Source organism: Oryza glaberrima, chromosome 3 (genome assembly GCF_000147395.1).
Source record: "Oryza glaberrima chromosome 3, OglaRS2, whole genome shotgun sequence".
NCBI classification, from domain to species: domain Eukaryota; kingdom Viridiplantae; phylum Streptophyta; class Magnoliopsida; order Poales; family Poaceae; genus Oryza; species Oryza glaberrima.
This window is the reverse complement of record NC_068328.1, coordinates 7,453,044-7,592,275: the sequence shown is the minus strand read 5'-3', so window position 1 is coordinate 7,592,275 and position 139,232 is coordinate 7,453,044. Positions and strand designations below refer to the sequence as shown.

Below are 139,232 nucleotides of genomic sequence, written 5' to 3'. Positions count from 1 at the left end.
TGGATGATGAAATTGAAAAGGGTAAGCTGGCTAAATACTATTCTTTTTTTTTATAAATTATGTATCATAAGGACATTGTTATTTCTATTTATTCCAAATAGTTATTAATTGTTACGTATAATAAAGTAAACCATTACTGTAAATCAATGCATGTATGTTAGCCCTTTAATGGGCTTCTGAAGTTCTTTAGCTGGACCCTGCTATTTATCAGGTGATGATTGGGAACATGAAGAGATCTTTACTGATGATGATGAAGCTGTGGACGTTGACCCAGAGGAAGGAGGTGATTTAGCTGATCCTGAAATCCCTGCTCCACCAGAAATTAAGCAGGTGTGGACAGAAATAGATGCACTTGTGCTCATACTTATCATTTTTTTTTCGGGGATCATACTTATCAGTCAACATGGCAATATGGCATTCGTGCAATATCCTGCTAGTACACCATTTTGTGGCTTACAGTTGCTGATGCATTTACCACAGTATTGCTAATACATTTTCAAATATGAACTTGTGACTACTCATAGGATGATAATGAGAAACATGGAGGGGTAGGCCTGAGCAAATCTGGTAAGGAACTAAAGAAGTTGCTCCGCCGTGCCGCGGGACAAAACGAGTCTGATGATGACGATGAAGACACGGATGTAATAATTTTTAATCATTGTTCCTGTTGAAAATCTTCATATAATATGCTTTTGTGGAATATATGTTATGCTTACAGTTGTTTCATCTAAACAGGAAGATGAGTCACCATCGCCAGTACTTGCTCCAAAACAGCAGGATCAACTCAAAAGTGAACCACAGGAAGACAACCATTCTAAACCAACAGTTCTCGGACATCCTTATAGCACTCCACATGTTTCCAAATCCAATCAAAAGAGGAGACAAAGGGGTGATGATTCAAAAACTTGTGCTACCCCTAAAAAGCCGAAGATAGAGCCTGTAAGTTACTTCATTTCACTCAAACCATGTGAACGAAGTTTTTAACCATTTAATTACATTGCACTGAATTGTTTCTCTAATGATATATTTGGTACAGGATACCAAGAAGATAGTCGTGAAGGAGGAGACCTCGTGTTCCTTGGAACCAACTTCAGAACCATTTGCCTCAGCGAGAAGTGATACAAATGTATCTCCTATTACAGTGGAGGAAATCAGGGTGGTACTTCGTTTATATGCACCTATCGCAATGCGAGATTTTTCAAAAGATTTTATGCCCAGATTTTCGCCTCGACTAAGAAGTCCAGAGGTAGGATGTTTTATCTTTCTGATTTGTTCTGTTCTGGACTGTTACATCTAGTAATCCTTTTATACAAATACAGTACTGAGCATGACGTCATATTCTAACTGCACGTTTTGGAATTCAAGGTTTTATTTTTTTGGCCTTGAATTTATCAAATGCTACTTGAGTTTCTTGATATCTTTCTTCGTGACACACACATCACATAAAGGCACTGTATGGAGCACATACTTTTTTTTGTTGATTACTACTCTCTCCAGTAATAAATATTTAGCACAATTGATCTTGACCCTGAAGTTTAACCATTCTTATTACATTTTATTTTATAATTACATTTATTTTGTTGGGACTTGTTTTAATAAAATATTAAAAGGTACTTCAAACATGACTTATATTTTTGCAAATTCACATTAAATTTTTTAATAAGACAAATGATCAAACTTTATGGTTAAAGTCAACCATGTCAAATATTTATGACCGGAGGGAGTAAGAGTCCATAGTCCGCATTTCTGTTATTGTGTTAAATACTTTGTTGTCAATGCCCTGTTACAGTCATTACACTTCCCAAAAATCAATGCATGGGCAAAATGTTGATGTCTTGGTTATTCTTCTTGTACTGCAGGACAGGGAAGTTTTTCTCGCCAATCTGAGGAAAATCTCACACCTGCAGAAGATCAATGGCCAGAAGTACATCATCCTTCTAGAGGAATATAAATAAAATGACAAAACCTGCAGAGTTGTGTATGCTGTTATGCTCCCCTTGGCTCGAGCTTAGCATGCCTGCCCTTCTATCCTGAAAATTAGTAGATGCTTGCAGTTGCAGAACGTGACAGGCTTAACACATTCTTGATTGACCTCATATTTTTCATACTAGTATACCCCCTTGTAAGTTGTAACAACAAATAATAGTTTGTCATACTATTAGCAAATGATAGTTTGTCATACTATTGTTTTGTCGTGCTGAATAGCTCTGATGGGCAATAATCTGCTTGATCAGGTTTAATGTTTAATTTTCGCTCATGCTAAATTTCTTCACTGCCGTTCTCCCCCTGAGCCGGGTAGCGACAGCAGTATTAAGAAACAGACTACTGGGACATAATGCGGCTTTCTCCAGTGCATTATAAATTGCCCCAAAGGTGTCCATCCAAAGCTCTCCAAGCTTTCGTTGGTCAAAATCATCCTTAGATAACATCAATTAGCAGAAATTAGCCTCTCGGATAGTATTTTCTAGTGAGTGCTAATGTGCTTCATTTCATACCCGACTGCAGGTCGAATCAAACAAAATACTTTTTCTTACTTTTGAGATTTATTTTCCCATTGAACATAGCCTACATCTAGGTTTGATGTCCATTGGCTGGACTTATTGACGTCTGACATTTTTAACCTGAAGTGAACTTCCGAGGACTTAATTAGACATTTGAAACGTCTAAGATGTTTGGGGGACCGATCAAAGTCTTCCACGTAGGGATAAAAATAGAGTGGATAGTTTTATGCTTAGTTACTACTCCAGCTACTAGCTTACCACAGTACATCTTTTAAATTGCTAACTGTATGTTTCGTGAAAAAACTTCTTATATGCTCCTTCCGTTTTATATTATTTGTCGTTCTAGCAAATCTCACTCAAACCAAGGAGATATGGCAGATTACATGGTTACCCCTCATTAAATACATCTCCACTGATTAAATACATCTCAATTATTTTTTTCAAAGAACATAAGCCAATGAGAAAGATAAAAGTGCATTGATGAAGGGTAGAAAGAAAGATCACCCCTAAAAGTGCTTTGGAATGTAGAAACAACAGGTATTAAAATGTAAAGGGGCGTAAATGTTAAGACGACAAGTACTCCCTCTATTCCAAAATATAAGGCATAACCACCTCTAAACCAAAGACCAAGAAATAATTATTATCATCTTAATAAATACAATACATACATCCAATAGAATTAGAGAGCATAAGAGTGTAGGATTTTAAAAAGTAATAATTTATTAGAGAAGTGGTCATAGTTAATTGCCTACATGCACGCATGCCTTATATTATGGAACATCTAAAAAAAGTGGTTGTGCCTTATATTATGGAATGGAGGGAGTAATATGAAATGGAGGGAGTAAACTTTTTATAAAAAAAATCACATAAATTTAACTTCAAGTTTATAATAATTAATACTTAATTAATAATGTGCTAATGGCTTATCTCGCTTCGGGTGCTGAAGCCTAAACCTCTTAAAAGAACACAATCTTAGTCCGTTTCGAAGAAAAACAAATGCAGATATAATTCAGATTAGATAATCGTCTACTGATAATGGTACAGATACTGATAATGATACAAATATGGATAGTTTTTCATAGATACAAATACGAAACTAAAGCTTCTAACATGTACAAATAATAATACGGATATCTGAAAATTATTACTATGGGATATTTGCCAAAGCATGAAGCATTCCTCTTCCTTCTTTTACTTTCACCCCACCTCTTGATATTTTAATTGTAGCCGAGCTCACTAACACTAGTCCATGTTATTAATATTGATATTATTTAAACTTGTAAATATCTCTACAAATTATACTACTCCATCATAAATTATAGTATATGTTATATGTATTATTTGTCCATCATAAATACATTTATACATTGTTTAGTCCATAATATGTGGATACCCTGACGGCATGACCGACTGAATTATCATCATTCCGAAGGTCATAATAAAATGCATGACTTGGTAGATAAGGCATTGATGAATTGATTATCATAAACCCAACGGTGGTAATAAATGTATATCACTTTGTAGATAAAAGCATTGTTGAATTGGTTACCCTAAATCCAAAGGTGACAATAAATGCACACCACATTGTAGATAAAGCACGGGCAACTCTACGGCATCAAGCAATCAGATCTCACAAGAAAAGTATGCATATACCTAAACCATCTTTTACCAAATTCTGACCAGTGACCACACTACACTAGCAAAAGATTCTAAAGAAGCCCTTTTCATATAGCATTCTCTAAGCTGTTTGCAGCAATATGTAGAATATACTAGCTGAATAAAGTTATAATGCCATCTCAGTGCAAAAAGAAGTGGAAGAGATCTGTGAACATGAAAAGTTATCACATAACTGGGTACGCCTGGAGAAAGTTGTTGTCCAGGGGAAGAAATAAACAGCTACTATCACAGGGCCCAGCAAAACACTATACATCCAAAAGCAAGATGCTTCCCAGTCTACCAGCAAAAGAAGCGAGCTTTCCAATCCAAAATAGAAAAATATTCTGAAGCTGTCTTTCTAGCACGCACAACATTCCACATTCCTGGTGTTAACCAACTATCATCATGTATGATGTATGCCATTTATGGGGACAGAGTTCTTGTCAAACTTGAATTGAAATTACAACCATTTCTGTCATAAAGATCTCTGTACAGCAATGTATTGATATCATAGTTTATATACTAAATTTGCAATTCAGGAGTGATCAAACCACGGTTATGCATTTCGAAAAATGGGTACTGAGTCCTTATCAAATGTTAACTGAAACTGAGACCTTTCCCCCTATCAAGATCTTTGTACAAAGATACATCAAATGGATAAATTTGTTAGTGTTGTACATAAATTGCCAAACTGCAATTATGCATTTTGCATTATGTGAACCTTAGTTCTTAAGATTTGAAACTGAAACCGTCACTTTTCCCCATCAAGATCTTTATAAACAAATCAATTCAACAGAAAAATTAGTGGTAGTGTACACAAATTAGTGGTGTACAAGATAAGGCAAGCAGCAGCAGAAAAGTAACACTACCTATTTCATCTAACCAACAAAATAAACTCACTGACCTTTCTTGCGGGACCTGAAACGGAACCCACCAGGAGGCGACGGTGAGAACTCCACTGGGAGATTCGGTGGTTCACCCTCACCAGAGAGCATTTCAAGCACCTCCTCACTTGATGGACGGCGACTTGGCGATCTCTGGATGCACAAGAGTGCAACAGTAATGCATCGCAGCGCCTGGTCACGGTTAACATCCCGCAGCGCAGGGTCTACAAGATCAAGCAAGCGGCCAACACGGGCAAGATGTCTTGCCCATGAAATAAGACTTGCCTTCTCAAACTCTGACATGGGTGAGGCCGTCACTTGGAGTGGGCGGCGTCCAGAAATAAGAACTAACAACAAAACGCCAAAGCTGTAAATGTCACATTTCTCTGATAGAGGTCCACCACCACCATATTCAGGTGCAACATAGCAGACTGTGCCACGCATGCTTGGTGTGCTGCTCACTGCTCCACCACTCTTGGGCACGAATTCCCCACTAGCCCAATCCCTGCTGCTCCTTCTCACACCGTCAATCCACCAATCAATGCTGCCATTGCCATTGCTGCTCCTACGACTCCAGCTTTTCATCATTCTCCACCTTGATCGTCCCTTCTCCTCTAAGTCACAGTCCCTCTCCCACCACTGCATGCTAGCCATTGGACCAATCTCACTCCTTGACTTAGCAAGTGCTCGCCTTTTTTGCTTCTTGCTTAGCTCATCAGCATACTCCTCACGCCACCATTCTCTCGCCCTGCGCTTTGTTTTCTTTCTCTCTGTTGAGGTGGCAGGGGTGGTTGCAGATGCTCCTGCAATCCAATCATTCTTCGGCCGCTCCTTCTTGATCTCCGACCTAATCCATTCCATCACATAGTCCTTGACACCACCAGAACCACCACCATTGTCCTGACGCCACCACCAGTCATTCCCAGCTCCTGATGCTGCAGCACCTCCACCATTGCAGCTTCGGCCATTCAATCCGCTACCGACACTAGTCTTATCACATCCTGAAGTGGATGCTGCCTCTGCAGGAGAAGCCATGGTAAACCCCTCATCATCTTCCGGTGACTTGGCAGCATTGTCTTCCCCATTGACAGCAACAGCAGTAGCATTTTCATCAGCAACAGACATGTCATCATCACATCCGCCACAAGGATTGCTACTCTCATTTCCATTGCCCTCAATTGCAGCACTCTCTAATTCATCCCCCTCCTCCGACTTTATCTGCGCGAGGCCAAAATCTGAGAGGCGAGCACGGAGCTCACCATCCAGCAACACATTGCTGGGCTTCACGTCTCCATGGATCACTGGTGGTTGCGCGACGGAATGGAGGTAATGGAGCGCGGCGGCCACGTCACGCGCCACCGCGAGCCGCCGCGGCCACTCGGACACCAGCTCGGGGCACCTCTTCCCGAGCAGCGCGTCCTGCAGCGACCCGTTCGGCATGAGCTCGTACACGAGCATCATCCGGCGGCGCCGCGGCTGCGCGGAGAGCGAGTAGGCGAACGGCAGGAGGATGGACGGCGAGCCGTGGCCGTGGCCGCAGCCAAGGAGATGGGACGCCAGCGAGAGCTCGTTGTGGAACTCCCGCTCCCCCTGCAGCGATCCCGCGGCGTCCATCACCTTCACGGCCACGGCCTGCCCCGACCTCGGCAGCGCGCCGCGGAACACGGGGCCGAACCCGCCCTGCCCGAGCTTGCTCCCCGCCGCGAACCCCCCCGTCGCGCGCCTCAGCTGCTGGCACGACAGCCTCCGCAGCGCGGGCGCCGGCTGCGTCCTCGCCCCCACCCCCACCCCCACCCCCATCCCCGCCGCCGCACCACCACCCGCGCCCGCCCCACGCTTCCTCCCGCGCCGCAGCCACACGAACAGACCCAGACCCAACGCCACCAGCACCAGCGCTACCACCGCCGCCACCCCGGCGCCCACCGCCGAGCCCGCGGCGTGGCGCCGCGCGCCGTGAGACCCCCGCAGGCCGTCGACCACGGCCTTCTCCTCCGCAGCCGGCGGCGGGGAGGCCGCGGCGGCGAGCAGCCGCCGCGACGGCATCTCGGTCTCGGCCCTAACCTGAGAGGGAGATGCGGGAAAAGACAAGCAGAGGGGGAGTGAGGCGAAAAGCCAACTCACTTTTTCGCCATTTTTTTCCCTTTCTCCTCAGATGCGTCGTGTGTACTACCTGCCCACCACTGGCGTGCGGATCAGGGGAGGAGCCAGGAGGAGACAGCCCTACCCCACTGACCACCGGGGCCCACACGACACGGTGGCCCACCTGGCAGTGTCCTGATGACCTGATGTGATCCGTTATGTCGTTGGAGGGGCGTATTTGTAGGCAGGATCGGATCGGATGGAGGGAGGGGGGGGAGTGGGAGTTGAGAGCGAATTAAATGAATAGGGAAAGAAAGGATAAGGGGGGTCAAAACGGGTCAACGTAGGTTTGGATATAGGTTACGGTCAAGAGCGACAACGATATGCTGCCGTGTGTATTTTCCTCTAAAATCACGATTTAATTTGCAGAGACATTACCACCCAAAATGTGCCTCTCAACTCTCAACTTTACAATCTTCAAACAATGTACTAGTAGTAGTGCTAGTACTAAAGTGCAAATAGCATGGATTAACTCAAAACACTTTTCTCTCCATAGAGGATGTCTAGACAAGATGAACAGGACAATTGGAGAATGTTTAGACAAGATGAACAGGACAATTGGTTAGATCATTTTGACAGCAGGTAATTATTGAAAGGGCTCTTCAAATTTGGACTTGGTTGGAGGGAAGTAGAAACCAAAGGTTAAGTTGTCATCTGGATTTTAGAAAAAACAAAGATTGAATCCTCTATGACGCTTCATATGTACTTTCTTTGTAAGTTTGAATTCATCCTTATGGTTTAAATTCATAGAGGATTTTAATTCATCTGGATTTTGTCCTCTATGACGCTTCATATGTACTTTCTTTGTCCTTATGGTTTAAATTCATTCTTATGGTTTGATTCTTTTTGGAACAATAGGAGTAATTTCTTTTTTCAAAGGTTTCACCATGCATGTACATCCACATACTCCGTATTCACCGCTCACGGGTACTTAGCCTAGTATATGTGAAGCAACTTATGAGGTACACAGCTAATCTCATGCGCTCGTGCATTCATGCAATCCGATCCTTTAAATCTCAATCCAAGTGTTGGCATCCAAGTGAGGTAATTTTGTAGAAAAAGAAAAAAAATCATCTGCGTCCCACCTTGTACTTGTGTAGAGATACCCCTTGTGTACTAGTAACCAACCCCATATCTCCGTCTCTCCCACGAAGATGGTGACTCCAAGCTTCTTGGCAACAGAGATGACTACACCCACTGATTCGAATACAACGATCTAGGCTGTAGAAGAGATGAGGAATAAAGACATATGTCTCTCACCTCTTACATTCGTGTGTTCCATTTTTCTCTAGTTCAGTCTTTTCAAAACATAATATAAAGTTAAAGCTCTACTTTTCTTCCAAAGATGTTGACATGTATTGAACCATTTCTTTGGAATTTCAAAGGATTATGAAAGCTCAAATCCTTTGTTTCAAATAACCAAATAGGAAAAAAATCCTATAGACTTTAAATCCTACAAAATTCATCCACAATTTTTTTTCTTCGAAGAGGGCTTGAGTGTATCTCTCTCATTCGATTTCTGTGATTTACTTATGGTCTATTCAAATGTATTTTTTATATGTTTTGTAATTATCTATTTTTACAGTTATATTTCTATTTAAATCATATTATATTTGTTATTTCTTGTACATATCTTTTGGAACAGGACAAAAGATGAAGGATACCAAAGGTTAATTTTCCTAGGAATCATGACCTTTTGGGCTTAAATAATAGACCACTATGCTATTACTTTTGATTGGATACTTTGTTCAGATGAAGACAAACTATTTAGCTTTTAGTAGTATCTTGTTTTTTTAATGGAATACGCTCACCCTATGAACACATCCGAAAGACTGAACCGATAAGCGTCTCGCTGTCGACAGTTATGTCACCTACCACTGAAAAAATAATTAGCCGTTACCCGTGTCAAGTATAGAACTTGAACCCGGGTGGACTGGTTCCATCACAAGAAATTCAACCAGTTGAGCTATACTCATTTCGTTTAATTTTTGTTCTTTGAAATACAAACCTTGTTCGTAGCTGGTACTATGGAGCTTTTAGTTTGTTCACTAGTTATAATTGAAGTATATGAATTTCATATTTGGCACAGCTTCGGACCTAAAAATTTTTAGAGCTTTGGTATTTTTTTAGCTTGACAAATCAATGGATTTGAATCTATGCGCTGATAACACGTGGATGGATTATTTTGTTTTCATTTTAGATAAAATATATAATTTTAAACCACTATAATTTAGCATACAAATTTCAAATCCAGTGCGGACTATGAATCTGAAACCTGCCAAACAGTGTCAAATACTAAAAAAATACCACAATGATCCCTGTCACCTCTTCCACGCTTTCCACAACTTAATTAGGCGAGCTAACTCGATAGGGTAATGTTCGGTTGGTTATCACATTTTTGGCAGTCGCACTTTATTAGCCAAAAACTAAAATATATTCAAATGCTAATTAAACAGTTCTTTAAAACTCCAAAATAAATTGTGATAGCAGTGCTGAAATTATTTTAGAGAAAAATGTGCAAAAAGGATTGCACACGTTTGTATTAAATAACATGGTGAAATATTTCACACCGCAAAGCTGAAAAATTGTAAAAGGACAGCCTAAAAGACACTTGATGTTTGACATTCCACTCTATAAGTCATTTATTATAAATGTCTATCCTTTACTTGGTTTTGGTTTTGTTGGAAAACATATTGATTTGGTTAATCATGTGCTCACACTGTGGTGGATTTTACAACAAAAACGAGTAGGAGATGGACATTTACAACAAAATAATTTATGGATGAAAGGTTAAACTTTAAGTGATTTCTAGGATGGTTTTGCAATTCTCCCTAAGTTTAAACTCGAGTAAAATACACTAGCGATCCTTAAACTTGTCGGGAGGTCTCACTTAGGACCACGAACTTGCAAAGTACACATCAAGGTCTCTAAACTTGGTTTATTGTATCATCCCGGTCTAAAGCCGTGTTTGACTGTCTTCCCTACGTGGCACGCCACATGGACAATGACATGGATTTTTTTTTATTTTTTTTCTCCTTCTTCCTTCTTTTTTCTCTTTCTTCCTTCTTTTTTCTCGGTGGTGAGAGGCGGCACGAGGGGAGGGGCTGTCGCAATGGTGAAAAAAGAAGGAAGAGGGGAGAAAAAAAATTCCATGTCATCGTTCACGTGGCGTGCCACGTAGACAAGACCACGGTCAAACACGTTTTTAGACCGGGATGATACAATAAACCAAGTTTAGAGATCTTGATATGTGCTTTGCAAGTTCGTGGACCTAAGTGAAACTTCCCGACAAGTTTAAATACCGCTGGTGCATTTTACTCTTTAAACTCCATCGACACGTTGGAAAAGAAAATTAAGCTGCAATAATGCCTGCTATATTCAGCCCAGCCTCTAATGAACATGGGCCGTGACCCATGAGACCATTGGCCCAAGTAGTCGGTAATACTGGACACCGTCACAAATCCTTCAGCTTCCAGCTTGGAGAGTTTTTACAGTCCTTGAAGAAAGGAGGTACCAAATCCAAGTCGTCTATTACGCACCATCCAACGGTTGCAAAGGCTTGGTACCTCGCGGTACCACGTCTCTAGGAAAGCAGGTACCGAGTAATTTTCAACGGTGGAAGGGCAGAGTAGTACTTTCGCATATGAATTGGAGGGGAACATCGCACTGCTTGCTATCGTCGCCACAAATCGAGCAACCCGATGTGGCAGTCGGCCTCCCGGCGGCGGTGACCACGGGGGAGGTGGTCCTATATGGGGATGCGGGCAGAGTACTACCCTATCTCCTCCCTCGTCCTCAGCGCTAGTACAGCGGAGGCGGCGGCCATGGGAGTGGACGACGGTGGCGGAGACCTCTCGGATGGTGGCCATTGTTCCTCATTGTGCTAAGAGGCCGATGCAGACCGAGGCACCGAGCTGAGCTTCGCCGCCGCAGCAACTGTTGCAGTTGTGCATGGAAGAGGAGGTGGACGTTGCCCCTGCATCATGGTATGAAGCCAAGGCCACCGGCAGGCAGCAGCTACGCGTCCAGGGCAAGATGATGGAGCCATAGTTTTTTTTTTTAAGACTGGTGATGGAGCCATGGGTGAAAACAACGTTCTGAATAATTGAAATTTCTAGTTGATAGATAAATTGGCTTATTGAACAGGAAACATGCATACATACTATATCTATATCAATATCAAGAACTTCAGATGTTGGGTTTCTCTCATCCAGATTTTTCAACAAGGATGAACACTTAGGCAGATTTGCGCAGGTTAAATTCATTGGTGAAGTTATTGTTGAAACAGAACATCACGGAGCTGCAAAGAAGGAGCTCCAAGCACCAGCCAGCTCGAGTGCACCGACGGACAGAGGTTGAAGAATCGGAGCGAGCTCAACGGGCCGGCGGACAAGCTTGATGATTTAGAGCGATCTCGAGGGCGGTGAATTGGAACGAGAACAGAGCGGGCGAGAGCTGGCGGCGAGGGCACAGGCATGAAGGTCACGAACCCTGCGGACATTCCCGGGGGTGGCCTCGATGCGACGGCGGCGGCGCGGCAGCCTAGATGTGCGACGGCGGCGCGGCGCAGATGGCCAGCACAAACGACGTGATGCGGCAGATGGAAGAGGGGAGAAGAGGGCGGCTCAGAGGATGTCGCTATTTTGTTAGCCCAATCATACCCCTGCTAAACCAACGGTTAGATTAGATTGGTACCTCATGGTAATTTGTACCTCGTAGTACCTCGTGTTACCTCTTCAAGGATGGGAAATATGCTCTCCAGCTTGAGTTGAGACGCGCTAATCACTAGGTTTGATGCGTGAAAAGCGTGCATTGCCCTGATGCACCCATGCGAAATTCACCGTTGTGCTCACAGTCACAGCCATCTCCACACCAATAGCACGTAGTGGTAATTACACCTTTGCCCCTCTGCATCTCTCTCCCCCTCTCGTTGCAGTACTCCACTATTAGCACGCGAAAAACTCGGCCCCAAATCAATGGAGCGTTAGCAGCAGATCAACAAGTTGGAGAGAGATTTGGCGTCAATTTGATCCAAAAAATTGTTGCACGACAAGTGTTGTTTGATCTTCTAATCTTCTCCTTTTCAAATTCTCTATTTTTTTTCGTTGGGAGGGGGGAAGGAGGAGAGGAGAAATGGGGTTCATATCGGGGGTGGTGATGGGAATGATCATCGGCGTCGCCCTCATCGCCGGCTGGTCGCGCGCGATGGCTCGCCGCGCCGCCAAACGCAGTGCCAAGGCAAATCCACAACCACATGACAGATCTCATAAATTCATCGCATGTGATGCACGCCTTGATTTCGAGTCATCAGTCATAGAAAGTTTTTGTTTTTGACGAGTTTGCATCTGTTGTTCTTGACATCTGTTACGACTCATGCATGAATGGCAGTGTTAAGGGTTTCGTGAAAGGCTGAAGAAAATTTTTTGGATATATCTGCTTTGAATGTGTTGAATCGTCTGAAAGATTCAGGCTTAAGAACGTTATTCATTGTTTCCTTTTAGAAATGATTTTTATGATCGTTTGTGTTATGTACATGTTTTGCAAGAGGGACTTACCTCATTGTAAATTTAACTCTGACTTAGTTTTCTGGGGATGATGACTGATGCAGTGGAGTATATTCATATTGGGAATTCTATGTTTAGTTGAATTTGTATACTGTTGATATAAAATGGTGATGATAAGTGAGACGTTATTTGGTGCAAACAGATTGGTTTGAGCTAACTTTTTTTTTTTAAAAAAAATTTCTGTATCAGGCTGCAGATGTCAATGCACTTGCATCTCTCGACCGCGAAGACGTGAAGAAAATATGTGGAGAAAATCTCCCAGAATGGGTGTCATTCCCAGAGTATGAACAGGTGCAATGATACTCTTTTGGTGTGCCTATTTATCATCATAGCATCTTTAATATTCAGAACACTGAGACCAACATCCTAGGCATACGATTGTTCATCATAGTATTCAATGGCATGCTTAAGTTCATCCATGTTTTGAGTATATTTTGCTTTGTTATTCAGGTTAAATGGCTCAACAAACAATTGAGCAAGCTTTGGCCTTTTGTTGAAGAGGTACATACAAATAACTTCAATTTGTTTCTTATAGAGAACTTTAGGAGAGAATCACATAGGCTTCAAATGAAGTTCCATTTCAAGCCACAGAAGTAACTTCTGATCATCTTGCTGTTAACACCACCTCTGATTTGCAGTTACATTTGGTTACAGGCAGCAACTATGGTCATCAGGGATTCGGTGGAGCCTATACTCGATGATTACAGGCCGGCAGGGATATCCTCACTGAAGTTCAGCAAACTCTCCCTGGGGACTTTTCCTCCGAAAATTGAAGGTTTCAGAGAAAAAGTTTGGCGTCAGTCTTACCGCATTTTGTTCTCCTCCAAGGATGACATCTTGATCTGTTTGCTTCTGTTTTGTTCAGGCATTCGGATTCAGAGCTTCAAGAAAGGGCAAATTACAATGGACGTCGACTTTCGTTGGGGCGGGGATCCTAATATTGTCCTTGCAGTTGACACTCTAGTTGCTTCACTTCCCATTCAGGTATTCAAATCGCAACCGCTAGCCATGATTTGTAAAACCTACTGGTCACATTAGTAATTCATGTTCTTGTTTTTCTAGTGGTACTGTACTATTACTTCAGTTAAACATGTTAGTAACATGTACTATTACTTCAGTTAAACATGTTAGTAACATTTGGCATGTTTGTTCTGTATGCATACAGTTCAAGAACCTTCAGGTTTACACCATCATCCGTGTCGTCTTCCAATTGTGTGATGAAATACCTTGCATCTCTGCTGTTGTTGTTGCTCTTCTGGCAGAGGTGAGCTTCTTATAATCATTCTAACCAGCTGATCCTGCCATGCACTTGCATGGTAAGAAGTGGTTTCGTGATCTGTTTGATTTGACAAATGAATTTTCTGTCTTTGGCAGCCAAAACCAAGGATCGACTACATACTGAAGGCTGTCGGAGGAAGCCTGACAGCAATGCCTGGTCTTTCAGATATGATCGACGTATGTCATCTGATGCATTTACCTGCATTGTCAAATAGTAGAAATTTAACTGTTTATGTCTGGAGAAATGTGAAGTTTTTTTCATTTGCCTTGTGTAGGACACCGTGGCATCTTTGATCGCTGACATGCTCCAATGGCCACACAGAATCGTCGTCCCACTGGGCGGAGTCGACGTCGACGTAAGGTTCGCATGACCTGCCCAATTTTGCAGTGTTTTTAGAGCTCAACTGAATTTGTCACAGGAAATTTTCTTCCAAAAAAGAAAATAAAAGCCTTTGTTTGAACCTAGTTTGTTGATCTGTCTGCCGTTCGAGCTCTTCTGCAGTGACCTTGAGCTGAAGCCGCATGGGAAGCTGACGGTGACCGTGGTGCGCGCGGAGTCGCTCAAGAACAAGGAGCTGATCGGCAAGTCTGACCCGTACGTGGTGCTGTACATCCGCCCAATGTTCAAGGAGAAGACCAGCGTCATCGACGACAACCTCAACCCCGAGTGGAACGAGACGTTCTCGCTCATCGCCGAGGACAAGGAGACGCAGCATCTGATCCTTCAGGTGCATTTCCCCAGCTCAAGCTTTGATCGAACACATGGAGAATTTAGTTTCTTTTTGGGGGGTCTGAAATTGTTCTGCTCTGCAGGTGTTCGATGAGGACAAGCTGAAGCAAGACAAGAGGCTGGGCATAGCCAAGCTGCCCCTGAACGACCTGGAGATGGAGTCCGTGCAGGAGATCAACCTGCAGCTGCTGTCGTCGCTGGACACGACCAAGGTCAAGGACAAGAAGGACAGGGGCGTGCTCACCATCAAGGTGAGCTCATGTCCACACGGCGGCGCGTCTTGGGTTCTTGGGACAAGAGACGCGAAGGTGTTCGACGCTGACCGTCGTGATAATACGCAGGTGCTGTACCACCCGTTCACCAAGGCGGAGGCGCTCGAGGCGCTGGAGCTGGAGAAGAAGACGGTGGAGGAGCGGCGGAAGACCAAGGAGGAGACGGCGGCCGTCAGCGGCGCCGCGGACGCGGCGAGCGGCGTGACGTCCACGGTGACCCCCGCGGCTGGGGCGGGCGTCGCTGCGGGAGCCGCCGCGCCCGGAGCGGGCGCCACCGCCGCCGGCTCCGGCGTGGGGCTGGTCGGCACGGGCATCGGCGCCGTGGGCAGCGGCATCGGAGCGTTCGGCACCGGCCTCAGCAAGGCTGGCAAGTTCGTCGGCCGGACCGTCACTGGCCCGTTCAGCAGCGCCAGGCGCAGCGCCAGCAGCGTGCCCACCATTGACGAATAAATTTCCCGAAATTGGGAGCTTAGTACATCACTAGTGATAGGCATTGGTTTCCCATAATCAACGATAATCTTTGGCTTGCGTTGCATGGATGTTACAACTTATAACAAGGTTTATCAGTGTAGTGTTTTCTTTTCTTTGGTCTTGCATGGATGACAATGTTACCGCAAGAGTTTTATCATGTAGATATTTTCTTTCCGTTCGTATTATATATTGATTATGAAAAACAGGGCTGATTTGAGCATGAGATTAGGCATGAAACTAGGGGAAATACTCATACATGTTTCATTGATTTCAGACTACTGAATCAATAATATATAAACGGGCCAGCTTAACAAAATTGCTCATTGCCTTTACCGTTCACAAATAACAGGTAGAAAATTCTACAAACCTCCAGACAAATTCCAAGTTCCTACAATTCTACAAACCTTTTAAAGAATGTAGGCCGCACTCTTTATTGACAATAAAAGAACCCAATGGAATATTAACATTTGATACAATGTTTATTTATGTGCAGAAAACTAATTGCCCAAATGGCAACCCGAGTGCAGAATTTACTTATTATTTATTAGCCTTACACCAAAATAAGGGTGATGCCACCCGATGTGCCAACGGCCACCCAAAAAATCATCTTGCCACGAATCATTCGTAGCAAAGCAAAAAATGATGCTGCTAGTCCCTTTCCTGATGAAGGAACAAACTGGAGGTTTATGATTCTTCCGTGATAAATACTTGACGCTTTGAGAAAAAAGGACGCCCCAAGAAATTACACGCTACAATAGATGCAATAATTGCGCAAACTCAGTCTTCCTCTTCACTGATCAGTGCGAAAGAGAAGGGCGCAAACTTGTATCCATCGCCCTCATAGAATTTGTTCTGGAACTCCACCCAATGTAGCCTTAAGGCGTGAAGGAATGCACTTAGGGTCTCCATAACAAGCAAGACACCAACTGTCGCACAGATGAAGATGGTAATGCCAGCGATGCGGATAAGAATGTTGTTGTACCTACAAGAAGGCACATAAAAATGAGCTCCAGATAGCGGCTACATAGATAGGGAGAAAAGGAGAGGAGGCGGAGAGGGAGGCTTCTTAGTTCTTACCCGAAAGCTAGGAGGAGAACCTTGTCATAGAATACACTTGACAACTCCGAGTGTGCAAGACTGTATAAAGAATACAATTTAATCGATTATTAGTGGCTAACAAGGAGTGCATTGTTATAGATCAAAAGTGGGATGATGAGGGAGTAAGGCTGTTCAAAGTAATGCGGTGATGCTGAATGTCTAGAAGTACCTGAGAGCCCAGAGACGAAGATATGAGGCTGTATTTGAGACTGCCCCAAGAACAAACTCAATTGTGTGGATCAACTGGTGAACAAAAACTTCACTGAACTCGAACTCCTCATGGTGGTTCGAGCCATTATGATGTCCCATCTCCGCTACCACTGAGTCATCTGTGCTCTGAAGCATTGCATATTGTTGTCCTTGATGCCTCTGATAGAATCAAACAGAAGTATTGTCAGCACATTAGTAATTCAACACGTAAACAGCAATAGAATTTGAAATATCATATACAACTTACTCGCTCATGCTCCATCTTCAAGAAAAATGGCTTTGGGATCAGCATCCAGGGAACAGACACCAGAGCAAGCAGAAGTAAAACAAGCTGCATAAGAAATGGAGAAAATTTTAGTATTTATCCACAAGTTCATGTCATAGTCTGCAATTCTGCATAACAATAACGAATACGGACCTGCACTGTTTTCTGTCCAGGAAATAATTGGTTCTCCCCAAGTTCATCTGTTGGACTGAGGAACATATATATCATAGTATGGTACAGATCTGCTTTTGCCCCCGTGCTCCACTTGATAATGATGAGCATGGATAAGTAACCAAATAAGCTGTTCAAGAAGATCAGCTGGGGGATGAACTGGTACCTGTTACAAAAGCATACAGCAGCAATAAAGAATAATCTGGTCATAATCTCATCTCAAATTAGAGTGTTACATAAAAGGGCATTCAACACGAGACAATAAACTTACCACACATTAACACTGTTCCTGAAGAATTTCGCATTAAAGTAACTAATCACAATTCCAAGGTTCATTTGTGCAACTCCAAGAAGAATTGACATCTTCATCTTCAGTGAGTTGAGAAACGGCAACTCGCTGCGGCTGCCATGCCATACAGGGTCCACACCAAAAGGGTATGTCCGTCTTACCTTGAGTAATCCTTCTGTTGCAGCATCTCTAAATCCACAAGACAAACGATAAGTATGCATAAATATTCTTTTTTAAAGGGATAAAAACGTGGTTTTGTTTGAAACTTTTTCTTACCCACAAGAAGGATCACGGCATGCATAAGCAGATTTACCAAAAAGCTCAAATGGAACAGAGAAAAATTCATTGTATATTAATCCTGTATAGATTGAAAAGAGTGCCATCATCATAATTACATAGCGCCCACCAAACATCATCTCCATTATGTCTCCAAGTTTCTGCAATAAGAAACAGACATCAGATACAGCTTTATCACATATGTAAATTTTTGGGGCTTTCAGAATCTAAATACTTGCTCTAAACTCTTTGGGATCACTACTACATATTCCAAAGAACAAAGTCCTCAAACTGATTGTCAACACAATAGTAAAATGATGACCAGTATGCAAACCTGTGAAGCAAATTTCTTCTCTCGGATTATCAGATAGAGTGTCGAAACCAATATGCAAACTCCATGTCCCCAATCTCCAAACATGACAGCAAATAAGAAAGGAAAAGTGACAATAGTGAATACACCAGGGTTTGCTTCTTGATATTTGGCTATCCTGTATCAGATGTAATACAAAGTTAGCAGTTCCTAACTAAACCATTTGGCCCAAACAAACAGCAAGCTCTTTATTGATTTTTCAGGAGTCAATGCTAATTTTATTCAAATAAAATAATATATTTCCCATAAGCACAAAAATTCTGGAAATTCCTATTGCAAGTTTAAGTGCTTCTTTGACAATATGAACACAATGATTTCAACGTGGTAGACATGTCCACAAAAGGGAAACAAAAAAGGAAATGTTTCACTTAGAATGCACAATTGAGGAGCAAATAACAGGGAATGATGGCATGTCTTTGCCTATTGAAGAGGAACAGTGAATTATGGCAATTTTCCTTTCTTTTCTTTAAGCGAACCAAAAGTTTGTCGATTTCACATGAAAATAGTGAGTCCAGCAAAAGAATGGTGAAAAGAGCATCATTTCTGAGATGAAACCAAAAGCGGGGGGACAATAATAGAAGTCTCATATCCCATGGTGCTATAAACAACTTGGAACAACCCAAAAGAAAATATATTATTTTCAGTTCCAAAGCCAAAAGAGAAACCAAAAGTAGCATCTCAGAGCCCTCTGAAACATACCCGTATGCATCAACAATTTCCTGGAAAGCCGAAGTGAACTTATTTGTCTGGAAATATGTCGGGGGAGATTCTGTTGTGTTGAGAACTTGAAAAATTGAACCAACTTGGGATTTGCTATCAAGAGTAGCTCGCTGGAGCGCATCTTGGATCTGCAAAATAAAGTTGTAAATCATTGAGATCACATGAAGAATAATCTCCCAAATAAACAAATGGAAACAGTAGGCTAATAAATTGTTAGCACCAGGGTGGTGTATCAATTACCTGAGTTGTTGCAAAAACTGGACTCCAGCCCTCACCAACTAAGCATTTCTTTGTCACATCAACACTCAACATGTTCAAAGTGTGGTAAATTATTTTTTCCTTATTTGCCTAGAGCATTTGTATGCTAATTAGTATCATATATATAGAACTGAAATAATGACCTGACTGGTGGATTTCGGAATTTTCTAACATATGGAATTTATCACATAAGTGGATAGCTTACCAGACGGTTCCAATTCTCAAACTCAGACGCGATATTTTTCAATATATTGTCACGATGTGCTAATCCCATGTCAATTGTTGCCTTTAACTCTGATATCTTTGCAGATACCTGTAAATTCATAAGCATAGACTTTATATGTTTATTGACTGAAATTCATAGTAGTACAACTGCAAAACAAGTTTCTCCCAATGACATATCTCCTTATGGTGCAAACAAGATGCAATAGCAGCAAATCATTTTCATTAGTCACCAACAGCAAAAGTAATGATTGGAAGGCACAGAACAAAGTCTAGCTATTATAAATCTATAATAATTAATTAACATTTTTCAAATTCGAAATTGAAATGACAGCAGTGACATCAGAATAGGGATGATAACATTGGACATATCACAAGCAAAGCACAAGAATGTCCATAAAGGGCAACTCGTGCAGATGATTCTCTCAACGGTTGGCATCCTCACTACCTTCTGAAAGCAATTCAGGACTATATCTAAATTTCGAAATACTAGAAAGAATTTCATCAAAGAATATTAACAAATCACATTTCCAAGACCTGACCTCCTGAACAGCATGTAATTGTCTAGCAACATCTTCTGGAAATGGGTAGCGATTTGCGTTGAACGCATCACATATCTTCAGAATTTTGGCTTTTGCTCTATCCCCAGAGTAGAAAATAACAAATGCATTTTTGGCAACCTGTGTTATCATACAAAGAATGAAGACTTAGAGTTGGAACAAATAATAAAATAACTTCATGACTAGACAGGAAGTAAGATATATAAAAAATAACTTCATCACTCATAGAACAAAGTTCTTTTTATCAGGGCGCAAATGAACCGAGATGTATAATCCAAATACCAAGATTACTTTGAAAGGACAACATGGTGGAATATACAAAGAACAAAAAATGCACTGTAAACGTCAGAAAATATAACAGCAACCTTTTCTCCAGAGACTGGGTCAGTGACAGGTTCATCAACAGACTCTTGTCTGAGGAAAATGTTTCCCCTCGTGGCACGGAATAAGATGCGTTCAAAAGCCATTGCCTTTTCCTTTGGTACAAGACCACTCAATGATCCAAGCTTCACTTGTTTTGATGCATCTGTTAACGTATCCTAAAAGGGTAACCAAGATCATATCAGAGAGGCAAACAGAAAACAAAAAAAAAGGTGGGGGTTGCAATTACACACGTATATGCATGTATGGTCCATGTACTATCCTGTAAATCCAAAGTGCTCTGAGATTTGTGAATGATTAAAGTTATTACTACAATATGGGATGTTGTGTGTTTAAAATTTGAAAGTCAACATCAATCTTGAGGCACATCATGGCAATGGTACTACATGAATGTCCATGTACAGGGAGCAGTATGATAGTTTTACCTGCTCCAGCAGAGGGCTCTCCAGTGAACTCTCACCAGATTGATTTGCCTCCATTTCTCTCTGTTGCGCCGCAGCACTTCTTTGAGCCGAATAGAAAAATTCACCAGCCTGAAAATGAAAGAAAATAATAATAAATAAAGAGTCAGCAAAAAGCAGATTGGCGAGAGAAACAGGCTACTTAGGTACTACATGTGTAGTATGACCATGACTTGAGAGAGAGTGTACTGTAAAAATATGTGCACATTACCCCATGGGTGAAATCATTTGGAGTTAAGATAGTGGCAATTTGATATAGTATTGTTCTGGCAACAATGTGAGGAACCAGGAATGGAAACAAGTGGTTTGCAAAAGATCTAACAGACACGCTATATCTCAAGTTCAACATGATGTTGACAATATTCATGAAAGTATACTGAAGATAACAGAGTCATACCTTTTGAAGAACAGTACTGTACTCCAACAGCTCATTGTAGGTCCGCTTTAACTTTTCATTGTTTGCATTAACTTCAGCTAGTTCAGCTTCCAGTTCTCCAAGCTTTATCTGTTATTCAAAAGTGTTAAAATAATACTAGATTTATATTCTGCATGCAATCAGGAAAAATCCATTCGATTGACACACCTCCAAATCATCAAAGTCCAACGAAATTTCAGTTAATTGTGCAGAAGTTGATATGCCAGCTTTGGACATTTGTTCTTTGAAAAATCTTAATTTGCGAGCCATTTCACCACACCTTTTTATCTGCACAACGAGTAGATCCCAGCATGAAAACAGGGAAAATTAACATAAGGCAGTAAGGTAATGAAAACTATGAACATGAGATATACTATATAGATAGAAATCCATATAGCACCCTAAACTTTAAAAAGTCCAAATACCATCCTAAACTTTAGATAGAAATATGAACAGTTTTACAAAGTTCAGGGGGTTAGATGTCCGGTTTTAAAGTTTAGTGTACTAGATGGACTTTCATTCAAAGTTTAGGGGGGATATTTGGACTTTTTCCTCATTTATACCAATGTCACATCTTATAATTTTTAAATCTCAATAGATAATACTCTAGTTCATTACTGAAAGGGCTATATAAGAACAAGGGGAGAATAACAGTTTCAACATGCTGTAAAAAGCTTTTTATCAATTAGTCTCAGCCATAACATAACATAAGTGATAAAAAAAAGATAAACGAGCAAAGTACCTGGGCAGCATATGTTCGTTGAAAAGGACTCTTGTCTGCGTTAAGCTGAGGAAAAAAAAAATAAAATCATCAGTTTAACCTCTAAGGGATAGGACAAAAAACAAAGGCAGCATCCTGAGTTGTTCCAGAATTGCGAGGGTCAAACTATATCAGCATTTCCCATGATCTACTAATACAGGAGTACAATTTTATACTAACAGTCTAACAGAGTAAAAGTAACTTTAAACTTGCTATTGCTAGTGTGGGCGAATTACAGAGAAGACAACTCTGTACTGCATCGAAATTAGAATAATGTATCCCTACGTGAATTCTGTTCCAAACAACATTGTCACCCAATCGCGCCAATGCAAAACCTGCATATCATGGTTTTCAACGAAAAAAAGTGAAGCAAACAATATCACGGTTTTCAACGAAAAAAAGTGAAGCGAACAAGTAGACGCCGTAACACCACATCAATCTCAATGCCCAAATTCACAATGCCGACGGGAAACGCCCGCTAATTCCCAGGAAATCGCGAGCACGGGGCACTACCAACCGATCCCCCGCCTCAGATCGACACGATCGGGACAGGCACCACTCCGAATCCCCCCTCCCTCTCTCGGCGAATTTGTCAGCCACGAACAGCCGCCGAATCGACGGGGGTAGCGGATATACGGACTTACGTCTTTCAACTGGAGGAGGCCGAGTTCGCCGAGGTAGGAGACGGTGAGGTGCGCCGACTCCGTGGGGATGATGACCTGCACCAGCTGCATCGCCTCCGACCGCATCAGATCCATCGGCGGGCAGCACCCGCCGCCCCCGCCGCGCGCCATGGCCGCCGTTCCCGGTCGCACCCGACCAAACCGACCAGCGTCCGCCTCCGTGCGCGCGCGCGCGCGCAGGGAAGGCAAAGCGCTCGTCGTCCGTCTCCGGCGTGTCGCGTCGCGTCGCGTCGCGCGGCGGCGAGCGGAGAGACGGCCTGATCGATCGGTTCGTTTCCTCTCTGGCTCGCTGAACGGGGAGACAGGCGGGGGGTTGTCGACCATGTGCTATTATGCGGGGACGTGGCGCGGCGGGGCACCGGTGGGGGGCGGGCTGTGGGCCCCCACCTGACGGAGTGGGGCCAGGATGTCAGTGACGGTGCGGTGGCAGTTCGTGATTGCCCCGGGCTGCGAAGCTTTCGGATCCGAACGTGAAGCGTCTGGGTTTCGCGGGAGGTAGCAGCGTCACCGACATGTGGGGCCGAGTGGTATCAGAGTTGTGGATAGCATATCACTAAACGTGTCATGAGTCAGGTCGATCACAAACTCAAAACAGGCCGGGACACGTAGAAAGTACATAGCCCGTCAAATGGGAGGGACAACCTTTTGGGCTAAAGTACAATGGACAAAGTCTGAAGTACATCACAATCCTGGGCGTAAGTTTGGGTTTGGAAAAAGTACACGGAAGGTCTCTCAACTTGTCATGGAGTTACAAAATCATCCCCCAACCACAAAATCAGATATCCAGCGTCTCTCAACTTACAAAACCAGTGCAATCTATGTCCCTCGGCGGTTTTGACTCCGGTTTTATCCGATGTGGCAACTGACTCAGTGTGGACCCCACGCGTCAGCCTCTTCTTCCCCTCCCCTCTCCACCTCTCTTCCTCTCTCCTCTCTTCTTCACGGGTGCCGCACGAGGGAGCAGCTGCACGGGCGTAGGCGGTGGGGGGAGGAGCCGCGCGTGGGCGGCAGGCAACGGAGCGGCGCGCGGGCGGGCGGCGCAGGCTGCGGCTTCCCCACCACCGCCTGTCTTCGTCTGCGCTAGGAGCTGAAACCTGTGGCGGCGGCAGTACGGGCGTGCCACGGCGGCGTGCCGGCGTACGTGGGAGGGCAGGCGCGGGAGGACGAGGCGGAGGCTGAGGACCTGGGCGCACCACTCCGGTCGGTGCGCCACGCCGATGCGCTGCCCTACTAGAAGGCCGACCTCAACTCTGGCCCCGTCCGCCACCCCGGCGTGGTGCCCTTCGTCTGGGAGCAATAGCCAGGGCAACCCAAGAGCGTCAGCACCCGCCGCGCGCCGCCCACGACTGTGCCCCATCCTCCGCCGTTTGAGCACGGCGTGGAGGATGAGATCGACGGGAGCTGGCGGTGGCGGCGGCGGTGTTACAGGCGAAGTCGCCGGCAGCGGCTTCCTCCACCGCGCGCCGCCGCGGGGGGGGGGGGGGGGGGGGGGGGGGGAGGAGGTCCGGCGGCCGGCGTCGCTGCTGAACGACGACGACGGGGAACGAGCTGCTGCCTGCCTCCCCGCCTCCTTCCTCTTCGTGTGCTCTCGCTGCGGGAGTTGTGGAGGAAGGCGGCGCTCTGGCTGTAGGTCGACCCCATTCCTCGTCGGCTCCGCACCAAGTCGCCGCGGAGTGCGTGGTTGCGAGGCACATCCGGACGGGGGAGCCAGTCGACAACGAGGACGGGAGGCTAGAGTACCGCGGCGACAACTGGCGGGCGCTGTGGCCGGGCAGCGGCAAGCCCGGGCTGTGGATGAGCGCCATGTCGAGGCTAGCGGCGGTGTACCGACTCTTCACCACCGACGAGGAGATCCACGAGCTGACAGGTGAGAGGAGCGTCGTGAAGACGAAGGATGCAGAGCTGGAGCTGGTGATCCCGCCGGTGTTCGTGCGGTGCAACAAGGTGCTCGACGCTGGGGAGCAGAAGGAGGGAGGGAGAGAGAGAGAGAAAGGGGGAGGAGGGGAAATAACAGAGAGGTGATGAGTTGGCATCCTGACATGTGGGGCCACGTGGGTCCCCCGCTGACTCAGCGTCAGACAAAACCGGGGTCAAAACCATCGAAGGACCTAAAGTAAACGGTTTTGTTAAGTTGAGGGATGTAATATATCTGGTTTTGTGGTTGGGGGATGATTTTGTAACTCGATGACAAGTTGAGGGTCCTTGAGTGTACTTTTTCCATTGGGTTTTAGGTTCCAGTACAGGCTAATTTACATTTTCACTTGGGCCTAAGGCCCAAAACTTAAAGTTCAAAAAAAGGTCCAAACTTAAGCCCATGGTTGTGTTATACTTCGGACTTTGTTCACTGTACTTTTCCAGAAACATGCTACTAGAAATTTTCCTTTTTGTGTGAGCTGGGAACATATGCTACATATTTTAAGCTGACCACGGCGTGATCAACTATGAGATCTCTGTTGCTGATCCAAAGAAACTGTAATTATTGTAGGCAGAAAAAACTTATGAAAAGCTGTAACACAGGTTTCAATTTAAAACTGCAATATTTACAGCAACTTTGCAATCATGGAGTTTTACTACTCCGTACTACGTACTACCTAGAGAAACACTCGAAATTTCACATACGAAAAAAATCTCTCACAACAGTATGACTGTGAAGTCTGACTGTCTGAGTGTCTGCTTCATCAAGCTTCTGGTGTAGTGGCAGTAGTACTATTTAAATCTCTGATCTGTTTGGTCATGCATCCATGCTAAGATATTTCCTCGTGTGGCACTGTTCAGTGTTCATCAGCAGTGGTTGGATACGTGAACCCCACACGCCAGAAATCATAACGTGCAGTCGGCCATGCTGCAGATTTAGATTTCGGCGATGGATCGGCCGCATCCAGCAGTAGCAGGGGCAGTCGTCCCCAAATCTAAGCGTAGAATTTTGTGAGGCTGCCAGACTTCCAGAACGGATAATATCCATATCCGAAAAGACCAAGCCTGGCCACGAATGCGCGCTCTCCCGGATCTCCCCTTCATCTTTTCTTATCCTCAGGTACAAGCCAAAAAAAACAACAAATCACAACACAACAACAACCCCCGTTGATCGGTTTTCACGGACAGTGTCACGGTGCAGACAACGTGTTTATCCCTTTTCAGACTGTTCTTTTTGGCTAAAACTTTCAGAGTAACATCGATTTTACTGGGTATTATGCTGACAGTACTGCAGGAGTGGAAAGTATTAGCGAACACTGTAAAAAATTGTTTCTAGCTAGCTTCCAAGCAGCCGAGAGCCTGAGAACGACGTGCATGCTTCAGATATCCAAGGTCTCCGTCCACTTCATGGATTTTATTTTTTTCAGCTTAATTGCAGCAAGAAGGCAAGAACCCCAGTAGAGAGTGGAGATGGCCATTTTGTTCAGGCACTAGGCAGTGGGTAGGACGGTGAGGAGTGTGTCCTGCACTCCTTCTGCTTCCCCTGACGATCGATCCCCATGCGTGCCGAAGCATCTGATACTTTTGCTGTGCTGTTCTTTAATTTACCCTGATACTTTTGGATATCTGAAGCAGTAGAGCTCGTTCACTCAAACAGGCTAGCCTGTTTTGCTTTCTGGTAAGAACTTAATTAACTAGTTGAGATCGACATGCATGGATGCGTGAATCTATTGTTGCATTTTTTCTAATGGATAGTTAGATTTGTTCCAGCTTTTTTTTTTGTCAATTCTGTTACATTTGCAGTGTCTTCAACTTCTGCATCATTCTTCTCTATTCTTCCTTCACTTTCTTTCTTGAACTAGAAAAGCAAACCAGAGTTCTTTTTCCCCCTCTTCTACATAAACGAAAACAGCTTGTTGACTGGCTCCCTAGAGCTTTTTGTAAGTTGATCATCGAAGTAGCTAGTTCTCTTCACTTATCAGTCATCACTGTTCTATGTTCTATCTGCATTTTCCTTGATTTTGTACTTTTCCTGAACGAAAGGACAATCCTTAGCCATCATAATGCTATGATCGACTTATTCTGAAGTCATCCGGCCTCGATCTTCTTTTGTTTCGGTGAGATCTGTAATGGTTTAGGAAAATTATGGATCTCTGAAAAATAAGAAACATCTCGTAGTATATGAAATTAAGAAATGTCGGACCACGTCAAATCCTACTGGTATCATATACCAGATAACTAACTTTTTGAATGGAACCAAACACGAGATTGTGAATATAGCAGTAAGAAATACAACCCCGAAGGGTAAAGGAGAAAAAGGAAAAGCAGTTTAGTGTACGAGCTGTAGGAGTAGCTTTGCTCCTGCCAAGGCCCAGATCCTTGCCTCTTCCTTCATTTCTGCGAGGAGACCAGGCACTGAGGTCTCATTGTGATCGAAGATTCTCCTGTTTCTCTCCTTCCAGATCTCCTTTGGGAACACCCTGTGTGTTTGCAAGCGCTTAGCTTCATTTTCATGCATGATATGATCTCTGGATAGAAGATAAGTAGCCCCCACACATGCACTTCGCCACCTATAGCCAGCCTCGAGTTCTCATCTGTTTGATCCGTCGCACATGTGGAGCAACGAAGCTCTAGAGTACGTCTCCTAATCTCTACTTACTTTTGCAGTTTGCACACATATTGAGAAATGCTTATCAATCCTTCGATCTCTCACAGACAACACCTACAAGCGTCGTTTACACTTTGCATGTATAGCTAGCCATTGTTACATACGTGGAGCATGTAGCGATCATTCGTTCCTAGCACGTAAATTAATCGCCGTAATTTTGCCCATGCAGACACAGCACACACAGCTACAAATCGACTGTAATTAAGGTACGTATATATAGGTGACAATGGACAACCAGCAGCTACCCTACGCCGGTCAGCCGGCGGCCGCAGGCGCCGGAGCCCCGGTGCCGGGCGTGCCTGGCGCGGGCGGGCCGCCGGCGGTGCCGCACCACCACCTGCTCCAGCAGCAGCAGGCGCAGCTGCAGGCGTTCTGGGCGTACCAGCGGCAGGAGGCGGAGCGCGCGTCGGCGTCGGACTTCAAGAACCACCAGCTGCCGCTGGCGCGGATCAAGAAGATCATGAAGGCGGACGAGGACGTGCGCATGATCTCGGCGGAGGCGCCCGTGCTGTTCGCCAAGGCGTGCGAGCTCTTCATCCTGGAGCTCACCATCCGCTCGTGGCTGCACGCCGAGGAGAACAAGCGCCGCACCCTGCAGCGCAACGACGTCGCCGCCGCCATCGCGCGCACCGACGTGTTCGACTTCCTCGTCGACATCGTGCCGCGGGAGGATGCCAAGGAGGAGCCCGGCAGCGCGCTCGGGTTCGCGGCGGGAGGGCCCGCCGGCGCCGTTGGAGCGGCCGGCCCCGCCGCGGGGCTGCCGTACTACTACCCGCCGATGGGGCAGCCGGCGCCGATGATGCCGGCGTGGCATGTTCCGGCGTGGGACCCGGCGTGGCAGCAAGGAGCAGCGCCGGATGTGGACCAGGGCGCCGCCGGCAGCTTCAGCGAGGAAGGGCAGCAAGGTTTTGCAGGCCATGGCGGTGCGGCAGCTGGCTTCCCTCCTGCACCTCCAAGCTCCGAATAGTGATGATCCATATGGTTCCATGCATGCATCGCTGAGGTGCTAGCTAGCTACTATAGCTGCTCAAATCAAATGCTCAATGTGTCGGTAATTAATTAATGTGGTACGTATTAACTTAACCGATGTACGTAATGGACGCTCAAGCTAATTAAGGGATGTACAATTTACTAATTAATTTAATTTGTAATATATAGCCGATTAACTAGCAAGGTGACCCAGTACTATTTGTGATTTCTTTTCCCGTTATGCTACTAATTGTGGACGCACAAACCATTACCGGAACAGAAATTACTACTGATGAATTACTATATATAATAAGCTTATATAGATGGATGAATGTTTTCTGATGGCATCCACCATTTCATGAAAAAGCAACAGATGACTGGATTTGTAGATTCTTTTTGGTGTACTGATCATTACTGGGTCAGGTCAACTGTAGGTTAGTTATAGGGCAAAATTAGTTATGTAGCGCCGGAAGTTATAAGCTTAATTACATATATAACATTTGAAAGATCTAAACCATTTTAATATCACCAAAAATCACCTAAGTTTAACGTTCCTCCATATAGCATTCCGTCCGAATTTCTATGAAGTGTCCTTCATTTTCATTTCCTTCAAAAGTAAGAAGTTAAATACCTCCCCGCAAAAAAAAAAAAAGAAGTTAAATACCTGTAATGTTACCTCCATTTTCCACTAGCTTGTTCATCTCCATCTTAGGCAATCGAGTTCAGGCATGGACAGGGCAGCCGGCCAGCTCCATCGATCCCCCTTTCTTCTTGAGTTCAATTTTAGCAGCTGCGAGATTGCAAAAGGCTGCCACCCTCAAACTCCCTCATGGCATGAGGTCACCCATTGCCGCCAACCTCAAGTTCGATCCCCCCGCAGTTGCCACAGTTGTGTTGGCCACCACCGTGCCCTTGTGCCAAGCCACTGCATGCATTGAACTCCCCAAGGTCGTGACTCTCAAGCTCTCACGGCTGCCGCCATCGAGTTTGTGCGCTGGCCACGGCTCTCGATCTCTCACGTACGTGCACCCAATCCCAGACCGCCATCCTTGAGCTCCCTCGCCTCGCTACCCTAGAATTTGTCCAATGCAGCCCTCAAGCTCCACCATAACAATTGTAGTCAAGCTTTTCATGTTGATAAATGAGGATGCTCTTTGGCAGAGTTTACTTAGAAGGAAATATGTAAATAATTAGTCAATTATACAAGTTGTGAAAATGTCTGGTGATTCTCATTTTTTGTCAGGACTTATGAAAAGACAAGTTCTTAAGTATGTGCACTTTCATTATTAATATTTGGAAAACCCAAATAATCCCCTACAAGTCACCGTCCTTTCCAATCTCCCGCCTATAGCTTAATTTCGTACAAAATACTCCTCAAAGGTCCATTTTCTCTTACAACGTGCCACCTCTATCTAGCTTTTATGTGCTCAGTGATTCACTGGAACAGATACCCTCATCTCAATCGGGTGGTAAGCCCCATCTCAATCGGGCATGGCGTCCGTCATAGGCTAGAAGTCACTGATGTGAAGAGCTATCTCAATCGGGCAAACGGCCGTCACGGATGATTCTATCTCAATCGGGCCCTAAGTAAAGCCCGTCACCGATAGCTTTGACCCAGACGACCAGTCAAACTATAGCCCGTCACAGATGACCTATCTCAATCGGGCCACAACTAGCGCCTGTCACAAATGACCCTTATCTGTGACGGGCATTAACTATAGCCCGTCACAGATGAGTCATCTGTGACTGTGACGGGCATTAATTATAGCCCGTCACAGATGAGAAAGGTCGGTCACCCATCTCGAAATTACTCCAGACCAAGCACACTTAACGTCAAAGTTCTTTAGAGATTAGCTTCCGGAAAAGTAATTGTAACATGTTGGTATGAGTATTCTATTAATCCTATTATGCCCTAGGCCAGGATGTCAAATTGGGGTTATTAAATGATTTCAAATAGAAAAGTCACCAAAACCAAAGTTGTAGAACTCATCGAGGTGCAAAATTTTTATTTTGGTCATTTCTCCATCTGACTCTATTTAAACAATTTGAAATTTGAAATTCAAAGTTTGAAAAGTTCAAATAGAATTTTAGATCAGTGAACGACTTCAACTGAAAAAGTTATCAACAACAAAGTTGTATAACTCATCAAAATCTATAACTTTTATTTTGGTCATTTTTCTATATAACATTTTTTGAACCGTTTGAATTTGAATTTGAAAATATGACAACTTCAAACAACATTTTCAAATACTAAATGATATCAACTGAAAAAGTCATCAACAACAAAGTTGAATAACTCATCAAGATCTAAAACTTTTATTTTGGTCATTTCTTCATACGACAAAGTGATAGTAACATTGTTTACAAAATTGACATATCTCTTATCTGATTTTATAAACTATAACACATATATGTAAAATTTGTAAATAATATTACTAACATTTTGTCAGATGAAGAAATAACAAAAATAAAAGTTTTAGATCTTGATGAGTTATTCAACTTTGTTGTTGATGACTTTTTCAATTGAACTCATTTAGTATTTGAAAATGTTGTTTGAAGTTGTCATATTTTTAAATTCAAATTCAAACTGTTCAAAAAAATGTTATATTGAAAAATGACCAAACTAAAAGTTGTAAATATTGATAAGTTATACAACTTTGTTGTTGACATTTTTTCCATTTGAAATCATTTACTACCCGTAAATTATTTTGCTATAGTCAACTTACAAATATAAACATTTCATATGAAAAATGGAAAAATAGTCATCGGTGACGGGCTTTAGTTAATGCCCGATAGAGATTAAGTATATAGCCCGTCACTGATGAGTCATCTGTGACGGGCCTAGTTGTTATCTCAAACAGGCCTCAAGTTGGTGCACGTCACAGATGATGGTCATCTGTGACGGGCCACAACTTTAGGCCCGTTTGAGATATGGAATGTTATCTCAATCGGGCCTAAAGTTGTGGCCCGTCACTGATAGGTGTCATCCGTGACGGGCTTAAGTTTTATACCCATCTAACATGTCTGTGCGACCATATCTCAATCGGGCACTTTTCGGCCCGATTGAGATGACTTCCTTGTGACGGCCCGCTATTTCTAAGCATATTAGAGCCCGTCACAGATAGAAGGATCTGTACTAGTGATTTATCCCATCGTGCATCGCTAGCATGGTGAGCGAAGTTGTTCCCTATATCTTCTCTTATTGGGCATGAGATTTAATACATACTTTTTTATAGTATACAATTGATGATTTTATTAATTTGAGGGTAGGAGATTGGAATGATTAGTGATTTGTAGGGGGGGGGGGGGGTTGGATTTAACAAATCAAATTCTGGGAAGATAAGTGGATTGATAATTCTTCTTTCAAGGAGCAATACCCTTTTCTATATAAGTTAGTTCGTAGAAAAAGTGCATCAATTGCAATTGTTTTGAATTCTGTTACACACAATGTATCTTGAAGGGCATTTGTGGGTCAAAACCTTGTGCTATGGCATAACTTGGTTGCTTATATTGTGCAGATTAATCTAAATGATAATAAAAGTATGTTTAGATGGAATCTTCATCACAGTGGTTAATTAATTTTTGGTCCATTCTATGTATTTAGCCTTGATCAACAATGGTTATATAGAGAGTAATAATGTTTTATGGAAATTAAGGATGCCTCTTAAAATAAAGATCCTATCTAGATGCCTATATCGTAGCGTTGTGTACTATTGAGGGAATGTTTGGTTGATGCCTGACTAGGGATGGTAGGGGTCCCGAACCCCGGTGGGGATTACTCTATAGGGCATGTAAATGGGATAAAATCATCACCCATGGGGGTTGTTGTCGGGCAAAATATGTCTGCATTGGGGAAGTGGGAACGAGGACGTTCCCTAGCCCCCCGTCCCTAATTTCCCATGAGCCCCTGAGTATGGTAGGCATATGTGCATATTGCTTGAGCGCACAATCCATATAAAAATTATAAGTCCACTGAGGAGAGCCCAATTCACAAGTTCCTCGTATAGAAAGTAAGGAAACCCTAGGCATATTATCCCCTCCTCTTGAGTGCTCTAGATCAAGCCTGCCAAGACTCCAGGCGACTAACCCGTGTCCTCGTCTCGTCCTTTGCACCGTGCCACCGGATCCACGCCTCCTCATCGCGTCCTCTCCATGCTAAACATTTGCACCGCCGCATCCATGCTGAGCATTCGCGTCGTGCCATGGCTAATGCATCCACATTGGTTTCATACGCATCATGTTGTCATTGTTGCCTCCAAGCAAGACCTGATGCTATGACGCGTCCAAGCAGCAGTGGCAGGAGTGCGCCATGGCTGCCGCATACTGGCCTGCTGCACTCCTACTATTCGGTGGGTGTGCCTCGAACCCTATGCGGGGACAGTGATAGGGGAAACCCTTCCCCGAGTGCGGGGATGGGGTAGATTGATTTCCTTCTCAACAGGGATGGGAATAGGATAATTGAACCCGACAGGTGTAGCCTCGTTACCATCCCTATGCCTACATTGTTATAACTAAGCTTAGCCAAGTTGTGGCATGGTGGAAAAAATGTGGCCAATAAATAGTTGGTCAAAAGTGTGGCATAGTTAGCACAAGTTTAAGAGTATGACATGTCGGGCAAGGTAGTAAGAAAGTGTTGCTTTTGTCATAAAGACGAAACCATCCAACATTTGTTCTTCCAATGTCATCTTTCCTGCTTGGTGTGGTCTATTATTCGAATGGCTTCAAATTTAAAATCTCCTCGAAATGTAACTTATATGTTTGGGCTTTGGCTTTTATGTGTTCCTAAAGACATGAGAAATCATCTTTTGATGGGCGCAGTAGCTCTTTGTTGGTCCATTTGGCTAAGCAGGAACGGGTTGTTGTTTGATAACAAAATAGTGTCTTCTCCTTTGCAGGTTATTACTTTAGTTACTCGGTGGCTACACACCTGGAATATACTCCACAAACCGGGATACTATTGCAGTGGTATCATGACGTTTGGACCAGGTGGCGCAGTAGTTTTTTTACCCAGGTGCATGGGTGGCGGTCTAGTCTATGGATTGATAACCACTAATTTTATGTTCCCTTCACACTCCTGTGGTTGAGATGAGGTTTTTTCTTTTATGGTTCCTTTTTAGATGTGTGCATTTTATACAAAGGCCGGGGGTTGGCTCAGTTGGATTGTACCATCTTGATGTAATTGATTGAGTCTTAATAAAGCTTCTATTATCTTAAAAAAAAGTCAGCCAAAGGTTAAGAAAGTGTGGCATGATATAGTTGTGACGGCGAAACAAACACATGCCTAGGAAGTTGTGACATGACTAAATTGTAGCTTGGCAAAGAAACACAACCAACTAAACATCCCTTACTCTCAGACATATTGGTGGGAGTCCAGTGTGATCGCACCTCTACCCCACCGTCGGGCTAGCTAGGCCAGACCGGGGTATATACTCATATTTCTGTATAATGACAAAAAAGATCAAGTGAGGAAATTTTTTTTATTATGTTCAGCTTCTTAATAGTAGAAACTCCTAACGACGAACCATCTCAAACTAATAGGAGTAGAATTTTTTTGACTACCGGTTAATAATACCACACGTGGACGTAGAAAGTGTACGTACGTATATATGGACTTTCTGTTCCTATATGGGTATATCACCTTTAACGTGCAAAACCGACTACTAATGGTACCGAATTTCTTATTAATTACTATAAGAAAAATCAGGCTAGAAAATTGCTGCGCATGCATATACGCATAAACCCCACGCATGTACTAGCTGAGTTAGGCACATGCATGTTATCATGGATCTGGGTGCCTGGGTACTCCATCACTGGTACACTCCATCAACACGGAAGATCTTCTCCACTTGGGCATATACAGTAGTACTTATGGTGTGTAAATGTCCACTAGACTATGCGTGTCCTATATATGCTAGCTAGGAGTACTTTGTTGTGTAAATGTCCACCAGACTGAACACTAGGTTATACGCTGTATATGATCCAAACATGGTTTGCATCGTTGGTTTGGAATTTTGGATTTATAGTTGATCTTATACAGAGTTCCTTGATCTGGCAGCGTCTCCATACGTACGAGCAGTGATTTCTCACTACTACAGAAATTTTTTTTTTGGTTAGACGTCTGCCTGCACCTAGATATGTGCGAAAATTAGTATTTTCGCATGCGGGCGACCCATTATTCGCTTTCCAGGGGAGCGAATTTTGTAGGCGCGAACAATTACGGCAGGCACGCGGACGGCGGCTGCACGCGGGCAGCGGCGGCGGCTGCACGCGGGCAGCGGCGGCGGCTGCAGGCGCACGGGCGTCGATTGCGTCGACGTCGGTGTCGGCTGCGTTGACGTCGGCGTCGGTAGGCACGCGGGCAGCAGCCGGGCGACGCGTGTGTGACGACGGCTGCGATGGCGACCCGTGGGCTGACCGCTGGCGGCGGGGACGGAGGCGGGTGGCGGTGACGGCGCACGGGTTGAGCGGCGGCGGCAGTAGCAAGGCGACGCCAACCAGGTGTTCGACGAAATGCCAACAAGGAACGTATTTGCGCAGAGCTAACTAATCTAGCCAAACACTTTCATACCCACTTCAGCTCCTATAGGAGTTGAGAGTTGGGAGTTGGAGTTTGGAGTCCTACCAAACGGGGCCTAAGACTGAACACTAGGTTATACGGTGTATATGATCCAAACATGGTTTGTATCATCGGTTTGAAATTTTGGATTTATAGGTTATCTCCATACGTACGAGCAGTGATTTCTCACTACTACAGAAAAGATTTTTGCAAGCGGTCAAAACCTATCTTAGCATGTGGTTGGACGTCCGCATGCACCTAGGTTTGTGCAAAAATTAGTATTTTCGCATGCGGGCGACCCATTATTCGCTTTCCAGGGGAGCGAATTTTGTAGGCATGATAGTTATGGCCCATATACAACTTAGAGGGGCCCTTGTCCGAAAAAATCGTTTCTATAATATTGTCTTTTTTGCTCAATTGCAGCTAAAACCTAACAGTAAATTTCATAGAACCCTATATTTATAGTTAAATTACGTGGTATAAAGCCCTAGTTATTTTGATTTGTGGCACATAACATTAGGGCATTGTGGTTATAAAGTATTACAAAACCCTTCGATATATATTGTGTATACTTACATTTAAAAATATAGTGTCTATGAATTATGATCTCTTTTTTTATAATTATTGAGTTCTTAAGTTGATATTTTAACTTCACTACTTTGAAAAAATTATTGTTTAGGATATGCTGAAATTAATCGAGATTTGAATAAAGGTAGGGTTTTATAAAACACTTATAAAATCTCATGTGGTTATGTGCCACAGATACATACGATTTTCTATAATTTTTTTGACTGAAAAAACTACCGGGGCTTTGCCCACTAGTGTTTTTCTATAACTTTAACTTGATAAAGGTGGATATTTTAAAATTTACTCAAAATTTAATTTTATGATTGATTTTGGATTTTTTATCATAATATATTTTTCAGCCTTAATTTGGAAACACAATTTTTCAGCCTTAATTTGTAAACACAAATATAAATTTTTACCTACAAAACATTTTTATATCAGTAGCTTCTAAAACAAGAAAACTGTCAGGACTAGCATTTTCGTTGCCAGGGACACGTGCAGCTAGTGGTCACGGCAGGGGGAATTAATCTAATCCCGGGGTATTCAATTTCAAGCCTGTTGCTTCCGGACGTAGAGTACTTATCCATTCTAAAATAAAATAACTTCTAGCATTTAAATTTTTTTTTCTAAACTACAATAATATTTTCACCTAGATTTACTTCTCAACCAATCAAAATCTTCTCCTAGTTAATTTCATATACTTTAGTAGTCCTTGAGTGGATGCTAGCCAGGGTTTGACTTACCGTCGGTAACCGTGGGTAACCGTACGGTTACCGTGGTTACCGGGCTTACCGCGGGGGTACGGTAATATAAGTACCGCGGTAACCTCCTTAAATTCAAATAAATTTAAAAAATAATTTAAATTTTTGATAAATTTTGCACGGTTTTATACGGTTTTTCACGGTTACCGCGGTTACTGCGCGGTAACCGTGCTTACCGCCGGGGTGCGGTAACCCTGGCCCCGGCGGTTTTGGAAACCCTGATGCTAGCCAAAGCCTCATCAACAGAAGAGAGGACAATATCAACTCTCATAGTAGATAACATGCAAAGTATTTCAGACATTCTAGCTTGCTTACTAGCAACTGTTAAATCTGATAATACTACGTAAAATCATGCTATAATGCTCTGGGTTTATTTGGAAAGTTAGGAATGATATTACTTTAAAAGGAAATTAAGAATGGGAACCTATGTAAGTATATTATATGTAGTGCAGCAGATGTCATGTCTAATAATTTCACTAAAATGTTGAGCTTTGAAGCAAGGGATGACTATATGGGAACTCTGGAAGATAATCCTAATATCTCTATTAATGTTTTGCCTGAAAATAGATGCTATATATGTTGATGCCCCCCGGATGGAAGATCAATCAGGCTTTGGCATTTTCATTCATGACTCCATAACTCTCAAGGCTATCTTTATTCAAGCAAAATCTTTTCTTATACCTCTTGTATTCAAGCTAAACTTGCAGGTATCAATCTGACAATTTGCATATGTAAGGAACTTATCATTTCAAATCAATCAGGACCTGGTACGTACTACTTCTAAGATAGCAGAATTATATAACTAAACCTTATCCAGTTATCCCTGGAGCTTGTTTCCTCTTCTATCAAGAGTAAATCAATTTTAGGTGGAGCTACAATATTCGATAGATTTCAAGATAAATGAATAAGATGGCTGACTACCTTTTAAAAAAAAGTCTAGGGACAAATATTAATAGTTCTACTAAAACAGTTTGTCAAAATTTTTCTTACTTATATCATCATAATGGTTATCCTACTATGGAAGTTCTTTAATCAACTTTAATGGCTGAAGATGTATCTTTTATCCATGTACTGTACTTTTAATGTTTAATATAATGATTTTTTTAAAAAAGAAAAGGAAGAAGTGAGGAAACTCCAATTCTCTGTGGTGTAACCCGGTATTCTCATGTACTTCGCTCTTGACCGTGAGAGGTTTTGTACATGCATCAACGACGGAGGTGAGGTGACGCGCGGTGTTAACCTTTCTTCAGGTCCGTGTGTGCGTTCGCTGCCAACCTCGATCGCTCCATTAAGGGAAAATTTAAAAAAGAACATCTCAAAAGTCACTTGAAGTTTGACATTCCATCTCATATATAAGTCATTTTTTTTACTTAAATCTCATAAGTCATTTTGATGCAAATATCCATCCTATACTTGGTTTTGTTGTAAAAACCATCCTAGTGCACATATGCTTAACCAAATCAGCTTGTTATCACTGATGTAGAGCCACCACAGGTTAAGCTAATTGAGTCAATCTTGTCCTAGTATTTGCATTAAACTTATTCTTTATATTTTTTCTGCATATAGCAGAACTAGGTGCAGCAATTTTTAAGCTTTCATTAGCAATTCTATATGTAGAATCTCAAAAAGAAATTGTTAAGACTATTTTTCTAGAAGTATTAAATTATGTGAAGACCACATTGACGGTTCACAATTTATGAAAATATATTGATTCGGTCAAGCATGTGTGCACTGGGGTGGATTTTCAACAAAACCGAGTATAGGGGTGGGCATTTACAACAAAATGACTTATGGCATGGAATGTTAAACTTGAAGTAATTTCTAGGTGGTTTTTGCATTTTTTTTTCTCAATGGAGGGGAACAAGAGAGGGAGCAATGTATATGATCAATAGTGTTTGTCATGACGTACCGACTGCTCCAACCCCCAACCGCACACAACATTGATTGGATTTTGAGCCAAAAGTCTTGGGATCATCCTACAGTGTCTCTGAGAGAACGTTCCATTTGTTGAATACATGTGTGTATAATTGTTAGGCAGTCCCTCTGTGTTTCTCTTACTGTTTTGTACATAACACATGGTCTATCTTCAACCCCATGCAATGTTTGTTTGAAGTAAACTCTAGTTTTTTTTTCTTAAAGAAAATAAATGTGAAGGACTGGAACAAGGCGGGAAGCATTTTAAGCACTCAATGTCTATATCCTAGTTTGTCGTAACCAATATGAATAATTGCAAAATATTTTGACAATATGGATTACTATTTACTCCATTTGTCTTCAGTTGTCATAAGATACAATTACTCGAAATACTAAGAACTACTCTCCCCACCCAACCACCACCCCTCAATTCAATTTTCACCAAATCTCGCTCTCAACCACTCTCTCACTCCTTAGCTATTCACATAGTCATCTCCCTTCGTACTTAATCTCTATCTCTATTATTATAAAAATTAAAAATGTTTTCGTTAAAATTTTGGTACGTTATCCGTGTTTGAATTGGTTCTATGTCACCCATATCCAATTCGATGTGACTTTAGAATAACTACTATACACCCCTTTCTAACCCAAAATTCTAAGTCATATTTCTTTTATCATCAAGACCAAAAAGAATTGACTCATCCCTCATCCCTCATGTAACAAAACTGAGAAACAATATGCATGCATGCAACCAATGAATATTAAGATGGTTGCTTGGGTTCAGGGGCGGATCCAACATGGGTGCAGGGGGGACTCGAGTCCCCTCTACACCCACAAGACCCATGGATACCCCCGGAGCACCCCCTTCAATTTTTTCACTATGAATAATAAACTAAAGGCTCCTAGATGGCTAGAGGTTGAAAAAACGGTGTAATTGAGTCCCCCCCCCAATTTTTTTGTTCTTGGATCCGCCCCTGCTTGGGTTCCAGTCAACAATTTAATTTAGCATATTAAAAAAAAGACAACACTTTCAGTTAAGTCTTAGATATATGGAGACTACAAATAAGCTCATCTCATTTGGAAAACCCAGAAAATAAAATAGAACCAAGACTTTTGGATGGAGAGAATAACAAAAAATATAGTATTCTAAAGGCAAAAGACTATAAAGGGAGGGGGTTTTTTTATTGGGATGTTGGGGGTGGCCAGGCCACCTCCAGCTCTTTTCACTCCTGGCTAACCCTAGTACTAGTATTGCATTCTACGAAAGTGAAAAGGGTGTTTATTTTCACCACCCTAGGATTGACACTTCACATTTATTTAGAGTGAACACACATGTTGTTTCACCCAAAAAAAGAATTCTTGGATGTTCAAAATTATTTGCCGAATGTACTCGATGCATGTGTGCAATCTATGTGAGGTTTTCTGCAGAGATGAAGTTTGGGGCATGCATGAGTTGTACTACGGGAAGAGAATGAAGTGTGTGGAGTTAAGCTAAACTAAAAACGGACAATGTATCTGTAAATCAGTGCACCGAAATTCAAAAAGCTTTCCGTTTTTTATTGACTTAAGCTGCAGCAACTTGCAAGCTACATGCCTATAAATACTACAAGGCTACATACCCTAAAAGCATCAAACACACACACATAGGCAACAATGGCAAGCAAACAGGCAATGAACTCTGCCTTGTTCTCTGCATTGGTTGTTGTGGTCTTGGCTTCTGCTGTGAATGGGCAACTAAACCCATGCCAAGCACCGGCACCAACCCCGACTGGAACTCCAGCCCCAGCACCAGCCCCGGTGGTGACACCGACGCCCGCACCAACTCCAGTCCCGACGCCATCGCCGGCACCAACACCTTCACCCACCGTTGCCCCTGTCAATCCGCCATCTCCGACGCCGCCTCCCAAGTGTCCGCTGGCGTCAATTAATCTCAACGCGTGCATTAGTGTCGGTCTTGGCAACCCGCTCTTGAACCAGGCGTGCTGCTCGCAGCTCTCCAGCCTCCCGAGCGACATCGCTGCTGTCTGCCTTTGCGAAGCCATCAAGGTTAATGCTCTCGTCAATCTGAAGGTCAAAATCCCCGACATCCTTAAAGTATGCGGGAAGGTCTCCGCTGTAGTTTGTGTTTAATAAGTACGTCGAGAGATAGCGTGCATATATATACGTACGTACGTATGTATGTACATGCTATACATAGGTGTGCAGCATTATATATATATATGCTGTGTGCTTGCCTCTACATATATACTGTATTAAACTTTTGGACGACCCAAATATATATCCGCCAGCAGCATGCGTGCGCGTACGTGCCGTGCTTCATGGAGGTAGGGTCTTAATATCCATATATGTTTAAGAATAATTAAGTTACAGGATCTGGGATTGTGCTATATATGTATGTGTACACACACGTGGCTTGATCATATCATTATGTGTACGTGCTAGAAGATTTGATTGTGTACTGATCTGTGTGTATGCATGCCTGCCTACAAAATCGAAATATAGTGGGTACAAGTGTATGTGATAATATTTCCTCATTTCCCACTCCATACTGATAGCTACTCTTTCCTTCTTATTTTATAATTTAAGTTTGATCAAGTTTAAAAAAAATATAGCAATATTATCAACACAAAACAAATATATTATCAAAATATATTAAATGTTAATATTAATAAAACTAATTTGTTGTCGTCCACAATGTTAAATAAGTCTGACTAAAAAAATCAAAACAACTTAATATATAAATAAAGAGTGCTATTATACTATGGTCTGAAAATGATTTACCTGACTCCTGCGGGAAACCCCCCTCCCCAAGACAAAAGAGAAGACTCGTTGCACCATGTAAACTTCACTAGTTCTTCATGTACACAGCTGCACAAGTTCCCCCATTGGAAGGCGTATGCATGAAGATTGGAACTGGAAATAGTGAATTTAATGGCAGATATCATAAGCTTAAAATTTGATAGCATTTCGCAAACGAAATCGAGATAACTGTTACTAAGGGTGAAAACGATCTGAAACGGTCGGAATCGGTAGCATCTCTTCGAAAACGATTCTCGATCGGCTGGTAATTGACCATATTTATCATTTAAACTACTCAGTATCGACATTAATACGATACAGAAAGAAATTCAAAAAAAAACAAAATTTAAAAATAGCCAGAAAGGTACGGTCGGAAACGGTACCCCTTAAACGGAAACGACACCCGGTCGATCGGGAATTTCCGGCACCTAACTGTTACAATTTTCTTTGCTAGTCCAAAATACTTCCAACCTCAAATATAATACTACCTTAGTTTTATATTATAAATCGTTTTAACTTTTTTTAAGTTAATTTTTTTCTTTGATCAAGTTTATAGAAACATATAGCAATATTTTTAACATAAAACAAAGAATCTATCAAAATATATCCAATATTAGATTTAATAAAATTAAATTTGTGCTATAAATGCTACTATATTTTTATATAAAATCAAACTTTCAGATAAATTAACTTAAAAAAGTCAAAACGACTTATGTAATATGAAACGGAAGAAATACTTATAAAAAGGTATGTTCAAGTGGGCCATTAAATGGGCTTAACTTTTTCAAGTTGTGTTTCCAACTTCCCTGGGCCCGGACAAAACTTCCGGACTATTTAGATTGTAGCCAAAATAAACTTTACCAAATTTTGGCAATTTAACAATATTACCAAGTTTTGGTAGGATTACTTATGTATTTACTAGAGTTTGGTAGAAAACTAAATAGATGCATATATTTAACAATTTTATAAAAAAAATAGTATGATTTGAAATGACATCAATCTAAATAACCCATTCGTGCTCCGGTGACGCTTCGTGCGCTCCCCATCAATGTATGTACGTACTACAGCCAGATCGAGTTAGGCGCACATTGCTCCTGATCGACTATATGTGCTTGTTCCAACACCTTCATCGGACACTAGTTATTTTGTTGCTAAACACAATCTAAAATCATCTTTTTAGAGAGCTAAACAAGTCTTGACGTGAACGCAAATGTCTTAGATCACGCACAGTACAGCAGTAGCAAATGTCTTAGATCACGAACAGTACAGTACTTGTCAAGGCAATCGATCAAGAGATTAGCCCTTTTGAACTTCTTTATTCAAACACGCGGATCAATGTATCAGAAAAGAGCAAAGAAATTACAGCAGATCATCGACTAGCAGTGGAGCCCAAGAGGTTGGAATTTACATAGGGTGGAGCTAGCACAGGTTATGGAGAGCTACTTAACGAAAAAAAAACTCCAACCACAAAGCCAACGAGGGAAAGAAACATGATACCACAAAATCAGAGAGGCCAACAACAAACCGAGCTGCCGAGTCCCCGCTCTTCCATGCATCCAGAGACGGGTTCTTGCAGGATGGAAGAAATCAGAGCTTGCTCGAAAGTGAGGACGTCATCGAACACTCGAGCGTTCCGCTCCTTCCAAAGACGCCATATCATGAGGATGACGAGTGAGTCGAAGCCACGCTTCCACGCCTTGGACAGAAGCTTCCTTGTAGTAAGCCACCACTCTAGCTAACAAGATTGGCACCAACCTAAATGTTGGCAGCAAGAAGCATCTGTTGCCAGAGATGCCACGAGTATCCGTAGGCGATCAAGATGAGGTTCGTAGTCTCGGGCTTAGAACTACACAACGGATACAGGAGTGGCTATCTAAACGTCTGCCAAGCGGTCCATCATCCAGCTCCAGCATCAGCCATATTGAAGGCTAGCCATGCAAGGATAGAACTAGAATTTCGCTGGCGCCCAGGTTCATCATAGTTGCTTCCAGCAGGGGATGGTTTTAGAAAACAAAATGGAAACTGTAAAAATTGGAGCACTATTTTCTTCGCTAATTAGACAATCAAATTATGAGAAGCATTGCTGGTGTTGTGGTACAATCGTGCTTGTAGACCGCACTCACCACGTTTTAAATTTTGATTTCCACAAATATTAATGTGTAATGATCGTATTTGTGGAGGTCTGAGTGCAAAATCAAAATCTTTAGTGCCAAGCCCACACGGCCCCATCGCCTATGTTCACTTAGGATCAAGATTTACTTCCTACTTTGTCTTATGACCCAAGGCCCAGACCATTTGCAGTAGTTTTGCACTCCTTCTCGTGCAATGTTTTGTGGGCCGCACCAGCGCGTTTCCTGCTTCAATATTTCATCCGCGTGCACGCAATCGAAATATATTAATTGAAGCCAAAATCTACAAGCACGACTGTGTGCACGTACGATCCCAATTATCCCTAAGATCGAACGGGATCTTTAGCACAAGAATTGATGACTCCTTGATAGTAGTTTCACAGCTCATGCATACTTAGCCCTATATGTACGTACGTACCCCATGTACTGGGTGAGTTAGGCACATGCACTGTTTCTAATAATCAACTATATATATACGTACTTGATCCAAAACCAGCGCCACTAGTTTGCTTTTTTGCCACGCAATCAATCAGAATATTTAGCACGTTAAAACGGAAAGACAATCCTTTCATTTAAGTTTTAGATATATGGAGACTTATTTGTAGTCCATCTGATTTGAAAAAACCATGAAATGAAATATATAGGACCAAGACTTTTGGACAGAGAGAATAACAAAATTATAGCCACTGCAATGTTCGGCTGCATAATTGTAGCCACTGCAATGAAGCCATACAGCTGCTACGCTAACACAAAGTACTATGAAAAATGGCCGCACCATATTTCAAGTGGTGCAGCCGAACACACCTATAGTATTCTAAAGGCAAAACACTATATAGGGAGGAGGGGTGTTTTTATTGGGATGTTGGGGCAGCCAGGCCGCCTCTAGCTCGCTTCACACCTGGCTAACCTAGTATTAGAATCATATTCTAGTAGAGTGAAAAAGGACATTTATTTTCACCACCCTAGGACTGACACTTCAGATTTATTTAGAGTGAACACACGTGTTGTTTCACCCAATAAAAGAGTTAATTTGTTATTGGGTGTTCAAAATTATTTGCTGAATTGCAAGCATTCAAGCTAGATATAAATCATCACTCCACAATGGCGCCCTCCAAGTCCTTTATAGGGCATGTTTGGAGGAGTTTCTAACTGCTACAACTTTTCTCAAAATTAGAAGCCCTCCCTAACAGTACATTTTTTGTCCAGATTCTGAGAAGCTATAATTATAGAATCCAGAAAATAAACTAGAAGCCATAAGTTGGGAAACCAACTTTTCCAAATTCTCAAAAACTAACTACCAACCAGCTGCTTCTTATAGTTTTAAGCTCCACCAAACAGACCCATAGTGTTCTTCCTCGCCACTACTCCTCTACTGTTGGCTTTCGCCAGCGACCAGACCACCAATGCCCCACCCCCACCAGATTTAGCAATGCAGTGTGCCGTAGGAACCATGACATGTCTCACCGATTGCATCCGTTCTACTCTACAATTTCAGCAGCCCTTTGGTCCTAACTTCGACCGCTGCTGCTCGCTGATCTTAGAGCTCCAGAACAACATCGCCGCCAGATGCATGTGCGGCGTTCTCACGGTCGGAGGAATACCCATCACAGTCAGGAGCTCTTATGTAGATGGAATCCTCGGAGAACATGACACGGCTTCCTTCACTGTCGACTGCAGCTAGGGGTGAAAACAAAGCGGATTCGGACAGATAGTGATCATACCATAGCCTAAACCATATTTTTAAGTGGATTCAGAGCGGGTGCAGATGGTATGCGGAGAGGATTGTTTTGGATGTCAGAAATGGCACGGAGTCAGTTCGGAAACAGATTAAATTTGTCGGATGTTACATGTATATGCAATCAATACAACATCAAGTTAGCAATGCAAGGGACAACAATACAATAGTCAATAAATGACCCATCGAAATAATTATGTAATTAAGTGCTAAACAACATAAATATATAATGTCCATAATATAAAAACGTAGCTATGAAGTGTTAGATGAGAGCATGAAAGCCTCAAACTAAAGAGCTTAGGTTAATTGATAAATTAGGACATTGGATGGCTCATGGCTCATGTTATATGCAACATATAGAGTAGTTACATGAGTAGATAATTTCAGATTATCCGGCAAATGTCCTATCAGATAATCTATTAGAAAGATTGGATAATCCGCATCCACACCATAATATCCGTATCTGCATCTATATCCGTCGGATTTTTAAAAGCCCATACCATATCCTCATTGTGGACAGATTCAAAGTGGATTGGATCGGATATTATGCGATCCGTTTTCACCCCTAAGTCCTTGTTCGGTTAATTCCTATGAGGGAGGGATTGGAGGGGATTTATTCCACATCTATTATGGTGTGAAATTATTTCCCCACTCCCCTCCAAACCGAATAAGGCCTAAATGCAGCAGAGCCTAGCCAACGGCCGGATAAATAAGCATGTATGCCCCCACTGGCGCCTATTAATTACTCCACTCTAAACTATTTTATGTTGCATGTACTGTAGTATGTTACTCGTACTTACTTTGATCTTGGTGTCCTGTAGCTTGACGCTTCTAATCGACTACCAGCTGTGTATAGCATCGCTGTGCTAGACAGCTGGCTATCAGGCTTGTACGAAATATACAGTGTTGAATAATTTACTCAACGCATGTGTGCAATCTATGTGAGGTTATGTGCAGAGATCGAGTTTGTGGCACGAGTTGTACTATGAGAAGAGAATGAGGTGTATGGAGTTAAGCTAAACTAGAGACTGACAAATGTATTTGTTAATCAGTGCGCCAAAATTCAAAAAGCTTTCCGTTTTCTATTGACTTAAGCTACACCAACTTGCAAGCTACATGCCTATAAATACTACAAGGCACATACCCTAAAAGCATCAAACACACATATTCCAACAATGGCAAGCAAACGGGCAATGAACTCTGCCTTGTTCTTTGCATCAGTTATTTTGGTCTTGGCTTCTGCCGTCAACGGGGGACTAGTACTACATGGCCATAGCCCATGCCTAGCCACGGCGCCAACCCCGACCGAAACTCCAGCCCCAGCACCAGCCCTGGTGGTGCCACCGACGCCCGCACCAACTCCGGTCCCGACACCATCACCAGCGCCGCCTCCCAAGTGCCCGCTGCCGTTAGCTGATCTTGGTGTGTGCCTTAATGTTGCTCTTGGCAACCAGCTCTTGAACCAGCAGTGCTGCTCGCAACTCTCCAGCCTCCCGAGCGACACCGCCGCTTTCTGCCTTTGCGAGGCCATCAAGGTGAAAGCCCTCGTCAATCTGAAGGTCAATGTCCCCAACATCCTAAAAGCATGCGGCAAGGTTTCCGCTGTAACTTGTGTTAATTAATCAGTACGTTGAGAGATAGCGTGCATGCATATATACGTAAGTACACGTATGTATGTACATGCTATATATAGGCATGCAGCATCTATATATGTTGCGTGTTTGCCTCTACATATATGCTGTATTAAACTTGGATGACCCAATATATATCTGCCAGCAGCGTGCGTGCGCGTACGTGCCGTTCTTCATTGAGGTAGCTATAAGCTAGGGTCTTAATATCCATGTATGTTTAAGAATAATAAAGTTATAAGATCTGGGACTGTGCTATATGTGTGTGCACGCGCACACACACACATGACTTGATCATATTACGCGTTATTATGCGTACGTGCTAGCCTGGAAGAATTAATTTTGTACTGATCTGTGTGTATGCATGCATGCCTACAAAATCGAAATATAGTGGGTACAGGTGTATGATAATATTTCCTCGTTTCCCTCTTCATACTGATAGCTACTCCTTTCGTCCTAATATTATAAGAGCTTTGATATTTTTTTAAGTCAAAAATTATTTAAGTTTGATTTAAGTTTAGAGAAAAATATAGCAATATTATCAACACAAAACAAATATATTATCAAAATATATTAAATATTATTTTTAATAAACTAATTTGGTGTCGTTCACAATGTTAAAGAAGTTTGACTGGAAAAAATAAAAACAACTTATAATATAAAATGGAGAGAGTGCTATTATATTATGGTCTGAAAATGATTTACCTAACTCCTGCTAACCCCCCTCCCCCAAGACAAAAGAGAAGACTTGTTCCACCATGTAAACTTCACCAGTTCTTCATGAACACAACTACACAAGTTCCCCCATTGGAAGGCGAATGCACGAAGATGGGAACCGGAAATGGTGAATCCAATGGCAGAGGTCAGAAGCTTAAAATTTGATAACAGCTCTCAAACGAAATCGAGATAGCTGCTACAATTTTCTTTGCTGGTATAAAAATACTTCCAACCTCAAATATACTACTGCCTCTGTTTTATATTATAAGTCGTTATGACTTTTTTCTAATTTAATTTTTTTTCTTTGATTAAGTTTATAGAAAAATATAGCAATATTTTCAACATAAAACAAAGAAACTATCAAATATAGTCAATATTAGATTTAATATAATTAAATTTGTGCTATAAATGCTACTATATTTTTCTATAAACTTAAAAAAACTTAAAAAAATCAAAACGACCTATATAATATGAAATGGAAGTAGTACTTGTAAAAAGCTATGTTCACTTGGCCATTAAATGGGCTTATTTTTTCAAGTTGTATTTCCAACTTCCCTGGGCCCAGACAAAACTTCGTGCTCCGGTGACACTTTGTGCGCACGCCCATACATTACATCTGCGTACAGGATCAGCACAGTACTGAAGAGGGAAGACTCTTCTCCACTGTTTCAATGCTCTCAGCAAACTTGCGTCGTATGTATGTGCCCCATCAATGTTTTCTTTAAATAAATACAGCAGGGAGGCCCTCGATGTTAAAGAACTTTATTAATAAAAGGATGACCCCATCAATTACATACTACAGCCGGATCGAGTTAGGCGCGTACATTGCTCCTGATCGACTGTACGTGCTTGTTCCAACACCTCCATTTGACACTAGTTCTTTTGTTGCTACACATGATCTAAAATCATTTTTTAGAGAGCTAACAAAAGTCTTGACGTGAACGTTATTGTCTTAGATCACGCACAGTACAGCGGTAGCAAATGTCTTAGATCACGCACAGTACAATACTTGTCAAGCTAGGCAATCGATCGAGAGATTAGCCCTTTTGAACTTTTTTATTCAAACACGTAAGAGGCCTTGCTGATCAATGTATTAGAAAAGAGCAAAAACGAAAAAAAAAACACACTAGTAGTGGCCCAAGAGGTTGGAATTTACTTAGGGTGGAGCACAGGTTATGGAGAGCTAAAAAAAAAACTCCAGCCACAAAGCCAACGAGGGAAAGGAACAGGATCACCGCGGAAATAAGAGAGGCCAACAGCAAACCGAGTTGCATGAGTCCCCACTCTTCCATGCATCCAGAGACAGGTTCTTGCAAGATGGAAGAAATCAGAGCTTGCACGAAAGTGAGGACGTCATAGAACACTTCGGCGTTCCGCTCCTTCCAAAGACACCATGTCATCAGGATGACGAGTGAGTCGAAGCCACGCTTCCACGTCTTGGGCAGAAACTTCCTTGTACTGAGCCACCACACCAACTAGATTGAGGCTGTGTTTAGTTTCTCCCCTATTCCCAACTTTCCATCACATCATATCACATCAAAAACTTTTCTACACATATAAACTTCTAACTTTTTTTCCAAACTCCCAACTTTGTTCAAACTTCTAACTTTTTTCAGGAACTAAACACACCCTGAGTGATTGGTTGGGGCATCACCCTAAATTCCGGCTGCAAAGCATCATATGTTGCCAGAGATGTCACAAGTATGCATAGGCGATTAGGATGTGGTTCATAGTCTCAGGTTCAGAACCACACAGTGGATACACGAGTGGCTATCTACACGAGTGGCTATCTAGACCTTTGTCTGTCAACCGGTCCATGGTTCAGCATTAGCCATTGAAGGCTAGCCAAGGATTGGATTCCGGTCTAGTGAATAGGGTATGCCTAAGCGCCCACCCGAGATTGGACTCGAGGGTGGGTAAGACCCGGAGCGAGGTTGTCCACGAGCGGAGGCCCCTCGAAGAGGCGAGCCCGGAAACCACTCGTTTTTTTAGTACCCAAAACTCTAGTGTTTTAAAGTGAGAGGGATTCTACCGGCCATAGTGATCCGGGAGTCCCGTGTGCTCTAATCCTCTGAGCTACAGGCCCACCCCGTCTCCACTGGATCTCTTCCCGGGGGTACCCCAAAAGGAACCTCCCTCTCCTCAGCCATTTCATTTTGGGTTAAGAAGATGGGAAAGCCCCTTTCTCTCTATAAGAACAGTGCGTTCCGAGGTGTGAAGTAGGAGAGAGGGGATGTGATGATTGAGGTTTTGAATAAGACGACCTTTGCATTTTGGATTTGGATCTTTTTCGTATTTCAAAATAGTGAAAAAGTCAAATAAGAGGTGTTAAGCTTTTTATTATTCTGGCATCGAGCTATTTTGCCGCAGGACCTCCCCTACAGTATCGTCACCGCAGTAGAGTTTAACCACCAAATTCGGGATGGATTGGTGTGGTTCCTCTACGCCTAGGACACCAGAATATCGAACCATGAACGAGGAAAGGCATGAGAGAAATATTGGCTAGTAATTGTGAAGCCCCAATTCTTGACTGGAAGGGACACCAAAGGCCTCTGCCGGATGGTTAAGAGATTACCTATGGTTAAACTCTTCACAACTTATCAATGGGTATACGGCCCTATCGTCTAGTGATGCCCCTATCATCTAGTGGTTCAGTACTTGAACTTCACTAGCGCCCAAGTTCGTCATAGCTGCTTCTAGCAGGGGAAGGTTTTACAAAACAAAATGGGAACTTGAAATGGGAATTTTAAAAATTGGAGCACTATTTTTTTTCGCTACTTAGAGAATCAAACTCTGAGAAGCATGGTTAGTGTTGTGGTGCAGTCGTGCTTGTAGCTGTATACTGCACTCACCACGTTTTATATTTTGATGTCCACAAATATTATTAATGCGTAAGGATCGAATTTGTGGAGGTCTGAGTGCAAAATCAAAATCTTTGGTGCCAAGCCCACACGGCCACATCCCCCATGTTCACTTAGGATCAAGATCTACTTCCTACTTTGTCCTATGACCCCAAGGGCCAAGGCCCAGAACATTTGCACTCCCTCGTGCAATGTTCCATGGGCCGCACCAGCGTGTTTCCTGCTTCAACATTTCATCCGTGTGCACACAATCGGCTAATTCACCTGGCCCAATTATCCCTAAGATCGAACTGGATCTTCAGCACAAGTATTGAGATGACTCCTGGATAGTTTCACAGCTTCGCATGCATACTTTCAGCGAACTTGTAGCCCTATATGTATGTACTGGCTGAGTTAGGCACATGCACTGTTTCTAATCAACTGTACATACGTACTTGATCAAGTCCTTGACAAATATGCGGATTGATTGTGTGGCAAAAAAGAAACTAGTGAATGTATAAACGTGTACAGCGTACTCTTCAGAAGAAGTAAAGACTTGCAGTATATATTATATTACGGTCTGGCAAAGTACGTATAGACAAAACATCATGCATGCCCAAGGTACCAACCGCTATATCATGCACGGATTCGATGCTTCCTAGCCTCCTAGGCTATAAATACTACACATCTCAATGCCTAACATCAACCTAGAAATCGTCATCCGCGTTCACTCATCGAAAGCAAACAACAATGGCGCCCTCCAAGTCCACCATGCCGTTTTTCCTCGCCATTTGGTCTTGATCTCCTGCTGGCTTTCGCCAGCTGCCAGACTACCAATAATCCCCCACCATCGCCTTCACTAAAGGCCTTCACAATGCAATACCGTGGTATTCAGCCCGAGCGGCACGCACACGTCGACAAATTCTGAGAAATCGATGCCACGTTTGCATCTGGACCTACCAAAACGAAGGAATCGTATCAAGCGGAGCCTCGCCGTCTGCATCGGTTATGCACTATGATTTTCAGCCACCCTTTGTCCTAACTTCGACCGCTACATGCATGGGCGGAGTTAGAATGAAATGGAGGAGGGTGCCTATTGCTTAATTTACTCAACTTTAGTTTAAATTTAAGCTGATACAGGTGCCTAAGTTTGTATTTAGGGGGTGCACACATAGTAAAAATTGGTGAGGTATAGCTAAAAAAATTTCTTGACCGGGTTCCTGGCCACCTCCCTCCCATACTCTACCTCCGCCCCTGGCTGCATGCTTGGCTATCTCCGAGCTCCCGAACAATGTCGCCATCAGATGCGTGTGCAGAGCTCTCATGGTCGGAGGAATATCCATTACCATCAAAAGAGCGATGTTCTGGTGCTCAATTATACTTTGTTATTTATGTTTTTTTTCTGGTGTCCAACCTACTACCTCTGTCTCAAAATATAAGTATTTTTAGTTATAAATCTGAACAACTATGTGTACATGTTCATAGCTAAAAATTGCTATATTTTGGAACAGAGTGAGTAATAAACAAGATAAATGAGGAGGCCAAAATTTTTAGACCCGAGCGGGAGCTAGGAATCTAGCTTCTTGGTTACCTTAGTCACTAACCAGGCCTCTATCGCCTAGCTTGTACAGAGGTCTTGCTTTCTTTGTAAATTTTTTCTCCTACTCTATTAAATGAAATTGGCGTCGGTCGATTCGTAAAAAAAAAAAAAGAAAGTCATGCCGGTCATCTTTTGTATATAGACAATTCATGTTTATGCCAGGGTTCACTGTTTCAAAATAAAAAACAAAGTGTTTGTACCTAAAAATTTTTAGATCCAGGTGCGACACACAAATAGAGGGGTCCTATATTTAGAAAATACCAAGAAATAAAAAAACACTGCAGAGTACCGAAATTCTGAAAAATTATAAGAAAGTAACTTTGAGTGGACAATTTTGAAATCTGAACGTTTTTTTCCTAATTAGAAACAGATCTATGTTTAGAAGCACATATATCCTCCTGGGAAACGCAAATAAGTCTGAAATTCTTTAAATAAATATTCCTCCTGGGAAACAGATCTATGTTTAGAAGCTCATGGTTTTTTTTTCTATGATTTCTTTTTCATGATTTTGTTGTTGGATGAGGATCTCATGGGTGATGGGAGCTACGTGATGCATCGCTTGAATCGAACCGATATTTTTTTTATTCGTGGAACCTCAAAGGTACCGGTCATTCTTAAACCAACACCTATTTTCCCTCTACATAAGTGTCGCCTGCTACGCACCGGTTAGAAAATCCGGTATCTTTATAAGATTTTCAACCGGTATCAATTAAGATATCTGCAGTAGTGCATTTACATGATTAATATACTGGGCGATTGACTTAGGCTCGATTATTACTCCTGACTGCGGACTATGTGCATATATATACGTACGTGCTCGAACACCAGCTACACTACGGTTTTTTTTCCCACACGATTGAGCAGCTAGCTTGTAGTTTTATAGCTAGGGTGCGGCCGGCTAGCGAAGGTAACAAAGTGACAAAGTCTATTGGCGTGGACGACGTAGAAATCTTGGTTCACGCACAGTGCGATACTTTCAAAGGCGATCAACAACCTGAGGGATTAGCTCCACATATACAATCTATACGTACGCACGGCAACACTAGCTTCAGAAGAAGTATCACGGTCTGGCAAAGTACAAACGAAAATGCATGCAACACCTACGTCTCTCTCACCACCAAAAGCTAGCTATACTACTCGTAACTCGTTGCAGGCATCATCAAGCATTCAAGCTAGCTATAAATCATCACTCCACAGTGGCACCTTTCAGATCCTTCCGAAGGGCATGTTTGAAGGAGTTGCAGCTTCTCTCAGAATCAGAACCTTCCTTAAACAATCCATCTTTTGGTCCAAATTCTGAGAAGTTGTAGCTGTATAGTTCATAAAATGAGCTAGAAGTCAGAACCTGGAAATTAAGGATTCTTAGAAGCTTGCTACCAACCAGCTGCTTCTCAGATTCTTAAACTCAACCAAACTGGCCCATAGTGTTCTTCCTCGCCATTGATTCTCTACTGTTGGCTTTCACCAGCGGCCAGACCACCAATGCCCCACCCCCACCAGCTCCAGCTACGCAGTGTGCCGCAGGAACCGTGTCAAGTCTCGCCGACTGCATTTGTTATGCTCTACAATTTCAGCCGCCCTTTGGTCCCAACTTCGATCGCTACTGCTCACTGATCTCAGAGCTCCGGATCAAACGTCGCCACCAGATGCGTGTGCGGCACTCTCACGGCTGGAGGAATACCCATCACCGTTAGGACCTATTATGCGGATGGAATCCTCGGAGAATGCGGCAAGGCTTCCTTCGCTCTCGGCTGCAGCTAGGGGTGAAAACAGAGCGAATTCGGACAAATAGTGGTCATACCATAGTCTAAACCATATTTTCAAGCAGGTGTGGATGGTATAAGGAGCGGATTATTTTGGATGTTAGAAATGTTGTGGAGACAGTTCGGAAACGGATTAAATTTTTCGGATGTTACATGTCAATCAATACAACATCGAGTTAGCAATGCAAGGGACAACAATAAATAGTCAATAAACGATCCATCGAAATAATTATATACTTAACTGCTAAACAACATAAATATATGATGTCCATAATATAAAAACGTAGCTACGAAGTGTTAGATGAGAGCATGAAAGTCTCAAACTAAAGAGTCTAGCTAGGTTAATTGATGAATTGGATCCTTGGATGGGCTGGCTCATGTTTTATGCAACATATAGAGTAGTTACATGAGTTGATAATTTCGGATTATCCGGCAAACGGCCTATCAGATAATTCGTTAGGAAGATCGGATAATTTGCATCTGCTGGATTTTAGAGATACTGCGTTCGCATCCGCATCCGCATCATAATATCCCCACACATCTATATCCGCCGGATTTCAAAAAAAAACCCATACCATATTCTCGTTACGGATGGATTTGGAGCGGATCAGATCGGATATTATCCTATCCGTTTTCACCCCTAAATGCAGCAAAGCCTAGCCAGTGGCCGGCTAATTAAATAAGCATGTATGCACGCACTAGGCGCCTATTACTCCACCCTAAACTATTTTATGTTGCATGTACTGTAGACTGTAGTATGTTACTCGTAATTACTTTGATCTTGGGGTCCTGTAGCTTGACGCTTCTAATCGACTACCAGCTGTGTATAGCATCGTTGTGCTAGCTTAATTTGGTGGTAGACTGGCTATCCGGCTTGTATGATCGAAATATACAGTGTTGAATAAAAGGTTGTTGTTTCGCGTGGCTTAATTATTTGATATCTTGTGATCATCATGTTGATCGTCGATCTCTCTGCGTAGACAATTCATGTATGTGCCAGGGTTCACTTTTTCGAAACGAAAAACACAGGGTTGTACTTAAGAATGTGAGGTCCCGTGTGAAACACAAATAGAGGCCATATGTTTAAAAAAAATACTAAGAAACAAAATAATAAATTAATAGTGACGTTCTATCTATATCAGAAGTATATTTTATAAAAGAAAGTTGGAAGAAAAATCGTACCTTGGTACATTAAATTAATTTTTATTAAGCAGGCAAATGAAATCTTTAAAGCCCTCAAGGCTTATTCATATCGTCATCATGAGCCAAGTTAAGCTCATTTTTACGTAGACATGATTGTCACTGAACACTTATAAAAATAACAAGCCTATTCTAGCGAAATTAATAAATAAAGAAGTAAGATTGAAACTTTTTTCAAAAGTAGAGAAAATACCCTTTAATATATTTTGATGTATTAGTATAGATTAAAATATAAAAAGTTTGGGGGCATATTCCATCGCCCAATTCGCAATCCCTCGTCAACAGAGGTTGATCTACGGCCCAGCAGCGCCCAGGCTCCTCGGCATGCACTACTACAATACCGATTATCTCGTGCGGGCTAAACGATTTTTACATGCGGGAGGGTGACCCGCACACACCCAGTCGTCTGGCGCACCCGCACGCGAAAATCGGATTTTTGCATGCAGTAGCTTACGCTGCCCGCACGGAAAAGCAAAAAATTAAAAAAAAAAGAATAAAAAACCTAACCCTAATCCGCCGCCGCCGCCTAGCCGAGGCCCGCCGCTGTCGCCGGCTATAGATCCGCCACCCGCTCCCGTCGCCGGTGCCGGATCCGTAGTCGCACATCGACACACAATGATCTCACATCACAAGAACACATCTCACATCAACAAATGAACTGTCACATCACAAGAACACATCTCACAGCAACAAACGGACTCCAAAAATGCATCTCACAAATCACAAAGAATCACAAATAACAAAGAGGATAACAAAGAGAGAAGGAGGGAGAGAGATAGATCCGCCGATCGCCGATGCCATCGCCCCACCTCCATGCTGACCGCTGACGCATGCCGCTGCTCCGCCGGGCCCCCATGCATGCCTCCCCTTCGCCGGATTTGCAAGGGGAGGGAGGGGAGGGGCCACGCGTCGCCAGATCCACCGCTCCCTCCGCCGGATCTGCAAGGGGAGGGAGGGGAGGGGCCGCGCGCCACCGGATCTGCAAGGGGAAGGAGGGGAGGGGCGCGCAACGTTGGATCCACCACCCCCATGCCTCCCCTCTGCTGGATCTTCAAGGGGAGGGGAGGGAGGGGAGGAGGGGCCGCCGTGGTCGCCCGCCGCTGCTTGCTCCCGCAGTCGAGGGAGAGGGAGGGGCCGCGCGCCGGCCGCATGCTGTCGCGCCGCCGGCCGGCCAAGAGAGAGGGGAAGAGAGGAGAGGAGAGTGGGAGGAGAGGAGGAGAGGAGTGGAGTGGGAGAGAGGGAGGTGGAGGAGCGGGCGGAGTGGGAGATGGTGCGCGCGGGCGTGGTTAAAAGCGGTGGGCCCGTGCGGGTGAAAATTCGTGTGCGGTTGGCTTAGCCGCCCGCACAGGATAATGTGTTTTCCCGTGCGGGCGACAGCCCGGCGCCTGTCCCCCTATTTTTCCATGCGGTTCCACTTACGGACAGCATGGAAACAAAAGGGGACGGCGTCCAGGAAAATCTATGATGTAGTTAGTGCTGCAGCTCTCCTGTGCTGGTGAAATTACATGCAATCATTGCTAGGGAAACTCTTTTAAACATTCGGGTCAAGGTACACTCGTTTTTCATGTCAACAATGGTTATAAAATATTTTTAAAAAATATAAGATAGATTAATATGTAATATATCGCTTTCCAAACATATAAGTTCAACTTCAACTTGTACAACTTATAAAAAATAACAAATTTGACTGTGAATATACATACTCAAATTTGCTATTTTACTAGGTATAGTATAATTTGCTATTTTTTTACAACTTGTAGAAGTTGAATTTTAACTTATATGTTTGTAGAGTTATATATTACATATTAATCTATCTTATCATTTTTCTTAAAAAAAATTATGATCATTTAGTCTCCATGCAACAATCGAGTGGTTATCCTTGCTGCCCAAATAAAGTGTTGATTTGCCAAGGAGCAGTACTAGCAAACTCAGTAATTGGCCAACCAGCACGAGTATAGGAGTTGTTTTTTTATTAGTGAGTAGTTTATTGTGATAATATACTTGATTTTAATCAATTGCATTTGCATTGAATTTGGATCATCTGTGCTTTACTTATAGCTAGCTCTTCCTCAAATTTCAGAATGACACGGTGCTTTGTTGATACAAGGAACCATGATGAATGTTACATGTATGAAAGATCTTTGCTCATTATCAATCCTTAGCTTGCCTAGGCTCTGAAAATTTTCCGACTCCATCACTGATAGACGGGAATAGAAACATTACTCTTGTAATTTTCCATAGTTGTATAATGTCACCAGCTCATCACCAGCTGGACCAGCCCTCTACGTGTTCGAGCAATGCCTATGTTTCATCCGGAAAGGCGGGAATCCTAATTCGCGCACACGCACAAGGTGAGGAAATCATGTGACGTCACGATAAGTCGCACGCAAGACTGGTTAGGGTTAGAGATTCGGGGTGGGCGAGGGAGGGGGAAGTGGAGAATCGGGCTTAGAAGGATGACCTGAGTGGGGTGGGGAAAGGAAAAGTGAAGGATAGAGCTTAGAAGGATTACCTGCATGGGAGGCGGCAGACCGGCGGTGGGTGGTGAGACACAAGGGGGGGGGGTGCCAATGTTGGTGGCAGGAACAAAGTGTGGTGGGGGGAGGGGAAGGAGGTCAGCTGGGTGGGTCGCGTCGGCACGTTGACACCTTCCGACGCCGGTGAGATCGGGCAGTGGCACAGTGAGGGTGCGGGAGAAAGAACTAACCTGCAAGGTGACGGTAGAGGAGGGGGCTTGCTGGAGGACCGTTGTCGTCACCTTCTCTATATGCTCATCCGATGGACGGATCCACTCACACATACTACACTACTTAATATGGTTGGAGAGAAAAGTCCTTATAAGTTGATTTCGCTCTTATTTAAATGGCATGTGATACTAAATATGCGTACACAGTATTTATTGTTTATACAAACTAAATTCAAATTAATTCGGTCAGGATGTCACGGTGCCCCCATTTTTACTAGCCCATGATTACCGTTCACATGTGCTCAATTTTTCAAGATATATTTCCAACCTTCCCACTGGAGCGCCCAGGCGGCAGCGACACTACGGGGTTTTTTTTTCCCACACGATTGAGCAGCATGTTGTTCATAGGGGTGCAGCTACTAGCTATAGCTAAGCTAACAAAGGGGCGTTTAGATCTAGGAGAGTAAAGATTTAGCGTGTCATATCGGGTATTATATAGGGTATCACATAGGGTGTTCGGGCACTAATAAAAAAACTAATTACAGAATCCATTAGTAAACCGCGAGACGAATTTATTAAGCCTAATTAATCCATCATTAGCAAATATTTATTATAGCACCACATTATCAAATCATGTAGCAATTAGGCTTAAAAAATTCGTATCGCAAATTAGTCGTAATATGTGCATAATTTTTTTAGCCTATATTTAATACTTCATGCAGGTGTTCAAACTTCAGTGTGACAGGGTGAAAAATTTTAGGGTGGGATCTAAAAGAGCCAAAGTCTATTGGCGTGGACGACGTAGGTTGTGTTTAGATTCAGGGGTGTAAATTTTTTATGTGTCACGTTGAATATACGGACACACATATGAAGTATTAAAACGTAGTCTAATAACAAAACAAATTACAGAATCCGTCTGTAAACCGCGAGACGAATTTATTAAGCCTAATTAATCCGTCATTAGCAAATATTTACTGTAGCACCATATTATTGTCAAATCATGGCACAATTAGGCTTAAAAGATTTGTCTCGCAATTTACACGCAATCTGTGTAATTAGTTTTTTTATATATTTGATACTCCATGCATGTGTCTAAATATTCGATATGACAGGATGTAGAATTTTGCGAGGGGATTTATACGGGCCGTAGAAGTCTTGGTTCACGCACAGTACAGTACTTGTCAAAGGCGATCAACCTGAGTGATATTAATTGCTCCACATATATAATCTATCGTATGCACGGCTCCACTAGCTTCAGAAGAAGTATGGCGGTCTAGCAAAAGTACAGGCGAAAATGCAGCACGTACGTGTATGCTAGCTTCAATTCAACACCACAAACAAGGCACCAGCTGCGGTACTTACATGTAGTATCATGTATGGATTAATTCTACGTTGCCTAGGCTATAAATAGTGCACAGCTCCATGCCATATTGCCATCATCAAAAGCTATACAATTAATTAATCATCACTCGCGTTTTAACCATGGCCCCCTCCAAGCTCTCCATAGCGTCGTTCTTCCTCGCCACGGCTCTTCTCCTGCTGGCTTTCGCCAGCGGCCAGACCACCAATGCCCCACCCCCACCACCGCCTCCGAACACGCAGTGCCCCGGAGGAGTCATATCAGATCTCGCGAACTACACGAGGTGCATCACTGCGATATTGTTCGGACGCCCCAATCCCGAGCAGTTCTGCTGCCCGGCGATCTCGGAGCTCCCCAACAACGTCGCCGCCAGATGCGTGTGCGCCGCTCTCAGGGCCACCGGACTATCAATCGGTATAACCGCGAGCAATAATGTCACAGGTAGCATCCTCAAGATCTGCAACAAAGCTCCCCTGGACCTCTTGACTGTCAACTGCAGCAGAGCCTAGCTGATCGCGATCTGGCTCTAGCTAATAAAGCATGCATGCACTACGCGCGTACTCTACCCTTAAATCGTAATTATATATTGTGCTGCTTGCGTAATTACTTATATATGTTACTCGTATGTACTTAATTTGGGTCCTGTGCAGCTATGCTTCTAGTCGACTATACCAGTGTACTGCATGCATGCTTCGGTGTGCTAGCTTGGTGATTGATCGACTAGCTAGTTGTCCGTCTTACAATATATCGTTGAATAAAAGTTGATGTTAAATCTCGTGACTTTGATTTTGTGATCGTGTCGTCTCTCCAGTCCACATGGACAATTTTCCGTGTTTGTGTACAGAAAAACACTTGGTTTGATGAAATTCTTAAACAGGGAACAACCTTTAAGCCAAATCCGGCCGAAAGCTTCCCTTTCCAGGTTTTCAAAAAAGGCTTCCCTTTCCATCTCTTCACGCGTAGCCGGCCGGGCTTACCCTCGCCCCTCCCCCTTCTTCTTCTCTCTCTCTCCCACTCAGCCTTCCTTGCCTGCAAAGCTGCAGGCCCGAGGTGGGCTGCGACCCATTTCATCTCTCCTCTGTACGCGTATATACGTATGAATATACGGATAAACTTTGTACATATATATGTAGTTGCTATGTATGTATATAGTGTATACATATGCATATAATATATATATATATATATATATGTATATATGTATATATGTATATATATATATATATGTATGTATATATATATATATATGTATACACTTTTAATGTATAAAAAAATATATTCACGTATACAAACTTTATATACATACATATTTAAAAATAAAAAACAAAAAAAACATGTATACAAAGTTTTCATATATTAAAAACCCAAAAAAACATAAGAAGAACCAGAGAAAAACCGAAAGGAAAAACCCAAGAAAACCAAGAAACCCCCCCCCCCCCCTCTCTTTCTCCTTACTCCCAACATGGGATGCCTCCGCGCGTCAGCCCACTCCCGTGTCACCTTGGCCTTCCTCCCCATGTCGGCCAGCGAGTCCGACCTTCTTCCTCCACATCTATAAGTACATACAACAGTCGGTCCGACCAGGTCGCTCACCCGCGATGCTAATAAGTGGTGCATCCCACAGCATATTAGTCGTCTTTCTCCCCACGTCGCCACTACTCATGATCCCACTCCAATCCACAACTCGAAAGCATAGTCATGACCCCAACCATGTGCTTCATTCCCTCTCTAAATTCACATTCAATTTGGCTTTGATTTGTCGGATTGAGCAAAATTTTATTGGTGCCTTCAAAGCTCTCCTTTCTGTCTCTCTCCATATCCAAGGGGCTCCGGCCGTCGTTTGCCATCGTTCGAGGCATCGAAGGATCTCGTAGCACCAACAAAATCGGTTGGTTGCCAATAGAATTCTGATTACTTGTAGGAGCCACCTCCGTCGGCATCTTTTTTGTGCCCTCGTCTTCGATACGTAGGACATCAACGCCACCCGAAGATCTAAGGAAAGACATCATCCACACCTACCCGAAGTGCGTCACCACTTCAAGCTCTGTTCCGCTGCCATCGACTTTCCATTATTCTCACCGTGCCCACGGGTGAGCTCCCTGTAAAATCAAAGTGTTTTTTATTCTTATTCTGTGATGAACAATTGGCATATGAGATTATTGGTTTTGATATTTGGAGATTATCGGCGAAGTGGTTTTGGAGATGATTGGATTTTACAGGTGATTTACAGGTACTGCTGTGATTTGGGTCCGGTCAAACCGGGAAGTGGTTGCCGGTCAGACCGGCGTGTATCGCGCGGTCAGACCGGCCAGCTCGCGTCGGGCTGGCCAACTCTGTGTCGGTTTTGGTTTCGGGTTGTTTGTTTGGATATCCGTGATTGTTTTATGTTGGCTTCTAGATGGATACTATGCGTTTGTAATACTGTTGTTTGCTAACAATGAGTCAAGTTGAAGATAGCTTGGTCTCGAAATATGGTTTCTTTGTTTGATTCATGTGTAGGTGACTTGATGCCTCGGTAGAGTATTGTCGGTGATGGATCGGGAGTCGACTTGGGGATAAGGCGACGTCCGTGACGGTCAGATATCATGCGGGATACTTAGGCTAGAGTTCAATGTACGTGGTTGGTGAAGATCCATATGGCATACGATGGAGGTATTGTGTGCGTATTGGATGCGGAGTCGAATTTGGTAGGAGTCCAAATTTGGTATGATTGGAGTTTGTAAAGTTTGTTTCTTGTACGGGAAGGTTTACTAGGTGGATTAGGACTTCTAGTATGAGTTTGGTTCGTGACTTTAGGCTGCCTATCTCATATATAAATAGAGAGGGAGCGTGAAGCCTGTATCATTTTTTAAAGCGATTGAGTTGTAAGTTTAGCTAGGGTTTCGAGTTTTGTCAAGATTTTCGTGAGGAGTGCTGTTGTTGCACTTTGTAAACACAGAGAGAAGTAATAAAGTTATCATCTACATCTAGAGTTCTTCAATTTGTGTTTTCTCGGGTTCGGCGGTCTAATCGGCGAGACACCAACTGTCAGACCGGCGGCATCGCAGCGGTCAGACCGGTGGGTACACAGCGGTCAGACCGGCGGCAGGTTCAAGCGACTACAGCTTCTTGAGGCGGTTAGACCGGACGATCTACTCCGGTTAGACCGACGGCTTCCAAGCGGTCAGACCGGCGCAACACCTTCGGTCAGACCGCGATCCGTCAAATTTGAGGGTAACTTTTAATTCTGCAAAAATTTGGGTATACTGACCATTCACTTTTCTCTGGTTGGCTTAGTTTTTGTGTTTCGATCCTACACTCTCCTCGCTTTCTTCCCTCAGCTTGGCACGCGGCCGAGTGGATGGTCATCGAAAACCATTTGACGAGGGTGTTGCATTGGACTTGCTTTGGCTGGGCTGACCACTGTGTTCCACATGTTGGCCTCCATGGTGGATGGTATGTGAGGCTCGCACTCAGTAGCCGGCGTAATCTAACCATTCAATCCTTGTGGAGTGGGCGTCGACCAATCTATGAGACCATGTGTCAAAGAGTCCATGGGCTTCACCTGCTAGATACCTTGCAAAATTGAAGTGATATATATGCAACTCGAGTGACAGGCACCACAAATAATTTTTTTACAGAAGAATAGTTGGATAATTTGGCAGTTTTATGTTTTAGCAACATTCAAACTTGAAAATTGATCATATCTCAGGCATTTGATCTCGAAATTGGACCTCTTAAATTTCCTAATTTGAATCCACTTATACTCTCTCTCTCTCATGCCCAGAGAGAGAATTTCTTTCTCCGTGGCCTTCTCTCTAATTAGCATGAGAAACTTGAACATAACAAAATCTCGAGAAGACCAGTGAATACACAATGTGATTGTGCATATGAGTTATTTTGCATTACAAGAAAGTTTATTCTGTGGATTGTATTTGCATTTTACATATCTTCACCGCGCAGTTGTGGCCAATCAATTTGCACGTCCTGATCTCTGCACAATATAACAGGCTCCATTTTGGGGAACTGAGAAATAGTTGGTTGGTAGCTAGCTTTTAAAAATATATTAAAAAGATGTGTTTCTCAACTTCTAACTTCAAGTTCATTTTTCAGGATTCTATTGCTACAGATTACGAGAATCTAAGTGACGATATGAACTGTTTGGGGAAGCTAAGGTAAAGATTTTAGAAAAAGCTACGGTTGTTAGAATCTCCTGATCCAAACAGGGCCACTTGTATCTCTTTCTTTGCCCATAACATTATGGCATGGGTTTTCTCATAAAAAGTATTACAGAGTTGAAAAATAACATTGTTTATGTGATTGATATATGGGTCTTGGTCCCATGCGTCATTCTTATGATATCTTGCAACATATCTTTAAAATAGTATTTTTCATATTTTCCCTTTCTGGTTTTCTTTCAATGAACGTTCTTGCTCCATCATTTGCTAGAAAATCCATCACACGCTCCTAAATCTCGTGCATATATATTAATTCCTTCCTATTTAATTTCCCATCTCAATTTTTTTTTCTTTACCTTGTAGTTACAAGGAGGCACAACACACACATAAGGAATATTCTTTCCTCTGCTTCAGACTATCAGCCACGTACCGTCCTAAAATAAACACTACAAATCTGTCACGCCCTGGACTAGCCATATAGAAGGTCATCTTAGGACGATTCATTAACCTATGAACCTGGACCAGTCATAGGAAGCAGCGCTGGTACAACAGGAAGATGAGTATCACAGCAATAGAGTTTCACTAATATCAATATTTTTACATCTATGTTGCAACTGCAAACATACCCTGAGTTCACAATGAGTCAGTGCCAAAGATAACGGAAGTGAAACAAGACCAACACCACAGATGTGACTTGGAAACTAGGCCGAAACTCTAGGATTGACTGAAGTCGTCTGCTCCTAGAAGAACTCATCTTCGGGTTCCATCTCCTCCTCTTCGAGAGTTGGGAGTAGATATTTATATAGAGAGCAAGGGTGGGTACTATATATTATACAGAGCAAGGTAGGGGTATTAAGTGTTTAATGCTAGCTTTAGAGGAAAGGTTGTTTATTTTCAAGTTTTGAATTCATCTAGTGAGTGCTTCTCGACGACCAGAGTGAGAGTGAGTCTCACTCAGTCGGAGGAGTGTAGTGTATCATTGTTGGATCAACAACAATGGCTCCTGGCCAAAGAGACAAAAGGACTTTGAAGCTTTCGCGACAAGGCATTTCCAAAGCCAACTGGAGGGGTCTCATGGACCAAGAACATGTTAGGTCTCAGACCATGTTGCACCAGGAAGCTTAGGGGTCCTTCCCGACACCATCCTGGTGAATCTACTTGTCCATCGGCATCAAGGCTTCCCTGCCCTAGCTAGTTACTCAGCTAGGGGTGTCCCACTTCACCCATGCTGTCACACTGTGTTATGTTTGGTGAAATTTTGAACGAAATCAGTCCTTAGATACGAGAATGGTAAGACTACACCACCAGTACGTCTTTTTAATGCACCAACCCTTGTGTTGGGTTTTTCTAAGGATTCTACAAAACCCAATTTTTACCCAATGTTGATCATTTTGAATTTGAGAAAGGCCTTTGGTTTTGATACTCAAGAGTACAAATACTGAAACCCAACAAGGTAGACGACAAGGGGTGTTTTGGATAACTCAATTAGCAAAGGAGGTTTGTGCAGCAAGTTAGGAGGGCTTGGCGGCTATATTGCAAACCGCGGCCGAGCCTTCCATGTGTAACCTAGAGATGCACAATTTGGAAAATTAAAGTGCTTAATTTCAAATATGGGCTCAATATGATCGAATGTGACTTTCCTTGATCAAGATTTTGAGCTTCTTCCTCAATGGAATGAGAAATGATTTGAAATTTTCCATGAATTTGTTGAGAGAGTTTTGGGATTTTTTTATTTGAATTTGAATTTTTCGCTGGAATTTTGGTTTGATCAGAGATTTGGAGGGAGATCTTGGCAACACAGCTACTCTTCAATCAAAGAACAACTTTCACGATAGGGTTTTTAAAAATTAAATTTTCCCGCTAAAGCCACAAAGAACGAGCATGTGTTCAGAATTTAGATAGGATTTATTCAGATTTGTAATATTAAAATGTATCATAGTCTAAATTAGATTTGTCTATTTTGAGATAAAATGAGCATGTGTTCAGCTGTCATCAACGACTCATCGTCGTTGACTTGGATAATAAGGGCGGCAACAGTACCACGCAGGCACGTGCCATGCTCTTGTATTTTTCTTGCTCCTATAAGCTAGGACTCGAGAGATTTTGCAGCTTATATAGACGTACGTACTTGCTGAGTTAGACGAAGTTACATCTGATCTGTGCATGTTCTTTGTCATGCTATGCAGAATAACGCCAAAACCCAGGCCCCCAGACCCACCATTCACCAAGCTATGCAGTATAACGCCAGACTTTTGGCTCACGAGCAGACTAGCAAAAGCAGCAAATGAGCAATATTGATTGTACATTTGTACTTAGCTGCAGTGCTCTTGAAGCTAACGGAGTACTCCCTCTGACTCATAAGACGTTATGATATTTTTAAAACTTAAATTTCGATAAGTTTGATTAAATTTATAGAAAAATATAGCAATCATTTTAACACAAAACAAATATACTACTATCAAAATATAATAAATGTTAATTAATAAAATTAATTTGATGTTATAAGTATCGTTATAGTTTTCTATAAACTTAATTAAAGTTAAAAATGTTTTTTTATAAAAAGTTAAAGCGACTTCTATAATATCAAATGGAATGAGTAAATCCAATCATCCCCGGAATTCCGAATGTCCACGAGCCCACACTCCGTCGGTTGAATATATACGTAGCTGGATACGAGGTACAAAGCGAGTACGCCTAGTACACGAGAGATCAAAGAGCTGCCTTTTGACTCTGTGCATACGCTGCATGCAGACGAGACAATTAATGAATTAAACACGGCAGGTGCATTGCGTGCTCCGTACTATAGCTAGGCAGATGCTGCCTATAAATTGTTCATGCAGGTGATTTGTTTGGAAAGCACACAAGCTAGCTGATCAGCGCTGGTGCGTAGTAGCTAACGATGGTGGCCTCCATGGCGTCCGCCGCGTTCGTCCTCGTTGCCATCGTCCTCCCGATCTCGCCGTTCGCCCATGCTCAGCGGCCAACACAGCCACCCATTGTGGCGCCAACAATGCCACCAACACCACCGCCAACACAACTACCGTCTCCCGGACCGATGGCGCCGATGCCGTCACCACCTCCCCCAACTCAACCACCATCCCCGGGACCGATGCCGCCGATGCCACCACCACCGGCGCCGATGCCGTCACCTCCACCAATGCAACCACCGTCCCCAGGACCCATGCTGCCGATGCCACCACCCCCGGCGCCGATGCCGTCGCCACCGCCGCCAACACAACCGCCGTCCCCAGGACCCATGCCGCCGATGCCACCACCTCCGGCGCCGATGCCGTCACCTCCACCAATGCAACCACCGTCCCCAGGACCCATGCCACCGATGCCGTCGCCACCGCCGCCAACACAACCGCCGTCCCCAGGACCCATGCCGCCGATGCCACCACCTCCGGCGCCGATGCCGTCACCTCCACCAATGCAACCACCGTCCCCAGGACCCATGCCACCGATGCCGTCGCCACCGCCGCCAACACAACCGCCGTCCCCAGGACCCATGCCGCCGATGCCACCACCTCCGGCACCGATGCCGTCACCGCCTCCGCCAACACAACCGCCGTCCCCAGGACCGATGCCGCCAACGCCACCACCTCCGGCGCCGACGCCGTCACCGCCTCCGCCAAACCAACCACCGCCACCCGGCCGTTGCCCACTCATCAAAATAGTTATCCTTAAAGAGTGCACAAAACTCTCGTTATTCGATCTGGTACTAAATCCAAGCAAGGCTAGGCAACAGTGTTGCCCACCGCTGGAGGATCTATCCAGCAGCGGCGCCACTGACTGCCTGTGCCGCGCTTTCAAAGGCCCTATCGGCGTCCTTCCTCCTCCGATCAGGGTGATTCTGGGCCTCTGCGGCAAGACCGTCGAACTCAACCTATTCTGTCACTGATCAGATGTGCCCGAATCCAGCTTAGTATAAGTATATAGATCCGCCGATCTTGTTTCGAAGCTACTAAAATCGAATGGCTTGGCCTGCATGCTTTACAAGGAGCTTCAGTTTTACTGCTACGAAGAAACACTGGTGGAGAAATGCTTTTTAGTCCCGGTTCGTAACCCCCCTATAGTCCCGGTTTTCCAACCGGGACTACGAATCCGGGACTAAAGATCGCTATCTTTAGTCCTGATTTAAATAACCGGGGCTAAAGATATTTTTTCTTTTTTTTTCTGCTTTTAATATTGAATATTGATTTCACACCATCCCCTCCCATATCCAAATCATCACATATTACAGAACATCTCCAAATCCTCAAACAAATCATCTCCAAATACATCACAAACTCTTAAAAAAATTACATCACAGGGTTCTAAAAAATTCATCACAGATTCACATCTCACACAAAAATACATCACAGATTCACATCTTAAAAAAAAAAGAAAAAAAATCCGGCCGGTGGCCACTGCGCCTCCCCTCCGCGCCGGTCGCCGCCCACCGCAGCCACTGCCTCCGCGCGGCCCCCGGCGCCGCCGCGCGGCCTCCCGCGCCGCCGCGCTGGCCGCCCACCGCCGCGCGGCCTCCCGCACCGGCCGCCTCCGCGCTGTCCCCCGCGTCGCCGCCTGCACTGTGGTGAAGGAAAAAAGGAAGGAGAGGAGGGGAGTTAGAGATAAGGAAAGAGATAAGAAGTTAGAGAGGAAAAAAAGAGATAGAGGGAGGAGTTTGTTGTGTGGACGGGAAAAGAGGATCGGTACTGTGGATTATATAGTGTGTTTTGATTTTTATTCCCGGTTAGTAATACCAACCGGGACTAAAAATAGGTTTTTAGTCCCGGTTGGTGTTACTAACCGGGACTAAAGATCATAGGGCCCTGACACGGAATCAACCGGGACTAAAAATGAACTTTAGTCCCGGTTGGAGTTACCAACCGGGACTAAAGATGATTTTTAGTCCCGGTTGGTAACAACAACCGGGACTAAAGATCTTCCTCTTATTAACCGGGACTAAAAATCATTTTTATTCCCGGTTTTTAATGGAACCGGGACTATTGTGGATTTGGGTCGACCGACCAAAGATGGTTTCTCTACTAGTGAAAGACAGATGTATTGTGCAAATAAAACGAAATAAATAAAGTTTATATAGATTATATATATGTGCATGCGTCGTTAATCTGCCTTGTTTTCTAACCGTACATTAGCATGCTTATTCTGCGACGAAATCAACAAAACTGCGCCGAATAGCATTTCTGCGTTTATCCCCGCTCTAATTTTGGATGTGGGCGTCTTCCAACTTGGGCCTCACCTCCTAGAGGCCCATCTCAAGGGATTTGGAGCAACTGCAACTTAAGCAGTAGCGGTATGTATCATCGGATACAAATCGGACGGCCTGAATATAGTAATACTACAGCACAAAATGCTGTTCACATCGGTTACTGTAGCTTTACATTTGGACCGTTGATCGTAAAAATAGACGGTCAAAATTGTGTGCAGTCGTTAACGTGCAGTCACTATTCCAATTCCATCTGAAGCAGACACAACTTGTGTCACACAAGCCATCTGAAACTCTGAACTCTGCTGGACTGCACTCTGTCTCCGACTGAACGAACTCACTATCCGTTAGAGTTGTATAACTAGTACTTCAGCTCGATGCTTAGATGAAATCATCTTTTTATGGCTAAAGTACGTATCGTTATCCGTTTCTGAAGCTAGCAGCAAAGGCAGGTGGGTGAGGGCCTATCTAGCAAAGGTGATTGCGTCCATGATATAGAGGTAGTAAAGCGGTGTATGAGTGTGAGATGGATCTAATCTAGAAAAATCAAAAGGGGATCTAATGCAGCAGCTTTGTTTCACGAAAGGAAGTTTGTGATTTCCTTCGGGCACAATCTGTCTTCTTTTGGTCTGTTTGGTGTTGGTTCCTTTGCGACGATCGGATTTAATATTATTTTTATGATTGTGAGCAAATGGATTTTTTTTTTACTGCACACGAATACAGAGTGTGCTGAAGGCTGCAGCTGCTCCAAACTTTCAAATTCATCTTATATTTCAGTTGTTTCAAAATCAGGTGGCCTAAGTTCTGCAAATGTGGACCATTTGAGTTGGTTTGGAGTGAGATCAGGAAAATGATTATGCCCACCACTCAGGAAACTATTCCACACTGTTATAGGTGTGTTAGGCTATCTTTAATTTAGTGGATAAAATTGATGATCCTGGATTCATATGCCAAAATAATACTAGTATAACAATACCGTCAAGGGGCAGTTAGATGAGCCTAAATAACAAACTTCCGCTGGTTAATTGATGATACATACTACATCACAGATGATCTCACACTGATAAAGTGAGCAAATATTGGACTAGACAGTATACACAAGACCTATGGTTGCCAACTGCCTGAAATTATATATTTGCACTTTGATCTGTAATTGGTCAAATTTTAATAACCACTACTAGTGCAGAGTATGTTGGTGTCCACACCTGTCAGAGAAATTACTTGCGCAGTTTTGTTCGTGAAGCCTAGGTCTCATTTAGTTGGGGAAAATTTTTGGATTTGATTGTCACATCGGATATACGGTCACACATTTAAAGTATTAAACGTAGTCTAATAACAAAACAGATTACAGATTCCGCCAAAAAACTACAAGACGAATTTATTAAGCCTAATTAATCTGTCATTAGCAAATGTTTATATAGCAATACATTGTCAAATCATGGCATAATTAGGCTCAAAAGATTCGTCTCGCAATTTACACGCCATTTGTGTAATTGGTTTTTTTCCTATATTTAATACTCTATACATGTGTTCAAACATTCGATGTGACAGTGTGAAAATTTTTATTTTATGGACTAAACAGGGCCTTATACGTACATGATGTGGCCAGTGGCCACTACCTATCTGCATGGTGGGGACCGGGAATGGAGGCAATTATGATAATAAAATAATAAAGACAATAAGTAGGGTTAGGTTGCCGTGACATAAGAACAAACCAACCAACTGAACACTGCTGAAACGTATCAGTGTCAATGCATCCATGACATTAGTGACCGATCACTAAACTGCCTATCCCCTCACCTACCAATTATGATTCCAAAGGCCCATCTATCAATAGAGAAAAATGAACGATGAGTGCCAAGGCAGAGGAACAACGGGAAAGAACAGATCTACATCAGCCGTCCTCAACTCATCAGCTAATGGCAAGATAAATTACGGTACATTAGAGTGTACTGTACAGAGTTCATGTAACTTCATGGCATCAATTGTTACAAGCGATACAGCCAGACACACAGGACATAACGTAGGACAAAACTGTACTAGGGAGAGAACATGGGCGCCATACTGCCGTATAAGTATAACCAGATAAGCTGACAGCTACGCTCCGGGCAACAGAGACATGCATCTGACATGACGCACGTATTTCAGCAATCCATGGGCATAATCACCCCCTTGCTCGCTAACAAAAGGAGTTGATGATGTTGGCGGTTGCAAGTTGCAAGATCCTTTCCACTCAAATAAACGAGTTGATCCGATCATTCGCAGATTCTCCCGTGCTTATCTGTAAAACGCGAATTGTTTATGCGATTTCGAGATTTATAAAGTTAACTAAAGCACATACATGTTGATTTCCCAAAGTATAGAAAAGGAGCTCCCCACTGCAACAAACACGCACCTAGATGCGACGCTGATCGATCGGATCCACATGTCCTAATTTTAGAGGCATCAAGCCAGCAAAGGTAATGTATTTGTCGGGAATACCACATACTACACCGAGCCAAAAAGGCAGGTAGCTAGGCAGGTAGGTATATAATCTCAGTATAAACCCAGATTTAGCCCCCCTCCTCGTCTCGTCGCCCGCCCATGCACGGCAATCATGGGATGCCATCCAAAAGCCCGAAACGTGCAGGCTCACGTGCGTGCGCCTCCCAACCGACAAAACAAACCCCTCCTCTCTCGTCCTCTCGTCCCGTCTCTACGCGAGCATTCGCTCATCAGCTCGAGAGCGAGCAGGCGGCGCGCATGTGTGCCGCGCCGGATTCGACCGGCGCGCATGTGCGGCCGCGCCGCGCAGGGGGAGCCGCCCGGGCCACGCACGGCTTGGAGGCACGCGTGAGTTCGTGACGTTTCTCGCGCACGGCGCGAGAGCGAGGTTTTTGCTCAGATCCGGCCAGATTCGCGGTGCGTGTCCTTCTAGCTTTGTCACTCATGACCTACCACCGGCTACCGCTCCCATCCCACGGCTACCATCCATCACCATGATCCAATTCCAACCCATGCTGCTGCCGATCGATCCGCACAAGAATAGCAGTGCTGTGTGCGGGAGGCTGAGGCGAGCCGTGTGTTCAAAGCTGTCTCTGGTTTGCTCTGCTCTCTACCGGCTTAACCACTTTGCCACTTTGGCCTTTCATCACGCGGGGTCAGGATGCAGTTGGTCATGAAGGGAAAAAGCTACTGACGAGATCAACGCCATGATTGTACGGCGGAGTGAAGCCTCCCTCATCACGGTGAACCTAATTAAAGATGATGATTCACCGGCAATCATTGCAACATAACCACACTGAAGGGGAAGAAAAACCTAAACCAGATGATGATTCAACGGTTGCATCAGGAGGAAAGGTTCGTGCGATGAAAGAATGTGTCGCATCGCATTCGAGTTAAAAAAAATTAGTGGGCGTTGAAACATTATTTTTCCCAACACGAGAGAAAGAGATAGAGAGAGAGGGAGACATGGCGCATTTATAATTGGTTAAAGATATGTTCCAGGTACATCCACTTATTATAACCCGGTGATACAAAAAGAAACAGGAAGGGGTCGGGTTGGTTGGAGCTCGAGCTGACGGCGGACGTGCTCGCCTCTTCTCCGGCTCTCTCTCTTCTCCTCCTCCTCATCTCGGCAAAACGACCACCGCATTGCCGGTATATTTAGTTAAGCCGCGATAGAGGAGGGAGGGATAGCGTAGAGGGAGAGGGAACAGGGGAGGGTGGCGAGCTCCTGACCATCTCTCTCCGCCCTCTCCGTTTCGCCGCTCCTCGCCGGATCCATCTCCAAAAGAGGTTTCTTTTGCAGATTCTTTTGCGTCCTCTCTTGGAAATTCGTTGCTGCTGATGGTGTGTTCTGATTCGTGTCGGTTCTGTTGGATCTGGATGTGCGCAGGACGTCGGAGAAGATGATGGGCGGATTCCTCTCCCGGGTCCTCCTGTAAGCATTTCCCTCCCCTTCCCCCTGAATCTTGAAATGTGCTCTTGCGAAGTTGATATTTTGGGTATGGAAGTTGTCAAAGGCATTGGGTCTCCGGTTTTGGTTTCGTTTTCTTGAGATGAGGATGCATGTGTGTCCATTCGGAGGGCAGAGTCTCCTTTACTTTTTTGTTTCTCTGTTCTTTCACCCCCCCCCCCCCCCCTAATAGTATATGCTATTTTGTTTGAAAACAACAAATCGCGAGATGCGTTTCTTCGTGTCGATTTGTTCACCTGATTCTTCGGCTTGAAATCGGGAGGTGAGAGCCCGCTACGCATTCGAAAAATATATGATGTTTATTGTTCACGAAGGATGGGACCAAATTTTCAATGCATTGCACAATGGTCAAAGGCTTTCGTTTATTCTTAACAGATTGATTCTTTTTTTCAAGATTCCTGTCGCATGATCTTGTCTATCGGAATCTAAGAATGGATAATGATTCTGACGTTCTGTACTATTAGCTGAAGCTCAGTTTTTAGGCTCCGATTTGAACAAATAAACCCGAAATTCAGAAGCTTTGTTCTTTTGGCATGCTTCATCTGCAGTTGTTCTATAATGTAAGCCTGATCATGTCTCGTAGATCAAGATGCGTATTGTGAGTTCTCCTCTTTAATGCAAGTGCGTTGAAAATTTAGCCTCTTCAATGATGCTCAGATGCTCAATTCAACGCACCCTCGAAATGGTCAACTGCTCTTCTATGGATTAGTTTGGAGCGCAACAAAAAAAAAACAAGAAGAAAAAAAAAGAGCAATCGTTTTCCTCTAAATCATTTTACTTGGAAAGAATGTACATACATTTTGTTTATGGTCTGGATAACAAATAGAGCATGGATATGTCATTTATGATCTGGCTTATGCCTATTGCATGTAGGTTGGCCTTTGGCTACGCCTATCCGGCATATGAGTGCTACAAGACTGTCGAACTGAATAAACCAGAGATTGAGCAGCTCATATTTTGGTGTCAGTATTGGTAAGATGATTCTTTCATCTTTGATCATGACATTATCCTTCATTAGTATTTGCGAGACATTTAGCTTTTATTTGCTGTGCCTGTGTCTAGGATTCTAGTAGCTCTGATGACGGTTATGGAGAGATTTGGAGATTTTACAATATCATGGTAAGACTGCCAACGTTTGCATTTTTCATCTCTTTTTAACAGTCTCTAACATTAGTTGCACCATGCATATGATCGTGTTGAAGGCTACCATTTTACTCGGAAGCAAAGCTGATGTTCTTTATATACTTGTGGTACCCTAAGACAAAGGTACTCGATTTGTCACCTATAGCTTCTATTTTTAGATGTTTTTTCTGTACATTGGATTGACATTTGCCTTCATTGTAGGGAACTACCTACATTTATGGGACTTTCTTTAGGCCATATATTTCACAGCATGAGAATGAAATTGACCGTAATTTGCTTGAGTTGAGAGCTCGAGCCACCGATGTAGTTGTCCTTTATTTTCAAAAGGCTGCTACTGTAGGACAGAATACATTCTTTGACGTTTTGAAGTATGTTGCTTCGCAATCACCATCTCAGAGGTCAAGGCAACAACCTTCTCAGGTACTAACCATCACATGGTATTATCATGCTTCTCTTCTTCAAAGCTGTTCACTGAACAAACTCATTTGCTTTTAACCACTGGAATTACCGAATTCACCATTTCTGTGCAGTCGCTAATGCTCAAGTTTTCCGGTGCTCTTCTAAAGCAATTCTATCCATGTTGTCTTGCTAGTTTGTTAGCTATATGTTTTTTTTTTATGCAAGACGCCTTTACTATTACTGCAGTACTGCCATCACACGTAGACTTGGTGTCTGCAGCTACTTTCTCTATAAACTATAGAAACAGGAATAATTTATAAGTCCATTTTACACAACCACCAAGGTCATAGGCCTTTGTACTGAGCATCGGCATGAGGTGTGAGCATATAAGCTTTCTAGAAAAGCCACCACTAATTTGCTGAGTCTGCAAGCTATATGTTGGTTTATAGTACCATGTTAAAGTTTCTTTATGACTGATTTTAGATATGCACATCCTAGATTTTTTTTTATTTTTATTTTTGCAATTACTAAGGGCCCGTTTGGTAGAGCTCCAACTCCTAAATTTAACTCTAGGAGTTGGGTCTGGAATAGAGTTGTGGAGCAGTCTAAACCCGGCTCCACCTCTCTAGTTCATTTTGTGAGAGCGTTGCACCCAGCTCTACTCCCATTTTAGGTGGAGTTGAAACTGTTTGGCTGAGCTTCAGCTCCAGGAGAGGTGGAGCTGGAGCTATGCCAAACATGCTCTTACACACATCCTAGTTAATGGTATGGTGACGTAAAAACTTCTTCCTGATTTCATCGAGCTATATATGTTCTAAAAAATATGCATGCATATCTGGGATTACAATATACACCTTCTTGGGAACATCCATATCTAATCCTTTGTAATGCAACAATGTCTCTTTCTACTGCTACATAAACACATGTCCAATTTGACCGGGAGTATTAATATGACAATCCATTTGGCATTGTGTTGGCTTTGGAAATGAGTCAATTACTACTTCCTCCTTTTCTTTTCATACTCTGTATATTGTAATTAGTTGAAAGTGTGATTGTTTAGTAACACCCCCTGAAAAGACAAAATCTTATTGGAATGAAATATGTGTTTAAGCATCAAAGTTTTACAGCCTAACAGGTCAGCAACTGCAAACTGGCGACTAGATTTTCGCAAGGTTTCTAAAGGGTTCGGTAGCATTATCTTTCAACACTAGTTGGGCTGTACAATGCTCATGAGCCAAGTGAGCAAAAGGCTTAGGGCATGATAGCTTTTTCCTTTTTTTTCTCTTTTTGGAGGGGATGAGGGGTTGTGGATGATGGGTAGCATTTGGCGTATGAATGTACTGAATAACTGTTATGCACCTAACATATTTACACCTTATCATGTGCTGAGCACTTATTGACCCATAACATAAACCTATCAAGTCTCAGGCTTGTGTCAACAAGTTTAAGTATTGCTCCCGGTAACTTGAGCTGTTGAGCCTTCCAACTACACAACCTAGAGTTGAGCTACCAACCATATCTCATCTGTAGGATAATCACAAATAACACTATCCCTTGACAGTTGCAACAACAATTGGTTCTAAAAAATAAACTACACTATTCATTATCACTTTGACTTATTGCTGTTATATTTCCAATTTTATAACTAGATAGAGTAGGAAAGTATATAGTGCAAACTGTCCAGTCTTAAGCTGTCGTCATCTTATCCAAAATTTAACGTTCCTCCCGGGCAACAAGGAGTATAGTTAAATTTCTCTAACTATCATCTGGTGCAGTTGCCTATATTTGCATTATAAATCAGAACAGTGGTGACATCGATCTTTCTTCATTTAGGAGTAATTATTCAGTTTTGGATACAATGATAGGTTTAAAAATTCATGTGACCAAAAAAACCTCCACTGTATGGGTGTTCATCGTGTACATTGAAAGTGAATGACTAGAAAGGAGATTCGATATAATATATTGCTTGGTGAATTGTTGTCGATACTTCATTAGGATGTATGTACCTGAAAAGCTTCTCAGTTGTCAATTTAAGAGAAGCCATGCAAATCAATACTCCCTTTCATCTCATGTCATAGAATTAACCATTTGAAGTAGAATAACTAATTATCCACGTGTTCCCTGCTCTTGCTTCTTTTTCTTTCTCTTTTTAGTTCCAGCTACTCATGTATTTAAAAATCTGAAATCTTGCTCCGATTCCCTGCAGGAGCCGCAACAACCAAAACAACAGCAGGCACCAGTACAGCAGCAGCCGACACAAAAACAAGCACCAACTGTTTTGCGCAGATCAGCATCTATTGCTGCTCGGCAAGCTGCAATGGCACAGCAGTCTCAGGATGCCAAGACGGTTCCATCTTCCCCCAAGATCAAGCGCCAAGCATCAACAAAAGCTGCACCTGTGGCATCAACAAAGTTGACCGGAGCTGCAGCTCCGTCAACACCAAAATCTGATGCCGACGCACCAAAGAAAAATGAGGCGGCGCCAGCTTCCTTGCAAGTGCCAACTCCAGCAACAAAGGCCGATGTACCAGCATCTGAACCTAGTGCTCCACTCCCTGAAGCCGAAGAAGCTGACAAGATGGCCATTGACGAGGCTGATTATGCCGTAGAGGGCACAGAAGAGGGTGATCCTGTTCCAGGTGAGACAGTAGAGGAGAGACCAATGGAGGAGACGATCCGTGTGACTCGCGCCAAGCTAAGGAGGCGTACTGCTTCTGAGGATCCTGCAGGAAATTAACAGCAATCCATTCTTTTTGTTTCATGTTGTGCTGTTCATTTTCTTTTTAAGTTTTAGATTGTCATGTTGTTTGGTGCATGTGGGAAATGTGTTGGTCTAATTGATCTTCTGTTGCCCAAGAGTTTGTCATCTCGTTTTCTGTGTTGCTAGCATGTTTGTGTGCTTGGAAGTTGTAAATAGCACCGTGCATGTATGTATATATCAATTGGTGGCATGGCGAGGAATGCCTGTATCTTGAAACATTAGACATTTCAATCAGGTCATTACATGAGCACTCTCTCTGTTGTCTGTTATACCCTGTGCCTATGTGTATGTGCACCCAGTTCTCTTTCCAGAAAGCCAGATACACTGAAGAATTGCAGCAAGTTGATTTTCTGAAGGTACGAGACTTCTTGTTGCAAATGGTCAGTCCGTCAGTGTGAGAATTGTTCTCAACTCTCTGATGAATTCAAGCTGAAGTCACAAGGTTAAAGTATACGAGTGGCTGAACCTGACAGATCGGTGGCCGCTGAAATGCTCTTTCTGTCTGAGGCTCTCAGCAAGTGTGGTCGCCTGGCCGGCCTTCTGCTACCAATAACAATAGAAAAGCAACAAAAGATTAGTGCGGCAACAGCAACAACAACATCTACACTTGGGATGCTTCTGGAGCAGGCGAGCTGAGCTTGAGTCAGAGACAAAAAAACTACACTATCTCGCATCAGTTAGGTCGAACACAGGCCCTTCGCGAAAAGAAAATTTCTAGATGTTAGATCAGATGTTTAACCGGATGTCGAAAGGAGTTTTCGGACATGAATAAAAAAACTAATTTCATAACTTACCTGAAAACTGCGAGACGAATCTTTTGAGCCTAATTAAGCCATCATTAGTACATGTGGGTTAATGTAGTATTTATGGCTAATCATGAACTAATTAGGCTCAAAAAATTCGTCTCGCGATTTCCATGCAAACTGTGCGATTAATTTTTATTTTTATCTATATTTAATGATCCATGCATGTGTCAAAGATTATATTTTTGAACTAAACCAGGCCATATTGTACCCATGGGCCATTGGGATCCTCCACCTGTACACCTCACGGCGCTGACACGCGTTCAAAGGTAATACGTCACATGTGGAAACAATAGAGTATTTTGTATGAATCCATCAGGGCTTGATGGAGTGGTTGATGCTACTTATCAGACATACTTTCAGGAAAAGCATAGAGCCAAACCAAGTACTTGTTCACACTAATCCAAAAACTGCTATTAAAGAGGAACGTCAGGCCTACAAGATTAGAGGACTTCATCAGAACAAACATGAGCAACCAAGATCCCCTTTAGACTTTAGTAGTACTAGAAGCTAAATGATTTAGAGCAGGTGTTAATTGCCAAAGCAGAGGAAAGGCTATGAGAAGCTTGCGGTCCATCATCTTGTCAACCCCTACATTATCTCATCCAAGAAAACTTTTTCGTAGTAGTAGTACCAATCTTTGCAGCTGTTGACACAACTGGTCGTCCCTTTTTTCGCCATCATCTCGACGTGACACGCACCGACCATGATGCCTTCTCCCACCGGAGAAGCAACCCAACCCAACGCCACAACAATTACTACCCCTTTGAATCGAAGGAGTGAGAAAACGTAGGAATAGAAAAAGAATATCTATCTATTATATATTAAAAGTCCATTAAACTTCTTAGAAATACTCCCAAAGCGCCACGTGGTATTCTACAAATGCTCCTACGCCGCCACGTGGCGCTCTAATAAATAGAGAAAATCATATAAATTCTAAGAAAAAACAAAACATCCAACCATTAATTTTCATTTAAATTGGTGGACCCGTTATTATCAACCATTAGATTAGATCTATTGAGTAATTAACCCCTCACTCCTAAAACTGACTAATATCTCTCTCTGAGTATGCACGCACATAAAAAACAATCATATGGCATGTACGTACGTATAAGCCCACCTATAACAGATTTTTACCTTTCTTTTTCTCAAGTACTTTTATTCACTATATAAAACACAATCGTGGATTAGTTTCCTTTTGAAGCATGGCATACTCATATGTTAACTCACCTCACGCATATCTATTTTAACTCACCTCTTTAAACGTATTCCTATAAGAGAAAAAAATAATACATAAACCCTGTGCCCAAAATAACCTAATCCTAAGATTTATCCTTAAGATTGGATTTTATTTTACTAAGGGAGTATGTACTTACCACATATTACTATTCACTAGAAAAAAAAACATAAGTACGATAAAAATCCTACCAATCCTTCACTCCTAATTCTCAAATTAATAATTAAAATATTTTTATGTTTGTATGTAATACATACAGTTAGACCAGCCCCTCCTCCGTAGCTCCTTTCGCTCATGTTTATATGATAGTTAACCAGGATTTATGAATTAAAAAAATACTACATCCCATTTAACTATATTTGAATAAAATACTATCACATGGAACAATATTATAATCCTTTTATTATTTCTTTCGCATCCAAATAATATTTTTAACTGGCAGCGGTACTATATTCATTTACTGACTTTGATCGCTAATCTTTTTAAAGAAATATATAAATATGTGAACTAAATTTTTATTAAAAAAGTTCACATGGAACATATTCTATCCCTTTTCATGTCATTCTCATTTAAATAGTCTTAACAATTAGCATAAATAAATTTAACAACACAGATTATTCTATCATATATTATCCCATGAACATGTATAGGTGAGGAAGATCTATAATAATACAAGGAAAATAATATCAAGGCCCATGTAAAATCATATATTTGCAAAGAATTATTACTTGCGCAAATATTTTTCCACGTGGTTCTCACCACTAAAGCTATTAGATTTTCTGAATTAGTGTCGAATGATCAACTCTACTAAGTTTTAAAAGAGAAAATTATATTTGTACCACTAAAATTTAGTAGTACTGATTAATACCATAAAAACACCGTGCCTACTCTATACCACAAATCGATTCAAAACTTAAAAGAACTATTTTCATTACCTCTATTTTCTCTATGTTATTCCCTAAAGGGCGCAAAGTATGGAGGACAGGGCATGCTACGATATTGTAAATACTATGACAATATTGCTAAGGTGATGGTCCAGTGAGAGGTCACTGTTGTTAATAGATCTCAGTTGGCTTAGTTACTGATGCAATCCTTTATGATTGTAATGACAATGAATGTTGAAATTGTGCCCCACACTGGTCTTAAGGGGTATGGCAACGTCGATGCGAAACCCATGGTTTAAGGCATAAGAGAAGAAAACCATGACGGGCTATGCTATGCTTGATACGTTAGAGGAACATTTATATATAATTTTAGTGATTTTATCATATTAATTGATAAAAGCGATATTTTTCAATATTCATACATAGTTTAGTAGATGACATTAGTGTCATGGAGCAGGACGGGCTCAGTAAGTATGTTGTTCGCATGTATGGAGGTTTTTTGGTGAACAGTATGTATTTTATGGCGTACATATATGGATATTAGGACAGAGAGGTTTCTATAAATACAAGAGATATTTTTAGGAGAGATTAGGAGAGAGGTTTCTATACATATAGGAGATTTTGTAGCATACGTGTACAGGAGATCAGGATTACATATCTACTCCCTCCATCCCAGAATATAAGCATTTTTAGAGTTGGACACGGTTATTAAGAAAGTTGATAGGATTAAATGGGGGGGAGGGTGTTGTGATTGGAGGAGAAGTGAAGGTAGGTAGGAAAATTGAATGGTGGAGGGTTGTGATTAGTTGAGAAGAGAATGTTGGTGGAGAAGTTGTTATATTTTGAGACAAATTTCATAGGCTATAAGTTGTTATATTTTGGGACGGGGGGAGTAATAAGTAAGACATGGACACTGTGAAGTGAAGATGGATTCTTTATTATATTATTGATATATTAGGTTTATTTTTAAGTATAAATACGGTTCCATCTATTACAAGAGCACATACCTTTAAGACAATGGTAATATGTAGTGGTGATAGATAAGTATATGTATAACCGGGATAAAGTAACTTTTGTTTGAATATCATTTGTCTATTTGACGGTATACATATTACTTTTATGATTATAATTAAAGTAATCTATGGTCTTTATAGCGAATATGGTGATATATGACTTCTTTAACATTCTTGCCGGCGCAGTTGCGCGGGCTTCCTTTCTAGTTATATACTAAAAGTCCATTAAACTTACTACAAACACTCTTAAGCCGCCACATGCCGCTCTAATAAAATAGAGAAAATCCTAGAAATTCTAAGAAAAAAGCAAAACATCTATCCCTTGATTTTCACTTAAATTGGTGGGTCAAATATTATACACCGTTAGATAAAATTGATCTTAAAACAAATTAAATACCATGGGTCCCAACTATCCTCTTCCCGCACATTGGCAGGTGTAGTATATACGTACGCCTCCTCCCCCCCTTTTCCTTTTTTTTTCTTTTTTTCTTCTTTTTTCCATTTATATATAATGGATATATTTTTAAATAATTAATCATAATTTTACAAATAAAGAATCTACCATCATATAACTTAAACCGGTGTACTTTTTACTTTGTACTATTATTTTCAAATAATGCACTATTTTAAAATAAATTTTACACAATTATATCAGGTACCTATGGAATAAACAATATCTATATTAACTAATTTATACGTGCACTAAAACTGATGGCCCCATTATATAAATCATCAGATCTACTTTTTATTACATTGGTCTATTATTCTCAAGTAATGCACTGTTTCAAAGTAAGGTCTACACCATTATATTGTGTGCCCATTAAAATAACAATTTAAAATCTATATTAACTAATTTACACTTACACTAAAACTGGTGGACATATTATTATAATCATCGGATCTAATGTTTGCTAATAAATAAAGCGTCTGAAATTCTCTTTTTGCCCGCTGCACAATGCATGTCTTCACCTTTCCCTTTCGCACGTGTAACAAAGCGTAGTGTCTGAGACATCTAAGGTGATCACAATCGATGTAGCGCTACCGTTTTGTCACATAGCAAATCATATATGGATATGATTAATTTTGTTAATAACATGAAAAGAAAATTAAAGGTATGATGCAGCGATTAATTATTTTCCCGATTCCATATTTTGGATTTTTGTTTGCACACTTTCTAAGATTCTAAATAGTGTCTTCTTTAAACAACATTTTAACTTTTTAGAAGTCAATTCATTCGTTTATACCCTCAAATAGCTATCACATAAATTATATAAATCATCAATTTCAGCTATCCTAAACCTTACTACATTTTTTTTCATGCAAGTCATGGTGATTAGTAAATTGGTGATCAATGGATCATCGAAGTAGTAAGATGAATATGTAAGAGTTACTCTGACCAATTGTAAATATGTGTCAAAATTAATTGCTATTAGCTACAAAATTAATTTCTCTCTACATGTATATAAACATGTACGAAGCTGGAACAAATATTACCATATGTCCCATACATATATATTGCGCGGTTAATATTCTAATTAGTCATTTAAAATTCCTTAAAATGCTCTCAAGCTGCCACGTGGTGCTCTAATAAATTAGGGCAAATATTAGAAATTCTAAGAAAAAAAATCAAATTATCTATTACTTAATTTTCACTTAAATCGGTAGGTCCAATATTATAAACCGTTAGATTAAATTTATCTTAGAACAAACTAAATATTACGGGGTCCCACCTCAGCATATGTGCACACCTACGTGCGCGGGTTCGTACGCCTCCCCTCCCTTTTTTCATTTTTCTCTTTCTTCTTTTTTTCCCATGCATATGCTTCCCTCCCTTTATTACTATATCATGCGCCTTCATGAGATGATTTAATAAAAAGAATTTTGAGTATCTTGCACTCGCATTTTTCATTTGCGGCCATACTACACGGTATGTATATAGATGGACTGTATGATAATTAACTACCAATAGTTCCTTATTTACTCGAGAAAAAAAACATGATTCAAAAGTTGTTAAGTACTAAATCCATCTCCTACTCAAGAGTTCGTGAATGGTTTTCTAAGATACCTTAAGAAAAATAGAACCCTTAAATTATTATAAAATAACATTATCTAAACTTTAGTTTGCCCTAAATTTATTTCACAAAATTTTTGAACAAACAATAATCTTACCTTTCAATAATATACCACCTTCCTAGTTATTTTAATAGGAATGTAAGTGTAAAACAAAGGATTGCGAAATGTAGGAAAAACACATGAATGACCATTTGAATGAACCGTAGAAAAAACGCAGGAATTAGATAAGAGAAATAGACTTAAAGGAAAGTTACCAAGAGGTTGAAGCTCGATCTTGTTAAAATTTCCTCCAAATCTCTATAGGATTTTTCATTCCATAGGAATTTCAAAGGATTGGATAGGATTCAATCATTTCCTTCAAAGCATTTTATACGAAATTTTCCTATAGAATTAAAATCCTCCAAAATTTCTATGTTTTCCCTCAAATCAAAGGCCCCTTCCCTTCCTCACTACCAATGACGAATCACCAAACAAAAACGCCTATAGCCGCTTTAGGTTTTCCCGCGTAAATACTAAGTGCGCGCGTGATTATAGTTGATTAATTACCCGGCTACTATGTAGTAGTCGTCGTTGTCACGATCACATCGCGCGGGAAAGGATTGCTACGTGCGTACGGTGGCCGGCCGAGCACGTCGGCGGTGGTGGGGGGCGAGAGAGCAAGTGGGGCGCCGTCCTTCCTTCCGTCCCACACGTGTCCCACGCCGCGCGCGTCATCCCACTCATCCAGCCGCCGACGCCGACGTGATCCCCGACCCTTTCCCCCCCGGGCCGGTGCCTTTCCGTTCCCTGCTTTTATTCCCCCTCTCTTCCAGTATTCCTCCTCCTCCCCGTCGTCGCAGCGGCGGCAACGCAACCAAACGCCAAGACGCAAAGCGACCTACGTACTAGCTGGCTAGTGGAAGAGAAAGGCGGAGGCGTCACGAGACCGGTGCAAGTGCGACGCAACTTTTTCTCCGTCGAGGAGGAGGAGGGTGTGTGTATATATAGGTGCGGCGGATGGAGAGGACGAGGAGCTGGTTCGGGAGGAGGAGGAGGAGGAAGGCGCGGGGAGAAGGCGGCGGCGGCGGAGGGGAGGAGGGGGAAGGGGAGAAGGTGGTGGTGGACGGGTCGGAGATACGGGAGCTGGTGGAGGACAGGGAGGCGTTCGGGATGTTCGCGGAGAGCAAGTTCCGGGAGCTCGACGCCGACGGCGACGGCAGGCTGTCCGTGCGTGAGCTGCAGCCGGCGGTGGAGGGCATCGGCGCCGCGCTCGGGCTGCCGGCGCGCGGGTCTTCGCCCAACGCCGACCACATCTACTCCGAGGTACAGAACGCTGGAAAATTCTTCGTAGTGCTGCCCGGCGAAAAAAAAAATCGTTCAGAATGCTGCGCCGGCCAGCCGCCAGACACTTCTTTGGAGAAAAACAGATTGGTTTTACTATCTCGTTAACAACTTAATTAAGCCTTGCGCGTTGAGAAAAACAACACTAGACATTTTTTGGGTGCTGCTTCTAGTATCAAAGTTCTCAGTAATCAGTTCAAACTTAGAACCTCAATGAAGAATGCTAACAGTTGCACAACTAGTAGGAAGTTATTACCATCTTGCTCCTGTCCTTCTAAGTCAAACACTTAGTATATCGTTGACATCAATTTCTAGTAATTTGTGCAATTTAACAACGATTTTGCAATATCTCACTCGAAAGATTTTTTTTTTATCTCACTCGATTTTCTCACTTAGATTTACAGTGCATTTTCTTGTAAGTTACAATGTAATTTATGAAACTTACACTGTAACTTTTGTAAGTTACACTGTAATTTTTGAATCTTCGCATGTAAATTTAAAATTTTGTATTGGATTTGATCTTTTTCTTAAGGATATGGTAATTTAGTGTCCATTATGGTGTTTATTAATTGCTTTTTGCTTTTTATTATATCTATCGGATTTTAATCCAAAGATTAAAAATCTGTGTGATACGATCATAAAAATCTTTCGAAAGATGTATAGGTACTCCCATTTAACAACACGTAAATTGTATGTTATGAAAGCATTTCTCATGGTGCATCTTAAAAACGTAATCTTATTACGTTAAACTATATGAATTTCTATAAATTAATGGTCAAAGGTATTCACCTTTGATTTAGGACAGAGCTAAATCGGCAAGTAATTTAAAACGAAGCAAGTACCTTTATGTAAGTCTGTTCTCCTGAGTTCGGTATTAATGAATCGTACATATGTGAATACATATGCACCTTGTATAGTTGTCATGTAATGCGGTTCTTGAGCAAATCTTTGTAATTTGTCAAGTAGAAACTGTTTTTGACAAGTAGACGTGTCAATTATTGAATCATAGTATTATTGCTTTCCTAGAAATAATTGCTCAATTATTGCAAGGAGTACTAGTATTTATCAGACAACCTGAAAGAGACATGGTCTTATCGCAAAAGAAAATGAGGATAGAAAAACTGTGGCTGGTGTATTTAGCAGATCGATCATATGGTAACAGCCTAGATTTTTATTGATATCTAATCTGCCTCAGTACTAAAGCGTTTGTCAGCCTGAATTCCAGATTGGCAGAAAAGAGACTTTACCATGCAATGCAGGATGAGGGCTTGCCCACAGGTCCATGTCAAGATGCCCTGAACCAGAGTTAAGCTTGCCATTGGAGAACCTAAAACGTCACAGTCCAAACTTCCAATATCTTTCTGAAGCAATGACAGAAATTCTTGTGTCCCAGGCTCCCAGCCAATTTGTTAAAACTTTCTTATGCCGGCTTTCACATCGTAGTTGCTGAGTCCTACTTCAGACAGGAACACCAATGCAACTATGCAAATAGCATTCTGGCAAATCATGTTCTTTTCTTTTTGCCATGTCTGATATTTCTTGAATAATCCACTAGCAGCATCTTCTGCCGACGGCAACCACTGGTTCTACGGAGATAAAAGTCCAGATTTGTCGGCCTATTTGTTTGTTCTGTTCATCGATTAGTGGTAGTGAACTAGTGGCCAGGCATTCTTCTGTACTAGTTCACAAACCTGACATGCATGCAGGCAATCAGCGAGCTCACTCATGGGAAGAAAGAGGAGGTGAGCAGGACAGAGTTCCAGGAGGTCCTGTCCGATATCCTCCTCGGCATGGCGGCTGGCCTCAAGAGGGACCCGATCGTTATACTGCGCATCGACGGCGAGGACCTGAGGGACTTTGTTGACAGCCCCAGGTATGAGCCAGAAGCTGCTGCCATCTTCTCAAAGATAGGTTCTGAAGACATGTCTCTGCGTCAGTGCCTGCTAGCTGCTCTTCAGCTGCTGAATGTCGACAACGGAATGCCACCAGCTTCTGACCCTTGGGTAAGTCAACTGGATGCTTCCATGGTGATATTAATCATGAAAAAATGTAGCTGTACGTATCAATCGAATCGTGGGGATTGTTATTGAGAAAATATATCTGTGTGGCATTAACAGGTTGCAGAGAACATCATAGAGCCGGCATTGCAGAAACTCCCTGCCGGCCAGCTTGAGCAACCGGCCTCGCAAGATGTCTTCTTAGAACAGCTCAAGAAGCTCCTGAGCAACATCGCTGAAAGGCTTCAGGAGCAGCCTGTGATTGTCGCACACACCGAGAACACATTCGACGGTAGTGGTGTCAAGAGGCTGCTGGACAACAAATTCGAGCTGGACAAGGTATGCTAAACTGTGGTTCATCCTTAGGTTCTTAACTTTTTATACAGGTTATTGGTCAATGACAATACTGATCTATGGTGCATCACTTTGTTTGTATGCCAGTTGTTGGATTCTGTCTGGAAAGATGTACTCATAGAGCATAAGAACAAAGGATCCAGGGAGTGCCTGATAGCCGCACTCGATAAGATGGCAGATGCAGCAGGCTTACCACCTTACGGTGCCGTTAATCAGGTAAAAGGCCCAACCTTTACTAGCTTTGCATCTCAATTTTTTTAGTCAATAACACAACCATGGTATTTGTGGAATATCTCAGGTGGATGCCGTGGTGAATGAGGCGCTCAAGACAGTTAATGCTGATGAAAGAACAGCGGTAGACGAGGCCGGGTTCAAGAAACTACTGACAGATATCCTTAGGGCAGTGATGATGCAGCTGAACAGACAGCCGATTTTCGTCTCGAACAGCACCGTAGTTCACGAGCCATTGTTCAGTTCATCCGCAATTTTATCCTCGCCTCCAGTGAAATCATCGCCGAGTGAGTAAATTAAACCATAATGAATGTTAATGTGCTTGACAGTGGTCTATCTGTAAGCAGTGCCTGTGATGTTGCTTTTTTGTCTGATCAAGCACTGCGGGGGCATGTATAGACTGGCTACAACCTGACGAGATGTAAAGAACACTTCCGTCAGTCTTGCTAGCCTGATTGATGTATAAGTTTGGAATAAGGCTTTCAAGCTATACAGATTGATCAATGGCAAATGCAACTATTTTGCAGTTTGCATTCATTGGGGGACTGTTTATTCTCCAGGAACTGTTCAGCTCTCTAATGATAAGGTTTACTATTTAGTTACTCAAGTTCTGTTATTCCACCTGTTCAAATGAAGAAAGAAACGACAATGTTCGCTCACTGTGGCTTTTACGGCTCTTTCGAGGTTTTCGTTGGATCTATATCAGTTTTGATGTAAGAATTGAGATTGTGATAAATCACATGTTCAGGAATAATTTTGCAAACATGTTACTGCTGTCAATCAGGAAGCTTTGCTTGCAATATAACTACGGAAATTAGCAAGTTAGCCTCAACATATAATTTGAAAAGAAATGCAAAAACGTCATGAAAAAGATACCAAACTGAATAATTTGAAACATTTTCCCTTCATTCTGGTCAGGAAAACCATTGTCATTCCAGAACTAAGCAACAGGTGGAACTTCTAAGCAGTGCATTCCTTCACTTCAGTATCCAGATGCTCATGCATGTCAGTACATGGAAAGGGAAAATCTCTCATCTTTTCCTAAGGTTACCCTGATTCAGCAATTATGCCAAGGATGATACCCCTAGCTATTCATCTTTTGCATTTTGGTCTTCGTCTTAGAAACAATGAAGTCATCATCGTCATCATCTGTGTCACTGCTTGCCCTCCTCTTCTTCTGCGCGGTAGTTTTTCCAGAATCATTTACGGCTGAGTTGGTTTTTGTAGCAGATGACAACTGTGGCTTTTTGGTTGGAGTGTCTGGCCTTCTCTTTGCAGAGGTTGTTTTCACTGGCGACTTCAGTTTCTGGCCCTGTTTCTTCTCAAAGACCTTTTGAGCCACATCCACCGGGAGTAAACCCCATTCCATCAACCTATACACATCCAAATGGTCATTGAAGAGATTAATTTCCTTAAATAAGAGGAAAGTCTATGCTTCAAATTTTGTACATTGAACAATAATTTAACAAGTGACTAGGGTTTGAAAACTGGCACCTGACCAGTTAATACTATGTAGTCAATGTTAAGTTTGGGTTTGTTATGACTGGGCTGTACAGTAACAGATGAAACAATTTTGTGCTGTGCTAACTGCTGAGAAAATGATTAGATAAGGACACCACTGGGAACCATCTGAAAACGGAACAGATTGGTTGAAATAGTGAATCATGAGCCTATTTGGTGTAAACAAGAAGAGATCGAACAAAAATCACTGCATGAGGATAAGGGTTTAGCAAATTATAGAACATGATTGTTTGCATTCAGAAGTAGTTTAACTATTTGGCACTCTTAAAAGTTCCTCAAGCACCATATTACATTATCAGGCATGAAGATAAGGGAAATGTTATATGCTAACCATGTAGTAACTGTAATAACAACATAGACATAAGTCTTACCAGATTGCAGCCATTTCACTAGTGGGCACCTGCTCATAGAGCGATTCATAGAATATCCTCAGTGGATCCCTCTGCAGTGAAATAAAAACTAAAAATTTCTGTATGAAAAAAATTAGAACCAACAAAGTTTGGAAAATGTTAGAATGGCCATACTTCTTGAGGAGGATCATGCTTCTGCCCTGGCAAATCATACACCTTTTTCTCTTTCTTCACCTTCTCTGCATCTCCCTTTCTAGTGGCAGCACCCTTCTTTATTTTCTTTTCAAGTTTTCATCATTCGCCAAGTAAAGAAACTAACTTAGAAACCAAGCAAAAGAAGCTTAAATCAATAGATTGAATACCTACCTTGGTATCGATTTCCAGATCCTCATCTTTTATTTTCTTAACCTTGGAGGTCTTGGTCACAGCTGAACTTTTCTTCTGCGCCTTTGGCTGAAATTTTCACATGTTCTAACCTCAACAACAGAACAAAGGAAAATTAAGCTGGATCAAATAGAAGAATAATTGCAACCTTGCGTTCATCATCGGAATCGGTTTCTTCCTTCTTAACCTTAGCCTTAACGGTGCTTTTCTGCTTCTCTTTTCCCTACAAGACACAATAATGATGCGATCTTATACATAACTTCAGAAGAATTTATAGGCAAATCAGTGGACTAAAGAACATCCAACCAGAAGGCAGATCTCGTACTGATAAAAGGTAGGACAGAATGCATGCTTCAAATCCAAAATGTAACTTGATCATCATCAAGGGAGTACACATCATGCTAGTGCAGCTGTGCATATCGTTCTATTTCGAAACATTTAATGTAGTAACTAAAAACCAATACTACAGGAGATTTCCAAATCGAAGGAAACCCTAGAACAAGATAGTACTAATAATTAGGACACAAAAATCCTAAGTTGCGCACAATGTCCCGCAAAAGACTGCAATTATCACAAAACATCAAAACAATCAAGGGGGCTGCACTAATATCTCTATCCATCAAGAAAGGACCGGATCGAACCTTCTTGGACCGCGAGAGCGGCACGTGGTAGTCGTCGTCATCGTCGCCGCTGTCGTCCTCGTCCTTCTTGGCCTTGGAGGCACCCGCATTGCCCGCCTTCTTGGCCCGAGAAACCGCGAGCGGCACGTTGTCCTCTTCATCGTCATCCTCGTCTTCCTCCTCCTCCTCTTTATACTTGGGGGCGGCCGCACCGCTCGCTTTCTTCCTTCCCCGGGCATGCGAGAGCGGCACGAAATCGTCGTCATCGTCGTCTTCTTCCACCACCTTCGGGCGCCTCTGGACCGCTGCGGCGCCAGCGGAAGCGGCGGCGGCGGCGTCTTCTCCGGCCATCGCTAGGGTGGGGGCGAGGGTTTTCGGATTTTTCGCGGCTGGAATTGGGGGAGAAGCGAGACCGCAAGGCCGAGCGTGACGAGGAGACCCCTGGCTTTACGGGCATTTGGGCTCAGAACGCTCAGGCTGCTACTTTATTGGGCTGCATTCTGTTTAGGTCCTACACGAAGCGTTAGGTAACATGGGCCTCTCCTGGGAAAGTTCTCCCACTAGTTACCCTTGTGGCCCATATCCGGATATGCTTTCATCAAAAGGAATAAGTTTTGACTCCCTTGACTGGGGGTCGAATCTAATCCCTATTCATGATATCTTGATCCTTAACTATTATAACCGATATCATTTGACTCCCATGACGGTTTTGGAGGACGGTTTTATTGACATAGCACCTACGTGCAGTGTTGACTTGGTCTTCGCACAACGTGGCATTTATATAGCATTAAAACTAGAAAAAAAATGTGGGATCCATATGTCATTCAAAAATATTGTGGGACCCACTGACATGTGGGTCCCACAATCATTCTTCACAGCTTCACTTATTGTTCCTCCCTCTCTATCCCCTCTCTCTCTCCTTTCGACAGAACCAAGGCTCATCGGCGGTGGTGGTGGCGGCGAGCGGGCAAGAGCTCGGCACGGCAGCACCATCTCTCCCTTCTCCCTTCTCCACCCTAGGCGATAGCCTCGGACGGTGGCGGCGTTGTCGACGGAGTAGATCGCAACCACGATATTTACAGAGTATGGGGATCGTTGGTACCATGGTATATGCGAGATTGAGATAAAAGAGACGGAGACAAAGATTTTATACATGTTCGGGCCCCTTATCCGTAAGATAATAGCCCTACTCCAGTTGGTCGAAGCCAGTGTTACTCTTATTCATCAAAATCACACAAGTACAATATTTCTGATAACCTATCTAGTCATCATCGACTTAGCGGCATGGAACACCACACGTAGTCAACGACGAGGTAGTCTTTATCCTCGAATACAAACTCGGCGAGATCAGACATAGCGCTAGATCCCTCTTGTCGGCCTCTGTGGCACCAGATTGGGTATGTCTAGGCTTATCTCTGATATCGATGTCTGGCGGCGTGTATTGGTGTCTATTCTGACTGAGCCTCCCCTCTCCTCCTAAGGGGTCTTGTATTTATACCCCCAGATATCCCCCTAGTCCAAATAGAACTAGGGAGACAATTATGGATACAATCCGAGTAATCCTTATAATTTCCATGCAGGACTCTCCTTCTACTTCCTTATCTGGAATACCTTCCGTATATGAGGCATGACTCCATATAGATTTGGTATATGGTAGGCCCTGCCGAGCCTAACCCAAAATCATTAGGTATGTCTTATCCATAACACTTACGAGCGCTTCGCAGGTGGTGGCGGGTGGGGGCTGGAGTAGTGGCGGCGCGCCCCATGGCTGGCGGCAATGGCCGCAGCCGAGGAGGTTAGAGACGAGAAGAGTGACGGCGACGGGCGGGCGAGAGCTCGGCGGCGCCACCTCTCCCCTCTCCCCTCTCCCCTCTCCACCCCCGACAATAGCCTCAGACGACAGCGGAGGTAGAGGAGTAGCTCAGCGGTGTTGCGACCAGCCGAGTCACGAGTCAACGGTGGAGAGCACCTAGCCGAGTGCTCTGGGGCAAGACGATAGTTGATAGAGACAGCGATGACGGGGCAAGTGGCGACGAGATCGTTGAGGCGGTGGTACGCGGATGACGCGACCGACCCAATCATGAACCCTCGCCATGGAAGTACACGACCACAGGGAGCCTCTCATCCCCACCACTAACGACAGCAGCGCCGGGCTGAGAGGTAGAGTCGCAGATTTCCTCCCCTCTCTCTCTCTCCAACCCTTCTTCCTCCTCCCTTTCGCTCCCTTATCTATCTATCTCTTTCTCTCTCTCTTCCCCTTTGACCGGGAGTGGGGTATCGTGGCGCAAGCAGAATAACGTGGCGGCGCGGGGTCATAAGGAGGAGGCGGGAGGTGATGTTTGCATGCTGCGCAGCAAAGACCTCCCGTTCCTCCTGCAAGATGGGGGCCGCGGAGCCCGAGAGGCGGAACTAGGGGTGGTTGTGCTTCGCCCCGACTGACTCCACGAAGGCGGCGGGTAACCGTCGCAGGAAAGAGATGACGTGGCGGTCGGGAGCCTTGAGCAAGAGGCACAGCTTGGAGACCACGGAGATGGGGGTCGGCGACGACGAGAGGAGGCCGGCCAACAACACGAGTGACCGGAGGTCCCGCGCCTAGGACAGCACGGGGACGGCGTCGAATAACGTGTCCTTTCCACAATTCCGCTGCATCTTCACATCCACGCATGCCATAGATCAGACGAGCACAACGAGGCGAGCTGTCGCCGCTCCTGCCGTCACTGCCTGCCGCCGCCCGAAGGGGAAGAGAATGGGGAGAGAAAGAGAGAGAAGGGAAAGAGAGGGAGGGGGATGATATGTTGGGCCACATGTCAGTGGGTCCCATATATTTTTTTTGTGTGAGTGATAAATAGGTCCCATATATATGTTTTTAATTCTAATGCCACCTAATTGCCACGTCAATGTCACGTGGGATGAAGACCAGGTCAACACTGCCACGTAGGCACCACGTCAGCGAAATCGTCTTTCAAAACCGCCGAGGGAGTCAAATTGCATCGGTTTTAATAATTGAAGGGTCAAAATATCCGGTATTATGGTTTAGGGATATGAATCAGATTTAACCATTAGTTAAGGGAGTTAAAGTGAACTTATTCCCCATCAAAATCAATAAAATGTTGAACCATACTGGCAAAGTCCAGCAAAGTTTCGTATCCAGATAATAACATCTCAAAAATAAAATTCTTTTTTGAGCGGTCAAATAAAATTCTAGTATATGCCAACCAGCTACAATACTCCTATATCATTTGACTGAGGAAGTGGAGTCCTGGTGATGTGGTCAAGCATTCCCCTTAGAGCATCACCAACAGTCTATCTATTCCATTCCCAATCCTAATTTTTTGAGATTTTGGTTAAAAAAAATTTGGGGCAACAGATTCCCAAAAGAGCTCCGGACGTTTTGGAGTTCCCATCTCCAGTTTTCTCGGTGCTTGTATTTAAGGGCGAGAGAATGACTCTCAATCCTCTTTCTCGCGCGTTTCTCCTCTCCTTCCCCACGCGTGGGCGGCGTCGAGGCAGGTCGCGCGTGGGAGATTGCGATCTCCTGCGCACGGGAAAGGAAAAACAAAACTAGAATTTCTGTTGGAAATTTAACATAAGAACCCACTTTTCGTTTTTGGCAATAAATTTAGGCTATCTTTTGAAGGGAGGGGCTTTTTCATTACCTATTTTCAGTTCAGGATACCTAAAAAATAATTTTTAGAGATAGATTATTGGTGGACTATTGGTGGTGCTATTTAGGCTTGTAGAGTTGTAGGCAATGAAAGGCACTCTGTTGTGTTGCAGGTGCAGAAGATCCGGAGCTGAGTCTCGCTTTCCCTCACCTTTACTCCTTTAGGCCAAAATTAAGGGCTGAGCTTAATTAGCGTGATCCACAATCTGGCATTCGATTATTGGGCTGCCGCGCGAGCCCCCACCAGCCGTGTTGTCTGTTGACTACTGAGATGGCTCCAATCCCCCCTTAATTTACGTGTCTTTTCCTCCACTTCACACGTTGCTATCCACGGCGGATTCCAAACGTGAACCGCTCTCAAACCGGTTTGATGACTTGATGTCGTCGTTTCATTGGTCAAGAAACTGCTCTGCAACGTCTAATTAAATTCGCACAGCGAGTCAGTGACAGTGTGACAGACGTTCTCTGCTTCCACCTCTAGTACGTTTCTACTCTACCCGCCGCTCCGCGGCCGCGCGAGTCCACCGCTCCGCTCCACGCGCGCGCGAGCCCTCGATTCGTCACGCACACGCGCCCGCGAATAACCCATTTCATCATCTCCTCGCGCCCGCGCGCGCGGTGGCCACTAGCCCACCACTACCACTACGCGCTGGTAGTTACCCGCCCCTATCACCCCGCGCCTCGGCCTCGCTCGCTTTCCCCTACTTCCAGCGATTTCATCAAGAACCACCTAGCGAGAGCGAGACCGAGCGAGAGATAGAGAGCACGGCGGCGATGGCGTACCAGAGGGGGGAGACGTCGTCGGTGGTGGAGGCGTTCACGCTGTCGCCGCTGCCGTACCCGGTGATCCTGATCCTGCTCATGGTGATGCTGCTGCTGGGGGTGTCGTGGTTCTTCACGTACGAGGACTTCATGGAGGAGGCGGCGGAGCAGCTCAGCTGGGCGCTTCTGCTCGTCCCCGTCGCGCTCGTCCTCCTCATCCGCTGGATCTCCTCCGTCGACACCTTCGACGGCTACTTCAGCTTCTACCCAACCGAGCGCCGCTGGAACCGCTACGACCCGGGCCCCGCCGAGGGGAGCTCCCCATGGGGCGTCGCCATGGTCGTCCTGCTCCTCCTCGTCCTCGCCTCCTTCCACTCCACCTTCCAGGACATGTGGAAGCCCTGATCATTGATTCTACTGCTACTCGTCGTCTTTGATATCCGCACGCCTATTATGCGTACGTACGTGGGGTTATACGCTGCTTGATTTGCTTGCCGGTTAGTAACTAGCTTGTTATGCATCTGTACATATACCGAGCTTGAGACTGTTAACTCTTGTTTTGTAATTAACGCGTCTGGTTTTTGTTCGGGATCGAGTTTGTTTTCTCTGTTCATCCATCCGTTTCTTCTTCTCTTGTTTGTTGTTCACTCGTCGACTCAAATATTCTTTCCCTCCCTGTTGAACGTGTGAGATTCTTTTCTTTTCTTTGCCAGATGATTGATGCTGCTCTCTTCGGCATGAAGGGATGCATCTATTCCGTTCTGAAGGCCTCGATCCTTCCTTCAAAAACTTGGGTGACGATTGGTAGGATCGAGCTGCAACCATACTATAACTACAAGAATCAGTGAAGAGACTACAGATATATGATAAATGCAGACAGTGCAGAGTTCTTTTAGATGAGGCTGGAGAGTTCGAACGCAGGGCAATCATCGCACTTGTTCGATCGTTCGTTTATCTTTCCGCTTGGCTTGCACATTTTTTTAGAGATAGAGGCTATGTTTAGATTCAAAGTTTGGATCCAAACTTCAATCATTTTCCATCACATCAACCTGTCATACATATACAACTTTCAGTCACACCATCTTCAATTTTAATTAAAATCCAAACTTTACGTTGAACTAAACACAGCCAGAGTATAGGTTATTTCCTCAAGGAAAAAAAAATAGGATTTTGAGAGTCGAGAGCTATGTATGATGTATCTCCTCAGCCCATGCTTGTCGTGTTGTCCATCGTGTGCTAGCAAGACGCGGATGCCGCTTTGACAAAGCATGGAGGAAGACAAAGGCAGGGGGTGGTTGGGCCGTCCATATATTGCCGCTGCTGCCGTCGTCGTCGTGGCGTAATTCAATCCGATGCACGAAACCTGCAGCAATCAGCTGTACGTGCCGCGACGTGCATACACGTACACCGGAATTGGCGATTCATACGAGCGTATTAACACTGCCCAACCAACCACCCTTTGCTAATTCTCATCCCGTCCAGGCGGCGTGCCGGTCCATGCCGTCGTTTATCATGCCGATGCCGGCCATCATGCATGTCATGCGTTCCGGCGTTTTCTCCTGCACTCGATCGTAGTTTGGTGCGAATCAACGTGCTGTACGTATAGTCGATCGAAATCGTCGATCAGTTAGCCGGTGCCCGATGGGCGATGGCCCATCGCGTTGCTATTGCCCCGTGAAAATGACCTCATCTGGCAGCAGGAATCTCCCGTACCATCCGGTGTCCATCGATCTGTCTCCTGTCAATCCTGTGCGTGTCCATCGAAACGTCTGCTGAAACAGCGACGGTTTTAGCAAAGATACTACTGGTGTGGTTAGTTCACGCTAAAATTAAAAATTTGGTTAAAATTAAGACGTTGTGACAGAAAAATTAGAAATTTATATGTATATAAAAGTTTTGATGTGATGAAAAAGTTAAAAAATTTTAAAAATAGTTTGGAACTAAACAATCCTGCCTCCGGACCCGGCCTTGAGAGTCGAGCAGGTACCATTGCCTGTCAGTGACGCGGACCGGAAGGAGAAAGACGATGAGCGATCGATCGATCGATCGAGCAGCTAGAGGGCTAGAGCTCATCATCAGCGAGCGCCACGCCGCGGGCGCCTGCATCAAACAGCAGCATATGTAAGCCTGGATCGGCTGCACACTTGGAATGATTCGCAGAGAGCAAGCAAGGGGAGCACGACAATGATGTGGTGTCCACCAAACACGGTAATTAGGGCAGGCTTTTTGCCAAAAGGGCTCCGGTTCGGTTGTTGCCATGTCTTCGCGAATCTTTTGGGCCGTCTCGGCCTTTTTAATTTTCTACTATCTCTCATACAGGGTACTATGCCTTTGGTGGATGCTTCATGTCATGCTTTCTTTTGACGAAGCCGCGTGCGCCTGACCGACAGTAGTATGCATGTAGCCAAGGAGGACTCTTTTATTCGTTGATGGGAAGTACAGGATTCCTCGATTGCGATCAGCAGCTTACTTGCGGCTAACGGAAGAAGCGTGCCAAGGAGGCAGCAACTAACCGGCCGCACCAACTTCTTACCGCTCTTTGGCTGAAAATTTGACATTTTTACACTTTTGTACAACATATTTTACAGCTAGATCGTGGTAAAAAATTTAACAAAAATAACCCTTCATCTCAGCGTCAAATCCCGAGGCGCCGAGGTCCACCATGTCAACGCTAGGTGTCTTAGCGCTGAGCATCCGCCGTCAAATGTTCTTATAAAACCAAAGACCTTCTGTTCTAAGCATGATGCAATGGTTTTGGTACTTCTTGTGTTTCTACACACTGCAAAGATTCGAACTTGGGTTAAAAGCACGATAAATGGCAGGAGCTACCACCGCATCCGCACCAAGCTCATTTCCATCGGAATCGCTAATTCGCGTGCGCGCCAGCGGCGCGCGTTTCGGGAGCAGAAGGCCCAGCGCCGGCCCGCTAGCGCGCGCCGCCTCCTCCCACGCTTTTCTTTTCATTTTTTTATCGATTTTTTTTCGTTTTTTCTTTTCACTTTTTTCTGATTATTATTTTTAATCTTTTTAGTATGTTTTGAGTTTGAAAGTTTTTAAATTTTGAGTTGAAATTTTTTTAAATTTTTACTTGAAAGTTTTTAAATCTCGACTTGAAAGTTTTCAAATCTTGATTTGAAAGTTTTTCAAAATTTTCAAATCTGGACTTGAAAGTTTTCGAATCTCGAGTTGAAAGTTTTCAAATCTCGAATTGAAAATTTTCAAACCTCAAATTGGAAGTTTTCAAAATTTTCAAATCTGGACTTGAAAGTTTTCGAATCTGAGTTGAAAGTTTTCAAATCTCGAGTTAAAAGTTTTTAAATCTGAGTTGAAAATTTTCAAAATTTGACTTTAAAATTTAAAACTTAAATCAAAAGTTTTCAAATCTAACTTAAAAATTTTCAATCTGTTAGTAAAAAAATCTCCAGAATCTTTCCTAATTTCTATAATTAGTGTTAAGTATATATTAACTAATAGATATGTAATTAATTAAGGCTTAAGAGGTGGGAGGGGAGGGCTCGCTAGCAGCGGTTACAGCTAGGAGCCCCCCATTTATTTAATCCGTGGAAGCAGCGCCAACAATCTCGTCGTTAAACCGTTGAAGTTCAGTGTTAGGTAACCTGCTGTTGACAAGTTCGTCCTTAGCACCTAACTTCTTGGCGATGTTTGGTCTATTTTTTAATATAGTTACCACAGTTTAATTATAAAATAAGTTCTATAAAAGGGTTAAAATGTCAAAATTGCTCTTTGGAGCGTTTGCCGGTGTTGGATTAAGAGTTCAGCTAACCAGTCCGTACCACAAAATCGAACCGGTTCAGCTATCAGATCTTGCGTTCTACTACTAGCCCTTCAGTAAAAATCGGATCAATTTACCCCTACTGCAAATTCAAGCCGGTTGCATTGCATTCTCTAAATTAAAACATCGTTACCGCCCGGTCTTATCATATTTTCAGAGACGATAATAGGGTAAAAGTCAGCAACTAGTGGGCTTCTTAGAATGGTCCTTTCAAGCAGTCTGCTCTTAGTATAGTACCACCATGCATGCACCATTCTCTGCTTTCTGCATTCTACTACGTGCCAAGAGACAACGTTCCACGTATCACATAGGAGATAAACGTAATTTTGTTTTTCGCGAGTGTTGTGGAGATAAAATCTTGTCCACAATACTCATGCATGATATGATCCTAAGAATCTGTACTAGCATATATGGGTTTCTCAAAGAAAAACTGTAGCAGATGTGTTTTTCTAAGAAAATTAAGGCCCTCATCGTTTGGCCAATTACATATAATTAATATGTTATTTGGCGTATTAGCAAAATTATAACAAATTATATATAAGACTTTCATATATGTGTTTTTAGCGACTTAAATACTGATGCCAAAAATAAATTTTGATGAAAAAAACTTCAAAATCAACTTTAGAATTAAATTTGAAAAGTCAAATTTTGGAAGCGGCTGATGTTGTATGGAGAAAAGGAAGGGGGCCTAATTCTGTTGTGGATGTGTCATGAAAAACTGTACATACTGTCATCGTAAACATGACTATCAGCTAGGACGAATGACACATGCCAATCACCCTCTATTTGAAAATATAAGTATACCTATCGCACGTAAAACGAAAAAACTCATTAGCATAGGATTAATTAAGTATTAACTATTATAAAATTAGAAAATAGATTATTTATTTGATTTTTTAAAATAACTTCTACATATAAATTTTTTTTGTCAAAAACATATCATTTAAGGGACTCATCTTTTCCCTTATCCTTATGCCTATCATCCAAAATTTGAATTTTCAACCCTAAATTTGGAGTTGATTTTGAATTTTTTTCATCGAAGTTTATTTTTCAACTTTTGCTTTTAGATCGTTAAGAGCACATATATAAAAATTTTTATTCATAAACTATTTTTTGTTTGTAAATATGTTGTTTGACTTATTTTCTGAATAAGCGAAACGATCGGAACAAATTGAACAAATTGAAGTTTAGAGTTGAGAAAAGGAACCGTACCTAAGCAATACCTGGCCCACACCTTTAATTCCTTTTCAGTGTATATGTTATGTTGTAAACCGTTGGATCACAGCCACTCGATGGATATCAGGCATTCCCAAGCATTCTACTCCCTCCGTCCAAAAAAAAAAGACAAACCCTGAGTTTTCGTGTCCAACTTTGATTGTTTGGCTTATATGAAGTTTTTTTATAATTCGTATTTTCATTGTTGTTAGATGATAAAACATGATTAATATTTTATACGTGACTTGTCTTTTTAATTTTTTTTATAATTTTTTTAAATAAGACGGACGGTCAAACGTTGGGCACGGAAACTAGGTTTGTTTTTTTTTTTTTACGGAGGGAGTAAACATCTTACCGGCCAGTCTTATCAGAATAATAGCAGTGTCTGTATGCACTTGTACTACTCACATGACATAGGCGATAAATTAATTTTGTTTTTCGCGAATGTCGTGCAGATAAAATCTAGTCCATAATACTCATGCATGATATAATCTAAAAATCTCTAGCATATGTGTTTCTCGAAGAAAACTGTAGCAGATGTGTTTCTCTAAGAATAATCTGTTGTGGCTGTGTCTAAGAGATGCAGACAAGTCATCAAGAAAGGCAAATTAACGTGCAACGTGCTGGCTAGACCGCCAGAGTTGTTGTACTACCTCTGTTCTAAAATAAGTGTAGTCATGGATATACATATTCAATGTTGGTCGTCTGTCTTATTTAAAAAAAATATGAAATTTCTTTTTCAAAAATAATTACAGATAAAAAACTATTCATGTTTTATCATCTAATAATAATAAAAATACTAATTATAAAATAATTGTTAATAAAATAATTTTTAATAAGATGAACGGTTAAATGTTAGAAATGAATAATATAAGACTGCACTTACCTGAAGGGTGGAGGGAGTATTATATAGCACAGAGTACCCCGCACGGACAAGTCAGCTAGCCCGACGTATCGTTTTAATTTGCACCACAATGGCATTCTTCCTGGTGGCATGTCTGCCATGGGTTTGTTTCATCCTCCTCTCCCTGTACGTCTTCCAGTTGTTCGCCGATGCGCGCCGCCGCCTTCCACCCGGCCCATGGCCACCGAAGCCTCTCATCGGCGACCTCCTTGCCCTTGGGAAGGGCGACCAGCAGCACCGCTCCCTCGCGCGCCTCGCTGACCGCTACGGCCCCGTCATGTCGCTCCGCCTCGGCACGGTCCTCACCGTCGTCGTCTCGACGCCGGACGCCATGCGCGAGATCTTCCACGAGAACAAGGATAACCTCGCGGGCCGCCCCACCGCCGACGCCTTCAACGCCATGGGGCACAGCGCCAACTCCCTCCTCGGGCTGGAGCACCCGGGCGTCAGGTGGCGCGCCATCCGGAGGTTCTCCACCGCGGAGCTGCTCGCGCCCAGGCGGCTCGCCGCGCTGCAGCCCCTGTGCCGGGACAAGGTGCGGGGCCTCGTCCGCGGCGTCTCCGAGCTCGCGGCGCGCGGCGAGCCCGTGCACGTCAGGCGCGTCGCGCTCGACATGGCGCTGAGCTTGATGCTGAGCGCCATCTACTCCGTCGACCTGGACCCCGAATCGACGGCCGTGTTCAGGTCGGTGGTGGAAGAGGCCATGCTGCTGATCGGCACGGCGAACCTTTCGGACCTCTTCCCGGCGATCGCCGCCCTCGACCTCCAGGGCGTCCGCCGCAGGGTAGCGGAACTGTTCACCATCACGTACCGCCAATACGACGAGCAGGTTGCGCGTCGCAGGCCCGAGCGGGACACCGGCGAGGCTGGCAAGAACGACTTGCTAAACGTGGTGCTCGACATGGAGCGCGAGTGGCAACAGAAGGGCTCCGTACTAAGCCACGACGCAATTAGAGTATTATTTACCGTACGCACCCGTCATTTCTATGATCACCTTTATAATCGTACGTGGGTAGAAGAAAGGCCGAGTTTACTTCCAAACTTTCAACTTTTTTATCACATTAAAACTTTTCTACACATAAATTTTTAATTTTTCCGTTGCATCGTTCCATTTTCAATCAAACTCTTAATTTTGGCGTAAACTAAACACACCTAAAGCCTGCATGTTTTACATGTTGATCCTTTTATAAAAAACTTATATTTCATAAATATACTTTGAGTAAAACTTATTTTAATGATAGACCTAAAACTTGATGCTAGAGCCATTGATATGATGATATCAAGTATCAACATGTCGATGCCAAGGAGGCTATGGTGTCTATAGCATCGACACCTGGCACTCATTGCAGCCCCACCGCCATGGCTGCTAAAGTGTTTGGAGGTCGGCTCCATGGCTATGGGCATCAGGAAAAGTGCTACGCTTAAGTGCTAAAGTATTATACATACCACTATTTTTTAATATAGGCCACAATTGATTTTTTTTAAGTTACTTGACTTCTCATTATTTATATAGATATTTATGAAAATAGACAAACCATGCTATTGTAAAATACTCCCTACGTCCTTAAAAAATACAACTTCTTTCATTTTCTTTAAATATAACAACCTAGGAGATATGAGTTAACGTTTATCACTAAACTAGTCTGGTCCGACACTACACCCATCCCAGACGACAAACAAGTTTTTTTTACAACTCTATCTAATAGCTATGCTAAGAGCTAAAAGAAACAGTACTATATTATGGGGAGGATGGGGTAATTTTGATGATAAATTTAGTGATACCCTTTTCACTTAACTAAGTAATTGAATAAATGTTGTAGGTCAAAGTTTGAGAAAAAAAATCAACCATGTCATATATTAAAGCGGAAGTAGTACTCCAAATTTGATTTCAGGCACCCATATGTTATGGAAAGAGGTTAGTGCCAATATTCCTAGCACCTAACATCTAGACATTCAGCGTCGACACCACTATGGTACCATAATGTTATTTGGTACTCCTCCGTTTCAAAATTTATCTTAAAATATATAAGCTTTCTCAACCAAATAAATTTCTACATATTTTCTAGGAATCCTTATATTTTGGATGACACGAGTAGTATTTATTATATGATTGGCATGTTAATAATTTTCCCATTTTCTCAATTAAAGTGAGAATTTATATGGATTCTTTTATTACTTTGGTGTATCCAACGGATACGCTATTAATAGCGTAACTAGCCAAATATATATTCATACGTTGCAAGAAAATATTGAAAATAGCAAACAAAATCTTTGTTGAAAAATATATTATTAGTTGGTTGAAATAGGATCTTTTATTTTTAAAAGACAAAAAAATACCGTACTTAGAAAATTAAAGTGTCATGGCCTTTCCCTCAAAAAAAAGAAAAGTGTCACGGCCTGCAGAGAGCAAGCAAGGCGAGTATTCAACTATTTATCACCCGTATGTCAGGATCCTGGTGGTGGCGGACTTGACAACATCACTATTCACTACTGCCTTTTACCTTTTAATAGTAGTATATAATACTAGTTAGTATAGATATTTCTTTACTAATTGAAAGCGCTCGTATAAGTTTTCTCAGTTTTTAACGGGTGAATAGCTAATTTAGTCCCTCAAGTTTCACCGAAGGCTCACTTTGATCCTTCAGGTTTCATTTTGTTCACATAGGTCCTTTAAGTATTTGTTTTGGCCAAAAATCATCATTGGGCCCACTTAATATGCCATATGGCTATTTTTAGTCATCAATTCTATTAGAAAATATCTCTTTTGCCCTTAACTTGTATACAACTATACATTAGAAAAAAGAAAACCAAAATTAATAAACAACATTGCATATGTACTTCCTATTATTTCAACATGTGCACATGAAAATTGAGCCTAATGGCTATCGTATACACTTGCAAGTACATAATTTATTTTTGTTTTATCTATAAAAAGAATTCATTACATGCAATTTTTTCTCTTATATATGTGAATGAGGGGGCATAAGTGTCATTTATCAAAAGAGTTGTTAGTTATGTGGGTTCAAGGATAAGTTTGAATTAAAATAAAAACTTAAAGGACTAATATGGACACATTGAAACATTAAGTACTAAATTGATCATTGCATGAAACTTAGATGACCACTTTAGCTATTCACCCGTTTTTAATCCTAGATGGGTAAAAGGGCTAGAGGTCTCCATCGTTTTCTCTATACAGCATCAGCTGCTGCCAAAATTAAATTTTCAAACCCAATTTTGAAGTTGATTTTGGAGTTTTTTTTATCAAAGTTTATTTTTTACATTAGTATTTAAGTCGCTACGATAAAAGTCTTACCTATAAATTACTATTGTTTTGCTAATACGTTGAATTGTTTATTATCCGTATTTGGCTAAACGATGGGGTATAATTAGTGTATCGTATGGTTGCTCTAATTAATATGTGAGAGTTCCATGCATTCGAATTTTACATAAATGTTTGGAGTCCATGACATAACCAACAAGAGAATAACTAAACCAACGTGCACTATATATTGAGTTAGAGTCCGGATTGGTCACATAAAGTTATTTTAAAAATGTCTACACATGTATATATACTGCTTCGTACATACTCCCTTCGTAAAAACAAACTCAACTTAAGTAGAGATGTGACTCATTCTAGTACAATAAATATGGACAATGGGCCGTTTTGGTTTGATACCAAAACGTTGCCATACTATTTTTTTGTTAGTTTAAATAGTAAATGTGATGATTTGGTTTGAAGCCAAATATTTGGTAATGCCTATACTCAATTTGGCACAATTCTAGAATGTTCTTCACCACAATTTGAAATTTGGCTCTCAATTCGCATCAATCCAAAGACATTTATTTACAATTCTACCCTATCAAAATATTGGTAGTGCCAAAATTTGCCAGAGTTTGGCACTACCAATATATTGGTAGAGTACTAAACCAAACAAGACCAATATTCTGTTCAGATTTATTGTATTAGGATTAATCACATCTCCACTTATGTTAAATTCTTTTAGGACGAAAGGAGAATCTAGCGAGCATAGTTAGAATGATATATGGTTTTTAAATACATAGACTTAACAAACACAATAACAGAGAACCTTAAAATCCCGTATATTCCTATGTTAGAAATTATTTGAAAAATTAAAGCATGTTATCCAAGCGAATACAAAGTTCCATCTAATATAAATTGCATATCTGAATTTAACCAATATAATCTCAGGATTTATACGGTGCTGGAGCCAGTACGACCTCGGTATTAATCGACTGGGCAATAGCAGATCTACTGCAAAATCCAGAGTCAATGCGAAAGATCAAGGAGGAGATCACAAATGTCATTGGCACGAATGCACAGATCCAAGAATCTGACATCGCCCGGCTCCCATATCTTCAGGCCGTTGTGAAAGAAACCCTTCGTCTTCGTGCTGTTGCGCCATTGGTGCCTCGCAGAGCCGAGGCAACGATAGAGGTCCAGGGCTTCACCATTCCTAAAGGCACCAACGTAATTCTGAACTTATGGGCTATCAACCGAGATGCTAGGGCATGGAATGACCCGGATAAATTCATGCCCGAGAGATTCATCGGCAATGACATCAATTATCTGGGACAAAATTTTCAGTTTGTTCCATTTGGTGTTGGACGACGCATTTGCCTTGGATTGCCACTAGCACAAAAAGTGATGTACCTTGTTCTGGGGACACTGGTGCATCAGTTTGAATGGACCCTTCCTGAAGAGCTCAAGGAGACTGGTATAGACATGACAGAAAAATGTGGAATGGTGCTATGTCTCGCAAACCCCCTCAAAGTCATGGCTAAGAAAATGTAGTGAAACACTTCAGTGAAGTATTCAAGAGTAAGCACATTTGCCAAAATTGATATGACACCATGTGATCGAGCATATGTACTGTTATTAGCTGTGGAAAGTAAGTGTGTGTATGAATAATGCCGTAGGTGTGTGTATATGTTCAGTACTTGTGTAACACAGGAGTACAAATTCAGATATATATCTGAAGAGTTCTGTGGGTACTGGGTAAGTAAATTGGCTGGACCCTTGTAGAGGGCTAGCTCCAATATCTAGTTCAGTTGAACATAATAAACTCAATGCTTGTAAAATAGAAGGTAAAGTGAATGTATTACTTACGAATAAATATGTTGCAAAACTATGCATTATTTGAAACTCGCAATCAAAAAGCAAAAATAAAAATGGGACCGGCTAATGATTAAGTCATTAGTTGAAGTACATATTCCTCTATGATGTTGAGCGACTCATAGGATTCCTATATGAAAATACCCTGGAGACTAATCCACTGAAATATCGGAAATGCATAGAGCATAATGTTGGACAAATACGAAGGCGAGTAACGGTAATCACACACAACCACTTATTCAGAATATGACAATTAAGCTGGAGGGTCCAAACAGTTCAATGATTGTTCATCTAATCTGAAGGCTAAGTATCTATCAGAAATTGAGTGGGACACAGCACAAAATTCTCAAGAAAGACAACCGCAAATTCTTTGGCGGAGAAAACGATTGTTCAGCTTAATTGTCATATTCTGAATAGAGATTTGCTCTGGTCTAATAAAAAGTACCTCGAGGTACCGATACCTTATGGTACCAAATCGTTTTTGATCGTTGGATCTATCGTTGGATACCCAACTAGATCCAACAATAGATCCAACGATCGGATCCAACGATAGATCCAACGATCGAAAACGATTTGGTACCATGAGGTACTGGTACCTCGAGGTAATTTTTGTTGGACGGAGCAAATCTCATCTGAAAAACAATTTTCTTCGGTAAACAGACATTCAAGCCTCTCATGAGCCAATTAAGGTGATCTGACGACTGAAGTTACCACAAATCTCTTTCACACTTCTGTAGTCCAATAGTGATATGTTGGCTTTGCAATGGCCACACATTTCAGCAATTTTATTCATTCCTGGGACGTCATTATGTACACTCTACGTGGTAAAAACTAAGATTAACTGCTACATCATGGGCACTTGGAATTGCCCTGGCTGCTCTTCAAATTGTTGTAGCATGGGCACTCTTCCTTGTTCCCGGACGTGCCGGATGGAACGCACAAGCATTTCTGGCAGCAGATATTGCAGTACTTGAGGCATGGTTCCTGGCGCTTTGTTGCCGAGCAACGGTAGTCGCATTTCTGTGGGCATTCTGCTCATACATCGAAGGAGAGAAAATTCAGAATTAAAAGTAAAAGGTAATTAACAATCTTGACATTTTATATGAGATGGTACAAGAAGATATGAAGCCTTCCAAAGAGTCTGTTAGTTGAGGGAACGGGAAATTGCAATATTTCATACCTTCTATGGAGACAGAGCCTTCTGCACCAGCCTACATTACAAAAACCATAAATTAAATTATCAGAAAACTACCAGAAGTCCAGTACTCAGAAAATACTGATGTTAATAACTTACTGGTCGGTAAAAGCCTCCATTCGTGCTCCCTGAAACTTCAGCCTGAAAGATATGAACACATCTATATTGTCAATATATATCTTGGGATTGGGAAAAAAATGGTTTTTCACTTCAAAGAAGCTAAAAGAGAGGATGTAGGTTACCACAAAAGCTAACGCGAGCAAGAAGAAAATGGTGGAGAAAAAACGAGCCATTTCTTCTTCTTACTACTTACTGGCTTACTGCAGAAGTGGAGAGTGATTCTTGTGAGAAACTCTGTCTTCTTACCGGCATATATATACTGTCTAGCTGAGCGATCTCTGGCATATGGAACGTCCATAGAAGGATCTGCTAACGGATGGATAAAGAAACCGAAAATTTAAACGGGGGTTTTCAAAACAAATTTAAGATGATAGTAATTGTACAAATAAATTAATTGGCACCACCTCAGATTATCAACAGAGTAATTGTCCACCTTAAAGGCCTGCTAAATGCTAATGGATATATACAGAAACTGAACAAACGGTAGATCTGAACAACAAATTTAAATTATAGTAATTGTCTAAATAAAATAATTGATCATTTCCAAATTAATTGCCCACAGTGTGATTAGTGTGAACTTTTTATGTCTAATTTACCTGCTGACGAAGAGATTTACAAATCAATACTTAGCGGCTTACCAGGCACTTAATGCTTTGGGGCGCTAAAAACAGTCTTCTAAAATGCAAATTCTATTGGAGAGTTTGGGCGCTTATTCTAAAATTCTACTATGCACTTATTTGGAGAGTTTGGGCGCTGGAAAAATGCAAATTCCACACATGGCTAGTCATCTAAAACAGGGTCTGGACCTCCGACCAGCTCACGACTAGAGTATGGCAAAATAATGGACTTTGCGCCCTTTGCCATAGAGAAGTCGAAACGGCTCTGCATCTTGTTGTCAGCTGCAGATACATGAAAAAAAAAATATGAAGCCTGATAGCTGTCTAGGTGGCTTACCAACAGCTTGACACTAGACAATGGGAGACGACTCAGACCGTAAAAGCCTGGTGGGAGGCTCTAACAAACATGGCAGAAGTTCCAAAAAGGAGGCTACGCACTCTCATCCTACTTGTCGTTTGGGAGATCTAGAAGGAAAGGAACCGATGAATCTTCAAGCATAACGATGCTATGTTGTCAGTCCTTTTTGCCAAAATCAAGGAAGAGGGGCGGACATGGGCAATGGCAGGAGCAAGGCGCTTACATGATATTTGCCCTACTCTATATAGTGTACTCCCTCCGTACTTGTAAAGGAAGTCGTTTAGGATAATATTTAAGTCAAACCTTGGAAATATAATTCATGAATAACTCTAAAATCGTTGAGTTTGAAAATGTAAAAATTATATGAATAGATTTGTCTTGAAAAATACTTTTATAAAAGTATACACATCACTTTTTAATAAATATTTTTATAGAAACAAGAAGTCAAAGTTGTGTTTTGGAGACTGTGTCGCTGTCCAAAACGACTTCCTTTACGAGTACGGAGGGAGTATAGAGCTTTTCCCCTTTTCTTAACCTAAGGGTTATATTTTTCTCCTGCTATATTTAATGAAAAGGCACAATCTCATGATGTTTTCCCTTTAAAAAAAGAGATTTACAAATGCACAAAGTAAAAAATATATATGAATTCAGGAAACAGCTTTCATCTCTATAACTCAAACTTTTTAATCCCCGTTGAAGTATTTTTCAGGACATTAAAATGAAACATACTCCCTCCGTTTTTTAATAGATGACGCCGTTGACTTTTTTGACCATTCGTCTTATTCAAAAATTTTATGCAAATGTATAAGATATAAATCACACTTAAAGTACTATGAGTAATAAAATAACTCATAACAAAATAAATTATAATTACGTAAATTTTTTGAATAAGACGAATGGTCAAACATGTGAGAAAAAGTCAACGGCGTCATCTATTAAAAAACGGAGGTAGTATTCACATTCAGCATGTACTGAACTAAAATTTGAGAGCTCCAACAAAAACAATAAATATATCAAATTTCAACAAGAGCTGAAGCAACAATTTACTATCTAGATTTCAGCACATTTAACTCAAATTTCAAAATAATCTCAAGCCAGAATTTGCCAAATTGCGGATATATCTTTGACTTCCCCCAAATCCACCCACCTGCTCCCCAATTGTTCTACAAGCAACTGACATCTATACCATAGACTCATAGTACATACATGCCAATACACATTGCTGTGCCCTGGATAACATTGCATATGTTGATGATCGTATATTGCAGTTCTCCCCTACTAACTATTAAGTTGTATGCACCATCCAATTCAATTTAAAAGGTTAAAATTGATGAGAGAAAAAAAAAAGGACAATGCACTTATTCAATATTACATAGGCATTGAAAATTACTGAAATATGGGCCTAGTGGTATTGGCATTGCTACATATCAGTAGTTGTCATTATTCTAGCAGTATTGCACAGGATTCCGACTGGTTTTCTAGATAATCTATAGTGTTATTGTTTTCTGTCATGCTTTGATTCTTTCTAAATTGTTCTGTCTGTGCTGGTTTTCAGTACTGCTCTAAAAGATTAACAACGTGATGATAAACACACAGCACATTATCAGACGTTGGGTTATTCAGTATGTTCAGATCAATCTAATTTGCATGCTTATTAGTTATTAGTATCGATTAACTCCTCTCTGTACCGATCGATGTTTCGTGTTTGCAATGAGCAGCGTACTATGGATTGGGACGTCATGGCTGAGGTGTACAATCCATGTGGCATCAGCGCGCACATGTCAATCACAAATCATATAAAGAACGATGCAAATGGGCAGAGCAAGCAAGCGATTTGATAAATACAGTAAAGCAGTCTCTCCTCTTGGTGGTCAATTGTTCAGGATGGAACTACTGTATATGTTTGGCACAATGTTTAGAACTGATCACATGCAGCTGCTATCTATCACATTCTCACATGACCTCATTCCTATCAAAGCAGCCTGCTACACACTTGGAGCTAATATTACTAACATAGCATATCTTAAGATGTTGGGTAAATGGACCTGAAAGACGATGGAAACTGTTTAACTGATGGTCATCACAAGTTAAAACCTTCAAGACGACCCAAAGATTCATGCCTAAAATTACAGAGGAATCGCGGTAGTGAAATCGTAGGGATATCAGCCAACATACAGGCAACAATGGGGAGAACTACACCATGAAATGAAGAACAAACAGTTTTTGATTTGAGATCAGATTTGTGCTTTCACAGAGCCTTGTAACAATGATCTTCAGCAATACGGTCTCTTGCAAAATTATTGGTACGGGGTACTACGGCAACATAGTACAGGTAATCTGGTATTACATGGTCTCATTTTGCTGTAGTCCATGTAGGAATCGAAAATACTGTAGCTCATAAGATCTTGAACTTTGTACACTTCAATAGTTCAAAACAGAGCCCGACAAGAGACCTATATTGGTATTTTAATTACACATAACAATCACCTCAGTTGCCACTGGCACACAGACCTTCCAGCTCTGATTTGTCATGAATGTAATTTAGAAAACTCTCGAACTAGTGCATACAAGTGTTCAGCCAGCCAACACTATCAAAAGCAGAACCATGCATTTGGCAGATCGAGAAACATGATCTAGTCACTTGGTTAGAAAGCTAGATCAGATAATATTGATTGAATAATTCTAACCCACTTCACAAAAGATAGTCACGCTAGCAATGATAGTTATGACCAGCCAAAGAGAACTACATTATGATCAGGTTAGTATGGCCTGATAAACTAATCTATTAAATTCAATACCATGATGTCTGCTACCTCCTCCGTTTCACAATGTAAGTCATTCTAGCATTTCCCACATTCATATTGATGTCAATGAATCTAGACATATATATCTATATAGATTCATTAACATCAATATGAATATAGGAAATGCTAGAATGACTTACATTATGAAACGGAGGGAGTACCATACAGCATGAAAGTTTAGTTCATCACATCAGTTATAGCCACAAATGAAACACTAGCTTTTGAAATAAAACATACCTAATATCAGAACAACATACAATATGCAGTAAATACAGATCGAGCATCAATAAAAGTAACATGACAATGCAAAGTACAGAGAGATAGCAGGTTGATCAGAGCTATTTCAATTGAACAAACGAAACAGTCATGGTGTGCTTCCTTCTCTCCCGTGGTACAAAATGTCACTAAAAGAATCTATTATAGTCTTTGCAACTCACAGCCTGCCCCAGAACCCAACCCAGTTCTTCCTACAATTGTCATCCTAAGAACCAGCTAATGGAACTAGGATTTGAACGCTCAGCTATGGGGAAGCCAATAAAGCGGAAGGGTTTTTTCAATACAAGCTAATTAATGATTGTTTTGTTTCACTTGAAGGACGTGCTGAGCAAAACGAGCCTCTCAGACCTGATGAGTTAAGCACTGGATCTAGAACAATGATACACACCGTCAGAAGAAGGCCATGAAGAAAATGAATATCCAATCATCTTGCACTGCTTGTGTTGCCACTCCGACCTCGTGAAGACTTGCTGTTGCTACTGCCATGCTGCTTCTGCTTACCAGCAAACCCAGGCATGTAGTACTCGAGATACCACCGCACAAACTTCTTAAGCCCTGTTTGAAGATCAGTTGACGGTCGGTACCCAAGCTCCCGCTGAGCAAGACTGATGTTAGCATGTGTATATGGCACATCACCATTCCTTGGCATCTTGATAATCTTCCTCACCGCTTTCACCTTGAGCAACTTCTCCAGTAAATCCACCAGCTGTGTCACCGGCACAGGAGATGTGTTCCCCAAATTGTATGTCCTGAATGGTGCCGGCCCTCGCTTCTTGCCTCCACTGCCTGTGCTACGCCCGGCTGTATCCAATGCCCCAACACACCCCTTCACAATGTCATCAATATAGGTGAAATCTCGGGAAATGGTGGTCTGGTGTGTGCCTCCACCTGCACTTTCATACACGGTGATTGGCCGACCAGCAAGAATGTCCCGGGTGAAGAAGAAGTATGCCATGTCTGGGCGCCCCCACGGCCCATACACGGTGAAGAAACGGAGCGCCGTGAGCGAGAGCCCATAGATGTGGTTGTAGGCATGAGCGATCTCCTCACCGGCCTTCTTGGTCGCTGCATACAGAGAGGCGGGTCGGTCCGTCCTGTCATGTTCGGAGAAAGGCACATGGGAGTTGAGCCCGTACACTGAAGACGACGACGCCCAGACGATCGCCGGCTGGGGATTCGCCATGCGCGCCGCCTCGAGCAGCGCCACGAACCCGCCGACGTTGGCGCGCACGTAGGACATCGGGTCAACGAGCGCGTGCCGAACGCCCGCCTGAGCGGCGAGGTGGAGGACGTGGGTGAACGGCACGACGTCGAACAGCTTGGCGAGGAGCTCCGCGTCGGCGATGTCGCCGTCGACGACGTAGACCCCCGAGCGGGCGAGGAGCGCGGCGCGGCCCCGCTTGAGGGCGGGGTCGTAGTAGTCGTTGAAGTTGTCCAGCCCAAGCACGCCGTCGCCGCGGCGGCGGAGGGCGGCGGCCGCGTGGCAGCCGACGAAGCCCGCGGCGCCCGTGACGAGGACGGTGAGCCCCCGCCCGTTGGCCCGCCTGACGCGCGCGGACGCCCGCACCTTCTTCTCCCATGCGGCGCCGCCCCACGTGGCGGCGGCGGACGGGGAGGACGTGTGGAGGGAGCGGCGCGGGGAGTCGGGCGCCGCCCGCGGGGCCGGCGCGGCGGAGGGGGAGAGGAGGAGGAAGGCGAGGAGGAGCGAGAGGGAGCAGACGGACCAGAAGGCGAGCTTGGAGAGGAGCGAGGTCGGCGAGGGGTGGTGGTGGCGCGTGGCGAGGCGGTGGTGGTGGAAGTGGTGGAACTGCGGCTTGACGGACGCCGCGCCGCCCGCCGCCCCCGCCGTGCCGGGCGCGCCGGTCAGCTGCGGCGCCATCTCCCGATCTGCCGCAATGTGGATTGAGCTCCTCGTCGGATCTCGCGAATTTGGGTGGGGTTGGGGAGAGAGATATGTGGGGGGGCACTCGTGTTTGAAGGGCTTTTCGCTTCCGTTTCCACGAGGAGATGGTTTTGATTTGTTCCGCCGTCTTCGTTTGCTGGGATTTGGTTTTCGGGCCGCTACATTTGGGGACAAATACGGCTCCCTTCCTTTTTACTACTACTCCTTTTCATTTTTTTTCATTTTCATTTTAGTAGATCTACTGCAGTATCCGGTGCTGTGCGTGCAGCGTGCTTCGTGCTTGGGACTCGCACTTTCGCCGAATATTTCCTCTCTTTTTTTTATATATCTCTCGCAAAAACAAATTAGCAATGCTTTTCTTTTTGAAAAGGTTAAAAACAGGGTTGTACAGCGAGTACGATCCTAGGATCACGCTGGATGTAACGAGACAAAGGCCACTCCACGCGAAACAATTGCAGATACATCTGTTCAAACAGTGCGCAGAAGTTTCGAAATCCAAACTAGTAGTACGTGCAGGTGCAGTTGCGGACTTGCCGTTGCGGTTGCCGTGGCACTCGAGTCGACTTACCAGTCGCGAGATTTTGGTGTAGTTTGGGTTGTTGGGGGAGCCCTCCCCTCCCCTCCCCTCGGCTCAGCTGTGGCCACGGGCTCATTTGCTCATAATCTTAGGCTAATCGTTATCGTTTGGTGAGATTTCGCAAACTGGGAAGACACGAGATGGTCCTCTCCCCTGAAGGCTGAGGAGATAAGGATCGGATTTTGATTTCGGCCCCAAAACCGGATGAAGCACACTGTCGGCGATCGGCAATCAGGTTCCCGTGCCGTGCCTGCCTATCTCCCGTTGTCACCAACTCACCACACGCGTCATGAGCGCGAGCTCCTCTGAAATGCATGATTCTAAACATACATGGATAGAAAAAACATACAATTGGTATGTCATGTGCTACCGAATCTTCTAAGAATCTAAAATACAGGAATATGAAACATGCCTTCTTTGGGTGGTTCAAAGGGAAACTAGCTTGCACAGAAATTTGGTGGCTTATAGAGAGAGTAGAGAGAGAGAGATAAGTTGTACTGGACTTCTCATAGGATAAAAAAGTGTTTAGTTAACGCTAAAATTAGAGGTTTGGTTGAAATTGGAACGATATGACGAAAAAGTTGGAAATTTATGTGTGTAGGAAAGTTTTGATGTGATGGAAAAGCTGGAATTTTGAAAAAAAAGTTTGCAACTAAACACGGTGAAAATGGTTTGAGCTCATTACCTAGTTTCCTATGAAATTAGTGTGTAGAAACTCAATTCATGGGAATTTTGTGGGTTCAATTCCTTTGTTCCAAATGGCATGCGTAGAAAAAATTCCTAGGGGTTGCAATCCAAAGGAACCATTATTGTCTTCATCGATCAATTGCATTGGTTATCGTCAGTCAAAAACACAGCTGTTTACTTACTGACGGGAAGAAGTGAACGGGGGCTTAAAAAATTTGTCCTTGCAACCGGGGGAAATCAGATGGAATATGCGTCACGTATGGAGTACAGTGCAAGGTTAAGTAAAAGCCCTTTTTATTCTGTCTTGAGCATCAAGCGTCGTCGATGTGCAATGGACAGCACAGCAAGTTGAACACCAAGTTCCACGATATATCAGATCGTTCTCCCAAGATCTCGTCGGTCAAGCCGGAGGCGTGGTTCCTTCCTTTTCTCCTTGGCAACACATCTCGATGCTCCCAAGGAAGGAAGCCGGTACTGCGTATATGGCCCCACACGAACCTCCACGGCGAGAGAAAGTGACAGAGGTTGACGACCACCGAGTATTTTTACTGATGGAAGTTCGGACAAGTGGACATATTCGCCGTGGCGACGTCAATGGCTGCAACAGCAACAGGCAGAGAAGATTATTTTGCCATGGCGACGCCAATGGCAGCAACTGCAATGTCACATTTGTCAATGGCAATTGGGAAAAGCCACGCAGTGGCATCAGTGGCCAGCTTACTGCAGGGGCTTTGTAGGGATTTCAGTCTTAGCCAAAATAAATACTGCAGTTGTGTTGTGTAGCACTCTGTTGCACTGGCCTAGTTTTATGTCGTGTCACACATAACCTCCAAAATATATCCTATGTACATAGGTCCTGTTTGGTTCCATGGGCTAATGTTTAGCCCTCACCTTTTAGTCTCAAATTAGCCCCCAAGGATCTAAACATGTGGGCTAATTTTGGGCTAATATGAATTATCTCCGCTTAAAACATTAGCCCCTCCCCTCCAAGAGGTGCTAATGGGGCTAATTTTATGTAGGGACCATAAAAAAGCAGCTCTCTCTCTCTCTCTCCTTCTCTCCCATCTCTTTCTACTCTCTCTCCACCTTTTAGCCTTGAATTAGCCCATAGATCCAAACATCCACCCTAGGCTAATGTTTAACCTAACAATTCATGACTAAACATTAGCTCTCAAAATTAGCCCTGGGCACGTTCTTCAAATAGTAATGTGTCCAAGAAATAGGATATGTTCCCTAACCTCCAACCACACATTGCATAGAATCATCTCCACATCGAGAACTTTGGTGCAAGTAACAATCAAGAAATCCTGCGTGACACATATTTGGGGCCAAAGAATAAAAGTGAAAATGATATGTAAACGACCAAACAGCTATAGATGACAGCACAGGACGGAAGCTGAGCCAGAGTGTCACCCTCCATCGAGGTGTGTTGAGAAACAACATAGATTACTCCTGAACAAAGAAGGTGCCATTGCACAAGGACCAATTTAACACGCGACACACAACAACAAACATTCTAGCGCACAAAACTAGAAGGTAAATAGTCTCGGCATTGCATCATTACACATCTGCTATTGTCACCTCAACCTCAACACCAGGTTCAATTGTTATGGAGGTGATCTGCTTCACCACATCAGGGGAGCTGATAAGGTCAATCACCCTCTTGTGGATGCGGAACTCAAACCGATCCCAGGTGTTTGTTCCTGATAAACCCAGAGAATGTGATTTGGTGAAGTTAATCTCATGACACAAGAATATTCAAAATGGGCAGGTGTACAATATTAGCATTCACAAGAAGGATAAATCAAGTTAGACATGGCATTACTAGCTCAAGCACTCCTTAAATTAGAGAACAGGCTACAGTTTGACATGGACAACTAAAAAGGTAGAGATAATTATATGAAGACCATAAAAGGGAAGCACTAACATGATATAGTGTACCCGTGCAAGGTACTGACCAAAACCTTTTGATATGGCATTCACAAAGAAACAGAAAAACTAAACCAGAAATTTGTTGTTCATGCTACACAAACATGTACGTTCAGAGGCTTCAAGGTTGGTAAAGGTCAGAATCATGATTGATAACTGGAGCCCAACATGTTACATGCTACAACACTTCATGATTGAGTTTATATCTAGACTCTTTTCTTTCATTTAAAAAACTACTGCTCTTATCAATAAACTTGAAACAAAAAGAAAAAATGTAGCAGCTGGAATCATAGAAATACAATACCTTCACCACAGGGAGACTTGCGGGTAGTGATGTGGAGCACCTTGGTGGGGATCCTAACTGGCCCCTTTACCCTAAGCTGCTTGTCCTTGGCCCCCTTCACTAGATCCGCACAAACTGCAAATACATAGATATATGAGATGACAAATTCAAGTCTATGGGAAGAAATTCAGAGCATCTTTTATAGTATATCATACCAAATTACATAGGAGGTAATAGCATATTCGATCACAATTCACAATGACGATGAGGAAAACCCAAAGACCAGTCCCAACTTGATTAGCCCAATCCTTGATTGGACACACCTCAACAGACAAAATGTTCAGCAATACACAAGATATCAAAATTGGGTATAACAGCTTGGTTCAATTTGCAATGAAGAGTAACAGGAGCAAATATTATGAACGGCATTCGCCAATCGGCTCTCCCACACTCCAACCATATTGTATTGATGAACAGATATACAAAAGATTTAAATTGCTCCGATAATTCAGCGGTTACAACACCGTATGCCACAACTTGACAAACAGACCAAAAGCACATCCAGTCAACTATATACAGTTCTCATACAAATCTAAAGGTGCACAGTGACTAGTAAACTACTTCCTCCGTTATGTCTAGATTTATTAGCATCAATATGAATGTGGAAAATGCTAACTTACATTGTGAAACGGAGGAAGTAGTTTACTAGTCACTGTGCACCTTTAGATTTGTATGTCTAGATTTATATGTCTAGATAGATATATATGTCTAGATTTATTAGCATCAATATGAATATGGGAAATACTAGAATGACTTACATTGTGAAACGGAGGGTGTATCACGGTATAAGCAAAGTAAAGCGACGGGGCCAATTGCCCAATTAAGAGCAGTTCACGAGATTGAGTCGAAGCTGTGGTGGGGGGTTTTGCCGGTTGGCTTACCTTTCTCGAGGTTTTTGACGTTCTTGGACGAGAGGGTGATGCGGATGCGGTTGAGCTGCAGCTCGTGGGCCTCCTCGACGCCCAGCTTCCCGCCCTTCATGCCGCCGTACACCGCCGCCGCCGCCATGTTGCTCTTGCGGAAGGGTCTCGGTCGGCTGCTCGTGCTCGAGGCGTCGGCGGCTTCGATTAGGGTTTCGGCGTTTGGTTCGAGTATTTACATGCGACTAGTGGCTCTGCTCGTCTCGGCCCAACTGCAGCCAGGCTCTGCAGTTTTGGACCAGCCCAGCATGTTTCCCTTCTCGCTTTAGAAAATTCTCTTTCCTTTTCATACTTGTTCATTGATGATTGCTGTTTACTACCTAACAGCCTTCTTTAGCCACAACTCGCAAGTCGCGAAAGGAAATGCTATCGCATAACGCATATCTTCTTTTTCACAACATCGCAGAAAGAGTACATAATTGATAATTGATTTGTTTCATCGCCCAAAGAGTACATAATTGATAATTGATTTGTTTCATCGCACAAAGAGTACATAATTGATTTGTTAGTCTGAAGAGAAGTTGAATCATAACCCGTATTATGCTACTGTGTTCTCAAGCACTATATAGAGGCCTGCACATTTTCATCTCGTCGTCCGTCAACAATTTTGTTACAAGTTCTATTGGCGGGACGTGCTATTTACATGCTCAGAAATTTGGGGCCAGGTTAATAATTCGGGACAACTAATAAGCAACGACTTCACATGACAATTGACATGGGTGTCGTTCGGTGTTTTCAGATTGTAAAGATAGGGAAAGGTAGAAATATGTCCCAATTCCATCCAGTTTGGCATTTAAATCTTTAAATCCTAAATGATAACACAACAGTGCCATGATATACAAGGGAAAAGAGAACATATTTCTTTTCCCGATTTCCCCTCCTATCTGTCAGATCAAAAGTATCGAACTAATTTCACTCGATTCACCATCATGCTCTACAAGTTACATTCTTGACCAGCAGCAAGACCTTTTTCTCACAAAAGTTACCATCGATGCTCCCTAGAGATGTTGATCCTATAGAACAAGAAAGAGGGAAAGGAAGTAGAAGAAGCAAGTATTGCGAACCAAGCAGCATCAGTGGTAATCTACAGACGAACCAATGACATAGTCCCCTCAAGGAACGGAACAAGTAAAATGAACATTCTGCTTCTAATGTCCATTTTCTTGGATCTCGTCTTCTTCCTCAGCATCCTCGAAACGCTGGTCATCAATTTGAAGCTGCAACAGCAAAAAACCAACGATGTCAGAAAAGTTTATCACTCGCACAAAGACTGTTCTAGTTTCATATGATGCAAGTCGATAATGTCAATGACAGATTCAGTACAGGTTAATAGGAAAGGAATCCTGTTCATTTGAATGATAGTACAAAGTACTAACATTGTTGATATACTAACAAGAAAGATTTAGGGAGTTCCAAAAGAAGAAAAAAAGTCAATCTTAATAAATATATTAGCACAACATCAATAAATGATTAAAATTACAGCTGAACAAAACCAGGAACTGTCTCTCATCAGGTTACCTAGTAATGTGCTAAACTTGACAACATTAACCAATTCAGTGCATACCTCACGTACAGAACGACCAAGGTCACGTACACCATTTTGGCCTATCAAGTTCGTAAAGAACATGTGGGCTTCAAGATCATTTCCTGCATGAAGTATCAACAGCTACAATGAACATCAACAGCAAATGCAGTCAAAATGTATCATGCATACCTACCATCAATCATGTCTTCATCACCATGAATCCACCCACCCTCAGCCAAATTTTCACCACCGGACCAGCCATTCTCTTCATTGCGCACTGGGGAATTCAAGACAGTCAAGACTTGTTGAAGAGCTCTTTTTTAGTAATGAACTGTAATTTACATACTACTAGTACTTACCAGCATTAGGATCAGGGTTCAGTTCAGCACAATGGCAGAAGACATCGAAAAGTGCATCAACTGAAAAACTTTGTAAAGGATCCAAAACTTACGCAGAAAATGACAAGCAGGTTCAGTTCTGCTAACATAACTGAAACTGATTTTGGCTATACATCTGTTATTTATTCGTGAGGTTACTTTGTACTAACATTTTCATAAAATAGAAACAAACTGCTAGCAATTAAAATTATGTCTTGATCCTAAAGTTTTTTCTAGAATTTCATAAGAATAAACCATGGAAATTTAGTTGATAATCTCCAATTAAACGCCTCAAGCATGACCGCAAAAACACATGTATCACAATTCACACATCAGGAAGATAATGAACTCCAATTGGTTCCCTGAACAGGTTATTACTTAAAAACCATATAAATAGGGATAAACTGATGAAATAATTGTGGTGGTGGTGGAAAGCAAATAGGAGTAAGAAGAGTCTCCAAAAGATGGTTTTGAAGTATTACACTAATAATACTTGAAAAAATAAATCAGCTGGCGTATATAAACTCAAGAAAGAAGGCATCAGAGCTAAAATTGTGGGAAACAACATTATTTGAATGTGACAGAGATGTTTATAAGGATACGTTGACCAGGGTCTGAAAGTATAATGCGCATCTCAGAGACTTTTGCTAGCTGCAGATCACCATTTGCTTCGAAATCTGATCCACCAGCCTCCTCATCAGAGCCATCTTCTGCGTCAATCTTCAAATTAAACAAACAGAATATCAGACATTGCCATTACCATCAGGGAACTCAAACAGGAAACTAAGCCACCTTACAGACACTATTGTACACCCACTCAGAACAAATAGCAAAGTAGTGATCACCCAGGAATCAAGACACAAATTAGTTTATGAACTTTTCACGCACAGAAGTTACTTTTGTTTTTTTCTAAGATTGGATTAGTTCAAGACGGACCACATTGTCATAGCGACATGTGACACCAATCATACAATCGATGAACTATGTGCCAAACAAATATACAATTCATGGCTCACAAAACAAAGCTCAGGATCCTCCAAGCTGCAAGATATTTTTAAAATAGGAGTATATTGGAAGTAGCAAAATAATGATTGCTGATCAAAAGAGCACATGTTGAGCTGAAATTACCAACCCCACCATCATCACCACTACATAACTAAAAACACCCAGAGGATTGAACAAACCATTTCAAGATCAGTCCAGGCCTCCAGGGCTCCAAGCAGTACAAACACCCCAACAAATTAAACATATGTAAAAACATAAGAGCTACACCTAATGGACCATTTGCCCAGTTAGACCACAGAGATAATAAAATGGAGAGTTCGTTTCCCCAATCACCTGCGTGTAGATGCAAGGGGAGGGGTACGCCTCCAGGTCGCGCGACACAGCGTGGAGCGTGATGGCGAGGAAGTCCACCGCATAGCCTTGGCCCTTCTCCGTCTCGCTAAGCCAAATCACCCTCCTAAAAACGAAAAAAAAAAAAAGGCACAACGTGAACGGGATGGTAGGCACAAATGCGCAAAATAAGAGATAAGGACACGGCAGCAGCATCAGCACGCTACCAACCTGGTGGTGACGAACAGGGTACCCGGGGGCTCCGGCGCGCGGCGGCCGAGGGCGACGGAGGCGGCGCGGTCCATGCGGAGGAGCTCCTCGCCGGAGGCGGCGTCGAGGCGGGGCCCGCCGTCCCCGGCGATGTCGGTGAAGCGCTGGAGCCCTGGCGCCATGTGAACAGGAGCTAGGGTTTCGGGCTTTGGAGCGTGGGAGATTTGGGGATTCTTTCGAAAGGGTTTAGCGCCGCCGTGGTGGGAAGCGGCGTGTGCGGGTGTGGACAGTGGACAGTGCGCTTCTTCTGCTTACGACCAATAAAAAACCTCCCTGCTGCGTTTTATAGGCACGCGCGCACGCTTGGATATGGAATGGCTGAAAATTTGAAGTTTTGGGTTTTTTTAAATAAAAGAAGACTATTTAAAGATTGAATAAAAACTTTGTAAAAGGAATCCGACATTAGCGTAAATTTTATTAGCGTTAAAGCAAGACATCTCGACAGTATATACTTTGACGTTAAGAATATTTTCACATTGCCATAAAATTCATATTAACAGGGGAACACAATCAATGTTTAGGTGTTGGCTGTAACCTCACATCCAAGTTAGAATATTGAGAGACTTATTTAACCAACAATGTTCTCATGTGAATATGTGAATATGGGTGTGTTGGCAACTCAAGTTCCCAACTTCATTTGCTTCGTTTTTCGCACGCACGCTTTTAAAACTGTTAACCGGTATTTTTTTTAAAAAAAGTTTCTATACGAAATTTGCTCAAAAAATTATATTGAATCATTTTTTAAAAAATAGCAAATACTTAATTGATTACGTGCTAATGAACCGCTCCGTTTTTCATACGTATTGTTTGGGATGGGAACCGGCATATGTGAACACAGCCATAGTGTGGTGGCAATATGTTGCTCTTTTATTCCAACAAGCCATGCTCAATTCCTAACGGAAACATTAGTTTGTGTATTATATTACTTTATTTATTTATAGTAGTGTGTTATGTTTTCAAAGACCGTAGAAGTTATATCTCAGTATAGTCGTACCAAAATAAGTTTATTTTTAATCAATCTCACATATAACAATATAAAAGTAAAAAAAAGAATAGAATACTCTCACTTTACCAAAACTAAGTGGAATTGTCCCCACTTTATTTAATTTCAATGGTTGTTCAAAATGATGTTATTTTTGGGACAGACAAGAGGAGACACAGATGACTTGTTATGGGTACATTTGTACATCAAGGTTTTCAAAAGTGTGGACAACAAAACTGCAGGTCGGAATGGTCTCTTTATTTTACGGGCAGCTACCAGCTCTTGATCCCTCGGGCGCACGTCTCTGCCGCCCAATCCTGAGTAAAACCAATTCCAGACGTTCCTGCATTGCATTGTCACAATGTCACTTGAGCGCAACGGCGCAACGACCGGGCTATGAAGCCACTTGACGACCACATCGCACATCTGCGATGTGTTTTCCGTGCGTTGATTTGGATTTTGAGGCCGTGTTTAGTTCTCCAAATTTTTAACTTTCCATCATATCATATCACATCACATCGAAAACTTTTCTACACACATAAACTATCAACTTTCTCCTAACTTCCTAACTTTTCCACCATCTAAACACAGCCTAAGTTTACTTCTGAGTCTTAAAATAAGAGTTTTTTTTACTGTTTCATCTAAATGCGTTTAATTGAGCGCTACTATGTCCGTTTTAAAATATTATTATCTTTTAGACATAATGTTTTAAGACAGAAAAGTAGTTCCATTGACCACTGTACGGTGTGGTGATCCCACCCCCGCTAGTCCGCTACAGCGAATGTGTCCGGTCCCCTACTTCGGCCGAGGCACCGAGGGGAAAACAAATCGATGGACGCACACGCTCGCCAGGCGCGCCAGTGCGGCGCCGCGCCACGGTTCTGGAGTTCTGTTTTTCTTCTACGGGTTGCGTCTCGTCCGACGTCAAATCGCCGGAGCGATGAGACGGTGTGCAGGGGATGGAAGCAAACGTATGGTGACTTGACCGCGGGCGCTGGACTGCTGGCTGTGGCGAACTGGTCCTCTTGACTGGCCAGTCAAAGGGAGACCACTGTACTGTCTGCGTGACACCCCCCCGTGCCCGTGCCCTGGCACGGTCGGCGCGGATGACGAGGGAGGGGAGCCGGCACCATACAATGGCACGCCGCCCGCCCGGGCGACCCGCGAAGCCGTATAGGAGTTGTACGATGGGCGCGCGTATCCGCAGGGAGGCACCCACCCGCGAAGCCGTGTGGAGTACTCCCTCCGTTAAAAAAAAAACAAAACTTTGTTTACATACTTAATGTTTGACCGTCCGTCTTAATTAAAAGAATTATAAAAAAATTAAAAAGATAAATTACGCATAAAATATTAATCATGTTTTATCATCTAACAATAACGAAAATACGAATTATAAAAAAAATTATATAAGACAGTAGACACGGGAATTCAGGGTTTGACTTTTTTTTAGGACGGAAGGAGCAGGTGCAGTACGAGGCACGCGGAGGCACGCACGCCACTGTGCTCGCGCACGGCTGACACCCGCCCTGCCGAGTGGCAGTGTGGCACAACTCACAAGGCCTGCCTCTGCCAGTAGTCCCCTGACCTCTCACTCTCCCCCTCACTGTCTCGGCTGCTAGCCTGAAACGGTGCAAACCTACTGCTGTTACTGACGCGTGATTGCGTGTATGGCTGTTTAAGCTGCCCCCGTGAGATGAGATGGTGTGGAGCAGCTTGCCTTGCCGTGACGCGAGGCTACAATTCAATGGTTGACGAGAACGGTAGCGCACGCACGTACACGTTGGGGGAATTACACTAGCAACCGGAATGTTGTGTCAGAAGTATTGCCGGTTCCACGGCACACATTTGGTCGTGCAACACGTCCATACCATACCGGTATACCAGAAGGCGTGACAAGCTGACGGCGCGTGCAGGTAATGGTTGTAGCATAGCCCATCGCCTTGGCAGCACAATGCCTACTCTCTTTTTTTAACACGCATATCACCCGTACCCATGCCCATTGTTACCGCGCTATGCATCCAGTGTTCCTAACTGTGCATATGTGGATATGCCAAAGTTCATCAATGTTTAGCAAAGGCACGCAAACACTTTATAATTGGGTGAATGATTGTTACAGTAGCATGTGATGCATGTGATAAGTTCAGGGATCAGGACCACTGACAAACAGTGCATTTTAGGACAAAAGGCAGTGTTTTCCCGTCAGATGCTACCTTCCAATTGATGGAGCAAAAACTGGCTCTGAAACTCGCCATATTCACCAATACGTCTTCACCGGTTTGGAACTTGTTCTTGTCGCGCATGGATATTTACTGCCACAAGGATCAGGTGAGCCCTATCTCCACGCTCAAGAACCACGCGGAGCAAATACTAGTTGTCAGAACCTGAGTTACTATCACATTGATATTAGTGATAGGAACATTTTGGGACCAAAAAATGGGGATTAAGGCAGGGAAAGCAATAAGGGTTTACCATGCGGGAAGCTTGATCACCTCAAAAGGGCACGAAATACAGGTATGATTTTAAGCAAAATAACTTGCAGTCAATCCCAGCTAGTCCTGTTCCTCCTAAATTCCTTTTTCTGCGAAAGCACTTTCTTCTTCTGAAGTCTCTTCCTTTCAGCGGCTGCAGCACTGAAATGAAATACACAGCAGCAACTGAATAAACGAGTGTAATTCGACAATTTATAGTTCTCAAGTGTGAGCTAGAGATATGACTACAAAGATTCAGAGTTCGCATATGCAAAAATGTTTCTTTGATCTCCTAAAAACTAACATTGCACAAGTTCAAAGGTTAGCTAATATCAACCGCTACTAACTGTTTGCACTTTGGAGAGTAATGCGGTATCTTTTATAGAAGCGTATGTAGCTACTTGCACACACTTGTTACATTTTTTTAAGAAAGCAGATCTATACACACTTGGTACATTCAATTACACAAATAGTATTATTAATCTACAACTGGATAATAAAATATCAAACATCATCAGCACATTGCAGAAGTAATGATGACTGCATTGGACTTTCTAAAGAAATAAAATAACTGAAAACAACGGAAATTGAAGGGAGCAGATGGAAGAAAAAATAGCAGCTTACATTTTTTCAACCTTCTTCTTTTGCTCTTCTGAAGGGGGTGGAGGTACATAGGATGCAGCATCAATGATTGCCTGTTAAGGAGATACTTGTTTAGTTAAAAAGCGAGGGGAGCACAATAACATGAAGCCTCTGCAAATTACTTCCTGACAAAGAACTGAAATGAGTAAAGCATACCTGTATTTTCTGCAAAGCATCTTCAATGTTTCCCCTAAAAGGATAAATTGTGTCAGTTGCTGTCCAAACAAGACAATCAAAAGAACTGAGTAACATTTACTTTTGTGTCCTAGTTTTTGTAGAAGATATCACAAGCTCCCCATCTTTATTTATCCGGTTCTTTTCCTGTGTATACCAAGCAAATATAAACAACCTCTTGAGACAATACAGAAAAAATGACAATGAAGATTTGCAAAAGAGGAAGATTTTTTTTATACCGTTTGCAATATCCGTTCTTTGATTCTCTCACCAAGCCACTGAGCCTCTTTTACATTGAACCGCATGTCGACCTTTGTGTTAACTGAAAATCGATATCAAGTATTTTAGAACAAAGAGGCGAACATAAATGGGGGAAAACACGGAACATTGATTGGATAGCAGGGCATTGTGGTCATTATTTGAAAATTCTGAAGACAAGGTGTGTGCTTTAGAACCAAAAAACAATCATGTAATCATGCTGAGTAGCAAATAAAATATGCTACTAAATTTTTGAACATTTTAAAAATACCAGACCAATCCCTTGGTCAATGCTGAAGTAAGGCTAAGTTCTTTTCAGAAAAATCGAACGAGCAACCTTCTTTTTTTTTTCCGTTAGCATATGTTTCTCAAACTGCTAAACGGTGAGTTTTGTGCAAAAATTTCTATATGAAAGTTTTTTTAAAAAATCAAATGGATCCATTTTTTTTCAAATTTATATTAGTTATTACGTAATTAATCATGTGCTGATGAGCTTTCTCGTTTCACGCGTGACTGAAAACCTCATCCTAACTGCCCAAGTGAACACACCCAATATTAATAAAAAAATGTTGTGCAAAAGGAAAACCAATGTTATAGTATTACGAAAAGAGGAAGTATGAAAACAATGATTCACGCAAACAAACAGATTAGGAAGTGAAAGCAAGAAACCTTTATTGACATTCTGACCACCAGCCCCCCCACTTCTTGCAAAGTTAAGAGTAACATGATCTGCAGCCATAAACAGGGTAGATCTCAAAACAGGTTGACAAATAATGCAAGTATTAACACAATCTATTAATAAGCTTGCAGCTTATCAATTCCTCATATCTTTATTTCATCCTTTCAAGTCTATGTACATTAAATACACGTCAATCAGGAATAGAAAATGCACTATGTGAGGAGATGTGTACAAAACCATTTACATTGAAACATCTTGATCAACATATAACAAAATGTGCATTCAACTTTTACTATCACATAGCAACAGTTAGACAAGATGTTCCAATACCTGTTAGATCAATTTATAGAGATATTCCTTTCAAAAATTTACAGAGACATGCTACTGCTAGATAGAGAGTATTGTACAGAGTCTTTCTAATTATTAGTAGCGCCAATTTTGCTACAGTACACCCGAAATTTGTGTAATTTGCTGATAGACATCGAAAAAATGTGTCACGGATGAAAAACATCCTAAAAAACTGGTAATTTTCTAGAGGACATTTTCGGCTCAATTGGATAGATACATTCTTAAGAAAGACGATAATGCCCCTAGGACCACATGCTTCAAACATGGTGTTAGAGTAAAAATTTAGAAATTATGCAACTCTAAATTTGCCATCACCCCAAGTACATTACTTGCATACATTATATTCCATCCTCGCTCCAGTCTTAGCTCAAAAGGTTTTGATCCTAGGGGCATTCTCGGCTTTTTGAGGAATTTCAATCTCCAATTGAACCGAAAGTGTCCTCCACTAAATTAGAGTGTCGTTCGGACATAACACGTTTTTACGATGTCCACCAACAAACAACATAAATTTTGAGTGTTCTCTAACAGATTTTGTCTTAGTATGTATAGCCATACAGCAGCAAACCTAGGTGCTTCTTAAGCTAATTTAGCTATTAGCATGCTTTTCAAACTATTGGTTACTGTCAACAAACAGGATTAACAAAATGCAAGTCAAATCTTGTTCATAGCTAGAATTCACCACATTGTCACCTCTAACCAACATATACCGTTAAGCTGTCAAAATTATCCTTAGCACCAAATGGATGTAGGAAGTAGAATATACACCTGAGTCACGAATTATAACTCGATAGGGGCTACTGGCTAGGCAGAGATAATGATGAGATATGAGATCCCCAATTCTCACCGAGCAGACTCATCGACCGTTTACACATAGTACTTCGGAGTAGAGATATTAGCCTAAGCTACTGAATTTTCCGTTTGACCAATACAATATGAATACCAACACCAGCTGTTTGTTAGGATTTGACGTTTCAATTCTTCATATGTAGGACATCGATTGAGCATCATTACCAAGCATATGTGTAACACAAATTAGGGGCAACAGTGGAGTTGCAGATTATTACCCAAAGTGATCTTGGGGGCGGGGTCGGAGCCGGCCGAAGCGGCGCGCTCCTCGGCGTCGCGAAGCACCTGCTGGGTCAGCGCCAGGCGCGCCGACACCTTCCTGCCCCCGTCGTCGCCGGCCTCAGCCGCCGAGCACCGGAGGCGGACCAGCGCGCCCCGGCCCACGCCGAGGGCGAGACCCAGGGTGGGGGCAGGCGACGAGGGGCCATGGAACAGGAGGGAGGAGACCTGGCGGAAGCCGAGTCGCAGGAAGGTGGTGCTCCGCATGGCGGTCGCCATTAGCCTTCGTGTGGAGGACGCCGAGCGACGGAAATTGGGGGCCACGGCTCCACGGCGAAGCTCGAAGCAAGGCAAGGAGAGAGGCCGAGGGGAGGTGGAGATTGATTTGGGCCTATGTGGGCTTTCCGCTGTCATGTGTGTTCGCTAATGGGCCTACACAATTCGAATGTGTGGGCCACAAGGAATAGAAGAGAAAGCAAAACCAAAGCAAGTGCAGGGCCAGGAATGCTGATGGGCAATCGATCGCTATGGGGATGGGGTAGCTTTCGATCTCCTCCCCCCTCCCTCCCTCCACCCCTCCACCCAGTTTCTTTTTTTTGGCACCGCATTACTTTTCTATTTTAGTAAATTTATACACCTCAAGTTTACACATCTAAAGTTTAGAGACCAAAAGTTTATAAGTTAAAAGTTTATATATCTGATTTAAATTTGAATTTGAATTCAAATATTTTTTTATATATAGTATTTCTATACATCTAAAGTTTATACACCTAAAGTTTATTGACCTAAAGTTTATAAGTCAAAAGTTTACATACCCGTTTCAAATTTGAATTTTAATTATATCCTATTCAAATTTGAATTTGAATTCAAATATTTTATATATATAGTATTTCTATACATCTAAAATTTATACACCTACAGTTTATAGACCCAAAGTTTATAAATCAAAAGTTTACATACCCGATTCAAATTTGAATTCAAATATTTTCTATATATAGTATTTCTATACATCTAAAAGTTTATACATCTAAAGTTTATAGACCGAAAGTTTATAAGTCAAAAGTTTACGTACCCGATTCAAATTTGAATTTGAATTCAAATTTTTTATATATAGTATTTCTATACATAAGTTTTTCTAACCTTTTATTTTTTAAATAAAAAATTGTGTGGTGTACTGTAATAGAAAGAGAAGGGGAGGAGGAAGGAGGGAGAAGAGGGAGGAGTATAAGGGGAGGGGGGGAGGGGAGGCGAACTGATTGCCCAGCGCGATCGCTGACGATTGATCGCCCATTAGAAGGGCCCGTGCAGGGCGGTTAAGATCGTTGGAGTGTCCAATCAAAGAGTTGGATATCTAATCAGGCATGCTGCATGCACTCCTACAGGTTGAGTAACGTCCAAGGTTAACCACAAAAAGGCGAGATCTCGCTTTTGTATAGCAATGGAAAAAAGGCAATTTGCATAGGTTGCTCGTGCCAAACAAAAACTGTCTTTACTCAACAAATCAAAGCTACAAACACGAACGAAATCAACATAAAGTTGGGACGAAGTCCCCCGTATTCACACAAAAGTAAAAATGCAGGTCCTGTTTTAACCACACAAATACAGTAAAAAAAATGGTCGTGTTTGTTTTACCTATGTAACTACGCTACTGCTCTGATTATTACAACCATCCACCGCGTCTGTAGCACTCCCATTCACATCGCTACAGCTACTCCCCAACCCCACAGACCCGTTGGCGATGCTCCCGCCATCTCTGTGGCCGCCGGTGCGGCTGCTGCTGCTGCTGCTGTAGAAGCACACCACCTTGCACTTCACCACGCCGGCGCAGGCGACGTACACGTGGAACCCCGGCGCCACCATCATCTTCACGCTTGCCGGCTCCAGCTTCCCGGCGCGCCCGGCGGCCGCGTCCTCCATGAACCGCGAGTCGAAGCGCGCGCCGCGGTCGACGCGCACCACGGGCAGCGGCGGGTGGACGGACCGCGCGAGGAGGCGCACCCCCCACACGCCCTTGGCGGCCAGGAAGAACGCCTGCAGCAGCGGCTCCGGCCAGGCGCGGGCGCGCGCCCAACCGAGGGAGGAAACCACCTCGCTCATCTTGGCGTCGCAGAACCGGCTCAGGCCCTCGCTGTAGTGCTTGGTGCCGTGGAGGAGGACCTCCTCCCACGTCAGCGCCGCGATGGAGTGGTACGCCGCGAGGTTGGCCTCGCAGCGGCCCGCCGGGTCCGCCGTGTGCACGTCGCCCTCGGTGTCGAGCTCGAAGTCGGCGTGGAACGCGCGGTTCAGGAAGCTCTCGAGGTTCGGGCCGGGGTTCGCCGGGCTGCGGAGGTGATTGGAGAGAGCCCGCGTGAGGCTCCGCACGGCGGCTCGCGCTGTCGACACCGCCCGGAGGAACGACTCGACGGGGAAGGCGGCGGCCGTGGGAGTGGGGAGCACGCGGGCCTCGAGGCGCGCGAGCTTCATCTCCAGCTCGGTGAGGGAGTGCTTCAGCCGCGTGGTCTCCTCCAGCGCCTCGTCCCGCGTGCGCGTCGCCGCCGCGAGCCGCCGCGAGAGGTCGGCCGCGGCCAGGCGCCACTGCTCGCTCTCCCCTCCGTCCCCACCGGACGCCGACGTCGGCGACGGCGACGACCGCGGCGTGGATCGTCGGGTGAGTGACACGAACAGCGAGCGGATGACCGCCCCAGGGCCAGGCGACGCCGGCGCGTGGAGCCGCTGCTTGAAGCGGCAGTCAGAGCAGGACACCGCCGCGACGTACGCCGCGGGGTCCGCTCCGCCTCCTCCTTCGCTCTTCGCTCGCCGCGGCGTCTTCTTGGCACCCCCGCTCCCCCCGCGGTGGTTGTGGAGTGGCGTTGCGACGTGCGCGTACTTCTCGTCCACCTCCGAGGCCGTCGTCCTGCCACCGCCGGCCCGCCTCGCGTCGGATACCTGATTATTGCGCCGCATTGTTGAAGCGCAATCCTTGAAAAAACGGAGATGCTAACTAGCGAGGAAGAGGACGCTTACTGCTGCGACGGGGAAGGGAGAGGAAGGCGAGGGAGAGGAGACCATGGCTGGCGGGCGATGGATCGAGCTCGAGCTCGGCTCGCTCGCTCTACCCCCTGCCTGGGCGCGCTGGCCAACTACACCAAGGACAACTCCGTCTGGTTGCGATTAGCGGGGAGCGTGGCGAGTCAAGTAGGGGTTTTCTCAGGTTCAGAGGGGCGGTGGTGCCTGTGCCTGCCGTGTGCTGGTGGCGACAGGCGAGGCGATGGCGCTGTGGGGCGCGATGCGGGGCGGGGCGATGGTGGTGGTGTACTGGTGCGGTGGTGCCTGCCCGCGTGTGTGACGACGTCCATTTTTTTTGGGTTAACTTCACGCCCTCACGGGGGTGGAGGGAGTGGCGGGAGTGGGACACTGCGGACGCGGGACATGAATGCCGGTCAGTTCGGTCGCTACTGCGTTTAATGCCATGACCTATCTCCATCTCTCGCCCCCTTCTTTCTTTCTCGTCTATTTTTTCTCTGCGACACTCAAAAAAGTTCTCCATTTTTGCGAGAAGCCGAGATAATGAGGCTGTGTTTAGATACAAAGTTTAGATGTAAATTTCAGTCCTTTTCCATCACATCAAACTGTTATACACATATAATTTTTCAGTCACATCATCTCTAATTTCAATAAAAATTCAAACTTTACGCTGAACAGATCCTCAGAGAAGTTATGGGACTCCGGAAGGAGGGAAAGGTTTGCACATCAACTCGTGCTTCATTTGTCTCGCGCTAGCTACCGTATGTCGTTTGTACTGCGTGTCAAAGAAGTCAACCAAAAGCCCAATCAATTCTCTAGACATAATTATCTAAAAAAAAATTCTCTAGACATAAGGCTGTTTAGTTGGTGAAATGAAAATTTTTGGGTGTCATATTAGACGTTTGACCGGATGTCGGAAGGGGTTTTTGGACACGAATGAAAAAATTAATTTCATAACTCGCCTGGAAAACACGAGACAAATCTTTTGAGTCTAATTAAATCGTCATTATTACATGTGAGTTACCGTAGTACTTATAGCTAATTATAGACTAATTAGGCTCAAAAAATTTATCTCGCGATTTACATAAAAACTGTGTAATTAGTTTTTATTTTTATCTATATTTAATGCTCTATATATATGTCCAAAATTTGATATGATGTTTTTGCGAAAAGTTTTTAGGAACTAAACAGAGCCATAGTAGTACTAGTACTAAAACTTTTTCCTCGTAGCTAATCACAGGAGTAGTATTACAGACGAATACTGTTTTAGAAGCTGTACTCCTAGCTAAATTGAGTACTTGAGACATGCGAAGACGGGATCTATAAACTGGCCAGCCGTGATCCTATAGGACTATAGTCACGGTGAGACATTACTACTACGTACCATCCCAGTGGCATGAGCAAGAAAACAAGCGTCATGAGTTCGTGGAGGGACACATTAAGAGCGGTTGGCGAGTCGGTTACATGCATCATAAATCCGGAGCTCCATCGGTCTGGACCGGCCGGCCGGCCAGCCGGCGCTGTCCGCTTCAACCGCTGAATGAATTGAACGCGATCCGTATTCCGCGTGACAAGTGCGTGGCTCTTCGTTGTCTCTCCTAGTGACCGCGAACATTGCAAGGCGCCGGTCGAGGTTTACCGTTCTCCACTTGTCGGTTAATTGTACCGGAGTCAGCAGCGGTAACGACGTCACCGGTGACTATGGACTATGGTGGTGACTTCGCCTCGGCAGATTGCACGCTCCTCCTGGGAGTCCATCGGCATCAGATTTGTTCAGACTTCTCACCCAAATAAAAAGGAGCTCGTTCAGACTTTCAGGCTGCCCCAGTGTGCAGTGGAAGGAGCTCCTCTAACTTAGGGTGCGTTTAGTTCACGCCAAAATTAGAAGTTTGATTGAAATTGAAACGATGTGATGAAAAAGTTGGAAGTTTATATGTATAGGAAAGTTTTGATGTGATAGAAAAGTTAGAAGTTTGCAGAAAAAGTTGAAAACTAACCTAGGCCTTAAAGTTAGAGGGACATGGGTCCGTGACAGGTGAGACCCACACCCACGGGCCCATATGTCAGTGACAGATATCCCACTAACTTAAGTCAGAGAAGCTTCATCCGTGTGCAGTGCAGTTCAATTCAAGGCCAGAGCTCTGGCAAGCTGCTGTCGAGATGAAATCACCCGTAGACTGCTGTTTTCAGCGGTTGTTACCATGCCAGCAAACGAGCGCACAGTTGACCAAGTCACCGAGAATTAGGACTCGGGAGGATCTTAAATTGGATATTTTAGGACTTGTTAGCTTTATTCCAGTTTTTAATTTCACTGAATTTTAATAAAGTAACAAATTAAATAAGACATTATCATTACTATCTTATCAAATTTGGTAGTTCTAAAAGTTTCATCTTGAAATAAACACTGCCAAAAATCTAGTTAACGCCAAAATTTTGAAAAGTTTAATCAGAGCAACGAAGTAAGCAAGTCCTTATAATTTCTGGATATCGTTTAATGTTTTATTGTTTCCAGTCAATCGTTATACTAACTCTTACTCCAACAAAAAACACTACTATATAGATAGAGTATACTGTATAAATAGCATTTGCATGGCTGATATACGTACAAGAAAAAGATCAACACTGGAATGAACTAGTATTTAAAATTGTCAAAAAGTTATCCTTGACTAGTGGTCTCATACTCCGATCAAGCCACTCACAGAATATTACGCCTACAGTCACTAGAACGGATACCCTCATCTCAATCGGACGGTAAGCCGCATCTCAATCAGGCACAGCGTCCGTCACAGGCTAGAAGTCACTGATGTGAAGAGTTATCTCAATCGGGCAAACGGCCGTCACGGATGAATCTATCTCAATCGGGCCCTAAGTAAAGCCCGTCACCGATAGCTCTGACCCAGACGACCAGTCAAACTATAGCCCGTCACAGATGACCTATCTCAATCGGGCCACAATTAGAGCCCGTCACAGATGACTACTAACCTTTATCGGGCATAAACTAGAGCCCGTCACAGATGATACTCATCTCAATCGGGCCTAAACTAGAGCCCGTCACAGATGACTGCTGACCTCAATCGGGCCTAAACTAGAGCCCGTCACAGATGACTATTGTCCTCAATCGGGCCTAAATTAGAGCCCGTCACAGATGACTATCATCTCAATCGGGCATTTAGTTATGGCCCGTCACAGATGACTATAATCACAAAAAAAAATAAAAATTGTTTTTTGGCTAGCCTCAGGCCTTTGCTAGCCATGCCCGTTGCATAAATAACAGAAACAAACACAGATATCCAATATCCCCAGTTCCCCAGCATCACCCATTTATATACATATGCATTCACATACACAGACATCAATATATTTCACACAACCACACATTCACAGCCATCTCATATTTCACATCCATTCACATATTTCACATCCATTTAAATATTTATCATATTTCACCTGCAAAACCGAGTTAATTAGATCAAATATTTATTTAGCAAGTCTTAACATAAACATATGAAATATATACATAAATATAAGCATCACATTTACATCATCACAGTTGCATCATAAGTGTTCATCATTGCCTAAACATAAAAGTTCAACATTGTTCATCATTTTAGTTTAAGCCTAAACATTCCTTTGGGGTTAATTATTTCGCGGAGGATGAAGCTGGCTATCTCCTCGCGAACCTCCTCAAAGCTGGTAGGCAGAGACTTCGTTATTGTGCCCAACATTGTCATAATTCCAGATTAGTTGATCGATCATATATAAGTACTAAAATGTAGTTAGTCTATCACAATTTAGACCACCGACCTAAAACTCAGCCAAAGTCTTCACCTTATCTCTGTACAGAAGGCGCATGTTGTGGCACACATGGAATCCGCACTAGTCACCTATTTGTTGCTTCACCGGGAAGTCCTTTTTGTGGATGAGGGTGTCATGTCCTGTCTTCCTGAGGCCTCCTCTTTGCACGTATTGGGCCCACGCTTCATCTATCGCTAGTTGAATTGGGGTCCAATCATATGCGTTCTTATCAATTCTGGAGTTCATGTAGTGACATGTACTCCACTTAGGTGTTATGATCAGAAGGATCCAATGGGCACTGCGGCATTAATATAGTGAAAGTTAATCAAGTACTGAAGGAATGTGTCATGCTATTGTGTATATTTAGATAACACAATTACTATTGATTATAGGCGCACATAATGTACTCCTTGTCTTGGCGGGACCACAAGGTGTCGTAGATGTAGTTGACCATTCCTTGACGGTCATTCTGGAGATTTGTGACAGTGACCACTTGTGGATCAAGGAAGGCAACTTCCGGTGCATTCTTCTGACACCATTGCCAACTTAACCTACACACAGGATAAACGATCTTGTAAGCGAGTTAATCCAATTGTTATTACCAGATTGAGTTGGGCGACAATACTTACAAGGAGTAGCACTTAAGGAGGCTTGTGTCCACCGCTCGGAGCCTGTAGAGGTCGAATAGATCCTTGAAGTCGACGACGATATAATTTGTTGGACCAAGGAATGGCTTTCCATCATGCTCTCCAAGGATATCGGTAGCTTTATTCGGCTTCCTGGCGTTAGATTTCTCCATGTAGTATGCGTGAAGGTCCTTGCAAGCGGTGCCCATTGCGGCAAGCACGTCATCTCCAACCAATGGCATGCCAGTTGGAACTCCTGTGGAGCGACGTATTTCTTCTTGACCTCTTTGCCCTTAGTCTCTTCCTGGCTCTTGCCCAGATCTAGCTTCCTTGGAGCTAGAAGCGAGGACTGCACCTTTCCTCCCCTTCCTCTCCCCTTTGCTTCGGGTTTATCGAGAGTAATTCTTTGAGGGGAAGAGTGTGCCTTCCTGCTCTTTTTCATCGGTGGGGGTTCATGAATCGCCTTGCTGTCAGCCTCCGTTCGGTCCTCCCCAAAATACGTGTCGTACTGCAACTGCACATCGTAAGATTGTGCATGACGACCCACTAGTTGTCGTCGACATTGTTCGCCTTGCTGAGACATCATCTACTTTTTTTTCAAAATAACAAAAATACACAATTCAATGCTACAATCTATTACAATGAATTGAATGTAACTTATAAATAAATGAAGCATATAAATAAACTAAATTGCACATCTCACAGTAATAGAATGAATTGAATGTCACATATAAATAAATTAAACATATAATCAAATCCTAAAATCATAAATTCACCTCATACCATCTATTCATCCACATATCATGCATCTATCACTAAATTCATTAATGCACCACATTCCATCTATTCATCAACATGTCATCAATCAAAAAAACCATTCGTTCACCACATATCATCAATCCCTAAAATCATCTATCACTAAAATCATCTATCACTAAATTCATTAATGCACCACATTTCATCTATTCATCATCATGTCATCAATCAACTAAAATCATCTATCACTAAATTCATCCCAACATCCACATTTCATCCCAACATCCACATTTCATCGTTCACCACATGCAGGTAGCAGAGGGCGGCGCGATGGAGGACTCACCTGAGGTCGGCCGGGGGGCGCTCAGTGGTGGCGGCGGCGGCGGGCTCGGCGAAGGAGGAGTTCGCGGCGGCGGCGCCGAGCTCGGTGGAGGGCGTCGCCGGTCGGTGGAGGCGCCGTCGGGCTCGGTGGAGGCGGCGGCCTCGGTGGCGGCGGCGGCGGGCTCGGCGAAGGAGGAGTTCGCGGCGGCGGCGCTGGGCTCGGTGGAGGGCGTCGTCGGTATGTGGAGACGGCGTCGGGCTCAGTGGAGGCGGCAGGCTCGGTGGCAGCGGCGGTCTCGGTGGCGGTGGTGGCGAGGGAGGACGACGGCGGCGAAGTACGAGTTGGTGGCGGCGCTAGGGTTCTAAGGAGGCGGGAAACTGTAGCGGGACTTAGAAAAATTTTCGATCCGATATGAGAAACCCTAGTTATAGTAGAGTGATGAGTCATCTCTATCGGGCTTTGCCGTAGGGCCCGTCACAGATGACTCATCGGTGACGGGCTCCATACTAATGCCCGATTGAGATGACATTCAGGCTCGTCACGGATGACTCATCTGTGACGGGCCCTAAGATAATGCCCGATAGAGATAGATAAATCTCTATCGGGTTTTAACTAAGGCCCGTCACCGATGACTATTTTTCCATTTTTCCAAACAAGTCTTTATATTTGTGCGTACAAAATATATAGCTGCTGTATAATAATTCATTTTATCAGTCATAATACATTTTTAGATACTAAATGATTTCAAATCGAAATATGGTGAACAACAAAATTGTAGAGGTTATCAAGATCTACAACTTTTATTTTGGTCATTTGTCTATATAACTTTTTTCCCAACAACTTGAAATTGATTTTGAATATATGACAAATCTAAACAGCATTTGTAAATACTAAATGATTTCAAATGGGAATATGGTCAACAACAAAGTTGATCCTCTCATCAAGATCTACAACTTTTATTTTGGTCATTTGTCTATATAACTTTGTTTCCAACAGCTTGAAATTGATTTTGACAATATGACAAATCTAAACAGCATTTGTAAATACTAACTGATTTCAAATGGGAAAGCCATAAACAGCAAAGTTGTACAACTTATCAAGATCTACAACTTTTATTTTGGTCACTTCTTCATCCGACAAAGTGATAGTACCAATGTTTATAAAATTGACATAAATGTGAATAATATAATTATCACTTTGTCGGATGAAGAAGTGACCAAAAGAAAAGTTGTAGATCTTGATGAGAGGATCAACTTTGTTGTTGACCATATTCCCATGTGAAATCATTTCGTATTTACAAATGCTGTTTAGATTTGTCATATATTCAAAATCAATTTCAAGCCGATGGGAAAAAAGTTATATAGAAAAATGACCTAAATAAAAGTTGTAGATCTTGATGAGAGGATCAACTTTGTTTTTGACCATAATTCCATTTGAAATCATTTAGTATTTACAAATGCTGTTTAGATTTATCATATTGTCAAAATCAATTTCAAGCTGTTGGGAACAAAGTTATATAGACAAATGACCAAAATAAAAGTTGTAGATCTTGATGAGAGGGTCAACTTTGTTCTTGACCATATTTCCATTTGAAATCATTTAGTACCCGAAAATGTATTATGACTAATAAAATGAATTATTATACAGCATCTATATATTTTGTACGCACAAATATAAAGACTTGTTTGGAAAAATGGAAAAATAGTCATCGGTGATGGGCCTTAGTTAAAGCCCGATAGAGATTAATCTATCTCTATCGGGCATTATCTTACGGCCCGTCACAGATGAGTCATCCGTGACGGACCTGAATGTCATCTCAATCGGGCATTAGTATGGAGCCCGTCACAGATGAGTCATCTGTGACGGGCCCTACGGCAAAGCCTGATTGAGATAGATTAATCTATATCGGACATAAACTAAGGCCCGTCACCGATGACTCATTTTCCATCTTTTATTTGAAGTTTTTGTATTTGTGAGTGCAAAATATATAGCTGCTGTGTAATAATTCATTTTATTAGCTATAATACATTCTCGGATATTAAATGATTTCAAATGGAAATATGGTCAACAACAAAGTTGATCCTCTCATCAAGATGTACAACTTTTCTTTTGGTCATTTGTAATAAAACAAAACTAGCCATATTAATGACTACACATATCAAGTCTTTGCAATAAAACAATAAAATAAAATACTTCATTCATTACAATAGATAAGTACAAATACATCGATCACAAGGTTATGCCTTCCGTATGATCTGAACGAGCATATGCCACAGGCTCTTGGGGATCATCATCAAGGTCAATGTGAGGTCTTACATGAAGATTATGGTTGTATTCTTCTTCATCGACGACGTTGTCAACTCCTACAATTCGGCGCTTTCCATCCCTCATGATGTGCATCTTCTTGTTTGAAGGGTCTTTTATGTAGAATATCTGCTCGACCTGTTTCGCAAGTACAAATGGTTCATCGGCGTATCCCACCTTTGATAGATCTACTAAAGTGAAACCTTCCTTGTCGGCTTTGACACCAGTGCGTAGATTCACCCAACGGCAGCGGAACAAAGGAACCTTGAACTTGACGTAGTTTAGCTCCCAGATCTCCTCAATGCGGCCGTAGTATGTGTTTGACCCAACTTGATCCTGGAACGCATCTATACGGACGTCGCTGTTTTGCACTGTGCTTTTGTCATCTTGTTTGACGGTGTAAAATGTGTATTCATTTATATCGTATCCTTGCCATGTGTCTACGGTCCAAGACGGTCCCATCCTCAACAATTGTACTGTCTCATTTGGGACATCCGTGGACATTGTCACACGATTCTTGAACCATTCGTTGAACCGAGAATTATGTTCTCTGTTAATCCATGCATCAGATCGCCCCAAGTTCTCATCTCGGATTTTCGCTAAGTGCTTCTCAAAGTATGGTCCAACTTCTGCCATATGCTAGAGCACAGCGTAATGAGCCTGCGCGTACGACGCTTGATCTGGCCTAATTCTTTTCCTTCCGATTGTGCCAACACCTGACAACCTTCCCTTGTGACGAGACGCAGGAACTCCGATAGGATCGGCATCGGACATGTAATTGACACAGAACTCAATAGCCTCCTCTGTCGTGTAACCTTCAATGATGCTCCCTGAACTTCAGAACTCCCATGTACCTTTCAAACGGCCACATTTCCCTTAGAAAAGCCGGGCCACATAGTTTTGTTTGCTTCACCAGATGAACAGGGAGATGAACCATTATATCAAAGAAAGACAGTGGGAAAAACATCTCCAGGTGACAGAGGGTGTTCACAATATCGGTTGCATTCTGCAACCCATCTAGATCTTCTGGATCTATAACCTTCTGTCCAATTGCATTGAAGAAGGAGTACAGACGTTGGATCGTGTGACACACTTTCGGTGGTAGAATGCATCTGATAGCAACTGGCAAGATTTGTGTGATTAGCACGTGGCAATCGTGAGACTTCATTCCAACAAGTTTTAGATTGTCCAATTTAACATACTTACTTATCCTCGCTGAATAGCCCGATGGAACTTTAATATCCTTTAAGCATGATAACACTGCGATCTTCTCATCCTTCAACAATGTGTGGTAGGCTGGAGGGAGGTACACTCTACCTGTCTCTACATCTCGTATGGGCTGGAGTTCACTGCGAATATTCATGTCCTGTAGATCAAGGCGCACGTTCAACTCGTCCTTTGTCTTCCTGGGAATATTCAACATCAGGCCAACCAAACTCTCACACACATTCTTTTCTACATGCATGAGATCAATGCAATGACGGACATCAAGATCTTTCCAGTAAGGTAGCCGCCAAAATATGGATTTTTTTCTTCCACATACCCTTCTCCTTTGTCTTGCTACATTTTCTTTTCTTCCCAAACTCATTGCTTATGTCCTTGACCATATTGTGGACCTCATCTCCGGACAAATCTTTGGGAGCAGGCTGAAGTTCTCTCTTACCGTTAAAAATTTTCTTCTTTCTTCTAAATGCGTGACGTAGCGGGAGCCACCTCCGATGACCCATGTATACCATCTTTCGTGATTTCTTCAGCCACCGGCTTCGTGTATGTTCCCTGCAATCGGAGCATGCCTTCTTTCCTTTTATAGTTTGTCCGAAAAGATTACCGAGTGCAGGGTAGTCATTAATGGTGCAGAACAATAGAACTCTTAGCTTGAAGTTCTCCTGACCATATGCATCCCAAGTTTCCACACCTTCTTTCCAAAGAATCTCCAGATCGTCGTTAACAGGCTCCAGGAATACATCGATATCATTGCCGGGTTGCCTCAGACCTTGGATTAACAAGCACAACATAATATATTTCCGTTTAAAGCATAACCATGGCGGGAAGTTATAGTTCGCAATAAGAACTGGCCAAGTGCTGTGAATACTACTCATGTCACCGAAAGGATCCATGCCATCCGTACACAGACATATCTCATGTTTCTAGGGTCGGCAGCAAAGTCTTTGTGTTTTCGATCGGTATTCCTCCATTCAATCGAATCCGCTGGGTGTCTAAGCATACCGTCATTCGTTCTCTCCGT

The 139,232-nt window shown here is 42.9% G+C and overlaps 18 protein-coding genes across 21 annotated transcripts in view; 8 read left to right on the top strand and 10 right to left on the bottom strand.

Moving 5' to 3' along the window:
- The window catches only part of LOC127767275 (transcription initiation factor IIF subunit alpha-like), a 5,340-nt gene extending 2,979 nt beyond the window's left edge, over window positions 1–2,361 (top strand). The window contains exons 4-9 of the mRNA XM_052292552.1: window positions 1–21; window positions 212–330; window positions 525–641; window positions 736–939; window positions 1,037–1,246; window positions 1,860–2,361. The exon at window positions 1–21 is cut by the window's left edge and continues 320 nt beyond it. Coding sequence (XP_052148512.1) covers window positions 1–21; window positions 212–330; window positions 525–641; window positions 736–939; window positions 1,037–1,246; window positions 1,860–1,955 — 767 coding nt within the window. The 3' untranslated portion in view covers window positions 1,956–2,361. The remainder of the gene's footprint in view (window positions 22–211; window positions 331–524; window positions 642–735; window positions 940–1,036; window positions 1,247–1,859) is intronic.
- A 2,265-nt stretch (window positions 2,362–4,626) lies between these two features.
- LOC127767273 (receptor-like serine/threonine-protein kinase At2g45590) lies at window positions 4,627–7,171 on the bottom strand. Its single transcript, XM_052292551.1, has one exon. It carries the CDS (start codon window positions 7,082–7,084, stop codon window positions 5,054–5,056), a length of 2,031 nt encoding a protein of 676 aa, XP_052148511.1. The 5' UTR covers window positions 7,085–7,171; the 3' UTR covers window positions 4,627–5,053.
- A 4,938-nt stretch (window positions 7,172–12,109) lies between these two features.
- Window positions 12,110–15,793, top strand: LOC127766199 (calcium-dependent lipid-binding protein-like). Its single transcript, XM_052291279.1, has 11 exons — window positions 12,110–12,418; window positions 12,934–13,035; window positions 13,195–13,245; window positions 13,399–13,519; window positions 13,610–13,728; window positions 13,910–14,008; window positions 14,119–14,199; window positions 14,298–14,383; window positions 14,525–14,750; window positions 14,836–15,003; window positions 15,094–15,793. Exons 1-11 carry the CDS (start codon window positions 12,314–12,316, stop codon window positions 15,472–15,474), a joined length of 1,539 nt encoding a protein of 512 aa, XP_052147239.1. The 5' UTR covers window positions 12,110–12,313; the 3' UTR covers window positions 15,475–15,793.
- An 87-nt stretch (window positions 15,794–15,880) lies between these two features.
- On the bottom strand, window positions 15,881–22,941 carry LOC127766198 (V-type proton ATPase subunit a3-like). 2 transcript variants are annotated; one of them, XM_052291276.1, is made up of 18 exons: window positions 22,596–22,941; window positions 21,934–21,978; window positions 21,360–21,479; window positions 21,174–21,281; window positions 20,741–20,848; window positions 20,300–20,473; window positions 19,917–20,054; window positions 19,358–19,465; window positions 19,135–19,242; window positions 18,874–19,022; window positions 18,139–18,292; window positions 17,805–17,965; window positions 17,511–17,717; window positions 17,222–17,405; window positions 17,051–17,134; window positions 16,763–16,962; window positions 16,573–16,632; window positions 15,881–16,477 (listed from the first exon to the last, which is right to left on the bottom strand). In XM_052291276.1, the coding sequence occupies exons 1-18, from the start codon at window positions 22,743–22,745 to the stop codon at window positions 16,273–16,275; spliced, it is 2,463 nt and encodes an 820-aa protein (XP_052147236.1). In that variant the 5' UTR covers window positions 22,746–22,941; the 3' UTR covers window positions 15,881–16,272. The 2 variants fall into 2 exon arrangements, with proteins under 2 accessions (XP_052147236.1, XP_052147238.1); XM_052291278.1 differs by lacking the exon at window positions 19,135–19,242.
- A 2,770-nt stretch (window positions 22,942–25,711) lies between these two features.
- Window positions 25,712–28,385, top strand: LOC127766200 (nuclear transcription factor Y subunit C-2). Of its 2 annotated transcripts, none has more exons than XM_052291280.1 (2): window positions 25,712–26,226; window positions 27,386–28,385. In XM_052291280.1, exon 2 carries the CDS (start codon window positions 27,443–27,445, stop codon window positions 28,181–28,183), a length of 741 nt encoding a protein of 246 aa, XP_052147240.1. In that variant the 5' UTR covers window positions 25,712–26,226; window positions 27,386–27,442; the 3' UTR covers window positions 28,184–28,385. The 2 variants fall into 2 exon arrangements, with proteins under 2 accessions (XP_052147240.1, XP_052147241.1); XM_052291281.1 differs by lacking the exon at window positions 25,712–26,226 and adding an exon at window positions 26,233–27,183.
- A 30,133-nt stretch (window positions 28,386–58,518) lies between these two features.
- LOC127766082 (cortical cell-delineating protein-like) lies at window positions 58,519–59,220 on the top strand. Its single transcript, XM_052291111.1, has one exon. The coding sequence runs from the start codon at window positions 58,563–58,565 to the stop codon at window positions 58,947–58,949; it is 387 nt and encodes a 128-aa protein (XP_052147071.1). The 5' UTR covers window positions 58,519–58,562; the 3' UTR covers window positions 58,950–59,220.
- Window positions 59,221–65,684: 6,464 nt separating this feature from the next.
- On the bottom strand, window positions 65,685–66,107 carry LOC127765073 (glycine-rich cell wall structural protein-like). Its single transcript, XM_052289876.1, has one exon. The coding sequence runs from the start codon at window positions 66,105–66,107 to the stop codon at window positions 65,685–65,687; it is 423 nt and encodes a 140-aa protein (XP_052145836.1).
- Window positions 66,108–71,320: 5,213 nt separating this feature from the next.
- LOC127767867 (HVA22-like protein i) lies at window positions 71,321–76,320 on the top strand. The gene is made up of 7 exons (XM_052293327.1): window positions 71,321–71,586; window positions 71,687–71,731; window positions 72,641–72,739; window positions 72,830–72,886; window positions 72,970–73,033; window positions 73,112–73,330; window positions 75,516–76,320. The coding sequence occupies exons 2-7, from the start codon at window positions 71,700–71,702 to the stop codon at window positions 76,044–76,046; spliced, it is 1,002 nt and encodes a 333-aa protein (XP_052149287.1). The 5' UTR covers window positions 71,321–71,586; window positions 71,687–71,699; the 3' UTR covers window positions 76,047–76,320.
- A 6,541-nt stretch (window positions 76,321–82,861) lies between these two features.
- Window positions 82,862–86,641, top strand: LOC127766902 (uncharacterized). Its single transcript, XM_052292073.1, has 5 exons — window positions 82,862–83,382; window positions 85,107–85,403; window positions 85,518–85,736; window positions 85,839–85,967; window positions 86,050–86,641. The coding sequence occupies exons 1-5, from the start codon at window positions 83,077–83,079 to the stop codon at window positions 86,275–86,277; spliced, it is 1,179 nt and encodes a 392-aa protein (XP_052148033.1). The 5' UTR covers window positions 82,862–83,076; the 3' UTR covers window positions 86,278–86,641.
- A 290-nt stretch (window positions 86,642–86,931) lies between these two features.
- LOC127766903 (uncharacterized) lies at window positions 86,932–89,293 on the bottom strand. The gene is made up of 6 exons (XM_052292074.1): window positions 88,879–89,293; window positions 88,386–88,460; window positions 88,220–88,306; window positions 88,028–88,132; window positions 87,875–87,945; window positions 86,932–87,355 (listed from the first exon to the last, which is right to left on the bottom strand). The coding sequence occupies exons 1-6, from the start codon at window positions 89,206–89,208 to the stop codon at window positions 87,067–87,069; spliced, it is 957 nt and encodes a 318-aa protein (XP_052148034.1). The 5' UTR covers window positions 89,209–89,293; the 3' UTR covers window positions 86,932–87,066.
- Window positions 89,294–93,018: 3,725 nt separating this feature from the next.
- On the top strand, window positions 93,019–93,900 carry LOC127765260 (uncharacterized). Its single transcript, XM_052290124.1, has one exon. It carries the CDS (start codon window positions 93,296–93,298, stop codon window positions 93,686–93,688), a length of 393 nt encoding a protein of 130 aa, XP_052146084.1. The 5' UTR covers window positions 93,019–93,295; the 3' UTR covers window positions 93,689–93,900.
- A 5,320-nt stretch (window positions 93,901–99,220) lies between these two features.
- LOC127768245 (cytochrome P450 76C1-like) lies at window positions 99,221–104,311 on the top strand. The gene is made up of 2 exons (XM_052293782.1): window positions 99,221–100,162; window positions 103,406–104,311. Exons 1-2 carry the CDS (start codon window positions 99,266–99,268, stop codon window positions 104,006–104,008), a joined length of 1,500 nt encoding a protein of 499 aa, XP_052149742.1. The 5' UTR covers window positions 99,221–99,265; the 3' UTR covers window positions 104,009–104,311.
- An 821-nt stretch (window positions 104,312–105,132) lies between these two features.
- LOC127768782 (peamaclein-like) lies at window positions 105,133–105,929 on the bottom strand. Its single transcript, XM_052294428.1, has 4 exons — window positions 105,891–105,929; window positions 105,624–105,665; window positions 105,510–105,540; window positions 105,133–105,360 (listed from the first exon to the last, which is right to left on the bottom strand). The coding sequence occupies exons 1-4, from the start codon at window positions 105,927–105,929 to the stop codon at window positions 105,179–105,181; spliced, it is 294 nt and encodes a 97-aa protein (XP_052150388.1). The 3' UTR covers window positions 105,133–105,178.
- A 3,815-nt stretch (window positions 105,930–109,744) lies between these two features.
- On the bottom strand, window positions 109,745–111,738 carry LOC127768873 (UDP-glucuronate 4-epimerase 3-like). Its single transcript, XM_052294538.1, has one exon. It carries the CDS (start codon window positions 111,576–111,578, stop codon window positions 110,124–110,126), a length of 1,455 nt encoding a protein of 484 aa, XP_052150498.1. The 5' UTR covers window positions 111,579–111,738; the 3' UTR covers window positions 109,745–110,123.
- Window positions 111,739–114,117: 2,379 nt separating this feature from the next.
- Window positions 114,118–116,234, bottom strand: LOC127765321 (40S ribosomal protein S20-1-like). The gene is made up of 3 exons (XM_052290192.1): window positions 116,020–116,234; window positions 115,100–115,213; window positions 114,118–114,569 (listed from the first exon to the last, which is right to left on the bottom strand). Exons 1-3 carry the CDS (start codon window positions 116,144–116,146, stop codon window positions 114,427–114,429), a joined length of 384 nt encoding a protein of 127 aa, XP_052146152.1. The 5' UTR covers window positions 116,147–116,234; the 3' UTR covers window positions 114,118–114,426.
- Window positions 116,235–116,717: 483 nt separating this feature from the next.
- On the bottom strand, window positions 116,718–119,812 carry LOC127765466 (chloride conductance regulatory protein ICln-like). The gene is made up of 7 exons (XM_052290378.1): window positions 119,527–119,812; window positions 119,299–119,422; window positions 118,563–118,680; window positions 117,943–118,002; window positions 117,777–117,860; window positions 117,623–117,705; window positions 116,718–117,275 (listed from the first exon to the last, which is right to left on the bottom strand). The coding sequence occupies exons 1-7, from the start codon at window positions 119,685–119,687 to the stop codon at window positions 117,207–117,209; spliced, it is 699 nt and encodes a 232-aa protein (XP_052146338.1). The 5' UTR covers window positions 119,688–119,812; the 3' UTR covers window positions 116,718–117,206.
- Window positions 119,813–122,611: 2,799 nt separating this feature from the next.
- Window positions 122,612–126,504, bottom strand: LOC127765729 (uncharacterized). 2 transcript variants are annotated; one of them, XM_052290675.1, is made up of 8 exons: window positions 126,181–126,504; window positions 124,759–124,818; window positions 124,071–124,153; window positions 123,914–123,978; window positions 123,814–123,847; window positions 123,640–123,710; window positions 123,017–123,177; window positions 122,612–122,936 (listed from the first exon to the last, which is right to left on the bottom strand). In XM_052290675.1, exons 1-7 carry the CDS (start codon window positions 126,458–126,460, stop codon window positions 123,087–123,089), a joined length of 684 nt encoding a protein of 227 aa, XP_052146635.1. In that variant the 5' UTR covers window positions 126,461–126,504; the 3' UTR covers window positions 122,612–122,936; window positions 123,017–123,086. The 2 variants fall into 2 exon arrangements, with proteins under 2 accessions (XP_052146635.1, XP_052146634.1); XM_052290674.1 differs by having other exon boundaries at window positions 122,612–122,928.
- Window positions 126,505–127,640: 1,136 nt separating this feature from the next.
- On the bottom strand, window positions 127,641–129,797 carry LOC127765470 (IRK-interacting protein-like). Its single transcript, XM_052290382.1, has 2 exons — window positions 129,185–129,797; window positions 127,641–129,106 (listed from the first exon to the last, which is right to left on the bottom strand). Exons 1-2 carry the CDS (start codon window positions 129,227–129,229, stop codon window positions 127,814–127,816), a joined length of 1,338 nt encoding a protein of 445 aa, XP_052146342.1. The 5' UTR covers window positions 129,230–129,797; the 3' UTR covers window positions 127,641–127,813.
- Window positions 129,798–139,232: the final 9,435 nt, after the last annotated feature.

What these genes read in the sequence shown, in the direction of transcription:
- LOC127765466 (XM_052290378.1), bottom strand. Translation starts at nt 119,687, where the DNA reads ATGGCGCCAGGGCTCCAGCGCTTCACCGACATCGCCGGGGACGGCGGG. An exon ending in ACCCTGTTCGTCACCACCAG is followed by an intron (nt 119,423 to 119,526) that starts GTTGGTAGCGTG and finishes TTTCGTTTTTAG; the next exon opens with GAGGGTGATTTGGCTTAGCG. An exon ending in TGATGAAGACATGATTGATG is followed by an intron (nt 117,706 to 117,776) that starts GTAGGTATGCAT and finishes TACTTCATGCAG; the next exon opens with GAAATGATCTTGAAGCCCAC.
- LOC127765321 (XM_052290192.1), bottom strand. Translation starts at nt 116,146, where the DNA reads ATGGCGGCGGCGGCGGTGTACGGCGGCATGAAGGGCGGGAAGCTGGGC. An exon ending in CGTCAAAAACCTCGAGAAAG is followed by an intron (nt 115,214 to 116,019) that starts GTAAGCCAACCG and finishes ATGTATTTGCAG; the next exon opens with TTTGTGCGGATCTAGTGAAG. An exon ending in CAAGTCTCCCTGTGGTGAAG is followed by an intron (nt 114,570 to 115,099) that starts GTATTGTATTTC and finishes TGGGTTTATCAG; the next exon opens with GAACAAACACCTGGGATCGG.
- LOC127765729 (XM_052290675.1), bottom strand. Translation starts at nt 126,460, where the DNA reads ATGGCGACCGCCATGCGGAGCACCACCTTCCTGCGACTCGGCTTCCGC. An exon ending in AAGAACGGATATTGCAAACG is followed by an intron (nt 123,979 to 124,070) that starts GTATAAAAAAAA and finishes TGGTATACACAG; the next exon opens with GAAAAGAACCGGATAAATAA. An exon ending in ATGCTTTGCAGAAAATACAG is followed by an intron (nt 123,711 to 123,813) that starts GTATGCTTTACT and finishes TCTCCTTAACAG; the next exon opens with GCAATCATTGATGCTGCATC.
- LOC127767867 (XM_052293327.1), top strand. Translation starts at nt 71,700, where the DNA reads ATGATGGGCGGATTCCTCTCCCGGGTCCTCCT. An exon ending in TTCCTCTCCCGGGTCCTCCT is followed by an intron (nt 71,732 to 72,640) that starts GTAAGCATTTCC and finishes TATTGCATGTAG; the next exon opens with GTTGGCCTTTGGCTACGCCT. An exon ending in CAAGGCAACAACCTTCTCAG is followed by an intron (nt 73,331 to 75,515) that starts GTACTAACCATC and finishes GATTCCCTGCAG; the next exon opens with GAGCCGCAACAACCAAAACA.
- LOC127768873 (XM_052294538.1), bottom strand. Translation starts at nt 111,578, where the DNA reads ATGGCGCCGCAGCTGACCGGCGCGCCCGGCACGGCGGGGGCGGCGGGC.
- LOC127767273 (XM_052292551.1), bottom strand. Translation starts at nt 7,084, where the DNA reads ATGCCGTCGCGGCGGCTGCTCGCCGCCGCGGCCTCCCCGCCGCCGGCT.
- LOC127766902 (XM_052292073.1), top strand. Translation starts at nt 83,077, where the DNA reads ATGGAGAGGACGAGGAGCTGGTTCGGGAGGAGGAGGAGGAGGAAGGCG. An exon ending in CCGACCACATCTACTCCGAG is followed by an intron (nt 83,383 to 85,106) that starts GTACAGAACGCT and finishes ACATGCATGCAG; the next exon opens with GCAATCAGCGAGCTCACTCA. An exon ending in CACCAGCTTCTGACCCTTGG is followed by an intron (nt 85,404 to 85,517) that starts GTAAGTCAACTG and finishes TGGCATTAACAG; the next exon opens with GTTGCAGAGAACATCATAGA.
- LOC127766082 (XM_052291111.1), top strand. Translation starts at nt 58,563, where the DNA reads ATGGCCCCCTCCAAGCTCTCCATAGCGTCGTTCTTCCTCGCCACGGCT.
- LOC127766903 (XM_052292074.1), bottom strand. Translation starts at nt 89,208, where the DNA reads ATGGCCGGAGAAGACGCCGCCGCCGCCGCTTCCGCTGGCGCCGCAGCG. An exon ending in CGCTCTCGCGGTCCAAGAAG is followed by an intron (nt 88,461 to 88,878) that starts GTTCGATCCGGT and finishes TGTGTCTTGTAG; the next exon opens with GGAAAAGAGAAGCAGAAAAG. An exon ending in ATTCCGATGATGAACGCAAG is followed by an intron (nt 88,307 to 88,385) that starts GTTGCAATTATT and finishes TGAAAATTTCAG; the next exon opens with CCAAAGGCGCAGAAGAAAAG.
- LOC127766200 (XM_052291280.1), top strand. Translation starts at nt 27,443, where the DNA reads ATGGACAACCAGCAGCTACCCTACGCCGGTCAGCCGGCGGCCGCAGGC.
- LOC127765260 (XM_052290124.1), top strand. Translation starts at nt 93,296, where the DNA reads ATGGCGTACCAGAGGGGGGAGACGTCGTCGGTGGTGGAGGCGTTCACG.
- LOC127768245 (XM_052293782.1), top strand. Translation starts at nt 99,266, where the DNA reads ATGGCATTCTTCCTGGTGGCATGTCTGCCATGGGTTTGTTTCATCCTC. An exon ending in CAATTAGAGTATTATTTACC is followed by an intron (nt 100,163 to 103,405) that starts GTACGCACCCGT and finishes ATATAATCTCAG; the next exon opens with GATTTATACGGTGCTGGAGC.
- LOC127765073 (XM_052289876.1), bottom strand. Translation starts at nt 66,107, where the DNA reads ATGGGTCCTGGGGACGGCGGTTGTGTTGGCGGCGGTGGCGACGGCATC.
- LOC127766198 (XM_052291276.1), bottom strand. Translation starts at nt 22,745, where the DNA reads ATGGCGCGCGGCGGGGGCGGCGGGTGCTGCCCGCCGATGGATCTGATG. An exon ending in ACCCAGTCTCTGGAGAAAAG is followed by an intron (nt 20,055 to 20,299) that starts GTTGCTGTTATA and finishes ATGATAACACAG; the next exon opens with GTTGCCAAAAATGCATTTGT. An exon ending in AGGAACAGTGTTAATGTGTG is followed by an intron (nt 17,406 to 17,510) that starts GTAAGTTTATTG and finishes CTTTTGTAACAG; the next exon opens with GTACCAGTTCATCCCCCAGC.
- LOC127765470 (XM_052290382.1), bottom strand. Translation starts at nt 129,229, where the DNA reads ATGGTCTCCTCTCCCTCGCCTTCCTCTCCCTTCCCCGTCGCAGCA. An exon ending in CTCCCTTCCCCGTCGCAGCA is followed by an intron (nt 129,107 to 129,184) that starts GTAAGCGTCCTC and finishes CGCAATAATCAG; the next exon opens with GTATCCGACGCGAGGCGGGC.
- LOC127766199 (XM_052291279.1), top strand. Translation starts at nt 12,314, where the DNA reads ATGGGGTTCATATCGGGGGTGGTGATGGGAATGATCATCGGCGTCGCC. An exon ending in TTTGGCCTTTTGTTGAAGAG is followed by an intron (nt 13,246 to 13,398) that starts GTACATACAAAT and finishes ATTTGGTTACAG; the next exon opens with GCAGCAACTATGGTCATCAG. An exon ending in GTCTTTCAGATATGATCGAC is followed by an intron (nt 14,200 to 14,297) that starts GTATGTCATCTG and finishes TGCCTTGTGTAG; the next exon opens with GACACCGTGGCATCTTTGAT.
- LOC127768782 (XM_052294428.1), bottom strand. Translation starts at nt 105,929, where the DNA reads ATGCCAGAGATCGCTCAGCTAGACAGTATATATATGCCG. An exon ending in ATGGAGGCTTTTACCGACCA is followed by an intron (nt 105,541 to 105,623) that starts GTAAGTTATTAA and finishes TTTGTAATGTAG; the next exon opens with GCTGGTGCAGAAGGCTCTGT. An exon ending in AGGCTCTGTCTCCATAGAAG is followed by an intron (nt 105,361 to 105,509) that starts GTATGAAATATT and finishes ATGTATGAGCAG; the next exon opens with AATGCCCACAGAAATGCGAC.